At 44.7% G+C, this 126,712-nt stretch overlaps 1 protein-coding gene across 2 annotated transcripts; it reads left to right on the top strand.

The window, feature by feature from the left end:
* The first annotated feature begins 8,402 nt into the window (after positions 1–8,402).
* Positions 8,403–68,125, top strand: LOC119965399 (NEDD4 family-interacting protein 1). 2 transcript variants are annotated; one of them, XM_038796131.1, is made up of 8 exons: positions 8,403–8,614; positions 15,760–15,850; positions 45,828–45,958; positions 53,961–54,048; positions 55,191–55,315; positions 59,962–60,028; positions 66,473–66,584; positions 67,481–68,125. In XM_038796131.1, the coding sequence occupies exons 1-7, from the start codon at positions 8,585–8,587 to the stop codon at positions 66,574–66,576; spliced, it is 636 nt and encodes a 211-aa protein (XP_038652059.1). In that variant the 5' UTR covers positions 8,403–8,584; the 3' UTR covers positions 66,577–66,584; positions 67,481–68,125. The 2 variants fall into 2 exon arrangements, with proteins under 2 accessions (XP_038652059.1, XP_038652058.1); XM_038796130.1 differs by lacking the exon at positions 8,403–8,614 and adding an exon at positions 9,701–9,811.
* Positions 68,126–126,712: the final 58,587 nt, after the last annotated feature.

The following is a 126,712-nucleotide window of genomic DNA, read 5'->3' as shown; positions in this document are numbered from 1 at the left end:
CAGCCAAGTAAGTCTAAGGTCAATGTACGCTACGAGATAGGCGCTCCTAGCTACTATTCTATACCAGTTCGAAGCCAGCAGTATCAGAACCGGACAACGGCCATTGTTCGTCTGACTGAGTGGGCGCCAGAAGCTAAGTATAGGCTTTTAGTAGTAGTTGTAGTTTAGTGAGTAGAGTTTGTGCATGAGTAATAATTGACTGTGTAAATAAATGTGCATTGATTTCAAACTTACTAACTGGTGTGTCGAGTCATTGATCAGTATTCGGTTTTGAACCTTGTGGTGGTATCAGAAAGATACCTGGCGACTCTTGAGCAAAGGTAATTAAAACAGAGCAAATTAAGGGAAAGCGTAACGAGCAACATTGCGGATGATGGCACAAAGTTTAGCACCATTTGCAACTCCTCAAATAATGACGCAGACCATGTCCAAATGCAGCTAGACCTGGATAATATCCAGGCTTGTGCTGACAAGTGGCAAGATACATTCACGCCACGCAAGTGCCAGGCAATGACCATTTCTTACAAGACACCTAAAGGACTGCAGCGGTTGAAGAAGGTAACTCTCCACCACCTTCTGAAGGGCAACTAGGGATGGGCAATAAATGCTGGCTTAACCACCGATGCCCACATCCTGTAAATTCATTTTAAAAATGTTGGATAAATATTATCTGATCAGGGAGAGTCACCACAGAGTTGAACCCATCGAATGAATCCACTTGGATTTTTTGATCAGGTAACAAACATAATGGATAAGGGCATATCTCTGTACTTACAGGAGCCATTCACTAAGGTTCCACATTAGAGAAAGTTAACGGAAATGAGAATATGGAATTTGAAGCAACCTATTAAATGCAGAATTAAAATATGAGTTTGGAATTAGGGGCAGCCTAGCAGAATCAGAATTGGTGAGGAGCTCAGAGAGTAGGAATAATGGGTATGCACTCAAATGATCAGGATGTGACTAGTGTCCCTCAGGGGTCTGTACTGGGATATGAGCTTTTCACAAATTTATAAATCAGTTGGTTGAAGAAGAGGAGAGCCACAATTTAAGTTTGGTCTTGACCCCAATTAGGTGGAATAGTAAAGTGTGTAGATGAGAGTAGAATGCTGTACAGGGATTTTAATAAATGAACTGAGTGGGGAAACTGTGGCAGATGGCATTGTAAAAGTGTGGAGGTCATCTACTGAGGACCTAAGAAATATCAACCAGAGGAATTTCTAACGAGTGAGAATTTGGAAACTATGGATGGGCAAAGGTATTTAGGGGTCCAAATACAGAAAACACAAAACCCGAGAGAGATTCAAAAAAACGTTTGGAAGGTGAGAGTAATCAATCATACAGCAGAAAAAGAGGCCATCTTGCCTGGGCCAGCTCTTTGTTAGACCCATTCAGTTAAACCCACTCTATTTCTGCACGGCTCTGCAAATATTTTCCTTTCACATATATATTCCCTTTTCTTTTGAATGTTGAATCTGATTCCAACGTGTTTTAGGCAGTACATTTGACGTCAATACAACATTCTATGTGAATAAAGTTTTTCTTATCACTTCTCTGATTCTTTTTCCAATCACCTTCACTCTGTGACCTCTAGTTACTGACCCTTCTGACACTGGAAAGTTTCTCCTTATTTACTCCATTACGATCAGTCGTCCTTTTGAACACATACCTCAAATCTACTTATCTGCTCTAACAAGAACACCTCAGCTTCTTCTGTCCCTCCATGTAACTTGACTCACCTCATCCCTGGTATCATTCTCGCAAATCTCTTGGGCATCCTTCCCAAGGTCTTGACATCCTTCCTGAAGTACAGTGCCCAGAATGGAACACAGGCCCGTAACTTCCGTGGAGTGGTAATCACAGTTGGAGTGCCACTCTGCTCCAAGTAACTGACACAAAAATGCAGCCACTCCTTTCTCACCTGACCTTTCAACTTGGACGAGGTGAGAAAGGTGCAGTGCAGGGTTCACAAGGTCTTGTGTCGAGGGCATCTGTGTCGTGGGTTAAAGAACACAACCCCCGTTTGACAGCATGAGCTGCCTTTAAGCAGGTCGATTTTAACGGTCCAGCCACTTTGAGAAATCAGGCAGGCTGTAAGTGTAAGGTAAAGTGGGCATGATTGGGGGTGGGGAAGTGTGGTTTGGGGGTCTTAGAGGGTCAATGGTCAATAAAATTGTTATCCAGGAGATAAAAGTGGTGTTAACTCTTCTCATTTTCCCTAGGTAACTATCCCTGTCAGACAGTCGGAGCCAAATGAGGCTGTTTAGCACAGGGCTAAATCGCTGGCTTTGAAAGCAGACCAAGGCAGACCAGCAGCACGGTTCAATTCCCGTAACAGCCTCCCCAAACAGGTGCCGGAATGTGGTGACTAGGGGCTTTATTATGGGGCTGGTTTAGCACACTGGGCTAAATCGCTGGCTTTTAAAGCAGACCAAGGCAGGCCAGCAGCATGGTTCAATTCCCGTACCAGCCTCCCCGAACAGGCGCTGGAATGTGACGACTAGGGCTTTTCACAGTAACTTCATTGAAGCCTACTCGTGACAATAAGTGATTTTCATTTCATTTCAAATGAAATTTGCAATTTAAGTTGGAGTTTTGATTGGTTTCCATTGCAGGGCAATTGCCCAATGGAAGTTTGAATTTTCTGGGCATTTTCTGCAATCCTTACATGGGAACTTCTGGGTTGGGTGAGGTGTGAATCTCCCAGCCTACCAAAATGTATCACTTTACTGCATTAAATTTCATCTGTCAAGTGCCTGCTCATCTCACCAGTCTGTGTCTCTTCTGAAACCTGTTATTGTCCTCCTCGTTGCTTGCTACATCTCAGAAGGACTAGTTAGTATACACAGGGGTGGAAGTTATGTTACCCCTGTGCAGAGCTCATCTGGAGTATTGTGTTGAATGCTGGCCACTACACATCTAGAAACAAAGAACAAAGAAAAGTACAGCACAGGAACAGGCCCTTCGGCACTCCAAGCCTGCGCCGACCATGTTGCCCGTCTAAACTAAAATCTTCTACACTTCCGGGGTCCGTATCCCTCTATTCCCATCCTATTCATGTATTTGTCAAGATGCCCCTGAAACGTCACAATCATCCCTGCTTCCACCACCTCCTCTGGCAGCGAGTTCTAGGCACCCACTAACCTCTGTGTAAAATACTTGCCTCGTACATTTCCTCTAAACCTTGCCCCTCGCACCGTAAACCTATGCCCCTAGTAATTGACCCCTCTACCCTGGGAAAAAAATCTCTGACTATCCACTCTGTCTCTGCCCCTCATAATTTTGTAGACCTCTATCAGGTCACCCACAACCTACGTCATTCCACTGAGAACAAACCGAGTTTATTCAACCTCTCCTCATAGCTAATGCCATCCATACCAGGCAACATCCTGGTAAATCTCTTCTGCACCCTCTCTAAAGCCTCCACATCCTTCTGGTAGTGTGCCGACCACAATTGAACACTATACTCCAAGTGTGGCCCAACTAACATTCTGTACAGCTGCAATGTATAGACTTTTTATACTCAATGCCCCGGCCAATGAAGGCAAGCATGCCGTATGCCTTCTTGACTACCTTCTTCACCTGTGTCGCCCCTTTCAGTGACCCGTGGACCTGTGCACCTAGACCTCTCTGACTGTCAATACTCTTGAGGGTTCTACCATTCACTATATATTCCCAACCTGCATTAGACCTTCCAAAATGCATTACCTCTTGTTCGGATTAAACTCCATCTGCCATCTCTCCGCCCAAGTCTCCAAACGATTTAAATCCTGCTGTATCCTCTTAAAGTCCTCATCGCTATCCGCAATACTTTTGTGTCGTCCGCAAACTTACGAATTAGACCAGTTACATTTTCCTCCAAATCATTTATGAACAGCAAAGGTCCCAGCACTGATCCCTGCAGAACACCACTAGTCACAGCCCTCCAATCAGAAAAGGACCCCTTCATTGCTACTCTCTGTTTTCTATGACCTAGCCAGTTCTGTATCCATCTTGCCAGCTCACCTCTGATCCCATGTGATTTCACTTTTTGTACCAGTCTGCCATGAGGGACCTTGTCAAAGGCCTTACTGAAGTCCATATTGACAATATCCACTGCCCTACCTGCATCAATCATCTTTGTGACCTCTTTGGAAAACTCCATCAAGTTAGTGAGACACGACCTCCCCTTCATAAAACTGTGCTGCTTCTTGCTAATACGTCCACTTTCTTCCAAATGGGAGTAGATCCTGTCTCCAAGAATTCTCTCCAGTAATTTCCCTACCACTGACATAAGGCTCCCTGTAGTTCCCTGGATTATCCTTGCTACCCTTCTTAAACAAAGGAACAACATTGGCTATTCTCCAGTCCTCCGGGACATCCAGACGAACATTTTGATCTTGCAGCACACAGTCACCAGAATGAATCTGGGGCTAAATGAGTTAAATTATGATGTTATGTTAGACAGACTCAGTTTGTCTTTCCTTGAATATGAAAGATTATCGGGTGATTTACTTGAGGCGTTTAAGGTGATTAAAGGATTTGATAGGATTAATAGAGAGAAATTATTTCCTGGAGTTCTGGAATCCAGACATGGGGCACAACAACATTAGCGCCAGGCTGTTCAGGGGTTTATTCAAGAAGAATTAATCCCACAAAGTGGTGTAAATTTCACCAAGGTGTTAAGGTTGTGCCTATTGAAAGTGCCAAAAGTGAGATAAATAGATTTTTTTTAGTTCAGGGTATTAAGGGATATGGAAATGAGACAGATGGATGGAGTTAAGATCGGCCATTATCCAAGTGAATGGTGAAACAGAATCAAGGGCTTACTTCTGTCCCTATTCCCTGTATACCACTGTCTGTAAAAGGCTCTTCTGCATCACCCTACTTCCTCCAAATTCCACCCCCACCACCACCTCAGATTTTTTTTTCAAAGGAACGAAACAAATGTTGGTGTTCAGAGGAATTTGGGTGTCCTTGCACAGGAAACTCAGAAAGTTAACAGCAAGCAATTAGGAAAACAAATGGTAAATTGGACTTCATGCAAGTGGGTTGGGATACAAGACTAAGGGTATTTTTGCAGCCATTGCACACAGTTTTGGTGAAACCACATCTGGAGTACTATGCACAATGTTGGCCTCCTTACTTGAGCAAGGATATAATTGCCCCAGAGGTCTTTGACAAAGTTTCACTAGATTGACTCCTGGAATGAGAGTGTTGACCTGGAGGAGAGATTGATAGACTCGGCCTACATTTTTCGGGTCTCAGAAAAATGAGAGGTGATTTCATTGAAACATATAAAATCCTGAAAGTCTTTGACAAGGTAGCTGCTGAGAGGCTATTCCCCCTGACTGGAGAGTGGAATGAAAGGAAAATTCTTTACTCAGAGGGCTGTGAATGCTCAGTTGTTAAGTATACTCAAAGTTGAAACTGATCGGTTTTTGGACTCTAATTCATATAAGGATTGGGTGGTGAATCAGAGTTGGTGTAGAAGATCAAACACAATCTTAAAAAATGGTGGAGCAAGCTCAAGGGGCCATAAGGCAGTCTTATTTTATAATGCGAGCATCACAGGTAAGATAGGCATTTATTGCCCATCTCTCATTTCCCTTGGGAAAATGGCAGTGAGCCGTTTTCTTGAACGGCTGCAAACTATGCAGTGTAGGTACACCCACTGTGCTGCTAGAGAGGGTGTTCTAGGATATTGACTCAGCAAAAATGACAGAACGGCGATATATTTCCAAGTCAGCATTGCGTGTGACTGGGAGGACACTTGCAGGTGGTGGTGTCTTCCTGCACCTGCTGTACATTTTCTTATCATCAGTAGAAGTCAGGGGTGCGAAGGTGCTGTCAAAGAAGCCTTTGCAAGTCAATGCCGTGTATCTTTGAGATGATACACAGTGCAGCCATTGTGCATTGGGAGTGAGACAGTGAATGTTGAAAGAGGCAGAATGGGTTGGCGATCAAGCTGCTGCTTTGTTCTGGATGCTGCCAAGTTACTTGATTTTGTTGCATTGGCAACTTGAAAATATTTCATCACATTCCTGATGCCTTGTAAATGATGAAAAAGCTTTGGGGACTCAGGAGATGAATTACTTCTTGCAGAATATTCTGCCTTTGCCCTACTCTTGCACCCACAGCATTTATATGGTTGGTTCAGTTCGATTTCTGGTCAATGGTGACCGCCAGTATGTTAAGGGTGTGGAATTCAGTGATGGTAATACAGTTGGAAGTCAAGGATAGATGGTTAGATTCTCGCAAGAGAAAAAAATATATTTGGATTGATATGGTGTCCTTCATAACATTTAGACATTTTAAACCACTTTACAGTCAATTAGGCACTTTTGAAGTGCTTAGTTTTGTAAAATGCCTCGTAGTCAATTTGCACACAGTGAACTTTCACAAACAGCAGTGTGATAATGAGCAGATAATAGGCAGGATTTTCCACGCAACATTTTCCACGCAACATGCCACGTGTTTTGCAGCGGGGGAGGCCATCGGCCTACAGCAGGATATTCTGGTCCTGCTAGTGTCAATGAGGTTTCCGTTGAATGCACCCCTCGTGAAATCTGTGGTGGGGGTGCACCGTCGGCAGGACTAAAAGGTTCCACCAACGTGAATCGGCAGAATATTCCGACCAATTAGTTTTTTGCGTTAGTGATAAATATTGGTCAGGACGTCCTCAATACTGCACTACAGGACCAGCCTTATAGAACAGTACAGCACAGAACAGGCCCCTCGGCCCTCGATGTTGTGCCGAGCAATAATCACCCCACTTAAACCCACATACCCCTAACCCAACAATCCCCCCCATTAACCTTTTACACTACGGGCAATTTAGCATGGCCAATCCACCTAACCCGCACATCTTTGGACTGTGGGAGGAAACCGGAGCACCCGGAGGAAACCCACGCACACACGGGGAGGACGTGCAGACTCCACACAGACAGTGACCCAGCCGGGAATCGAACCTGGGACCCTGGAGCTGTGAAGCATTGATGCTAACCACCATGCTACCTTGCGGGATTTGGACCCACAATCTTGTGATTCAGAGGCAATGCCGCAACCAACTGAACCTCACCTATCACTCGATGCACCCTGTGACTCATGTGATGTAAAACACTATGATCTGACTGTTGTTATCCGTTACTTGGGTGATACAAATATTACCCCTTATCAGCTCAAATCAATGGTGCCAAGACCTTGCTATATGAGGGCAGAGCAAGTTTCATTATCTGAACAATGATACTGAACATTGTACACTTACCGGTAAACATCCCTTCTTTTGACTTTATGATGACAGAAGGCCATTGGTGAAGTGTCTGAAGATGGTTGGGCATAGAACATTGTCCTTGGGAACTATTGCAGCAATCTCCTGGGGCTGTGTTGATTAGCCTCTGAAAACATTTACCTTTGTAATCGGTATGACTCCTGCCAAGTGTCGATTTATCCCTCTGATTTCCAATGGTGTCATTTTTATTAGGGTTCTTTTATGCCACATTTGGTCAAATGCTGACTTGATGTCAAAGGCAGTCACTATCTATTCACCAATGGAATTCACCTCTTTGATTCCTGGACTAACCAAGAAGGGAGGGGGGGGGAGGGTGTCTTTTTGCCAGAAGCTGTGGGTTCAAGTCCCACTTAAGGACTTGATGGGCATGGAAGGTGTGTGTATGATGTCGCCAGACATGTCGATAATCAGCCTGGAAATCTTTCCGAATATGCCTGATGGCAAGTGGTAAAGAGTGGAAGAGTTACCCCAGCAGTCGTACTACAGAAGACAAACCACTGCAGTGCGTTGCCAAGCATAACCATGGGCAATCCAATGGACGTCCACAGTTCCCCAATGTCCTGCTTGGGCAGGAAGGAGCAGGAGGGGGACCAATCAAGGCTGCGATGAGGTGTGAAGTGAAGTGGTCGTGGCAGAACCCAAATGCTGCAACGGGAGGAGCAGGCTGCTGCTCAACTTTCTTTTTTAAATAAATTTAGAATACCCAATTCATAGACAGTACGGTGGTGCAGTGGGTTAGCTCTGTTGCCTCACGGCCCTGAGGTCCCAGGTTCGATCCCGACTCTGGGTCACTGTCCGTGTGGAGTTTGCACATTCTCCCTGTGTTTGAGTGGGTTTCGCCCCACAACTCAAAGATGTGTAGGGTAGGTGGATTGGCCACGCTAAATTGCCCTTTAATTGGAAAAAATTAATTGGGTATAAAAAAAAGCGTGGTCAATCCAATACCCCCTGCACACCTTTGGATTGTGGGGGCGAAACCCACGCAAACACGGGGAGAATGTGCAAAATCCACATGGACTGCTCAACTTTCTTAACATTTCTCCAAAACCTGCGGTACCAGCGTCTTCCAGCAGAGGTTCCCTCCCATGTTCTTGCAGTAGCGAGGCTGCCGGGATGGGGGGCGCTGTCTCCACCTCCGCCCCGGAGACTCGGGCAGTTACATCCGGTGCGGCTGCGACGTAACCCATTTGGCGATCGGACGGCAACATCTCGGGGATAATAAACAGGGGCAGCTCGGCCTGACCCTCCTCCCCACCCCACCTTTCCCAATCCTCCCGGTATCCGCAGTTGGAAGACTCGCTCGCTCCCTGCGCCATGGCGGACAGCAGCAACCGGTATCAGGCGGTGAGTCGCCGCGCGCTTGGCTTCCCGGGGCGGCTGGGTCTGGTCAGTCCCGGGCAGGTGACAGGCGGCTCGGCTGGCGAGTGCCAGGAGACACCGAGGCTTGGCGTTGTCCTCTAGGCCCCACACTCCATTAAAGCGGGGGAGGGAGGGGGAACGTCTCTTGCTGCTGACTGACGGCAGTGGGCACGGATTTAATATGTCAATTATTGATATAAAATAATAGGTAGCAAACCAACACCATTTTGTCAATTAAAAAAAACAATTGATGGTGTATACAAAAACAATGAGTTTGAGTTGCGATGGAATCGCCGCCTATGTTGAGCAAACGCAGTGTTGGCGGAGAAAGTCCATTTGCATTGGAAGTGACTGGCGGTCGCACATCTTGTTTTAACGTTACACCTGGATTGGGTTCTTGTCACTCTCATAAAATCTGGCCTCCAGTCCTGAAAGGGCGCTTGAATCTCCCTCGGTCTCCTGGTGTAATTGTGGCAGTCCCACTTCAACCTGTTGTTGACAACCTTGGGTCAAAGGATTGCGGAAGCTGTCAACATCATGGCAGTGTTGAGAATGGCAGTGAGGGGAATTGCAAACTCCTTTCAACACACATACACCAAGTGTGTTCTGTTCTTGAGAGTGACCTATTTGAAATTGGGTTACAAACTGGCACCCCTCAGTAGCAAATCTCCACCAGCTTGCCCTACAGCCATTGAAGGTGCAATTTAATACTGTCTGCCTCCTCATGCTGGTCAATTGTTAAAGACCAGAGAAAAGGGCAATGCATTTTTTAAATAAAAGGTATAGTGATCTCTAGATGGGGCTGGGGGGGTCCAAAATAACATTTATAGGCATTGTTTCTGATTTAAAAGAAAGGAGAAGCTCTTAAGGTGCGTCTGAGCTGCAATGTAGGATAACCATTTGCCAGTATTATAAATATTCACCTGTACTATAAATACCTCTCAGCTGATCGGATTACCTTTGAGTGGAGAGAGGATCAATCTTGAATTAGTGGTTGCACCCTCCGCTGCTGAAAACTGATATTGAGGGAAAGCACCAGGGTATTGAGTAATTTAAGGGAGGTTTTGTAACAATATTAGTTTGTGACAGTAAAGGGTGGATACCAGGCACCACATACAAATGAAAACAATCCTGGACTCCGTTGTATCCATAAATCTGCGTGTCAGTCTAATATTACATTTGGTGACTATACCTCTTAATGTTTGCCTTAAATGTTTTGCAGAATTTCTGTGGGGGATGTTTTACTACATTAATGGCGATATGTACATTCAAGTTGACTGTTATACATTTTGCACAACCAAGAATTGTCTTGAAATAATATGCAAGTGTTTTCTGTTGATTTCTATTAATTCCCTCACCCACCATATACTTAGCTCTATCACCACATCTCTGTTTCTGCTGTGAGCTGTAGAATTTTCATTTCTATAAAAAATGCTTTTGTATACATTTTTAGAAAACACTGCACATTAATTGCACAGGAGATGCAGTCAAATAAGGTATCCAAAATGTGTTAATTTTTCTTCGGCAGTTGTTGTGACTTGTTAATCTTGGGAGGCATGTTATTTTGAGGTTGAATAGAAAGGGATATAATTTATTTTGACTCCAGACATACAATTACTTCTGGACAAAATGCGCAGCTGTAGAACTTGGTAAAATGGTACAACCCTGTCCTCTTTTAAAGCATTTAGATTTAAAATCTTAGTTTATTATTGACAGTGTTTACTGTGGATGGCCTAATAATCCTCAGGTAGAATTCATTGCTGAGCACCAGAGAGTTTTAGGAAAATTGACATTTAGGATAGTTAGCTTTAATAACGTGAAACACAATTCATGTCTCAAGAGAAAGCTGGAAGGGAAGAAGTAAGTCACATGATTCATTTAAATGCAGCTGACTCTGCATCTTTAGTGCAAACTCGTGAGCAGTTGTGCTCTAAAACTGTTGCTGTTAAAGGCAGAGGTGATTTGGAGCAAAGGGGAAACGTACTATATTTGCTGAAATCTTCTAGAAATGTGCAAATTGGTGTGGTGGAGAATTTTCTGTACCTAAATACAGTGAAATTAGCTGCATGCATTTGGATTTTTGTCCTCCTTTGATATGTAGTCGGATTAATATTTAATCCTCCTTTTGTTCCTGTATACTGTTAGTTCAGCAAGGTAGATGTGTGCCTCTACCCTTGAACTAATTAGTTCCCAGAACCACTGCGCCATTATGCTTTGGCCGTCTGCCTGTATTGATAGGCAATCGACTTTCAAATATACGGTTACTTAAGTAAGAATGCTCTAAAGGGGTTTGCCTTCCCTTGGGTGGGGGTGGGGGTGGGGGTGGTGGCAGGGTAGTCCACATATCCACTTCCTAATTGTCCATGGTGTAAAAAAAAAAACATTTTTACTTTTTGGTATACAATTTGGTTGACAATACTGGTTCTTTCAGATGCATTAAATGCCATCAGGGGAAAGATTATGTTCTCATACTGCGTCAAGTAAGAATTGTTTTGGGGCAGCACGGTGGCTCAGTGGTTAGCACTGCAGTCTCACTGCGCCAAGGACCCGAGTTCGATCTGGGTCACTGTCCGTCTGGAGTTTGTACATTCTCCCCATGTTTGCGTGGGTTTCACCCCCACAACACAAAGATGTGCAGGGTAGGTGGCTTGAACACACTAAATTGCCCCGTAATTAGAAAAAATTAATTGGGTACTTTAAAGTAAGAATTGTTATGGAATTCACCCTATTTCTTCGAATGACGATTCCTAACTTTGAAAGAGGAATCCAACATGTCATTGGTGTCATTTTTTGAACGTGCATTCATAAACTCCTGCCTTTCCTCCTTTTAAAACAATTCTTAAAACTTATCTCCATGAACATAGTGATCTTTCCTAATTTCCCGTGATTTGGTGTCTATTTTTTTCTTTGCCCATTTTGTGATGCACCGTGGGATCTTTTGCTGGTATAAAAAATGTCAAATAAATGTAAATTATTTGGGGTAGTGCTCCCAGGGTGGTGTTCGGGAAAGAATCCAATATATTGACCCAGCAATAATGGTTATATAAAGAGTTGAGTGGGAAGAATGTTTTTTTAATTTGTTCTTGAGATGTGGGTGTCGCTGGCCAGGCCAGCATGGTTGCCCATCACTAATTGCCCTTGAACTGAGCGGCAGGCTAGACCATTTCATTGGGGGTTTAAGAGTCAACCGCATTGCTGTGTGGGTCTGGACTCGCACGTTGGCCAGACCAGGTAGGGATGGGGGATTTTTTCCCCTGAAAGACAGCAGTGAATCAGAAAGATTTTTACAACAATCGACAGATTTTTATTGAATCTATTATTGTGGGATGCGAACCCGGGACTCCAGAGCATTACCATGAGTCTCTGGATTACTGGTCCAGTGACAATACCACTATGCCACTGACGAAGGTACTTGCTAATAAGCCAGTTTGGCTGGTGAACTAGCGGCAGCACCTTTTGTTATTGTGGAGTTGCTGGCTTAGATTTGGATTGCTGAGTTTGCCATTGTGATGGTTGACTGCAATCTCTCTCATCAGTTAATTTGTCTTAGGACCAAGCTGTGTATGTCAGTGCTGCCCACCCCCAACCTAAATGAAGATAAACACCAATTGTTACCAAAGACAAGAACATTAGGTACATGATCTCTTTGTAAGTGATTTAAGATGGTTTATTAAAAATAGTTTGAGGACTCCAATCAAGGCATTCCACAGTAATGTTTCGGAGAAATTAGAAGCTGTAAATTTAATGCATGTGTGAGCACGTCGCCTTCAATAAGGGAATAGTGTAGATGGGTTTTAGAGTGGTTTCACAGGTCGGCGCAAAATCGAGGGCCGAAGGGCCTGTACTGCGCTGTAATGTTCTAATTCTAATTCCGTGAGCTTTCTCTTCTGCAATCTACTAGTTGATAACAGATAGCATTGTAATAAAGGACGGTTTGAACAAGACTAATTTGTGTTGGTTAATATTTAATTCCAGATCCCATCATTATTTACTCTGGTGTGTTATAAGTAGAATACTAATGAGCTATGTCATACAATTTACCTTTGTTGGTAGAGCTGACCATGATGTGTGGGTTAGGACAGCTTGATGATGCTCTAATTGTCTGTACATTCTTAACATATGTTCTACATCTGGTTGGTCACAATTAATTGCCTCAAACTAAGCTTACTTAGGTTGTCAAATAAACATAACAAAAATGGAGCAGGAGTAGACCAGCTCCTCGTGCCTGTTCTGCAATTTAATAAGATTGCAGCTGAATTGATAGTAACCTCAAATCTGCACCCGCCTACCCTTGGTAACCTATCACCTCCTTGCTTACCAAGAATCTATCCACTTCTGCCTTAAAAATATTCAAATACTCTGCTTCCACCACATGAGCATACAGTGAACAATGTAGCATGTACCCTACAAGTACAATTGTGTCCTAATGAATTATCTGACTGTAGAACATAGAACAGTACAGCACAGAACAGGCCCTTCGGCCCTCGATGTTGTGCCGAGCAATGATCACCCTACTGAAGCCAACGTATCCACCCTATACCAGTAACCCAACAACCCCCCCCCCCCCCCCCCCATTAACCTTATTCTTTAGGACACTAAGGGCAATTTAGCATAGCCAATCCACCTAACCTGAACATCTTTGGACTGTGGGAGGAAACCGGAGCACCCGGAGGAAACCCACGCACACACGAGGAGGACGTGCAGACTCCGCACAGACAGTGACCCAGCCGGGAATCGAACCTGGGACCCTGGAGCTGTGAAGCATTTATGCTAACCACCATGCTACCGTGCTGCCCCTAACATATGTTCTACTGTAGCTGTACTGCACTGTAGCTGTGCAGCAGTGAGTGTTTGTAGCAAGGAATAGGATATGAAAAAAATGAATATCCATTAATCTTTTCGTAGATATTATCTTAAAAACTAAAACAAAAATTAAAGGCAGGATGTACTTCCTGGATTTGTTTCATGTCAGCTGGTACCACTAAAATAAAACCACTGGAGTGGTACTGAATGTCTTGCCATTGTACTGAGATCTCTAAATCATTTAGTTGACATCTTCTCAGAGCACCATTGGATTGTACCAAGCAATTTCATGTGGGCCTATCTAGGAAACTACATGGTGATTGCATCTGGCATCCTGGTCAACTTTGGGGGGCCCCCAGAATTGGCGCAAGTTTACATTTTCTTAAAGAAGTAAGTTTCTTTTCTAAATGAACGGCAAAAATGTACATTTTGTTATGAGTGTGTATAAAATTTAATTTGAAGGGATCAGACTTTCACGTGGCAGAATTTATCCTTCGCGGAAAGCTGAGCAATCTGCTTTATTTATTATTTATTTATTTATTTATTTATAGGGGCTGGTTTAGCACACTAGGCTAAATCGCTGGCTTTGAAAGCAGACCCAGGCAGGCCAGCAGCACTGTTCAATTCCTGTACCAGCCTCCCCGAACAGGTGCCGGAATGTGGCGACTAGGAGCTTTTCACAGTAACTTCATTGAAGCCTACTTGTGACAATAAGCGATTTTCATTTCATTTCATTTTTCATTCATTCATTTGCTCACTTGCCTCTGATCTTAATTCACCACTGCCACCCTGTGGCCACCATTTGAAGAAAGCATTGTAGATGCAGAATGTATTATCTGCAGGGTCTGGTGCACAGTTTAAATTCCCTTCAAAGTCCCATGATCTCTACCACCAGGGTGAATGAAGGATGACCTTAATGTGAGCACCATCACCTCCAATTTGCAACTTGTATATCATTCTGACGTGGATACATATTGTTATGTGTTCACAGTTATCAGGTCAAAATATTTTAATGCATATCTCACATCTCACATTCTGTAATGTATTTCTCAAATTGTGTGGAAGCAATCATCACCATAAGGATTACCGTTTCAGGAAGATCTGAAACCGTTATCTTGGGGTAACCAGGGATTGTCAGTAAGCGAGCATCGCTAGCTTTGCCACATCCAGGCATAAATTAAAATGTTTAAAACAAATCATGTATCTGAGCTCCTAAAAAGACCCAGCTGAATTTGGTAGCCACGGAATGACCAGCTAGTGTCTCTCTGCCTCCCTTTCCCCATCTTTAGTAATGCAGAAGTTCAGAAGTATGTGCAGTCTCCTGTATCTTGTCTAAGTGGCTACTTTTCCAATGTGAGCCTTGATTGTGACTTATACCGACTGTTTGATGTGCAGAATATCATAGCATTCTGCGATGTTGTTCCACATTAATGTCTTGGCTGAGATCAAATTCCTATTTTCTTGTCAAAAATGACATTAAAGGAACATTTCCCAGAATAGTTCAAGCCTGAATCAGACTTGCAAGATTCCTTGCAAAAGAATATGGCAGAAATAGAACCAGTCTTTCCAGCCTAATGTTGTGGGACATTTTAAACAAGTGGACATGTGTGACTACAAGATCCCTGCAAAGAATAGGAACGTAATTTAAAGAATTCTACTAATTTTGTATTGAAAGAAAATCTCCAAAGGCTCAATAGTTCAGTAAGTAGTTGAGCTATACAGGTTTGGAAGACACCAGTTTAATTCCAGCAGCCGGAGTTGACCTCAGCAGCCTGGGTTGGGAGTGGAGAAAAGTGAACCATGGCTTCTATTCCTGATTGCTATCTAAAGTTCTGGCATCAGAAGAGGATTAAACTCAATGGTGCTCTCCTCTTCCCTCCCCATTCAGCATGAAGCTTCACACAAATAACAGTCAAAGCAACAAAAGCTTAAATGGAGCTAAAAAAAAAACCCACAAATGAGTCAGTGTTTTGATATGGAAAATATTTTTTTTGCACATGGGTATGTCTGCACTGATTGATAGTCTCTGATATTGCTTTTCCTTTTAGGGATTTGAGGGAACAAATTTTTAAAAATAGTTTCATCCGAATAAATTGATACACTAAATGGCCTTCTACGCATTAAGGTTATATGATTGTGGATGATTAGGGAGTAGAGAAAAATTATTCTGTGGAAAAGCATGGATTACAGGTAGGCGAGAGTCACTTTGGTTATCGAACATTTTTGGGTTGTTTCCTGAAGTTCGCTTTTAAATTAATATTTTACATTTCACATACCTGTTTTGATCATGAGATTTAATTTGTGTCTTTTTGTTTTTGTCAATACAGTTGCAGAATGAAGAAGAGCCATTGGAGGTGTCAGAATCTGGGGCTGAGGCTGCACCTCCACCATACAGCAGCATCGCAGTAGAGAGTGCAGGTATGTAGGGCTGTTAAGGAACTAATAAGTATTGCTCACAAAGTAATTCTCTGGTGGATTTGCAGATGGTAAAAGAAGTAGCTCACCAGCTTTACCCAAGATCCCGATTGATGAGGAACAAAAAGGTTTAATTTGCGTTTTGGAAAATATTTCATCCGTGTACGTAGGTACATAGGTATTCAGAGCAGAAGTAGGCAATTCAGCCCTTCGAGCCTGCTCCGCCATTAAATCAGATCATGGCTGATCTCTTCCTGGTCTCAAATCCACCTCCCTGTCCCTTCCCCTCTCCCTTTAGGGGATTTTCACAGTAACATCATTGCAGTGTTAATGTAAGCCTACTTGTGACAATCATAAAGATTAGTATTATTAATTCGTTTTTTAAAATCAGAAATAAAGCTATCTCGCTCTCTACCGCATTATGGGGCAGAGGGTTCCACAAATTCACCGCCCTCTGCAAGAAGTAGTTCCTTATCGCCTCTCAACCTATCGAGTGAATTGGCACTTGGATAAGATCTTTTTGTTGAGTTTTTTTAAGCTTCTCTCTTTTCCGCCAGTCACTTGAAGAGATGACTTTCTTTAGGGTATCACCTTTCAAAAATACACAAATTCCCACTAAGCTGCTGTCCATCCAACTTGCTTCCAAGTTAACTATCATTGTGGCTCTCCTCTGGTACCCGTTGACATTCAAAATGATCTTTATTATCCTCCCCCAAAAAACTAAACCTTCATCCCTCCTTACAAATTACCACACAAAACATAAATCGGTCACCAAATTCCAAACATATTTCCTGTGGATTGATCATTTTGCACTATCCCTCCTTGTGCTCCTTGACCATTCTGTAGCCATTGATGCAGTCGACCACAACCCATCTCCTCTAGCACATCTCTTTGATTGTCAAATCCGTCAAGCTACCTTCACATGGTTCCAAACCTGCCTATTCAATCATAGTCAGAGCTCTTGCAGCAATGATTTCTCTTGCGCAAAAACAGAAGACGCTGGAAAAATTCAACAAGTCTGGCATCGTTTTTGCAGTGAGAAACAGAGTTGACGTTTTGACTTGACATATTGGACTAGAAGTGTGACCTCTGTTTTTCGCAGAGTTCATCCAGCATTTTCTGTTTTTATTATTCTTGTAATAGATGATTGGTATCATTAATTCCTTGCGTATGTCTGATATTCGACTATTCTACCGCCAGTTTTTTGTTTTAAATTGATCAATTTGCACTTTGCACTGTTTGTATTTCATTTTTTAGAGGTGAAACTGCTGTACTAGATTGGCTTGTGTTGCTATGAACTGTATTGTAGTTTGATTTTTCAAAACTATATCTGTCAGTAAGAGTTTTAAACTTAATCATCGTGGATAGGATAATTATCCCTTTCAGGACTGAAAGTCCTTTGCTTCAGATTCTTCACTTACCACATAGGTTTCAAAAAATCAAATCATCACCCCAACATGATCTCTCTGTAGTAAAAGTAAAATACTGCCAATGATGGCAATATGAAATACAACAGCAAGTCTGGCAGCATCTGGAGAGAAAATCAGTTAACATAGCAAGTCGAATATAACTCTTCTGTTCTGAAGGTGAGTCATAGTTGAATTGAAACGCAACTCTTGCTAATCTGTCTGCATCCTGGGTCATATGTGATGAGGACAAGGAGAAAAAGAAAACTACTCCCAAGATTTATTGAATGTTGTGATGTGGATCACTGGGATTGTGGAAAGGAGGGTAGGATGACTGATCTCTGTTACTGTGGAAAGGCACCAGGCCTCCACTTCTCAATATCTCTCAGCTTTAGCAAGAATTGGGGAGTCGTGAATCATGTTAACACAATGCATGTAATTAATTTATCAGTCAACACTTCATGCATTTGTTGCATTGATTGAAGCAGTTAACTTTTTTTAAATTTCACCCTCACAACCCAAAGATATGCAGGTTAGGTGGATTGGCCATGCTAAATTGCCCCTTAATTGGGGGAAAAAAAATTGGGTACTCTAAATTTAAAAAAACAAACTATTGAATGAACACTTGTTTCTGCCCAAAATACATGAAGATCTTAACACAGCAACTTTTTAATTAAGTATAATGAAAATGGAAAATGACGAGTACTTTTTTGGGTGATTTAAATGCAAATGTCACAAGTGAGGGGAGATTGTGTGTTCAAGCACATTTTGTGTTCATTAAAATTAAGATGTTATCAGTGCTGGAACATAAGCAACATCTTAGCAACAAGGACTTCAGACGAATCGCAATTACAGCTCAGAAGCAGGGCGTATGGCCCATTGTGTCTGCACTGGCTCTCTGTCGTAGCAATTTCCCTGGTGCCACTTACCTGCCTTCTCCCATGCACATTGTTCCTTTTTAGATATGTCCTCCTGAATGCCGAGATTGAACCTGCACCACATTCTGAGGCAGTGCATTCCAAATCCGAACCACTCACTGCAGGAAAAGCTTTCCTTATGTCGCCATTGCTTCATTTGTCAGTTAGTTTCAATCTGTGCCCTCTTCTTCTCAATCTTTACACTGGTAGGAACAATTTGTCTTAATTTGCCTCGATCCCTTCTGATCTAGTATGCCTGTACCAAATCTTCTCAGCTTCTTTTCTCCAAGGAATTCTCGTGAACCTTTTCTGCACTTTCTCCTTGCTTTTATACTCTGTGCCTCTATTAATAAAGCCGAGGACGCTGTATGCTTTATTAGCCACTCTCAACTTGTCCTGCCACCTTCAATAATTATGTACTGTATATATCCAGATTGTCTGCTCCTGCACTTCAGTTAGAATTGAACACTTTATTTATATTGACTCTTCAATTTCCTTCCAACATATATCACTCCACACTTTCATTAAATTTCATCTGCCCATTTGTCCCATGTCTTCCCATTCCACCATCTAAAATGTCCTTTTGTAGTTCTTCAATATTCTCCTCACAGTTCATAATGATTCCTAGTTTTGTGTCCTCTAAACGTTTTGAAATTGTGCCTTGTACACCAAGGTTTATGTATATACATGAAGAAGAACAGGGTCCTAACATCAACCGCCCAGGGAACTGCACTACAAATATTTCACCACTCTGAAAAACATCCATTAACCACTGCTATCTGTTTCCCGTCACTCATCCAATTTTGTCTCCATGTTGCTGCTATCTCTTTTATTCCATGAGTTTTAACTTTGCCCACATGTCTGTTGTGCGGCATTTTATTAAGTGCCTTCTTGAAGTCCAAGCACACTACATCGCAGTATTACCCTCCTCAACCTTTGCTCTTTCCTCATCTTTAGGCTCCAGCAAGTGAATTAAACGTTATTTACGCTTGACAAATCCATGCTAGCTTTCCTAATGAACTCTCATTTGCCTCCATGACTAGTAATTTCATCCTGAACTTCATTGTTAGAAGCTTCCCAACCACAAAGGTTAAACTGACTGGCCTGTACTTGCCAGGCTTATCTTTGCACCCTTTTCTGAATAATGGTGTAATATTTGCAATTCTTCAGTCTTCTGATACCACCATGAGTCTAAGGTAGATTAGAAAATTATGGCCAATGCTGTCACAATTTCCACACTAATTTCCCTCAGTACCCTTGTTTGCAGTACAGGCAGCCTATCCGGTACTTCCTTGGGTATAGAAGGATCTAGAAACTCAACAAAGCTCCCGGTCTCCTGTTCCAACGTTTCTCATCTCATTCCTCCTGCTACCACCACGTCACACCAACTTGTCATTAGGAATCTTTGTAAAGTAGAAATAACTAGGGAGAAATAACTTGGGTGTGAGAAATAACATTCCGGTGCATGACTATAGTGCCTTGTATTACTTGAGTAAGTTTGTATGCTGTTCATTCAAAGGGGACTTGAGATTTAACATTGAAATTTGTGTTGTTTAAAATTGCCTTCCATATGCATTGGTTGTATGAAGGTTACAGCAGTCCCATTGTAGAATTGTATGAATGCACATAATAATGTCAGTAATTTAAGTCCATAAAATGGTACCTTCCTGGGAGCCATTCGATAAACAAGATTTATTAAAATTAAATTGCCGTTTAAAAATATTTGTGCATTAAATATCAGCTATTTGAGGCGCCAATGCAATTGTTTAAATATTTGCCTATCTTGTCCAATTGTGCTTAAAAATAAGCTGCAGACATTTTCCCAATAAATATTATGAGGTTGGTGCCGGTAAGAGGTTGTGATTTTGAAACAACTTTTCAAATGGGTTTCGGACTAAATAACCACTCTACTGCACAATGACTTGATGTTTAGTGGAAAACTATTTTCAGAATGACTTTGCTGCCCCTCTTGGCTGAATATCAGCACATTTTATAATCTTTTAGTCCCTCAGAGTAAGACAATTTTGCATTTTTCATCAATTCAGTTCCAGTATAGAAAATAGTTCCATGGGACTATTAATAAACCTGAGTTTTAACGACCCTGCACAGAACCAAGTATGGTAACTATTTTTGCTAGCTTGTGTAGAGACAGTTTCCTGTGCCAAAAATAATTTGAAATGTTGTAAATTAAAGATATGATCTATGTGCAAAGGGTTTTGGGGTCTTTGTACACAAGACCATTAACAAACTATTACTGAAATTGTATTTATATTGCTTGTGATTCAGTCAGTTTTGAAAGTGTATACTCCTTTTGTAGAAAAGCCTTAAACAATTCCTTTTTCTTCCTCATCTCTCCCTGCAAAAAAAATGACGTGTGATTTATACTGTTGCCAAGCTTGTGTTGTCAAATAATTATTTTTAAGGTCATACCAAATTTATAGTTGTGCAAACAAATGTCCAATATTTGGTAGTTAAAAGAAATGTTGATCTTTTTGAAATGAGAAGTTTCAGTTCTTGAATCCTGTTCTCCTTTTTCCTCAAGTCCGTGACTTCCCCTGGGATTCAATTCCATGTGTAATTGCAGCCTTCCAATACTTAACTCAAATGGCCATTCACCCTGAGTCAAGGCAGTGAATGTCGACAGTCAGTTCAAAAGGTTCAAACTTTGCAGGCAAGCCTAAGCCTGGAATCATCAAACATCCACATACATGCACTTTGCAAAACAATTGGATATACTACTAGGTAGTGTTATCCCTTCTAGTTTTCCTTTTGACTTAACTGCACAGCATGAGTTTTGGGCCGGATCGCGATCATCAATTCACCTTGGACCAATAACACGCTAGTTTGAATGGTTTTGTACTGTACTGAGTGCTGCAGTTACGCACTGAAACTTGTAAAAATGTTAAATTTTGTTACGCATGAACAGAATGAACAGTAACTTGTTTTGATATGTCCCACCACTGTGTACCTGTTAAGTAGGGAACTGTAGCGCTGCTGAAATTGAGATGCAGCCTCACTAAATTAAGTGGAAATGGTTCAATTTGTTGATTTATTTGCCATTCATTTTGAAATTTGGCAGGGTATCAAAACTTGTGTGTTTTCATGTGATTTCCTTAGGGCCCCATTGGTCCAGAATATTATTTGTGCATGTTAATAACAGTTTACAGATATGATAAGTGTAGTGGTTATGTCACTGGACTAGTAATTCACAGGCCTGGAATAACTATCCAATAATGTGCGTTTCACCCACTGTGGCACTTTTGAATATTTGAATTTGGCGATTAAGGAGACTTTGGCAATAAAAGATTATCAGTAAAAGTGGTACTGATGCTGGTGGATTGTCATAAACAGCCAACTGGTTCACAATGCTCTTCAGGGATAGGAAACCTGATGCCCTTAGATGGTCAAGCTTAAATGTGACTCTAGTCTTTTAACAATAAGGTTGATTCTTAAATCGGAAATGGGCAAGCAAGACAGTCAGTTGTATCAAACTGCTATAAGGAAGACCAGCCACCACCTCAGGGTTACTGTAGATGGGCAATAAAGGCAGGCCTTGCCAGTGACACTCGCATCCAGACAATGAATGGAAAAAAAACGGAAGTAGACTTAGGTTTAGTCAAAATTTAGTATTAGTTTCAATATTCATTCTAACTTGAACTTTTGAAGGTGCCACCCTGAAGTTTTGATCATGTCAAAATGCATAATGTCACCAAAACAAAATGTAATTTCTCATAACATTGGTGAGATGTAGTCATGAACAGAAAGTAACTGTTGAAGTCTGCCTCAAAGAGGAGGGAAAGTTGTTCTTGTAATTTTAGCTTGTTGAGAATGAAGACGATTTTGCTCGAGAGATCGGTTTCGTTTCAGCGTGACAAAGAGAATTTCATAGAATGGGAACAGCACTGGAGGTCATCCGGCCTATTGTGTTTTCGCTATCTGTCTGAAGGAGCGGCTCACGTAGTCCCACTCCCTTGCCTTTTCCCTGTTAATATGTAAATACCTTTCTCCTCTAATTATCCAATTTTCCCCATCAAGCCTCAATTGAATCTGCATCAATTGCACTGCCAGGGAGTGCATTCAATATCGTAAACGTTCACTGGGTGAAATAACTTCTCACGCCACCATTGCTTCTTTCGCCAGTCACCTTAAATCCGCGACATCTGTTCATGGTCCTTCCAGCAATGAGAACGGTTTCTCTGTATCTACTTTGCCCAGATCCTTCTCTCATCCTTTTCTAAGGAGAACCGTCCAGTTACACCTATTTGGAACTCAAGTCTCTCACCTCTGGAATTATTCTCTCAAATCTTTTCTGCAACCTCTCCAGTATCTTCACATTCTTCTTAAATTGTGGTGCCCTTCTCCATTTGAGACTAAGCCAGTATTCTTAAATGTTCGGCATAACTTTCTTGCTTATGTACTTAATGCCTCTATTTATAATGCCTATGATCTACTATGCCTCATTAACTGTTTTCTCAACCTGTACCCCGCATCTTCAATAATTTGTGCACATATACCTCAAGTTACCTTTGCATCTCTTTTACAGTTGTATCCTTTATATTGCTTCTTCATTCCTTTGATCAAAATAAATCACTTCACATTTCTCTGCATTAAATTTCAACTGCAGTATATCTGTCCATTCATCAAGCCTGTCTAGAACTTCTTGGATTTGGATTTGTTTATTGTCAGGTGTACCGACGTACAGTGAAAAGTATTTTTCTGCGAGCAGCTCAACAGATCATTAAGTACACAGGAAGAAAAGGGAAGAAAATAAAGTACATAATAGGGCAACACAAGGTAGGCAATGTAACTACATAAGCACTGGCATCAGATGAAGCATACAGGGTGTAGTGTTAATGAGGTCAGTCCATAAGAGGGTCATTTAGGAGTCTGGTAACAGCGGGGAAGAAGCTGTTTTTGAGTCTGTTGGTGCCTGTTCTCAGACATCTGTATCTCCTGCCCGATGGAAGAAATTGGAAGAGTGAGTAAGCCGGGTATGAGGGGTCTTTAATTATGCTGCCCACTTTCCCCATGCAGCGGGAGGAGTCAGTGGATGGAAGGCAGGTTCGGAATCTATCACTGTCCACATCACAGTTCATAATACTTCCAGGTTTTATCATCTGCAAATTTTGAAATTATAGCCTGGACAAGCAAGTCGGGTCTGGGTCATTCATGCAGATCGCAAAAGGCAGCAATCCTAATGTTAATCCTGAGGAATCCCACTGTAAAGCACCACCTAGTCCGAAGTACAGCCATTCACCACTGCTCTGATTCGAGTTTCTCAGCCAAATGTGTGTGCGTGTTACTATTGTTCCATTTATTCCGTTTGCAGGATTATGCTAACTAATGCAAGATTAACAAAAGTTCCTGAAAGTAAAACAGTAGGGAAAATGGAAATTATTTTAAGACAATGAAAAATGGGGACTTGGATCTGCATGTAGTGCACAGTCACAAATTTTATATCTTTGCTTTCAATGAGGTAGATACAAATTAAAATAGTGTACACTTGTATGAACGTAACTACTGGTAAGGATAGGATTTTAAGGAGTGATTTTGTAACTTGGCCATTGAAATGAATTTGTTTAATAAATGAAGAGAAGCAACACTGATTTTATTTCTATGCAGTGCATATTACAGAAAAATATTTAATGGCTGATGAATAATGCAGGATGCTTTAATGTGCTTTTGAGTAGTTGCTGAAAGATTTTTATGCATGTTCTACTTTTGATGTGACTGATGAGAATTAACCATTGCACAGCACAGATGTTACATCGTGATTAAAAAGGGCAAAAAAAATCAAAGTTGAAATAAAAAAACTAGAGATCCACAGCACCTGAGATAGAGAAGTTTATCTGCTGAAGCCCTTCATCAGAGTAACATGGTCAGGGTGGAACCTGGCCACAACAGAGAGGGAAGAACACCTGATTTTCAGCATCTGCAGTATTTTGCTTTTATTTTAGAATTCAAGAATCTTTGCTTTCCCTGAATTTTCTTTTTGTTCAATCGTTCTTCAGCTCACATTGGTGTTAGGAAGTCTGTTGGATATGGTGCAACTCGGTAATTTCATTTCAAAAATAGCTTTTACATTGAAAGGTAGGGTGTTGCAAACTTTAGGAGCAAGTGGTTACACTGGAGTCAGCAGGGTTCGTGGCCTGTTCTCGTGGGCAGTATTCTTCAATTTATGGCAGTTAAAATGTCCATATTTAATAGTATTCAAAACTCATTTCAGGTGGGAAGTAGGGTGCAGCACAGATACATCAAAAAGCAGGTACAGGCCATTTATGGACTTTGTGTACCTTGGAGCACTAAAAGACATAATTACTCCTGATTATGGTCCTGATTCTCTTAAATTTGAGATTGTGGCAGAAATAAGTAAGACCCGTATGAGTGATTTGAAACATAACATGCTTTGGTGGAACTAGTGACTTTGATCGTTATTGGTACGGTAGCACAGTGGTGAGCACAGTTGCATCACAGTTCCAGGGTCCCAGGTTCAATTCCGGCTTGGGTCACTGTCTGTGCAGAGTCTGGACATTCTCCCCGTGTGTGCGTGGGTTTCCTCTGGGTGCTCCGGTTTCCTCTCACAGTCCAAAGATGTGCAGGTCAGGTGGATTGGCCATGCTAAATTGCCCTTGGTGTTCAAAAAAGGTTAGGTGGGGTTACGGGGATAAAGGGGATAGGATGGAGATGTGAGGCTTGGGTAGGGTGCTCTTTTGAAGGGCCGGTGCAGACTCGATGGGCTGAATGGCCTCCTTCAGCACTGTAAATTCTATGAAAATCTATATACCAATGACTTGGGCAGGGGAGGTTGGGAAGTAAAGGTGATGAGGCAGAATTTAAGGAGCTCAGAAAGAAATGAGCAGGCAGAACCCAGAGGTTGTAATCTCTGCCTTACTCCTGAGGTCACGCATTAATGACTTTAGAAATTGGAGGATAGAGTAGATGAATATGTGACTGGAGAGATGGTGCAGTAGGGAGTGCTGGACATTGCTGGAGCATTGACACTGGTTCTGGAAGAGATGGGACATGTGCAGGCCAGATGGGTTGCACCTGAATGTAACTGGGAACAATATCCTTCCAGGGCAATTTCCTTGTACTATTTGGGAGGGTTGAAGCTAAATTGGTGGGGAATGAAAATAAGGAGGTAACAGAGAGAAATCAAGGTGCACAAGGAATTGTGAGAGCCAGAGGCACTAAAATAAATAGGAAGGTATTAGGTTGGTCCAGAATAAGAGGGAATACATTTAGGTCTAAAGTTGATTTTTAAGTGCCTATATGTGAATGCACAAAATGTAGTAAATAAAGTTGGTGATCTTCAGGAGCAGATAACCACATTGGAGGATGATGTTGTCGCGATAAAGGAGACTTGGTACACACAGGGGCAGAACTGGATACTAAATATTCCTTTTTGAAGCTATTTAGGAAACATTAGCAAACAAATAAAGGAGAATGGGTGGCAGTGATGATCTCAATACTGAAGAACGAGAATATCCTGGAGGAGTCCAGGGCAGAATCTGTTTGGTTAGATCTAAGAGATTTTCTTCGGTGATCACTTGCTAATGCTTATGATAGTCCCTGAAGATACTATGTATTACTGTTCATGGGTTCTGTGGGTTCTTGAATGGCTAATGAACCTGATCCTAGACCCGCATCTTCGACCGCACACTTGGCAGGGATGGGATCGGTTCTTGGATCCTAGATTCCTAGTATTCCTTTCTCAGGCTCCTTTTCCACGCCTCTTACTGTCAGGTGTCCTCGAAGCATTGTGTCCCTTCAATTAGGAGATTCCTCCAAGTTGGTCTCTTCTGAGCAAGGGTTTTCTAGGCATTGATGTTGCATTTCTTGAGGTGAGCCTTCAGGATGTCTTTGAAGCGCATCCTTTGTCCTTCTCTTGTTTGGAAGCCTCCCTTGAGCAGGGCAAAAGAGATTTGCATTGGCAATCGGGACTCTGACATCCAAAGCACATGGCCAACCCAGCTGAGTTGTGTTTGAATGATCATGGCCTCAATGCTGGTGCTCTTGGCTCCCACATGGATACTGATGTTAGTACACCTGTCCTCCCAGCTGATGTGGAGAATCCGTCTCTGGCATCGTTGATGGTACCTCTCCAGGGCCTTGAAGTGGCATCTGTTAATAGCCCAAGTTTCTGAGCTGTATAGTAGAGTTGGGAGAACGACCGCCTTGTACAGGAGGATCTTGGTGTCAGCACGGATGTTGCAGGACTCTTGTCCTTGGCATCCGACAGACGCACGATGTTCGATCTTTGTATCAATGTTAGCCTTAGAGGAGTGTGGCTCCGCAAGTATGGGAAATGTCCCACATTTGGTTGGGTTTCTGCATTGATTTTGATGGAATGAGTGACCGGATCTTGCCCTGGGGCAGGTTGGTAAAGGGCTTGCGTCTTCATGAGATTGAGACTGAGACTGATTCTTCACATGCTTCTGCGAAGATGTCAAGCATAGCTTGGAGATTATCTTCTGAGAGGGTGGCGATGGCTATATCATGTCAGTGTCGTTTCCTCCTTGGATTTCAGCCGGCTGAGGTTGAACAATTTCCGTTCATCCTGTAGACTATATCCACTCCACTGTGAAGCTTGCTCTTGACAAAGTGAAGGATGGTGGTGATGAATATGAAGAAAAGGGTGGGGTGATGACATACCAGTCTTGACCGCAAAGGTTTCTGTCTTATTTCTTCGTTGAGGACTGTCGCAAACATCTTGTGGTTGATGAGTTGGAGGATGTTAATGAATTCCGCTGGGCTGCTAGCCTTTGAGGGTTTCGAATAGTATTTCCAGTTTGACACAGTCAAAAACCTTCATCAGATCAATGAGGGCCATGTAAAGTGGTTGATGTTTCTCCTAGCACTTCTGTTTTCACTTCTGAGCAGTGAAAATTTGTCCTCTGTTCCACAGTTTGGTTGGAAGCCACACTAGCTTTCCAGTAGGATTTCCAGTAGAGTGGGAGAAGACGGCATGCGAGGATTTGGGCGATGATCTTCCCCGTAATGGAGAGTTCGGAGACTCGTCGATAGTTCCCACAGTCCGCTTTGATTCCTTTCTTGAAGATGGTGGTGATAATGGCATCCTCGAAGTTGGCAAGAATTTCATCTCTCTCCCAGATTTTCAGCAACACCTGATGGAGATGACGGGTGATCTCTTCAAGTTTGAAAGGAGAAGGTTTCTTCAAATATGCCCTCATCTATTACTGTATCACAGTTCTTTGAAGTGTTCTCTCTATCGAAGACCAATGATTTATCTGGCTCTCGAGGGTTCCATCCTTACTCTGCTCCAGTTTGAAATTGAGCGTATTGGGTCCACATATTGTCATTGTAGTACTGAAGAAGCCCTGAGTGTCATGCCAGTCAGTGAGGAGATGCAGCTCCTTGGCTTTCTCAGTCCACCATTAATACTTGAATTCCCTAATTCTTTTTGTACCTCCGCCTTGACTGATTGAGCTCTCAACTCTACTATGCTGATTGTTTTGCCAGGCGCAGAGAGCATTCCTCCTCCTCTTGTTGATGAGGTCTTGGATGGTGTGGTTGTTCTTGTCGAACTCTCCTGTTGGGGAGGGTTTAAACTAATGTGACAGGGGGATGGGAACCAATGCAGGAAGTCGGAAGGTAGTAAAACAGGGACAGAAACAAAAGGCAGTAAGGGAGAAAGTGTGAGGCAGAGAAGCCATAGTCAAAAATCAAAGGTGCAGTGACTGAGGGGAGCTCAGTGAATGGGCTCAGTAATACTAAAAGGAATAAAACGGGAAGTAAAAACATAAATGGTAAGCGACACGACAGGTTGTTACGTGAAGATATGGGTTCAATGACATGGAAAATGAGGAGAAAAGTTAAGAGGAAATATAACTTGGGAGCGGTTACTGATTGAGGTGTTAAGATTCAAAACAGAGGTATAAAAGCCAACATAAGTGTACTTTACCTGAATGCTCGTAGTATTCGGAATAAGGTAAATGAGTTGATGGCGCAAATCATCGTGAATGACTATGATTTAGTGGCAATTACTGAAACATGGTTAAAGGATGGTCACGATTGGGAGTTAAATATCCAAGGGTATCAAACTATTCGGAAGGACAGAGTGGATGGTAAGGGAGGTGGTGTAGCTTTGTTATTTAAGGATGACATCTGGGCAATAGTAAGGGATGACATCGGTGCTATGGAGGATAAGGTTGAATCCATTTGGGTGGAAATCAGGAATAGTAAGGCGAAAAAGTAATTGATCGCAGTAGTCTGCAGGCCACCAAATAGTAACATTATGGTAGGGCAGGCAATAAACAAAGAAATAACTGATGCATGTAGAAATGGTACAGCAGTTATCATGGGGGATTTTAATCTACATTTCGATTGGTTTAACCAGGTCGGTCAAGGCAGCCTTGAGGAGGAGTTTATAGAATGTATCCGCGATAGTTTCCTAGAACAGTATGTAATGGAACCTACGAGGGAACAAGGGGTCCTAGATCTTGTCCTGTGTAATGAGACAGGATTGATTAATGATCTCATAGTTAGGGATCCACTCGGAAGGAGCGATCACAATATGGTGGAATTTAAAATATAGATGGAGGGTGAGAAGGTAAAATCAAATACTCGTGTTTTGTGCTTAAACAAAGGAGATTACAATGGGATGAGAGAAGAACTAGCTAAGGTAGACTGGGAGCAAAGACTTTATGGTGGAACAGTGGAGAACCTTCCAAGCGATTTTTCACAGTGCTCAGCCAAAGTTTAAACCAACAAAAAGGAAGGACGGTAGAAAGAGGGAAAATCAACCATGGATATCTAAGGAAATAAGGGGGAGTATCAATTTGAAGGAAAAAGCATACAAAGTGGCAAAGATTAGTGGGAAACTAGAGGACTGGGAAATCTTTAGTGGGCAACAGAAAGCTACTAAAAAAGCTATAAAGAAGAGTAAGATAGATTATGAGAGTAAACTTGCTCAGAATATAAAAACAGATAGTAAAAGTTTCTACAAATATATAAAACAAGAGAGTGGCTAAGGTAAATATTGGTCCTTTAGAGGATGAGAAGGGGGATTTAATAATGGGAGATGAGGAAATGGCTGAGGAACTGAACAGGTTTTTTGGGTTGGTCTTCACAGTGGAAGACACAAATAACATGCCAGTGACTGATTGATGGCTATGAGGCTATGACGGGTAAGGACCTTGAGACGATTGTTATTACTAAGGAGGTAGCGATGGGCAAGCTAATGGGGCTAAAGGTAGACAAGTCTCCTGGCCCTGATGGAATCCATCCCAGAGTGCTAAAAGAGATGCCTAGGGAAATCGCAAATGCACGAGTGATAATTTGCCAAAATTCACTAGATTCTGGGGTGGTCCTGGCGGATTGGAAATGAGCAAACGTGACACCACTGTTTAAAAAAGGAGGTAGGCAGAGAGCGGGTAATTATAGGCCAGTGAGCTTAACTTCGGTAGTAGGGAAGGTGCTGGAATCTATCATCAAGGAAGAAATAGCGAGGTATCTGGATGGAAATTGTCTCATTGCGCAGACACAGCATGGGTTCATAAAGGGCAGGTCGTGCCTCACAAATTTAGTGGAATTTTTTGAGGACATTACCAGAGCGGTAGACAACGGAGCCAATGGATGTGGTACATCTGGATTTCCAGAAAGTCTTTGACAAGGTGCCACACAAGATTGCTGCATAAGATAAAGATGCATGGCATTAAGAGTTAAGTAGTAACGTGGATAGAGGATTGGTTAATTAATAGAAAGCAACGAGTGGGGATTAATGGTTGTTTCTCTGGATGGTAATCAGTAGCTAGTGGTGTCCCTCCGGGATCAGTTGGGCCCACAATTGTTCACAATTTACATAGTTGATTTGGAGTTGAGGACCAAGTGCAATGTGTCTAAGTTTGCAGATGACACTAAGATGAGTGGTGAATCAAAAAGTGCAGAGGACACTGGAAGTCTGCAGAGGGATTTGGATAGTTTAAGTGAATGGGCTAGGGTTTGGCAGATGAATACAATGTTGACAAATGCGAGGTTATCCATTTTGGTAGGAATAACAGCAAAAGGGATTATTATTTAAATGATAAAATATTAAAACATGCTGCTGTGCAGAGGGACCTGGGTGCCCTAGTGCATGAATCGCAAAAAGTTGGTTACAGGTGATTAAGGCGGCGAATGGAGTTTTGTCCTTCATTGCTAGAGGGATGGAGTTTAAGGGAGGTTATGCTGCAATTGTACAAGGTGTTAATGAGGCCACACCTGGAGTATTGTGTTCAGTTTTGGTCTCCTTATCTGAGAAAGGACGTACTGGCGCTGGAGGGTGTGCAGAGGAGATTCACTAGGTTAATCCCAGAGCTGACGGGGTTGGATTACGAAGAGAGGTTAAATAGACTGGGACTGTACTCATTGGAATTTAGAAGGATGAGGGGGGGATCTTATAGAAACATATAAAATTATGAAGGGAATAGATAGGATAGATGCGGGCAGGTTGTTTCCACTGGCGGGTGAAAGCAGAACTAGGGGGCACAGCCTCAAAATGAAGGGAAGCAGATTTAGGACTGAATGTAGGACTGAATTTAGGAGGAACTTCTTCAACCAAAGGGTTGTGAATTTATGGAATTCCTTGCCCAGTGAAGCAGTTGAGGCTCCTTCATTAAATGTTTTTAAGGTAAAGATAGATCGTTTTTTGAAGAATAAAGGGATTAAGGGTTATGGTGTTCAGGCTGGAAAGTGGAGCTGAGTCCACAAAAGATCAGCCATGATCTCATTGAATGGTGTAGCAGGCTCGAGGGGCCAGATGGCCTACTCCTGCTCCTAGTTCTTAAGTTCTTATGAACCAGTCTTGGTGTTTGCTGGTGTTGTTACCGATGGTTTCTTCACAGCTATCGATGATGGCTGCCTTTAGTTCTTTCCAGTTTTCCGCAACTCCATTAAAATGAGATTTTGAAGAAGACCTTGTTGGACGATCACCAGCATGCTAGGCTGCTCAAAGTTTATCTTTTTTCTGAGCTGTTCTTTGTTTTCCGCTGCTTCTGGAAGAGTTTGATGGACATAGAGGAATGGCTAAGCGGGTGCTCTGTCCAGCAGTCATCTGCACTGGTCATCACTTTGGTGATGAGGGCGTGTTTTTGGTCTCCGTATCGGATGATGGCGAAGTCAATCATGTAAGTTTTGAACTTGCCTTTTTGGCAGAACTGTGTGTTAGTAATGACCAAGCTGGTGTTCTGTGCATTTGGCGAGCAACAGGACCCTGTTGGAGTTACAGTTCCCAAGTCCTTCCTTTCCGATTTTTCCTTTGCCGAGACCGGAGTCCTTTCCAACCCTGGCGCGACGTCGTCGAAGAGGATGACCTTCCTTGGGAATGTTGGCGTGCCTGGTGTCCAGGGTGGAGTACAACCTTTCTTTGGACTCATCATTGGCATCAAGGGCTGGGGCGTTGGCACTCACGACTATTGCCTGCTGGTGCTTGGCAAGTTATAGACTGTTCATGAGGCACTCGTTGATGCCAACATGGAACTCGGTGTCAGTTGACTAGTTCATTCTTTATGATGAATACAGTTCCATGCATCCTGGCTGATCCTAGGGTTTTCCTCTACAGAAGAAGGTGTAACCACTGTCATCTTACATTAGCTGCACTTCGCTCTTACTTTGGTGACATCAATGTTGAAGCGCTAGAGTTCATGAGCAACAAGGGCAGCCTCCGTTCCGATCGATTGTTTTACTCATTATGCATGAGCGTTTGCACACTCCGGGTTCCGAACGTTTAACTTTGATTTTTTTGACTGCAGGTCGATGAACCTGCTGGATAGGGGGCCAGTTTGGGGGCGGAACAGACTATTTTTAGGATACATTTTCTCGCCCTTTCCCCGTGCGGGGTGAGCAGAGTGGACCTTGAAGAGGGCTGCTCATTCGTGAAGAAAGTTGTCAAAACACACTCCTGTTCTTATTCCAGAAGCGTGAGGACTGAATCAAACTCCACTGGCTACGTGCCTGTCCAAAGCTAAGGACTTGCAGATCTCATGTTCCTGACCCCGTCACCTCTCGTCGATTGTCACAGGGCTTGTCTGTGTATGTAAGGGGGTTCCTTAGGTAGACACCCGGTGCGGGACATTGTTTCATGAGGGTATGCTGTTGCAGACACATGTTCCTTGACAGAGGGGAGGTCCAGTTCTGGTGGCATGGGAACCTCGACAACAGGGGATTTCACTTTGTCTGCCATTGCCGTTGATACCATGCTGGTACCGTCCACCTGATCTGCTGTTGAGGACTTGTTTTGGATTGCACATTTCTCGTTTCTCCCCTCCAACCTTACCGTCATCGGTGACCCTCCAGACTCCTGACTGCATTGTTCTTGGGATCAACGGAACGTTCAAGCCTCTCCACGGCAAGGTGGCAATCCAAGAAAGGAGCTTGGAAATAATAGAGATACCATTACATTACTAGGTGTATTCTATAGTATCTCCAATTAGTGGGAAAGGTGTCGAGGAACAAATTTGTAAGGAAATTAGAGTTACAAAAACTAGAGGGGTTATAAGAGAGGACTTCAATTATGTTAAAATAGACTGGGGTTGTAAGTGTAAAGGACAGAAGGGGGAAGAATTTCTAAAGTGTTCAGAATTTTCGACATCAGTATGTTTCCAGTGCAATGAGAAATATGGTATTATTGAATCTGGTTCTAGGAATGAAGTGGATCAAGTGGCAGTTGGGGAACATTATGGTTATGTTCACAAAAGGATTAGGTTAGCTATGGATAAGATCAAAAAGCAATCCGGAGTAAAAAAGAATTAATTGTGTTATTCACCAGGGTTTAGAAAACTCCAAAGTATATCACCTGACCTACAACTGTTTCTTGGATTTTGGTTACGATGAGCACAAAAGCTTGCCTTTCAGGTGTTATTCAGCAGAGTTTTTATGCGCTTTTAATAAAAAACAAACTTCATTCTCTAAATTAAGTTAACATTTGTATAAACACACACTAAAAAATTTTTTTTCAACTACAAACATAAAGACCCCATACAGCTACAGTAATCCATGTCTCACCCTTAATAAATTCCCCCTTAACTGTTCCAAATTAATAACACAATCCAAATAAAACCAGAAACCCCTTTTCAAAGGTGTTGCCCAGCACAAGGCATTCTTACTGGTATAAGACTTGTTAGTGATACTCTTGTTCACTTTTTCAAACAGCTGGTTTGAATTTCTTCCAGAAAGCAATTATCTATTTTAAGTTACCAAGTAGTCTGGAAACAGGTTTTAAAATGAAGATCGAGAAACACTTCTTTGAACTTGTGCAGTTCAAACCAGTCCAAACCTAAAAACGAAAGTAAATCCAGAGCCACAGCCCAGCTCCACCCACACAATGGCATCACTGAAGCCATGTGATAAAACAAAAACATTCCTTAAAGGGACACTCGCATGACAATTAGGAGACGACTAATTTCAATAGGATGGGAAGGAATCTCGCAACGGTGAAGGTTTAATGGGCTGCCTTTTAAAGAAGAGATTGTTTGGGTTCAGTCAAGGTACATTGGCATGGGGAGGAAAGGTAGGACAAACACAGTCAGATTTCTCGATGATGAAAGAGTGGGTGAATAAGACAAAACTGAAAAACTTGGTGCATGACTTGATGTAAGGTTGATAATACAAGTCTGAACCAGGCTGAGTATAGAAAATTCAGAAGGAAAGTGAGTAAAGAAATAAGAGAAACAAGCGTGTATGAGAAGAGACTAGTAATAAACATAAAAAGAAATCCAAAAGTGTTCTATAAACATTTTGATAGTAAAAGAATGGTAACAGGGTGAGTAGGGTGCATTCGGGACCAAAAAGAGGAATTATGCAAGGAGGTAGGGGGGTCATTGTTAAGATACTGAATACTTTGCACTCGTCTTTACCAAGGATGCTTATGTGGCCCAAGCCAAAGAAATGGTATTGAGATGCTGGATGGGCGACATATTAACCGGCGGTATTACAATAGGCTGTATTGAAAGGTTGATGCATTACTGGGATTGGATGAACTGCATCAAGGAAAGTAAGGATGGAAACTGCAAACGCACTGGCAATAATCTTGCCATCTTCATTCGATATACTGGTGGTGCCTGTGAAATGGGAATTGCAAATGTCTCCCTCCTGTTCAAAGGATACGTCCAACAATTGCAGGCCAGTGTGATTCAGCTTGGTGGTGAGAAAGTTTTAGAAACAATAATCCAGGGCCAAATTGACAGTCATTTCAACCAATGTGGATTAACTAAGGAAAACTAGCTTCTAGTTCTGGATCAATTGTTTAACTAACTTGCTTGACTTTTCAATAAAGTAAAAGAGCGGGTTGATGTGGGTAATGTAGTAGACCTGGTGTGCATTGACTTCCAAAAGGCATTTGGTAAAGTGCTACAGAACAGATTTTGTCAACAAACTTGAAGCCTATGGAATAACAAGACAGTGGCAGTATGGATACAAACGTTGGCTGAGTAACAGGAAACAGTAGTCGTGAACAGTAGTTCTTTTTTAGACTAGAGGAAACATTGTGCTCAATTAAATAGATTCTGAAAAGTTCTCGCAGCTCAGAGCTCTGGCTCTGTGAGATGTGTGAGCAATCAACAGCAGCCTACAATTGTATTCAACCCACAATCTATAACAACAGGAGTTCCCTGTGGGTTGGTATTAATAACATTGCTTTGTGTGATCCACATAAAGGGTGTGCAGGAGCCAATTTCAAATTTTGCAGATGACGCAAACCTCACAAACATTGAGTTATTACAAGGATAGTGATATGCCACAAGAGGACATAGGCTGGTGGAATGGGCGAATACATGAGAGATGAATGTAATGCATAAAAGTATGAAGTGATTCATTTTGATTGGAAGATCAAGGAGAAGCAATATAAAATAAAGGATACAATTGGATGCACAGTCGAGAGAACTGGGCGTGGATATGCACAAATTGTTGAAGGTGGCAGGACATGTTGAGAAAGCATTTAAGGCATACAGGATTCAAGGCTTTATAAATTGGCCCTCAATTGTGTCCTCATTGTCATTACTGAGTTGTCCAATCTTGGAGAGCTGGAGAACCGAGTAGCCAATCAAGAGCTTGACATAGTCACGCTTGCCAAATCATACCTATCAGTCAATGTCCCAGACTCGTCCATCACCATCCAGGGATATGTTCTGTCCCACCGTCAGGTCAGATTCACCAAAGGTGATAGCATGGCGGTATACAGTTTAGAGGGTGTCCCATGAAGTCCTCAACATTGAACCAAAGACCCCAGGAAGTTGCATGACGTCAATCATGGGCAAGGAAACTTCCTGATTACCATCTACCCACCCTCCTCAACTGATCAATCAGCACTCCTTCATTCTGTGCACCACTTGGAAAAAGCACCAAGGGTCATAAGGGTGCAATATACTCTGGGTAGAGAAGCACCAAGGGTCATAAGGGTACAATAAACTTTGGGCAGAGAACTTTAATGTCCATCAGTAAGAATGGCCCCGTAGTACCACTACTGGCTGAATCTTGAAGAATATATCTGCCTGACCTGGGTTGCAGCAGGTGGTGAGAGAACCAACAAGAGGGAAAAAATCAACTTGACCCCATACTTGCCAATTTACTTGCCGCAAGTGGAACTGTCCATAATAGTATAAGTAGGAGTGACCACCATGCAGTTTTTATAAAGACTAAGTCCTGTCTGCACAATGTGGCACCGTTCATTGTGGTTTGTGGCACAAACCTTGTGCTAAATTAAATAAATTCAGAACAGGTCTAGCAGCTCAGAACTCTGGCTGTGTGAGCAATCAACAGCAGCCTACAATTGTATTCAATCCACAATGCATAACAACATTATGACTCAGCATATCCCTTGCTGTCCCATTACCATCAAGATGGAGTTCCGACTCTGGTTCAATGGGTGTTGTGCAGTGTGTCAGGCGAAACACAAACATAGCTACAAATCATACGCCAACCTGGTGAAGCTAAACACAGGACTGCATGTTAAAACAGCAGTAACGATCTTTTTTGCCCTGGAACCCATTTTGGCAACTGGCCAACTTCGCGAACCACGCCAGTCGACCTTCACGATACAGGTTATGTTCGCATATCTTTCAATGTGTAAGGGAAGCCTGTTTTGTTCTCACAATCTCACTTGAATCCAGTTCAAAGGAATAACCAGCAATTCGCGTATCAGGTGCAGACTTCAGCCAGTTCCTTCGTGCCATCTTCATGAAAACGGAAAATCCAACCTCGCGTGCAGGTCGTCATGCAGGGCAAGAGCAACAAAATGTGTGTTTTACTCTGCACTGGATATTCCTGCAAGATGCTACATCAGAATGCTGACAGCCTTGTGGGCTTTTGCCGTGTTTTTAATGAGGTATTACAGGTAGCTGCAGCAGCGTAGTCTTTTGATTTGGAGTCCGCTCCAAGTTAGTAACTGATTCTGTGGTCTCAACCCGAAAAGGAATTTTTCACACCCCCTCTTTCAAATTCTGAAACTTCTCTCATTTACCAGTACTTGCCTGCATATAACGCACAGGGGTTTTGCCTCGTTATTTGCTTTTCACAATTGACAAAACCATACCTCCAGAAATCATCATTATACTTCTTTGTTCTGAATTAAGTTTCTTTTTTTCAGGGCTGTTAACCAGAGGCCCTGGAGCTCTAATGCTATCACTGCTCTGTCCTGCCCTGGACTCTCCTGAACAGCTCACTCCAGCCGATTCTGTTGGGAGATCATGTCCAGTGGGCACTCTGCCTACTTGAGTCTTTGGCTGTCTCTTACTTTGCTCCCTGCTTTGGTGCCAAAAGCATACGGCCCTTTACGTTAGTTCTCCGTGCAGGGTGTGTGATCTGCTTTTTGCCACCTCTTCTGGCTGAAAGACTCCACACTGCCTAATATATCTCCATTTAAAAGGCAGCAGCAATTCTCGATGTAAAAGCTGGAAGCGGCTGTTGGGTACATCTTCCTCAATTGGAACCACAGTTGAAACGTGGGGACCAATTGCTTCACTACCCTCCTGACACCCCCTGTGACCCACCCATGGGTCATGACCCTGACTTTGAAAAACCCTGTTTTAGACAGCTAAGTGATACCACAACCCATGGATCAGATCAAGGTTCTGCAGTCCTGCAGTGAATGGTGGTGAACAATTAACCAATCCCCCATCCTCAATGATGGGGAACCTAGTATATCTGCAAAAGACAAGACTGAAGCATTTGCAATCATCTTCAGCCAGAAATGTTATTTGGATGATTTATTTTCGCCTCCTTCTGAGGTCCCCAGTATCACGGTCTTCAGTTCAATTCCGTCCATGTGATGTGAAGAAATGGCTGAAGGCACTGAATGCAGTAAAGCTATAAATCCTGACAACATCCCAGCTCTAGTACTGACATGTGCTCCAGAGCTAGCTGTGGAATCTAACCAAGCTGTTCCAGTACAGCTCATCTCCAGCGTTTACTTGACTCTGGAAAATTGCCCAGATATGTCCTGTCCACAAAAAGCAGGAAAAATGCAACCAGCCAGTTAACGCCCCTCCCCCCATTAATCTGCTCCCCCCATTAATCTGCTCATGGTCTTTAGTGAAATGGTGGAAAGTCTAATTGATGATGCTGTCAAGTGATACTTCCTCGTTGCTCATTTTGGATTCTGCTAGGTGCATTCAACTCCAGGTTTTATTCATGATTTTCTCCAAAAGTGGACAAAGAACAGAATTCAAATGGTGGGGTGAAAGTGACTTCCCTTAACATCATGATGACATTTGTGTGGCATTAAGGAGTACTAGCAAAATTGAAGTCACTGGGACTCGAGTTCAAACTGCATTGGTTGGAGTTGGACCAAGCCCAAAGGAATATGGTTGAGGCTTTTGGATGCCAATCATCTTGGCCCACATGACTGCAGCAGTTCTTCAGGGTCATGTTCTTGGTCCACTCACCTTCAACTGCTTCGCCGTGACCTTTCCTCCATCATAAAGTCAAAAATGCGAATGTATGCAATTTCTCAGCTACTGAAGCAGCCTGTGCCTGTGTGAGGTAAGGTTTGGATAACATTCAAGCATGCTGATGAGTGGCAATCGACACTTCATGCCATACATGTACCAGACAATGGCATCTCCAAAAGGACAGAATATGACCAGCCCTTCAAGTTCAACTGTATTACTCTCGCTGAATTCCCCACTACCAACATCCTGGGTGTTATAATTGACGAGAAACCTAACTAGACTAGCCTTATAAAAGCTGTAGCCTTAAGAGGGTTCACTGATTACTGTCATCCACCCAGAACGTGCTTGCCCAAATGCCCCCCCCCCCCCCCGCCTACTTGATCTGCACCTCATCGACAAACATACATTCCCTTCACATTGATTCACAGTGGCAGTGTGCCGTCTACAAGATGCACACACTGTGCTGTCCATGCAATATGCCTTCTTCACCTGCTTTGCCACTTTCCTGTGGACCTGTACACCCAGATTCCTCTGCTTGTCAATACTCTAAAGGGTTCTACCATTTACTGTATATTTCCTACCTGTATTAGACCTTCCAAAATGTATTACCTCACATTTATCTGGATTAAACTATCTACCATCTTTCCACCCAAGTCTCTAACCGATCTATGTTCTGCTGTATCCTCTGACAGTCATATTACAGGTTTCTTTCTCCCTTTTATGACTTGAGTATTTTATTGCTACACAATTCTGCATTTAATTTTGCAATCTTGGCTAATCTTGATTGAGTTGGCTGTAAGTTGATTACAAATCACCTCCATGTCCTTGGGCTGGAGAAGGTGACAAATTTGACAAATGGGTGACCAATGTCAATTGCTGGTTGCTGTCCAACTCGTGCAGGAATTTTTTCCCGTGCACTGAATTAATTAATTACAGCTGGGTTCCACGGGTTGGCCTTGACTGCGCAAAAATTCCCATACTTCGTGCAAGCCTAAACTGTAAGCGATTTATTGTAGTCAAGCCAGATTCTTCCCTCAACCAATTCCCATTTGCATGCACTTTTCAACAAGAGGCACTGCCAATGTTGAGGGCTACTGCCTGATAATATTTTCAGTCCAATGTTGTATGGCTGATTGAAGCTCCCTGCTACCACTCCAGCTAACTCTATACAGGCCAGGCTCTTCCTGGGCTGTGGAATTTGGTTATTCCCTGGCTTAATCACTGAGCTACTGGAGCGGCAATGATGCAAACATGTGCCCAACCTAAACATCTAGAGGAGAGGACTAGGCATGGCTTATTGTGGTTAAATAGCCATTTTATTTATCTATCTGGTTTGCAATTTAAGTATGATTATCCAATAATTAAAGAAGTGATGTATCCAAGAGTCCCTTATTTAGGAAATGGGGCAAAACGGCCTTTTCTTCTGCATGACAGCATATCTTGAACTGATGAGGTTCTAACTCTCTCAATTCTCTGCTGTTTTTCTTCCATACAAGCCGCCATATTTGTTCCCACTCATTTACTGACTCTCCATACTTCACCTCCCCTTTAATTATTTTTGATTTTTTAATTTGTTAAATGTGGAATTATGGAATTATGCTCAGAAGAGATGAGAATTTTGACGGAGCTTTCACCATGCCAATTAGTTGAGCCAATTTTCATATCTACTTTACCATAACACTTCATATTGGAGGACCTCCCAGGTTCTGTACTTCACAACTCTTGTCTTATAAAGAACAAGAGCTCCTTATCTGTGGTAACATCGTAGGTCTTGGTCTATAACTGGAATTGTTTCAGAAAAGACTATGCTCACCTTTGTCACAGGGTGTAGCTATGCTAGCTTAATGAGCAAAGTCAGCCCAGTGATTGCGGTGACAAGTTGCTCATAAAATGTACAAACCTGTTCAAAGACCTCAGTCATGTGATTTACTGGAAAGTACAGGATTAGCATTATTCTTTGTCTAGCATTAGAACACAGCACAAGTTTGATAATCTGATTGTTGTATCGTAAATTTTGGTAGGCATAGTGAATCTAATGGACCTTGTTTACCTTGACTGATGTCCTAGGATCAGATCAGATTGATTTGGCAGCAGTTTTAAACTTTCAAAGGACATTTGTAGTAATATTGAATGCTTTTAAAGCATTGGTGCTCATCATTTTCCGTATGAACCGCCAAATCTTTTTTACCAGCTGGAAGCAAGCCCGTTGCTAGAATAGTTCCATGACCTGGAGCAGATGAGAAAAGGTACGAACTCCAGGATACAGATGTTTCAGGTGGGATAGAGGGGTTCTAAAAGAGGTGGGGGAGTTGCATTACTGGTCAAGGAGAATACCACAGCTGTACTGCATGAGGACATCTTGGAGGGCTCATAAACGAGGCAATATGGGTAGAGCTCAGTAATAGAAAGAGTGTAGTCATGTTGTTGGGGGTTTACTATATGCCTCCCAACAGCCAGCGGGACTCACTTAGTGCTAGGGAAGTGAATGGAGCAGAGTTTGTAAGGAGCATCCAGGAGAGCTTCTTGAAACAGTATGTAGATAGTCCAGCTAGGAAAGGGGCCGTACTGGACCTGGTATTGAGGAATGAGCCCGGCCAGGTGGTTGACGTTTTAGTTGCAGCAATTAGGAAACAGTGACCACAATTCAGTGAGCTTTAAGGTACTCATTGATCAAGATAAATGTAGTCCTCAGGTGAAGATGCTAAATTGGGGGAAGGTTAATTACAACCATATTAGACAGTAACTGAAGAATGTAGATTGGGGGCAAATGTTTGAGGACAAATCTACATCTGGCATGTGGGAGGTTTTCGTAAGTTAATAGGGATTCAGGACCGGCAGCCTCCTGGAAGGATGAAGGATAAGTAAGTATGGCAAGATTCAGGAACCTTGGATAACAAGAGGTATTGTGAGCCAAGTCAAAAAGAAAAAGTAAGCATTTATCAAGGCTAGGAATACAAAGCAAGTGTGGAATACAAGGAAAGTAGCAAGAAACTTGAGCAAGGAGTCAGGAGGGCTAAAATGGGTCACAAAAAGTCATTGGCCAGTAGGATTAAGTGCATTACCTCACATTTGTCCAGATTAAACTCCATCTGTCATCTTTCCGCCCGTCTCCATCGACCTGTATCCTGCTGTATCCTTTGACGCCTCATCGCTATCCAGAATTCCACCAACCTTTGTGTCATCCGCAAACTTACTAATCAAACATATTCCCCCAAATCATTTATAATATATATATATATATATATATATATATATATGTGTGTGACCTCACCTCATCAAAAACATCCTTGGTTAAATTTCCAGTCTTGAACTACTGTCCAATTCTATATGTGGATTGGGCAGCACGATAGCACAGTGGTTAGTACTGTTGCTTCACAGCGCCAGGATCCGAGGTTCGATTCCCGGCTTGGGTCACTGTCTGGGTGGAGTTCTCCTCATGTTTGCGTGGGTTTCCTCCGGGTGCTCCGGTTTCCTCCCACAAGTCCGGAAAGACGTGCTGTTAAGTAATGTGGAAATTCGGAATTTTCCCTCTGTATGGCCAAACTGACGCCGGACTGTGGCAACTAGGGGCTTTTCACAGTAACTTCATTGCAGTGTTAATGTAAGCCTACTTGTGACAATAAAGATTATTGTCGTAAAAATGTCAATATTACTTGAGTGGAAACCTGCCTGTAGCTAGGTTATAAAGATAAACGGTTAATTGATTTCTCCAACAAATTGTTTGCTAATTCTGTCTTATTAATGTGCAACCGTCTTTTAATTTTGACCCACTGATTTCTATGACAACCTTGAACATTAGTTTCCTATATTCCATTTTCTACATATGGAAGGCCTAAAGTAACAAGGCACGTTTCTATCTCTAACCATGTCTGCTGTAAGAGATTCATATGTGGTTATATTTAGGTAGTTTTACAATGTGTTGTTTGTCAAGAATTTCTTGAAAAATTCACTGTTTCCAAACTAACATCATCACTACAGAAATGACGAGACAAAATATATAATCGCCAGGAAATATAACATTGAGCCATTTGTGTTTAATTAATTATCTTTTGAGATACCTTCTAGCCACATGAAGGCAGTGGGAGCAGAGAAAGTAGAAACAAAATGAATCACCACATTCTTATATAACAGGACTAAATTTGTCACTGTTTGAGTCCTCTGACACGTGGGTAGAAAACGGGATGGAAGGATCACAGGTTGAGTAGTGTACTGAATGCAGTGCTGTGGCATGTGCTGTGTTGAACTCTCATTTACTGTTGTAAGTGCTGAAATTGAAATTCTGAGCCTGAGCAGGTAAATCCTGACTACCACCTCACAAGTACATTACTTGATCTGGACAGTGGTTGGAGCTCGCTCACCTTGTTATGTTTTAATGTCAGGTTTGTTTTGAGTAACTTGCATCCAACTTTATACTTTTCCATATCAATTCGGTGTTCTGGCACAGATAAGATGGGATGAGTGACCTCCATCAAGTTTTCTACATTTCCATGACAGAAAATAACATCAACCGATCTACATGATCTGCTTTTTGAGATAAAAGATACAAAAAGAAATGCACGAAAAGTCAAGAGCATGTCAAAACCAGTTGAGTACATCTCTCCAGTAATTCAGTTAATCAACCCAAGTATTCAACTGTACCCTCCTCTGGATTATCTTAGGTGTTTGACTAAAGATATTTTTGAGATTTAGTTTGCTCAGCAGTAATTCATTTTCTAGTTTTACTGGCCTGATTGGCAAAGTAATCTAGTTTATTCAGCAATTGAATTAAATTATTTGTACTAAATTTGCATATTGATATGATTTATATTCATTCAATAACTTTAATTAAGTATTCAACATTTAAAGTGCAGAAATTACTTAATTGGACTATTCAAAGTTCACCGTAGCTATGTGATTTAATACCTCATGCAGCTGATGAGGTTTCCTTCTCAATAAACCAGAAGCATAAATAATTTCCGCTCTTTCCTCAAAGCTCATTGTCTTTATCCTTGCAATCATCCTTCTTCTCTGCTTTAAAGAGTTTCAAGTCAGAATTGCACAAGTTATTCAAAGTGAAATCAAACCCAGAGCATTAGAAAGATTCAACATAACATTGTCTAGATTTGGACTCTGCAGATCTGGGTATTCCATTTACATTTTGTTGTTTTTTGCACTATTGGCGCATTGCTCAAATGGTGAGCCAGCTGACACTTTTATAGGTGTCACCTTTTGTTTTCAAAACCTCTGCTCAAAATTTGTTCCTTTCGTTATATAGCCACGTTACTGATACCGCATTACTTCCCATTTTATATTTGGCTCCACCATTGCATGACACACTTTCTGCAAAACCTAAACAGCATTCTCTGTTAGTTATCTGCAAGTTTTTCAGGCTTGCAATTAGTTTCTGCACTCACATCATTTTTATTCATAAAAGTACTTCATGCACCACCCCTGCCCTCATCCTAGCTCTTTCTATTTGTTTCTGATTTTTTTGGTCCATTATTCAGTCACAACTGGAACTGTGGATTCCATAGATTCTCGTTTCTATTGTAATTCTGCATGTGGAACTTTTCAAAGCTTTCTGGGAGTTGAAATGATTTTCTTTGTGGGTTTTGTCCACTATCCATTTCAATTGTAAAATCACTTTTTTATTCTTTCATAGGATGTGGCCGTCTTTGGCAAGGCACGCTTTTGTTGCCCTTACCTAATTGTGCTTGGACTGAATTGCTTACAAGGCAATTTCAGAGATTGGTTGAGAGCAAGCTACATATTGTGGGTCTGGAATCACATGTAGACCAGACTTGGTACGATTGGCCTATTTCTTACCTGAAAGGGTGTCAGTGAGCCAGATGAGTTTTTAACATCAATCAATGATAGCTGTCATGATCACCATTACTGAGATTAGCTTTCAATTCCAGACTTTATTCATTGAATTTAAATTCGACCAGCTACCATGGTGGAATTTGAACCCATGTCCCCAGTATATTAACAAAAACAGAGAAAGTTGGAGAAGTTGTCTCTTTTTTTTTTGTTTCCAACGTTTGCAATATTTTGCATTTATCTCCAGTCTCGGCCTCTAGCTTTCTCGTCCAATTACATTATCACTGTGTCCCATGTACAGTACATTTTGTGCCCTTGTGATGCTTGGTGCTTCTTCCAAGTTTGGTAAAATGGAGGAGCACTGATTATTACCTGAGGGTGCATGATAGCTATTAATCATCTGGAGGTTTTCTTGCCCATATTTGACCTAATGCCGTGAGACCGGGGTCCAGAATTAATGTTGAAAACTCTACGGGTCACTTCCTCTTGACTGTATACCATTCTGCCTCCACCTCTGGGTGGATCTGCTCTGCTAATGGTTCAGGACATACCCAGGAATAATGATGGAGGATTCTGGGAATTAGCTGTAAGATATGATTTGGTGAGTATGCTTGTGTCAGGCTGTTGCTTCATAGTCCGTGGAACAGCTCTCCCAACTTTGACATGTCCCCAAATAGTGAGGAGGGCTTTGCAGAGTCAACGGGGTAGGGTGTGCTTTTAGCAATAGTGCAGACCTCTTGATCAGTTCCAGTCACCGACATCCCCTGCTGTGGTAAATCTTCCAATATTTTCATAATCAAAGCCATTTCCCTACAAATACTCTTCCCTAATCTCCTACAGTACGCTGTGATAGTTACCATGTGGCCTAGACAATTCGTAAAGTATCAGTCCTTTTAAATCTTCAAGTCGCCCTCACTAATTTTGGTGCATGGGCCCTGTATGCTAAATTTGAAATGCTTCGGTATGTTCATGCCATTAAAATTGCACAACTCCCTGAGGCCCTCTAAAGGTTGTCGCACATTGCTGCAGGTGCCAAAAGACAAGGCTATTTTGGCACCCATTAATTGTTGGAGGACTTCCAGTGGCATCACAAAATAATATGCTGGTTTTGAGGCATTTCTGGCTGGGGCTGCTGCATCATGTTTTACTCTTATCACTGAAGAGGGAATTCACCACAGAATCTTTGTTTTCAGGCTGCCTCTGGCCAGTTGCTTTTTAAAATACATCCGCAAGAGTAAATTTGTAGAGATATGTACATGTCTACATGTTGATCCTCAGCCATGTTGTAATAATAATCTTTATTAGTGGCACATGTAGGCTTTCATTAACACTGCAATGATGTGGAGATGCTGGCGTTGGACTGGGGTGAGCACAGTAAGAAGTCTTGCAACACCAGGTTAAAGTCCAACATGTTTGTTTCAAATACTAGCTTTCGGAGCACTGCTCCTTCCTCAGGTGAGTTTACCCTGGTGTTGCAAGATTTCTTACTGTTAACACTGCAATGAAGTTATTGTGAAAATCCCCTAGTCACCACATTCCGGCGCCTGTTTGGGTACACTGAGGGAGAATTCAGAATGTCCAATTCACCTAACAAGCACGACTTTCGGGACTTGTGGGAGGAAACGGGAGCACCCGGAGGAAACCCATGCAGACACTGGGAGACTGTTCAGACACCGCACAGACAGTGACCCAAGCTGAGAATTGGAATATAGCTGACTTTGTTTTAATGTAGTCATGTCTTAATATATTTACAAAATGAGATACTCTTGAAGTAAAGGCCTGGAAGATCAGAGGACCAATGGTTCTGAACATCCTTTGATCACAGCTAGTTGTAATATGCCTTTGGCAGAGGCCTAGTGCAGATTTGCAGCCCATCCTATGACATGAGAGCAAGGTTCTGCACTAAGGAGCAGTTCTGTATGTAGACGTAGAGAAATTGCACCCTATATTTCTAATGCTTCATATTTTTCTGCAGCGTACTTTGATTACAAAGAGGACTCTGCATTTCCAAAGCCCCCATCCTACAGTGTAGCAACCACGCTCCCGTCATATGATGAGGCTGAACGAACAAAAGTTGAAGCAACCTTGCCCCTGGTCTCTGGACGGGTAAGAATCTACCTGCATTTGAATGCAGATATACTACAGCTGGACGATTACATACAAAAATATGCTTAGGACTAATGTTTCTATTAATCTATTTTTGCAGCTTTTAATAGAGATAAACATATCTCCCAATTATGGGCCAGGGTTTAGAAACTCTAAAGTATATTATGGAGTTCACCTGACCTGTAACTTTTTATGTTGAATTTGGCTAGGGTGAGCACAAGAACCTATTCTTCAGGTGTTATTCGACAGTCTTCCAGACACTTTAATCAAAGTAAACTTTATTCTAAGAACTGAGTTAACATTTATATAACAAATAGCAAGAATTGTTATCAATTACAAACATAAAGACACCCCAATTCAAAAGCAATCGCATAAACCAGATACCCCCTTTCAGGGGCGTGGCCCAGCACTCTGCATTCTCACTTGCCCTGAGATTCTGACCCCGTCTGACTAGCAGGTTTAAACCCTGCCGGAAAGCAAACTATATATTTTTAAGTTACCAAAACAGGTAAATAATCAATGTTTTTTTTTACTGGAACAGAAATTTAAAATGAAAATGGAGAGAGGCAGGCCAAAACACTTCTGTTCTCTGTCTGAGTCTACAGCAGGCAAATGTGAAAGCGAAACCAAAAACAGCTCACACAGCCATATCCTAGCTCCACCCTCACAATGACATCGCTGAAGCCATATGATAAGACTAAAACCTTTCTTAAAGGGACACTCACATGACACAACCCCATTTGCTTTACTCTAATTTCATCCTGGTTTGTCCTTTGAGAAGCAACCTTCTGCAGTTGCTCTATTGCGATAACTCCTTTGCATGCCAATCAAAATTTAACTGACCTCTCTACCAAATACTTTTCAAGAGGAATTACTGAAATAATTTTCTATTAATCCGGTTTCCCAAAATTTCCCCTTCTCATCCCATTTTAAAAGCAACAGGCATCTATCCTTAGATTTCATAGCATGCATCTACCACGGCGTTCAAATCTATCTATTCCCTTTAGACAGGATATTACTTTTGGTCTGTTTTATAAGGTGCTGATAGGTTTGACCCTTTTGTCGAAGGAAACACTCGCAACATTCCATTGCTGATTTGCCAACTATGTTGTACCCATTAAACACAAGTCAGTACACACTTAACTTTTGCTATTTAAAAGCTGGATTTCCCAAAGCTTTGGGTGCTTTTACTTACAGCTGCTCGAATTTGACTTTTGAAGTGGGATAATACTGCAGAGATGAACAATATTACGGTACCCGGAACTGACCCCAATGTATATCAGGAAACCGGACAAGACCCCAACAATTTTTCAATTTGTAAACTGTGAAGAAAGGATACTTCACTCCAGGAGTGATTCCACTGACAACCAAGGGTCTTTTACATGAAAGCAAACTTGATTATTAACACAGAATTTACCCCATTAACATCCAAGAAAAACAGCCTTTTAATTAACAGTTAAACAGTTCTTATAAAAGAAAGGTCTTCCAGCTTACTTTCCCAAGTACGTCTAAACTTTCAATTAGACAAAATTTCTCACACTTCGGTTAAATGGCACTTATTAATACAGTTAACACTCAGTGGCTTACAGATTTATTCACAAAGCGCTTGGGAGAGAAGCTTTCAGAAGTCAGTCTGAGAAATACACCTCCTTTCTTCAGAAACCAGAGCAGAACTCTAAACACGAAACTAAAAACAACAGATGCAGGGCTGAAAAATAAAACTAAACCCAGCCCCTCCAATGAGTGACATCAGAGTCTGCTGAGATGTTAACCCCTTAATCACAGCTTCAGACACATAATCTGGATGCCTCACCTAATTTATTTTGATAACATGACTGCAACAGACACACAATACAATATTTCTTTAAAAAATCCTACATTCATCACAGCAGTAACATTAAAGAATTCATCATTCTGTTATACTGCTAATGTATTCAAGTATAGATTTCAGTAGATGTTTTTTGAGGTGCAGTGTAGCTTTGATGAGTATTCTCTATGCACCTCAGTGACAGTGCAAAATGATGCAGAAAAATAATCCCATTTTTCCTCAAGATGCCAGTAAATAAGTGTTTGCTTCACCTCAGCTGTAGTCTGCTCCCGACAGAGATTGAGATTCCTGGATTAGGTATCATATTGAAGTGAAATGCTGAATCACTATAATCTCAAGAAACAGCTGGCTTTGTTGCATGATTATTGATCCACTGATGATTGATTTAATATTGACTTCCATCACTAACAATTAAATCTCTTCCTGTTGGGGTTTTAAAATTGCATTTAAGTTTCCCTAGCATTGTGCCTCCCTTTGAATCCCAGCCAGTTACATTTTCTGTCTGCTATGATCATCTCCATATCCTCCACCACTTCCTGATGCCACTGTTAGCACAGAATTAAACTCGGGAGTACAGAATTCCACTAATATTGCAAGTGTCATCTGTTACAGAATTAAGCAGCTTCATTACAGAGACCCAGGGAGAAGGACTGCCAAAATTCAAAGCGATGGGCAATTAATAGTTTCCTAAGATACTTGTGTTTGCGAAAACATGGGATGTTAAGCCATGAAATGCTGCATACTTGAGAAGTTGTTAATGTAGTCCAAGTATTGTGCCTCTTAAAGGAGATAGAGTAACGCCTGCCTTATAGCAGGTTTTGTGAAATGTCTGACCCTCCCTTTTCTTTAGCCTGTGACATTATAAAAAGACATTCAAACACATGAAAATACTTAACCATGCTCAGAAAAAAAAATGTAATTACCGCACAAGCGATTTACTTCTAATATACAGCAACAAACCAGGCTATTTGTCACAGCAACTGTGTGTGCCGGTCTTTATGGTGTGCATGAGTCTCCTCCCACCCTTCGTCATCTAACCTTCTATTTTTCCCTCATGTACTTAGTTTCCCCTTGAATGTATCAATGGCATTTGTTCAACTTCTCTTTGTGGTACCAAGTTCCTTGTTCTAATCGCAATTTGGGTCATGATGATTGTATATCATGCATATATTTGTATTGCATCTTGCTATTAAATTAAAACTTCCCACGCTTCAACTCATTTCCTTATATCGGCAGTGGCCTTAGCCTGTAGTTGTCCGGAATTCAGATTCTGTGCACAGTGACACTATAGACTAACAGCTGTTAAAGTTGATCCTGGTGAAATCCAAACACTAGAATTAATTAGAATGTGTTAAAAGGCAATGGATGTTAATTAATTATTAATCTGTTGCCACTCAACTACGACTAACCAATTTGTTCCTTGGTATTAACTTGGCTAATTTTAAATGGGGATTACTGATGGTATTTATGTGACCTTTATGTGTCAGTCTATAGTCCTAAAAATGGGAACAATATATGCAACTGCAGCAAGAGCTATATTTAGACCGCAGTAAGGATCAAGTATAGGTTTTTCCTGGTCTGTTATCCAGCGTCTCTCCCTATCAAGCATTTATCTAATGAACTATTTAGTGGGGGTGTGGTGCAGAATCGTATCATCACTTTGTTCTCAGTCACTGCAGTTGTAGTGCCATGGCTCCTTTCCTGAAACGCAGTAGTAAGTTATTTAGCTTTGCAAAAGATGCATTATTGGTGTGGGCGTTGGATGATCCTTCCAAGACTTGCCAGCTTTATAAAAAAAAATAAAAAAAATTTGGAGTACCCAATTATTTTTTCCAATTAAGGGGCAATTTAACATGGCCAATTCACCTACTCTGCACATCTTTTGGGTTGTGGGGGTGAGACCCAGGCAGACACAAGGAGAATTGTTTTGCCAACTCCTCACGGACAATTAATCGGGGCTGGGATCGAACCCCGGTCTTCAGCACTGTGAGGTAGTCGTGCTAACCACTGCGCCCACTGTGCCGCCCTGACTTAACAGCTTTAAAGGAAATTAATGTGAAATATTCCATGTTTTAGTAAAGGAATTCAACACCTCCGCATATGCTGCTAATGTTCATAACAGTTTTGAAAGTGGGAATCAATTTTAGAATCATGTTCTGCTGATCATCCAAGTTTTAACTTGAATATTTGCTGTTTTGTAGCTTTTGTCCAGTGAGGTACATTTAACCACATAAGACCCGATATGAGCAGTTTTAAATAAATTTTCCATATTCTGCTGCAGAAAAGAAGAATAGAGATTTCTCAACAATTCAAATGGAGATTGAAACTAGTAGGGCAGCAAGGTGGCACAGTGGTTAGCATTGTTGTCGACGGCACTGAGGACCCAGGTTCGAATCCCGGCCCTGGGTCACTGCCGTGTGAAGTTTGCACATTCTCCCCGTGTCTGCGTGGGTTTTGCACCCACAACCCAAAAGATGTGTGGGATCGGTGGATTGTCCACACTAAATTGCCCTTTAATTGGAAAAAATAATTGGGTACTCTAAATTTTTTTTTAAAAGAGATTGAAACTAGTTATAATTGATTATTTCGTTAGAAGTGTTCATAAGGGAGGATACTAAGCAGCATGGTGGTCATTATTTGAACCATGGTCAAAGACAAGGATTTAAAACCAATAAATTTTAACCAGGAGTTAATGATCAACCTTTGTGTGCTTGGTATATGCTAGCAGTCATGGGGAATTTGTTGAATCCAAGGAGAGTCCCATGTAATTAGAAAAATGTCACCATTGTTTCTAGTTTTAGACAAGCCAACAAAACAAACCTGGGGAATTGTGGGCCCATTAGTCTTGCATCAATAATTACCAACATTATTGAATTAATTATTAGAAACAAACCTGACCAGTACCTCCATAAAAATACTTTGATACCCGATTTCAGAAGGGGTGATCCTGCCTGAACAATCTCCTTGATTGTTTTTGAGACGTGGCATCCCAAATAGGTATTAGAAATCCTTTGGTTTGGTTTTCCAGGAGGCCTTTGAAGTCCAGAATGAAAAGCTCCACATCTTGGGGAATTGTGGGTAACCTAGGTAAATCATGCATAGGAAATTGGTTGAAAGAGAGGAAGTGGCAGGCCCTGGTTAAACAAGAGATGTCAGGCTTGGGAGATGCACTAAGTGGACTGCCCCAGCAATTGCTGAAGAAGCTTCTACTGCATTTCATGAAAATATTTATTTTCTATACTGTAGTTGGTGTTTGTGTGTTTTGCATTTTGGTGTAGAAATATGATGTCTGAATTTGAAAATTAAATGAGCATTAAAAGAGTAGTAAACCAGTGATTCAAATAGATTGAGACGAGCAGACTAGCTCATCAAAAATGCAGTTAATTCCTTTAGTGCTGAGGAGAGTTTTCTGCAAAAATATGTTCTTGAATCAACAAGAGGAAAATTGAGTATGGTCAATGGAAGCTGGTTTAGCCAGTGATGGCACATCCCGTGAATGAATGTATAAAAAATGTCCAGGCGGAAGGGTCTGGGTGGTGATTACCCAACAGGCAGACCGAGTGATGAGATTGGAAATAGCAACTATTTAAGGTGGGAAGAAGATGAGAATCATGTGCAGAGAATATTTTTCAGCAAATAAGTTATCAACACTGAACACTTGTTACATGGTCAACGTTGGGAGGAATGCCACTGTGCTGGGAAAATATGTATAAGGTTGCGGAGAGAGTTGAGAGGAGAAAGTTGAATCAGAACATAAGAACTAGGAGCAGGAGTAGGCCATCTGGCCCCTCGAGCCTGCCCCGTCATTCAATTAGATCATGGCTGATCTTTTGTGGACTCAGCTCCACTTTCCGGCCTGAACACCATAACCCTTAATCATCAAAAAACTATCTATCTTTATCTTAAAAACATTTAATGAAGGAGCCTCAACTGCTTCACTGGGCAAGGAATTCCATAGATTCACAACCCTTTGGGTGAAGAAGTTCCTCCTAAACTCAGTCCTAAATCTACTTCCCCTTATTTTGAGGCTATGCCCCCTAGTTCTGCTTTCACCCGCCAGTGGAAACAACCTGCCCGCATCTATCCTATCTATTCCCTTCATAATTTAATATGTTTCTATAAGATCCCCCCCTCATCTTTCTAAATTCTAAATGAGTACAGTCCCAGCCTACTCAACCTCTCCTCGTAATCCAACCCCTTCAGCTCTGGGATTAACCTAGTGGATCTCCTCTGCACACCCTCCAGCGCCAGTACGTCCTTTTTCAGGTAAGGAGACTAAAACTGAACACAATACTCCAGGTGTGGCCTCACCAACATCTTGTACAATTGCAGCATAACCTCCCTCGTCTTAAACTCCATCCCTCTAGCAATGAAGGACAAAACTCCATTCGCCGCCTTAATCACCTGTAAACCAACTTTTTACGACGCATGCACTAGGGCATCCAGGTCCCTCTGCACAGCACCATGTTTTAATATTTTATCATTTAAATTAATAATCCCTTTTGCTGTTATTTCTGCAAAAATGGATAACCTCACATTTGTCAACATTGTATTCATCTGCCAAACCCTAGCTCATTCACTTAAACTATCCAAATCCCTCTGCAGACTTCCAGTGTCCTCTGCACTTTTTGCTTCACCACTCATCTTGGTGTCGTCTGCAAACCCACTTAACGAGAAACCGTATGAGTAGGTTCTTCCCGGAGGTGGAGGACAGATGTGAGCGGGCCAAAGAGGCCCGGCCAACCACGCCCACATGTTCTGGTCTTGCCCCAGACTTGTGGAGTACTGGACAGCCTTCTTCGAGGCTATGTCCAAAGTGGTGGGGGTGAGGGTGGAGCCATGCCCGATAGTGGCGGTCTTCGGGGTTTCAGACCAGCCAGATCTATTCCTGGGGAGGAGGGCGAACGCCCTTGCCTTTGCCTCCCTGATCGCCCGCCGCAGAATCCTGTTTGGCTGGCGGTCAGCAGCACCGCCCAGAGCTGCAGACTGGCTGTCCGACCTCTCGGAATCTCTCCAAATGGAGAAAATCAAATTCGCCATCCGAGGGTCGGACGACGGCTTCCACAGAACGTGGGAGCCATTCATGCAACTGTTCCGGGACCTGTTTGTGGCCAACGTACAAGAGGAAGAATAGTCGGGTGGCCAAGAATCAGGGGAAAATGGGCGGGAATCGGGGGAGGGTAGCCGGGGGGGGGGGGGGGGTTACGGGCTCGTTATGGGGATTTGCTGGCAAGCCAAAGCCCAAAACCAAACTATAAATAAATGCCTATAAACATGTGCCTCGGCCATATTGGGGAATGTAAAATATGTATGCTGGCTAAAGGGGGCGGACACAATTGTTGTTATGAAGATGCTTACCTGTAAATATTCATGTTAAATTTTGTTTTCTCTTTTTTTTTCTCTAATAATTTGTAATTTGTCATATATAAAATATGAAAACTCAATAAAAAACATTTATAAAAAAAAAACTTAGACACATTGCACTTGGTCCCCAACTCCAAATCATTTATGTAAATTGTGAACAATTGTGGGCCCAACACGGATCCCTGAGGGACACCACTAGCTACTGATTGCCATCCAGAGAAACACTCATTAATCCCCACTCTTAGCTCTCTATTAATTAACCAATCCTCTATCCATGCTGCTACTTTACCCTTAACGCCATGCATCATTATCTTATGCAGCAACTTTTTGTGTGGCACCTTGTGAAAAGCTTTCTGGAAAGCCAGATATACCACATCCATTGGCTCCCGTTGTCTACCGCACTGGTAATGTCCTCAAACTGTGGAGGTTCAGTAGTAGTGAATGCATGAATTACGAGAGGAGCACTGAATGACATGTTGCCACTCTGGATAAGGCTCATAAAAGTGGGTGCAGAAGCTCTTGAAGAGACTGAAGGTCCCGCCACAGGTTTTGGTTCGTACCTAATCAATAGCATAGGGAAGAATGGTATTAAAGTCATTAAGTAGGGACAGTTAAATATCGCAAAGTAGGTTGTGGCACAGGGTCTCGGGGTCAGTTACAATTGATGTTGCACTTTAAATTCACAATTTTGTGATTATTTGCCAGCGTTCTGCTCAACGTTTCTGGGTGCTTAATGTGGTTTTCCTGTTGTATGGTTTCAGCTGCCATCAAGAAAACAAATCTAAAATGTATTTCTTCTTGTCCAAACAGGATGATGATTTTTCAGGAAGGGATGACTTTGATGATGCAGATCAGCTCAGGATAGGGAATGATGGTATATTCATGCTCACGTTCTTCAGTAAGGATTATTTTTAAATTACAATTATTCCAAAATTAACATGTCTGCGAATCATTTAGCCAGTATATTTACTAATAGGAAGGTAAGAATTTGTCAAAGAAATGTAACTGTAAATTTGTGGATATAATGTGGAGCTCTGATAAGTGCATTACATTTTAACAGACAAAAAGCCTTTTGCGTTTCTAGGGTTTTTATGGTACCTGTATAATTTAATGAATCTTGAAGATTTATAAATCATGAGTGCTAGATTTGAATTAATATTGTAGTTTGAGTGTTAATTGTCATTTCCATTTCTTGAATGGAATTAGAGCATTTCTCTAAATTCCCTGTGTGATCTTTAAAGCTTCCCTATTTGAAATGATAAATAATTGGACAAACCTTCCCTACTACACCGTTGTGTGCAAGTTATTGGAGTAGCTGTAACTTCAAGAGGCCTGAAATTCTTGCACCTGGGTGGGCATTACAAGGGTGTATGAGTAGGCTGGAAATTGGATTGAAACTCGGTTGGAAGAGTCTGCGTTGCAATTTTGTCCAAAGAGAGATTTCTGCTTGCTTCTTTTGCCATCATGTCCTCTCTCACCTAAAATGAGGAGGGGGGGGGGGCTCGTGAATTATGGCACCCATGAGAAATCTTAACTGCTTCAGTCCCATTGCCCCAAATACAAAGGCATTTCAGTGGCTGATGCATTTCAGTGGATTAAATGTTACTCTGAGTGCGAGGTAGTAGTCAACTGACATTAGGAAACTGGTATCTGCACAATAGATTATTTTTCTGTAACAATCCAATCTTCGTGCAGTGTGTCAGATTCTGAGTGGCACTCTGAAATTCTTGACCCTCAAGCAAGGATTACAAGAAATATCACCGGCAGCCTTCCCCTTGTGTCACTGACACTGTTCTATGTATTTCCATCTGGGACAAGGTCAAGGTAGACTGGTGGCTAGAACTAATGCCCTGCTGCACTTGGTTGGCAAAGTGGGTCTCTCAGAATTTCAACCGTGCATATTTAAAAATCTGCACACCCTAAATTTAAAATTTACGAGCTATGGGGAGGTGTTAATGGGGGGAAATCTGAGAATGATGGAAATGCAGAAAGTTGTGTTTTCAATAATCTATGATTTTTCCCCTTTCCTTTGTTTCCCAGTGGCATTCCTGTTCAACTGGATTGGTTTCTTCTTATCGTTTTGTTTGACCACTTCAGCTGCTGGTCGGTATGGGGCCATTTCTGGGTTTGGCCTCTCGCTGATTAAATGGATCCTCATTGTTCGGGTGAGTGAAATGTTTCTTTGCCTATTTAATGTTGACTATCCAAACCAAAAAATAAGTTGGTCCCAAATATAAAATGAGTTAAAGTCGAATTTTTCTTTTGACTAAAATCCAAAACAAAACGTATTCTCCTTAGTAACAGTTTTAACTTCTTGTCAGGTTTTGTGACCATCGAGCCTGGTGCTACGCAATTTGTGCATCAAGTCAGCTAAGTAACAGCACAAGAATACATTTTATTCACAGTCATATGCAATATTGTGGCTTCTACACTATGCTAACCATGTCTATTTAAGGGAATATTTCAGCATGGGTACAAATGTAGTTCTGAAGCTGTCACAACCAGTTCCATCAGTGATTCTTTCAGGTCATGAAGGCAGGCAGAAGCTATTAGTCAAAGAGTGCATTCTATAAATTGTCATTCCAATTCTTGTGCTGCTTGTATTACTAATGAGAAATTAAAACTGTTACCAAGGGCATAAATTTTCATTTGGATTTGGAACTTGTCAACCGACTCGTACAGTCGGCATCAACAAACACCTCATGACTCTGCATCTACAACTTGCCAATAGCCAGCAGGCAGTGGCCATGAGTGCCTATGCCCCAACACTTGATGCCAACGATGAGTCCAAATAAGGTTTCTACCAGATCCTGGACACCATACTCTCCAACATTCCTAAGGAAGATAAGATCATCCTCTGTGGGGACTTTAAATCCAGGGTTGGAAAGGACTCCCAACCTGCAAAGGAACAATCAAGAAGGAAGGAGTTGGAAATTGCAACTCCAACGAGGTTGTGTTGCTTGCCAAATGTGTGGAACACCTGCTTGTCATCACTAACACACTATTCTGCCAAAACGACAACTTCAGATCTTCCTGGAGACATCCATGATTAAAGCACTGTCACATGATTGACTGCGTCATTGTCCGATTCCAAGACCAAAAGGATGCCTTCATCACCAAAGTGGTGACCAGTGCACATGACTGCTGGACAGATCATCAGCTCATCCACTCCTCTATGTCCATCAAACTCCACAAGAAACAGTGGAAGATGAAGAAACAGTTCGCAGAAAAGCTCAATGTTGAGCGCTTCAAGAGCCAAGCATGCTAGCAAACTTCCAACAGTGTCTCCACCAAAATCTCCAAAGTATTTATTCTAATGGGGTGGACAAAAACTGAAGACTTCCATCATCTCAAGCTGTGAAGGAATCATCGGCTGCAAGACCAGAAAACACCATGACTGGTTTGACGAGAGCGACCACAGCATCCATCTTCTCACCGACAAGGAGGGGAAAGCTCTCCGTGTCTGGAAAAACAATATCACCAGCAAGGCAAAGAGGAGAATGCATTAAACAACACAGGCAGAAATACAAAGATGAATGAGGGAAATCGGGAACCACTGGTGGACTGAGAAGGCTAAGGTACTGCAACTCCTCGCCGGCCACCAAAAAACCCAGGACTTCTTCTTTACCACCAAGGAATTATTGAACCCAATACCCCTTGGCCTTAAACTGATGCGGAGTAAGGATGGAACCCTTCTGAGAAGCAAAGAAAACATTAGCCTTTGATAGAGTGAACACTTGCAAGAACTTCTGAATCATGGGACAACCATAGATAATCTTTAACACTGCAATGAAGTTAATATGAAAATCCCTGAGTCACCACACCGGCGCCTGTTCGGGTACGCTGATGGAGAATTCAGAATGTCCAAATTACCTAACAGCACTTCTTTCGGCACTGGTGGGAGGGAACCGGACACCCAGAAGAAACCCACGCAGACATGGGGAGAACGTGCAGATGTTCGCTGAACATGACCGCTCAGTCAGTGACCCAAGTCGTGAATCGGACCTGGGACCCTGGCGCTGTGAAGCAACCTTGCAAACCACTGTGCCACCCACATGAGAACGTGTTCGAGGAATTCTCCCAACTCCCCAACAATGGGGATCTTGGACTCACACCAAGCATGGATGAAGCGAAGCCACCACTAAACAGATGAAGAATGTAAAATTACAGGAGTCGGCAGGAATCCAGTGGGGATTTTCAAACAGTGAGGAGAAGAGATGACCCATCATCTCCTTCAGCTGTCCCTGAAAATCAAGGAGAGAGAAAAAATTTGCACCGATCTCAGGGATGCCACCATAGCAACCAGCTTCAAGAAAGGAGATAAAACAGAGTGTGGGAACTACGAGGAATCTCCTTGCTCGTCATCGCCGCGATGATCATAGCCTAAATCCTCATATGCTGCCTTCTCCCAGTTTCTGAAGAAATCCTTCCGGAAAGCCAGTGTGGCTTCCAACCAAACCATGGAACAGTGGACGTGATTTTCACTGCTCGACAGCTTCACAAGAAATGCCAGGAAGACCTTGTCAAAGGCCGACTGTCCAGAAAATTCATCAACACCCTCCGACGACTCCTAGATAAGGTGTTCTCACCGATGGAAAGAAGACAAACTTTTGAGGTCAAGACTAGAGTTGAGCAGGAATATAGCATCGCCCCCACCTGTCTCTCCATCCTCATTGCCATCATCCTTCACCTTGTCAAGAACCAGCTTCCCAATGGAGTGAACATTGTCTGTAGGATGGACGGAAAACATTTCAACCTCAACTGGTTGAAATCCAAGAAGAAAATGACACTGACATAGCTTGTGAAACTTCAGTACGTGGTTTATAATGCCATTTCCACACAGAAGAAAATCTCCAAACCATACTTGCCGTCTTGGTGGAATTATACCGAAGAGTCGGTCTCGGCCTGAAGCTCAAGAAGACTCCAGTCCTTTACCAACCCACCCCAGGGCAAGATCTAGTCTGTCCCTCCATCAAGATCAATGGATTAAAACCTACTAAACAGGGAACATTTCTCCAACTTGGGGGAGCCGCATCTCATCTAAGGCTGACATCAACATGGAGAGCTTTCATTGTATCCAATCTGCGAGTGTCGCCTTTGGGTACCAAAGAAATGAGAGTCTTCGACTGCAACATCCATGCTGAAACCACGATCCTTGTATACAAGGCTGTCGTCCTCCCAACTCTTCTATATAGCTCAGAAACCGGGACTACGTACAGACGCAAGGCCCTGGAGAGCTACCATCCACATTGAGACGGAATCTCTGCATAAACTGGGAGGATAGATGTACTAACATCAGTGTCCTTGAAGGAACCAAGAGTTCCCACCAGTATCACGACTATTATTATCCATAACCAACTCTGCTGGGCCAGTCACATGCTTAGGATGCCAGAGTCTCGATTGCCAGTGCAAACTTTCTTCGCCCAGCTCAAAGCAGGCTCCTGAACAAGAGGAGGACAAAGGAAACGGTTCAAAGATACCCTAAAAGCTGACCTCAGGAAACGCAACATAGATGTCAATGCCTGAGAGACCCTTGCTCAGAAGATACATACTTTGAGGAACGTCCTGATTTAATGGAAACAATTCTTTGAGATCACACCAAGAGGAGAGCCAGAAAAGGAGCCTAGGAAAGGAATACCAACGATCGAGTCCAAGGACCAAACCCACCTCTCAAACACCTGTCGAGTATGCGGTCGGAGGTATGGCTCTAGGATCGGGCTCATCACCACGTGAGGACCCACAGAACCCATTACCAGTGACGTGGAGTTTCTTCGGTGGACACACAAACGAGTGGTCAACGAAGAAGAATGAAAAATTAACTGTTGCCAAGGAACATAAATTTTCAATTGGATTTTGTAGCCAAAAGGAGAGATCAAAACTTTCTCATAGTCTCAAAAGTATTTAAATAAATAATTTTCATAAATTGGCGTGACAGAAAATTCTCTGAACTTGCTGTTAGTGTGATATAATTTGGAGATGTTTAAATAAGCTCTTCCTGAGGTGGATTCATAGTTCTTCCCATAAGCAGACCTTGTGCCCTGCGAATCAGAGGTTTTGTTGCTTCAGAAATCATGTGACCTTTAGAGTGTGCGCAATCTCTAGCGCACACTATGCTTCGATTCTATCCAAATATTGCCAGTACAGTCCTTGAGTAGAGCTCCAATTCCATGTAAGCCAAGTTGAGATCTATTCACTGTCGTTAAATGAGTAAACTGCAAATCCTGGAACTATGGCAGCAGCAAAGGTATTGATCTTTTAAAACTGCACACTGCTGCAGGCAGCATCGAGTACAGACGGTCTTTTTACCAACAATAGTCTCGATGGTTATTTAAATTCTGTTTCACCATGTACCACCCTGGTTCACATTCTTTCATGACTTTCAAAATCATTTTTACTCAGTCCAGGGGCTTAAATTTCCTTTCTATTATTTGAAATACGAGGGAAAATCCAGTTGCATCGCAAAAAAGAAAGAAGTAGCACTTTTCCAGACCTCTGGACATCCCAAAGCACTTTACAGCCAATGAAGTACTTTTGAACTGCAGTTACTGTGTGGTGAAGGAAACAATTCAGCAGTAGATTTGTATATTAATATTGTAATTTCTTTGCGTTATGGGAGGATTATGGGTTTCTATAGAGAGATCGCTAAGTGGGAATTGCTTCCTCTTTCGTGAAAAAAATATTGCTACCTGAACGCACATGAATTTATATTTTTATTGCTGATGCAAAATGTCACTACAGTACTGTCATCCAGTATCTAAAGTTCTCTTACATTTGTAGACTTTTATTTATTTTTTAAACTTCTGTCTTTCAGTTCTCCACTTATTTTCCTGGTTATTTTGATGGTCAGTACTGGCTCTGGTGGGTTTTCCTGGTCCTGGGTAAGTGCAGTTTTAATCTTTATAAACATTCATATTTTTAAGCATTCTTTTTAAATAGTCACAGGACCCTGACGGCATTAATTTTTAACTTGATATTTCTCCGATACCGGATTAAGGATCTGTGAAGTCCATTTGGTGACCCAGGCAGTTCTTTATTTGGGGAGGAAATTCCAGTGCAGTTCATGTGTGCTTCTGAAATGCAGTTCTCATTTGCACGTCCATTTCAAGCTTTATAAGGTGTCAAAGAAGGAGGGAAGAGGAAAAAGGTGTTTAGAGGATATGGCCGAGGTATTGAGAGAGAATCTTGGGGCTTTTAAAAGATTAGCAAAAAAGAGGCATTTTGGAAATTAATTCATAATGCATGGCTGTAGTAGCTGAAGGCTGTGTTTTCGATGATGGAGTGAAAGGAGAAATATGCTGTTGATCTGCATGCATATAATGTTGAAGTACAGAGAAAGTAACAATTTTAGTTTTTTTTCTCACTGGTGGGTGGAGAGAGAGATGCAGCTGTCTTGACAAGAGAGTTCTGCACAGCATTCGGGGAAGTGAATGGTGCCTATAAAATGAGGAAAAATAAGCTTCACAAATTCATGAGGGGTGGGTACGGCTTGTGTAACATTTCAGGCAGCATAATCTGTTGAATGCTTATGTAGTTTACATTAATCCCAGGGTGGTATGCCCTAGCCACACCAAGAGTATGCTCTGCCCGAGGCCATAAAGCACAGCATCTTGAAAAGGCAAAGCTTTTCATCCAGTATGAAGAAAATTAACCACAGCTTTGTGTACATTGTCACCATATTTTCTAGTTCTGTGTGTTCATGCAGTTGCCTCACTATGGATAATTGCAGAGTAGGATATGGAGAGCTCCATGGAAGTACACAATTTTGATTCCTCCAAGCTGTGATGTTAGTTCAGTTTTTAGTATAGTTTAAGAGCTATTATACATGTTCCAAAAATATATTAAGCCATTTAGCTGTTCCCACAAGTGACTTGATTAAAGGGGAAATGTGAGAAGCTGAGTACAGCAGTTTGACACCAGTGCTGAGCTGGACACTGGCTTGCATTAAAATTTTATGTCAGCACTATTGTCCTCCCAGTATTTTCTGATCATCTTACAATAAGATCTGTATTTTAACATTTACAATATGTTGGGAGGTTGATTGCATCTACAAAATAACTGTTGATCCTGCGAATCGTAGTATTGCATGCCGCTTGAAGTGAAACGGTTTCTTATTCTGAGAACAGACCTGTTTATTAGGTTCATTTTGTAATTGTCGGAAAAAAATGAAACATTTGAGCCTGTGATGTTTAATTTCATATCATTATCTCTTCACCTTTAAATAACTCTTTCAGAGAGTTTTGAACAACTCACCAGCTGAAATAAACCACCGTAAAAATGATTAAATGGTCCTGTAGAATAAAACTGCAAAGCTGTAAATCTATATTCACATTTTTTAAATGATAGTTTTTTTTAAAATTGCCTAGTATATCAAAGAAATACTCCAGGAAAATGTTGTTTCTGTGAACTCTGCTCCTGAAGTTTAGAATTATTACAGCACAGAAGGGCCTGCCGTGTTTGTGCAGGCTCTCTGCAAAAACAATTTAGTCAGGTCCACTCCCCTGCCCTTCTATACTGGCAGAAACCTGGTTTAAAAATTATAGTTTGATCCAATGACCCAACAGTTGGTGCATATTTGCTCGAGACAGATCAGAAAGGTTCCAGTTTCAATTGCTGGTCTCACTGAATTAATTTTTTTCCCCCTTACATTATTCATTCATGGGAATGTGAATATTGCTGGCACGGCCAACATTCGTTGCCCATCTCTAATTTCCCTTGAGAAGGTTGTGGTGAGCTTCCTTCTTGGACTGCTGCAGTCCATGTGGTGTAAATACTTCCACAGTGCCGGTGGAATGGGAATTCCAAGGAATGGTGATGTAGTTCTAAGTCAGGATGGTGTGTGGTTTGGTGGGGAGGTTGCAGATGATGAACTAATTTATTTGCTGTCCTTGTGCTTCGAGCTGGCATAGATTGTGGGGACAGAAAGTTCTTGTTGGAAGGAGGCTTGGCACATTGCCGAATCTTGATGCTATACACTGCTGCCACTGAGTCGGTGTACCAATCAAGAGAGCTGCTTTGTCTTGGATGGCATCAAGCTTCTTGAGAGTTGGTGGAACTGTGTCCACCCAGGCACTTCAGGAGTATATTCCTGAATTGTGCAAAATAGGTGGTGGACAGCCTTTGGGGACTTAGGAAATAGTTTACTTGCTGTTGAATTCCCGGCATGAGACCTGCTCTATGGCTGCAGACAAACTATATTTATATGGCTGATCCAGTTATGTTTCTAGTCAATAGTAATCTCCAGAGTATAGCTGGTGGGAGGATTCAGTGATGGTAATATTGTTGAATGTCAAGGGAGATGGTTAGATTCTGTCTCTTATTGGAGATGGTCTTTGCTTGGCTACTTGCCAAATCCTGAATGTTGTCCAGGTCATTGATGGGGCATGAGTACTTTAGTATCTGAGGAGCCATGAATGAGTACTGCAATGAATACTGCAATCATCAGCAAACATCACCAACTCTGATCTAAGGACGGAGTGTGGGTCATATTTGAAGCAGCTCACGGTAGTTTGGCCTAGGACAGTACCCTGATGAGCTCCTGCAGTGATGTCCTGGGGCTTAGATGTAATAGTTGTCATTGAGTTAACTATTTGGGAGTTGAGGGAGAATGTACTGGTGGGGACAGTGATTGTGGTGGTGAGGAAAGAGATTTGGTCAAAAGCTTTGCTCCTAATTATTATCCAACAACCCCTGTTGGAAGCCTGCATCCATGGACTGCATCAGAATGGAAATCAGCGCAACTGTGATTGTCCCCGCCCCACCACTACCTGGTGCCTCTGGCAGCTGAATAGCTCACTAACATTCATTGTTGAGACAAGCTCCCAGAGAGCAGCCATTGTCCAGAGGATGTGCCACAACATTGACTAAAGAAGAAAATTTGCAAAAGACAAAAATAAATTCAGTGCATGTAGTCCTTGTGATTTTGTTTTTAATATTATTCAGCTTTTGTGCATTTTGAGAGACACGGACTGTAATTTTGTTCATAAATGCTCCATAACAACATGATGAAGCACCATTAGATGCTGTATGTAACAATTTGACATCCATACTGGGTCACTCACCTGCATTAAAATTCCATGTCAGCAATATTGCTCTCCAAACACGTAGCACTAATTTTGCATCTCGCAAAGTCTAGCAAAAAGGATGTTGGAAATCTTATTAAAGCTGACCAATGACCATTCACAATATTCATGTTTCCCTGGAACACAGCCCTATCTGACAGGATGTAAATGACAAAGTGTAAAAATATATAGCACACTTTCAATATTTTGAATGGTACAAACGCTTCTCAAATGGATTGTCCATACTTAATACCAAGCATGAACTTTTAGAAGAAGAGAGGTGGGCAGCACGGTGGCTCAGTAGTTAGCATTGCTGCCTCACGGCGCTGAGGTCCTAAGTTCGATCCCTGCTCTGGGTCACTGTCCGTGTGGAGTTTGCACATTCTCCCGATGTTTGCATGGGTTTTGCCACCACAACCCAAAGATATGCAGGGTAGTTGGATTGGCCACGCTAAATTGCCCTTTAATTGGAAAAAAATGAATTGGCTACTCTAAATTTATTTGAAGAGGAGAGGTGAAAGCAGAAAATAATTAGAACTCAAACAACATTTAACTATCCGGTGCTGAGCGATCCAGTGGATAGATAAATATATTGCTGTTAATAAACTTTATGAAAGATGAGTGCGAGGTGAAAGTTAAATGCAGATTACTAGAGATCTGATGAGTATATTTGTGATTGAGATCAATCACTTAAGCACTAAGGGATAGTATAATATAGTCCATGCAGAATCTCAGCCATGATCTTATAGACTAGCCTGAGCGGCCGTTTGATCTACACTTTCTTGCACAGACAAGTCAGAAAAGTAAAGATCCATGGGATCCAAGAGAAAGTAACAAATTGAATGTAAACGTGGCTCAATGACAGGAAGGAAAGGATAAAGGTTGAAAGTTTGGTGACTGGAAGGCTGTATACAGTGTAGTTCCACAGTGTCCAGCTTACATCTTTGCTTTTGGCAGTAAATATCAATTATTTAGATGTAAATATAGGTGCATGATTAAAATGTTTACAGAAGATACAAAAATAGGCCATGTGGTTTAGAGTGAGGAAGAAAGCTGTAAACTGCAGGATGATATCAATGGACAGGTCAATGCGCGGGGGAAATGGAATTCAATCTGGAGAAGAGGGCAGTAATGCATTTTGGGAGGGCGAACAAGGCATGGGTATATACAAAAACAGTGCTGGAAAGTCTCCGCAGGACTGGCAGCATCTGTCGGTAGATGGGAGAGAGTAGCAGTTAACGTTTTGAGTCCAATATGACTCTTTGGAAATGAAGCAAGGTAAAAATGTGATGGATTTTATGCTGTTGCAAAAGGGAGGAGAGTTAGAGAGAACAAAAGGGAAAGTCGGGGTATGTTTGAGGGGCAGGGGCGAGTAAGTGACAAGATGTGATGGAACAAAAGGTGATGGGAATAGTAATGATAGGAGTAAAGGAAAAAAACATTGCTCCAGAGTTAATAGCAGAATAAAGGTCTGCTAACAACACTGGCACTAAGGGAAGAAAATATAAAATGGCAGGCAGAGTTCATCATCGGAAGTTGTTGAACTCAATGTTGAGTCCAGAAGGCCTATTTGGAAGATGCATTGCTGCAGGAAGAGGACAAAAATATGAACAGGAGAGCAAGGTGATGAATTGAAATGGCAAGTGGCCGGAAGATTGAGGTCATGCTTGTGGACTGAACAGAAGCGTTCCGTGAAGAGGTAACCCAGTCTACATTTGCTCTCCCCAATGTAGAAGAGACAGCATTGTGAGCAGCCTATATAGTAGACTAAAGTGAAATATGCACAAGTAAATCACTTCACAATTCACAGTAATTGGTAGAATACTGAGTAGCACAGAGGAACTTTGGTGTGCATGTGTTCAGCTCGAAAGATGGCAGGAAAGGTAGATAAGGTGATGAAATATAATTTGGGCAACTTACCCTTGTTAGCTAAGTCATAGCATATAAGAGCAGGGAAGTAATACTGGACCAAATCAAAGGCTGAGTTAGGCCACAGCTTATGCTGTGTACAGTGCTGGTTGCTGCATTATAGGGAGGATGTGATTGCACTAGAGAGGGTGCAGAAGAGATTTAAGATTTTACAAAGAATAGATCATTTTGATTGCAAAGAAGATTGGATCGGCTGAGATTATTTTCTTTGCAGTAGAGTTGGGTGATGAGGAGGTTCACTGAGGTTTATAAAATTAAGGGTCCTACTTGGGATACTAGGAAGGGCCTATTTTTCTTAACAGAATGGTCAATAATGAAAAGGTATAGATTACAAATGATTGAGGGTAAGATTAGAGAGGAGTTGAGAAATTGTTTCACCCAGAGGATGGTGGAGGAATTCTTGAATGTGCACTTTGAAGTGCTGTAATCTACAAGTCAGCAGACCAAGAGCCGAAAGCTGGTATTTTGGATGGCACAGAGAGCTGAATAGCTGACCTCTGTGCCATACATTTCCAGTCTATAAATCTATGTTGGCTGTTGCTTATTAAGTTGTTGCTACGGAAGAACCAAACTGCATCCAGTAGATTAAGCCAACTTAACTTGTCCTCTGATTCAGTGCTTGAATCCCAATATATCCCATTAGGGCAGCACGGTAGCATTGTGGATAGCCCAATTGCTTCATAGCTCCAGGGTCCCAGGTTCGATTCCGGCTTGGGTCACTGTCTGTGCGGAGTCTGCACATCCTCCCCGTGTGTGCGTGGGTTTCCTCCGGGTGCTCCGGTTTCCTCCCACAGTCCAAAGATGTGCAGGTTAGGTGGATTGGCTATGATAAATTGCCCTTAGTGTCCAAAATTGCCCTTAGTGTTGGGTGGGGTTACTGGGTTATGGGGATAGGGTGGAGGTGTTGACCTTGCGTGGGGTGCTCTTTCCAAGAGCCAGTGCAGATTCGATGGGCCGAATGGCCTCCTGCACTGCAAATTCTATGATATTGCGGAACTAATTTTACATTTCTCTTGCGGCAGTTTGGGAATCTTATTTCCATAAAGTAGGGTTCTAGGATTTGTAAGACCCATTGTTGATTGAAGGAAATTGAGACCATAGTGGTTTCATGTTGGTATGAGCTGGGCCTTATATTTTAATTTAAAAATCCCTCTGATGTGCTTTGTATTACATCAGATTGTATTATTAATTGTACCAACTGGACAGATAGCAGCTGAATTATCCAGTATTGAGTGAGTGAACAGTTCAATATATTCTGGTGAACCATTATACAACTGCATCATTATTTCCATTTCAAGAAGAATTTGTGAAATATTTTTGCTAATTATCTTGCAGGATTTCTGCTTTTCCTTCGAGGATTCATTAATTATGCAAAGGTTCGGAAAATGCCAGATAGTTTCGGCTCTCTGCCAAGGACTAGGGTCCTTTTCATCTACTGAGAATAAAGGTCTGTTACTGATTTCAATTTACTCACGTCCTTGCATTGCTAATAGTTGCTTTTCGGGCGACAAGGTTTCAGGAAACTTTGTCTACTCTATTCAAATGCACATGCCACTTTTTAAGCCTGGGGAGACGATGAGGAAAAACAGCCAGTAAATTAGTTTGTTAGTATGTAACCTGGTTAATCTTTATGCGGCACAGAATTACGTTGGTGTTGAAAGACTGGTTTCTTTTTAAATGCAGCTCAATATAGGAGGCTTGTTATGTTCTCAACCATACTGAGGTTCACAGTAGATATCGAGCTGTCCAGTCAATCCCATAAAATTCCTCGGCTCAAAACCGAATCGTAAAACAATTTGGTATTATACATTCCTTTTATAAATATATTTGCATTTTCAAAGTTGAAATTGGAAAGAGTTTTTTCTTCAGCTCATTTGTTTTGCAATCTTTTAGTTCCTGCAGGGAGGGGTGGAAGAGTGCAGTGGCCAAATTTGGTTTGAAATTTGCAACATTGTCCGCGCACCAAGTTCATCTTTACAGCAGAAGAAAATGTGCTTTGGATGTGAGAATAGGCAGCCATAAACAGGAGGTGTTGATTTTCTCGTTTTAGCAGCACTATTGTGCTGTTTGTGATTGAAGTCAAAACGAGAGGAGGAAGTAGAATGCCAGCTTTTAAAAGATGAAAGGTTCCAGTATCACATGATCGGAAGGGAATGTAATACAGGATCTATCTTTTCAGAGAATTGCATTATTCACTGTCCTGTATTTGTATAGCATTGGATACTTCCAGGTCTGATGGTGGTACTGTAATCCTCTTGCTGGTTTTTTTTTCTCCTGTTCTGCCTGAAAATAGAATGGGTCTCATTATAGTTTATAATGTCCTTTTTCTCTTCCCCACTACAGATGGTTTCCTGGAGAGTAATTTCCTGCATCCGTAGATTGAACAACTCGTTCACTAGCAACTGACACCTGCAGGAAGTGGACCGTACAGCTGGGACACAAAAGGGGGGATGGATAAATTACTGCATTTAAAAGAAAAATGAGGACAGTGTTTCGTATCTGTTTTTAGATGTACAATTTTAATAGTGAATGCTGAGAACTTGTAATCATTATATTGTTTTAGTGGCTACTGTTGAAGTGCTACCGCAAAACTGGTCTGTGATGTACTAACAATGCCTTATTCATTTGTAGTCATTACCTAGCATGCACTTTGCTCTTTTAGCCAATAGAGGGCACAATTGCTTTACTTTTTTCCTTTGGGCTTTACCATCAATGGATTTTAAGAAGACAAAATAGTGTAGAAATAATGCTGGTCATGATATATGTTTAAAATAATTGTATTCCTTGGAGCTTCGGATCTCTGTAAAGTGGTGAGATGATGTGTTATCATTTGCTGAACCACTCTTCTACATTTTAAGAAAAGGCTAATGCACTTTTTGTGCTTTCTGCCAAGAGTTATTGGACTGTACCTTCTGGTTTTATTATGTTCTCAAGTATATGACTGTAAATAGTTCAGAACATCTAATAAATGTGAATTCTATAACAGCCTTCAGGAGCAGTGCCTGTTCAGTGAAAACCACAAACACTTCCACTGGTTTCTATCCTTCCATAATTTGAGCAATGTTATTTCTTTCTCCTCGTTCCCGAGATGCATTTTCATGCTGCCTAATTTTTTTTTTAACAAACATTTTATTGAGGTATTTGTGGTATTGTAACAATAACAAAATAAACAATGTACATGAAACTATAAACATAGTGCAAAGGCCGTCTCCCTTCCTTACAGGTCCCACCTTTATTAACCCCCTACTCTAAGCTAAACTAACCCCCCCTTCTGCTGACGATTAATTTTCCGCGAAGAAGTCGATGAACGGTTGCCACCTCTGGGCGAACCCTAACTGACACTCAAGGCGAACTTGATTTTCTCCAAACAGAGAAAGCTAGCCATGTCCGATAGCCAGGTCTCCGACTTCGGGGGCTTTGAGTCCCTCCAAGCTAATAGTATCTGTCTCTGGGCTACCAAGGAAGCAAACGCCAGAACAAAGAAAATCACAGCACAGGAACAGGCCCTTCGGCCCTCCCAGCCTGCACCGATCCAGATCCTTTATCTGAACCTGTCTCCTATTTTCCAAGGTCTACTTCCCTCTGTTCCCCACCCATTCATATACCTGTCCAGGTGCATCTTAAATGATGCTATCGTACCGCCTCTACCACCTCCGCTGGTAAAGCGTTCCAGGCACCCACCACCCTCTGCGTAAAAAACTTTCCACACACATCTCCCTTAAACTTTTCACCTCTCACCTTGAAATCGTGACCCCTTGTAACTGACACCCCCAATCTTGGAAAAAGCTTGTTGCTATCCACCCTGTCCATACGTCTGCCTCTTTCTCCTCCTGGATTCCCGGGTCTTCTGACACCTTGAAAATCGCCACCTCTTGACTCAGTGCCACCCTTGTTTTTAACACCGTGGACATGACATCTGCAAACCCCTGCCAAAATCCCCTAAGCTTCGGATATGTCCAGAACATGTGGACATGGTTCGCTGGTCCACACATCTTGCACACCTGTCTTCCACCCCAAAGAACCTGCTTGTCCGGGCCACTGTCATGAGTGCGATGAACGACCTTGAATTGTATCAGGCTGAGCCTGGCACATGTTGCGGACGCTTTGACTCTACTCAGCGCGCCCGCCCATAGACCATCCTCTATCTCTCCTCCCAGCTCCTCCTCCCACTTGTGCTTCAGCTCCTCGGTCTGCGTCTCCTCTGAACCCATAAGTTCCTTGTACTCCCTTTTCCTACCCACCCTCTGGAAACTACCCTGTCCTGAATCCCCCTTAGCGGTAGGAGTGGGAAGGTTGACACCTGTTTACGTAGGAAGTCCTGCACCTGCAGATACCTGAATTTGTTTCCCCTCGCCAACCCAAACTTCTCCAGCGCCCTCATACTCGGAAAGTTCCCCTCTATAAACAAACCCCCCATCCTCTCAATCCCTGCTCTCTGCCATATCCGATATCCCCCATCCATATGTCCCGGGGCAAACCGGTGATTATTACAGATTGGGGACCAGACTGATGCTCCCTCTGCTCCCACATGTCTCCTCAGGGCCGCCACCATCATGGGGCTGGTGGAGTACCATGCCGGCGGGAATGGCAGAGGCGCAGTTACCAACGCCCCAGACTGGTGCTCTTGCATGAAGCTGCCTCCATACACTCCCATGCCGACCCCTCCCCCACCACCCACTTCCTGATCATGGCTATATTAGCCACCCAGTAATAGTTACTAAAATTTGGCCCACCCTCTCCCTGACTCCGCTCAAGCATTACCTTCCTTACTCGTGGGGTCTTGCCTGCCCAAACGAAGCCCGTGATCACTTTGTTGACCCGTTTTAAAAAAGGACCCCGGAATAAAGACGGGGAGACACTGAAATACAAACAGGAATCTCAGGAGGACCGTCACCTTCACCGTCTGCACCCTCACAGCCAGTGACAACGGGAGCGCGTTCCATCTCCGAAAATCAACCTTCATTTGGTCTACTAGTCGGACCAGATTTAATCTCTGCAGCCGGTCCCATTCCTGCGGCACTTGGATGCTTAGGTACCTAAAGCTTCCCCCCACTAATCTAAATGGCAGCTCCCCCGTTCGCCTCGCCTGGACCGCAAACATATCACTTTTCCCTATATTTAGCTTATACCCCGAAAACCAGCCAAATTCCCCTAGAATCCTCATGATTTCTTCCATCCCCTCTCATGGGTCCAATACATACAGAAGCAGGTCGTCTGCATAGAGCGAGACTCTGTGCTTAACCTGCCCCCTCCCCGGACCAGCCCCTTGAGGCTCTCAGAGCAATTGCCAATGGCTCTATAGCCAGCGCGAACAACAGGGGGCATCGCTGTCCCGTCCCTGGGTGCAGTCTAAAATAGTCCGATGTTGTCCTATTCATCCGTACACTTGCCACAGGAACCTGATACAGCAACCTGACCCAGTCAATAAAGCCCCGCCCAAATCCGAACCGTCCCAGTACCCCCCACAGATAATCCCATTCTAACCGATCAAAAACCTTTTCTGCGTCCATTGCGATCATTACCACCACCTCCCTACCTTCTGGGGTCATCATGGTCACTTTTAACAACCTTCTTACATTGGCCACCAACTGCCTGCCTTAACAAACCCCGTCTGGTCCTCCCCAATAACGTCCAAAACACAATCCTCAATCCTGGAGGACAACATTTTGGCCAGCAATTTAGCATCCACATTCAACAGGGATATCGGCCTATAGGACCCACAGAGCTCTGGGTTCTTGTCCCGCTTCAGAATCAGCAAAATCGTGGCCTGTGAAATCGTCGGGGGCAGCACCCCTCTTTCCCTTGCCTCATTGAACATCCTCATCAACACCGGCCCCAGTATCCCAGAGATCTTTTTATAAAACTCCACTGGGTATGTGTCCAGCTCCGGGGCTTTACCCGACTGCATCGCCTTCAGACCCTCCACTATCTCTTCCAACCCGATCGGGGCCCCCAGCCTTTCTACCAGCTCCCCGTCCACCTTTGGGAAATTCAGCCTCTCCTAGAAGTGCCTCATCCCCTCCGGCCCCGTAGGAGGTTCCAACCTGTACAGCCCACTGTAGTAATCCGTAAACGCCTTATTCACCCCTGCTGAATCTCCAACCAGGTTTGCATCTCCTTCATTTACTTTCCCTATCTCCCTGGCTGCCTCCCTCTTTCTAAGCTGCTGTGCAAGCATTCTGCTGGCCTTCTCTCCATGCTCATCGATCGCCTCCCTCGCCTTTCTCAGCTGCTCCACCGCCCTCCCTGTGGTTAACAAGTCGAACTTCGCCTGTCGTCTCCGTCGTTCCCTTAAAAACCTTGCCTCTGGCGTCTCCGCATACCTCGTATCGATCTGTAGCAACTCCTTTACCAGTCAGTCCATCTCTGCCCTGTCCACCTTCTCCCTATGGGCCCATATCAAGATCAGCTCCCCTCTGACCACCGCCTTCAGTGCCTCCCAGACCACCGCTGCTGAAATTGCCCCTGTGCCGTTCACCTGCAGGTAGTTCCGAATACATTTCCTCAGCCGCTCGCACATCTCTTTGTCAGCCAGAAGTCCCACATCTAACCTGCACCCCCCCCCCCCCACCCTATTTTTGAGCTTGACCGGTCCAAGCCAGGGTCAATAACTGTTGAAGTCCCCTCCCATGACCAACCTGTGCGAGTCCAGGTCCGGTATCTTCCCCAGCAACCTCTTTATAAACTCCACATCATCCCAATTTGGCGCATTCACATTTACTAATACCACCTGCACCCCCTCCAGTTTCCCACTGACCATAATGTACCGACCTCCCACATCCAAGACTATTCTACCCGCCTCAAACACCACCTGCTTATTGATCAGGATCGTGAGCCCTCTAGTCTTTGAATCCAGTCCCGAGTGAAAGACCTGACTGACCCAGCCTTTCCTTAATCTAATCTGGTCCGTTACTCTAAGGTGCGTTTCCTGCAACATTACCACGTCCGCCTTCAGTCCCCTAAGATGCGCGAACACACGTGCCCACTTGACGGGCCCATTTAACCCTCGAACCTTCCAGGTGATCAGCCTAGTTGGGAGGCTCATTTGCCCCCCCCCCCCCCCTTTGCCAATCAGCCATCCCCTTTTTGCTCCCCGCCTCCATTGGTCTGCCCCCAGGCAGCCCCTGCCCCAACCTCCTCTCTGTCCCTTGGCCCAAGTCACTCCCTCTTCAGCAGGACATTTCTCCCCCCCCCCCCCCCCATGTAACAACACTCTGTAACCAAACCCCTTTAATAAACTGAACATATGCGCGCCCCCCCCCCCACTGAGCTTCCGTGAGCTAGCCCGCCCAGCTAGCTTGGCTCCCATCCCTGGTGCCGGATTGTCTCCCACCTATTGTTCCCTCCCCCCGCTCATACAAACATACTCCATCAGCAAACAATCCCCACACAATTGCACGACAGAAAAACACCAAGATATACACACCTCCATCCCCCAACAGTGCAAATGAAAATCTTAACTCACTCAGCTCTACCGCTGGTCCCAAATCAATGCAAAAGGCATTACCAACAGCTTCCACAAAACTAAAAACAAGAAACTTTTTTTTAAGAACAGAAAAAAACCCAAAACAAGAATGTTGCAGCAAAGTTCAAAAGTTCTCAGTCCCCCACCAGTCCTTTCCTTTTTGCGAAGTCCAGCGAATCTTCAAGCGACTCGAACTAAAAGTGCTGTTCCTCGTGCATGACCCAGGGACTGGCCGGATACAACAGTCCGAACTTCACCTTTTTCTTAAAAAGGATTGACCAAATCTGGTTGAAGCCTGCTCTTCTCCTGGCCATCTTCACACTCAGGTCTTGGTAAACCCGCAGGATACTGTTTTCCCACTTACAGCTCTGTGTCTGCTTGGCCCACTGTAGATTTCTCTCCTTATCCAAGTACCTGTGGAATCTCACCATCATTGCCCTTGGGGTGGGGGTGGGTCTCCCATTCGCGGCTTCCTCGAGTGTGCTCTGTGAGCCCTGTCCACCTCCAAGGGTTGGGAGAATGCCCCATCCCCCAGCAGCTTCTCAAAAATGTCCGCGATGTATGCCCCAGCATCCGCTCCTTCGGACCCCTCCGGGAGCCCAACAATTCTCAAGTTCTGCCGGCGGGACCTATTCTCTTGGTCCTCCACCTTCTCCAGGAGCTTCTTCTGCTGGTCTCTCAGCATCCCCAATTCCACCGCAGTCTGATGCTCTCCTGCTCAGCCAGTGCCTTCTCTACCTTGTAGATTGCCCGATCTTGGGTGTCCAATCTAAGCTCCAGCCGTTCAATTGACTCTTTTATTGGGTCCAAGCAGTCCCGTTTCTGCTGAGCAAAGTCTTCCTGAATAACTTGTATTAGATGCTCCTTTGACCGCTGGGTCGACAAACCAGAGGTCTGGTCCTCTGCCATGCTGTCTCCCGCTGCCGCTTCAGCCCAAGCCTTCTCTGTCTTTCTGTTTCTGCCTTTGCGAGCACTTCTAGTCCTTCTCTCCATGCACCGATGTGGGAATTCAGTACACAATTGCCTCTGTCATCAGTTCTACAATTCAAGTCTGGTAGAAAATCGGGGGGAAAGGTCCAAAAGTCTGACTAGAGTGGGAGCCACCAAATGTGTGACTTACTCCTTCATAGCTGCCACCGGAAGTCGTTGCTGCCTGATTTTAGCGGAACTACATGGATTCTGTCCTTGGCAAATCCCAGCACATTTCACTTCTGTGTTGTAGCTGGCTGTGTAAGACTCTGTTGACTGGTATGGTTGATTCGCAGACCAGAGGGATACAGTTTGCTTTTTAGTGTGTGAGATGAGTCCGCAATGGGTACTACAAATGGTCACTGTGTCCCAAACCAGGGCAAAAGCAGTCAGCAGATCTCACCTCTGATTAGAATCCCGTGCTACAAAGTTGAAAAGTTCATGTGTGTGGCCTCTGGTGAGGATCGACCTTGGTAGTGATGGGTCAGATAGTTTGCCAGCGCTTGCATCTAGGATTAGGCAAGAAGAATGAGGTACTTGGGCAAAGCACTGGAGAGGGGCTAGTGTAAGCTGAATCAACATGTGAGGAGAGAAAGCAAAGGATGGGCTCTCATGGGGAAGATGATGGCCCAGTGGCAATTCCACTGGATGGCTGGTGGAATTTAATTACAAACAATAAAAATCTGGAATATAAATCTAGTCTCGGTAATGGTGACCATGAAATGTAACAATTGTTGTAAAACCCCATCTGGCTCACTAATGTCCTTTAGGGAAGGAATTCTGCCATCCTTACCTGGTGTGGCCTACATGTGACTCCAGCCCCTCCGCAGCCTGTCCTTGGAAATGGCCTAGCAAGCCACTCAGTTCACGGGCAATTAGGGATGGGCTTGCCTTTCCATAGGCGCCCCACATCCCGTGAAAGAGTAAATAACCCTAAAATCTGGGCAGTGGGCAAAATTGAATTTATTGTATCTGAGGCATTATCGCTTTCAGGTCAACCCTTGCATCTTTGCTCGACTGAGGAAATGTTTTTGAGCATGAAGGTGGTCAAAAATGTGTAGCTGTGCCAAACCTCTCAGGGGTTCAGGATTTCTTTTGAAACTAAACAGAGAAACTGGATTGTCACATTACCCTTCATTTATTCTGTTTGCATTGTTTACTGGTGTATCTTGTGATGAAGGTTATGTTTAAAAATACCAATTGATTAGAGTCACTAGTTGTAAAGCCTGTTGTGTAGATCAGTGACCTGCTGTAGGGTCCTCTCTAGGGCACCTAACTGATTTGAACGATGGCTTGTGGATATAGTTTCACTGTTGTCTGTCACTGAGGCTGTAAAGGTAGCAGGATTACTGGACCACACAAAAAAAACCACGCAGGTGATACCCCTTGGAGGCAAACCACTCACTGCAAAATGTATGTTGCTTATTCGAAACTCCTCGGGGTTTAAATGGTTGCAACCTTCTGCCTGCCCCATACTCAAAATGATAACTTTTGTTGACACAATGTCTGCTAAACCCCTTCAAGTTGTAATTGTTGCAGAGGATGTGGTTTTATTTGTGTACTTTTAACAGTAAAGAAGTGGAATTTAAACAAACACTGATACGCAATACTTGAGTGGAGACAACACACATGCTTTTTGTGATACGGCAACACGTGCTAAAACAGATGACCTGATTCTAGGATCCCACCCAAAAGGGATTCACCACTCATTTCAGCATGAAGAATTACTTATTTAATGTAGAGCAGCATCAAATCTGTTTAACCCCATTTACACAAGAGCAAGGGTTGTCTGATGGGGGAGGGAGTCCGTTGTTACTTGAATAAGATTCGGCTTACCAGATTATTATTTTTAAATGATAACTTGAGAATTTTAACATTGGGTGCTTCAGAAAATCTCAAGTCACATTGGAACTCTTAGCCCCAGTAGTCCGGGCTGTACCTGCGTTAGTTCTATTGGGGCGGTGCCACCGTTGATGCTTCCTTTGTGCTGTTAGCTGATCTCAGCGTGGGAGGTGATGAAAGTGGCAAATTGGTTTCATGAAACCTGGCCTTGGGAGAACGAAGTCTGCCACGGTTCCCAGTCCTGCAAGTAATGCAGTAACCCCTGCTGGCACGTACAGCTGTGTAAATGCCTGGTGCCGGCAGAATTGGGCATCTCTGTAATGTCCAGTTAAGCAGCATACCAACACTTGCTGCCTTGGGTCCCGGAGAGAGTGGTCACTAAAGGTGCCAGAATTACGGCAGCAGCACACCACCTTCAGAGTGGCAACAACTCTTTTTGGCTCGAGGACAAGGAATTTGAGTAGCTTTCAATATTTTCCTCTCCTGCTTGTAATGGTGGGGTTGCTGAAGCAGAAAGTGCTGAAGCATGGAAAAGAACCTGAAGTTCTCTTCTGGCGTGATAGAATGTAAGGGACCTTTTTTAAAATCCTGCTTTTGGGTTACCAGCATTGACTAATGTAAATGACTTTGTAAGAGTAGTGTCAAGACGAAAGAGTTGAAGTTAAGTTTTTATTCCCATGTATGCTCGCCTGCGTTACAAAACCAGCTATGTATTGGAATAGTCTCAATGCTGCTTTCATTCCTGTATAAACTTGGTTGTGTAAATGGAGGTTTTTGTTCTCTGGCTATGTCTCTGTGCAGCGATGGTTTCATGTTTTATTCTGTAGCCCAGGAGTTAAAAAAGCAATTTGTTCTTATCTAGATGGTGAGGGAGAGGCCTATGTTATCAACACCATGTAAACAGATTTTACTGCTGCAGAGAAAGCTTTTGCTTGGAGATTGAGTGATGAAAGGCACAAAATGCACTTGTTAAGTAAGGACCGTCTCTGTGGAAAGCCAAAATGGTTTATTTAAAGTTTATGCAACCCTCTGGAGCTCAACACCCAAGTTACCAGAGTTAAAAAATAAATTGTGGATGAGACTATAGATGAGACTATTTTCCCTGGATAGCAAAGTGAGAAGAGACTGGTGAAGTTGGGGGGGGGGGGGGGGGGGGGGGGGGGAAGAGATGTGGAGCGATTTCCAAGGTGTTCCTGTGCACCACTTTGAACTGTAATGTCAGCAACAGGCCAGAGCTTGAATACATTGACGATAAAGCTGGGTGGAGCAGAGCACGCAAGCTTATCCCTGGGCACCGGATTCAGAAAATTGTTTTAGTGAAAGAACATCTGCTTCCACAGGCTTTGTAGTATTTAGCAGAAGATACTGGTTCTCTTGTCCAATCATTTTATATTGAATACTCCCCTGGTCAATCTTGAGTTTGACAGTAAATGAGACCTGGTTTAAACTAAGTTGTACAGGAAGCTGGTCTAAACTGGCTAAACTTATTGACCTACATGTCTGGCAATGTCTGGATTTTTCTTATCCTCGTTGTCAACTCCCTCCACGGTCTCACCCCCTCCTATCTGTAACCTCTTCTAGCCCTGCAACCCTCCGATCCCTGTATTCCAATCCTGGCCCTCTGCATACCTGAGTTTAGGAATGTAGGAACAAGAGGAGGCCATTTAATCCCTTGAGCTTGTTCGACTATTGTGAGATCCTAGCTGATCTGCGACCTAACTTAATAAACCCACCAAATACCAATAGTTTAACAAAAATCTTATCAGTCTTGAACTAAGGAAATTCGATATGCCCAGATTGACTCTTACCAATTTTTACAGATGCACCATGGAATGCATCCTATTGTAGCCACCTGGGTTGGCCACTTCCCGACTCCAAAATGGAGATCCGCTAAGAATGCAGGGAGAAATAGCCAAGCACAGGAAAACAAGCAGGTGCAAAGTTTCCTGTATATTAGGACTTGCAGAAACCCAGACGGAACCGAAACCAAAAACCATCTGCATAGTAATGAGCGATCCCCGGGAACAATTGGTAACATTAAGAGTAATCAAGACCAAACCAGACTCCTCGGCGCCAGCAGGAGCCAAGACAAAGGAAGGCCAACGGACACTTAGGAACCGCCCAGCGATCAGGGAACAGCTCCAGTATTGGAGAAATCAATAGAAGCGATTGGAACTTAGTCCAATCAATTGGAACCAGATACAGAGTCCGCCCAAAAGGGCGCAAAGCCCCTGTGGACTATAAAATAGAGTCCCCAAGTTCAGTTTGGTCTTCTTGGCAGCTCTCAAATAACTCTTGACCGTGACTCTCAACTCGGAGAGACTTGCCGAGCAGCTACACCAACCAAGTAAGTGTCCAGTCAACGCACGCGACAAGATAGGCGCTCCTAACCATTAGTCCATACCAGCTGGAAGCCTGCAGACTCAGGATCGAACGAAAGGCCATTTGTTCCCTGACCTGGTGGGCCAGTTTCCAAAGCTAAGTATTGGCCTTTTAGTGTTAGAGATAGTCTAGTGAGTAGTATTTTATGCATGAGTAGCGATTGACGGTGTATATAATAAATGTGTTTAGATTTGAAACTTACTAACTGGTGTATTGAGTTATTGATCAGCACTTGAACTTGAACCTCGTGGTGGTATAAAGATACCTGGCGACTCTAGAGCAATAAACAGAGCAATTAAGTGTAAAGCACACTTTGCAAATTAGCAACATTTAGTGGCGACCTCTGACGGGACTCGACTTAGAAGTGCCCCCCCCCCCCCACTCCGAGAGAACCCAGAAATTTGAAATTAGAATCCAATTGGGAACAGAGATAACCACAAGTGTTCAAGCAGTTGTGATCAATCCTCATAATTCGGAAGTGTGTTAATGCATGCGTAACTAATAGGGCTATAAGGTAAAACTGATAGATTTTGTTGCAAAAAACTGTCGGGAGTTTGTATTCCGGAAATTAGCAAAAGCCGTACCCGTGTTTGCAGCACTGCCTTATTACCCCTTGTTCCAAATTTAAAGAGAACCCACAGACATAGAGAAATGGCAATGAAGGCAATGGAACGCCTTATGAACCCGCAAGAATTCGTGGTCGCAGCAACCAGCCGAGTAGGACAGTGTCCCGTTTGGGAAGCTGAGATTAGAAGGTACCTCAAAGGGAAGGGATGGCCCCTTTGGAGTGACTTTTGTTCAAATGAGGAAACAGGTCCCGGGAGTATAGGACATACTTGGTGGGAGAACCTGAGCGAAATACACAAGAAGAGCTTAGGGAAAGCTCGTAAGCCGATGGCAATTGTGTCCTGTCTGGCACAATTGCGAGGCACAGAGGAGGTCGTTCGGGTGCTCTGCAAAGAAATAGAAGAGAGGAATCGAATGAGCAAGGTTGATGTTAGCGAGATCGAGAGAGAGAATATAGAGTTAAGCAGGAAGTTAGCAGCAAAGGACGGAGAGGTGGATGATGCCAAGAGGGCACACCAGTCTTGTCTGGCGCATGTGAGCAGCTTCCAAACCCAATACGATAAGGCCTATCAGGACACACAGCGTGCAGTCCTGGTAAGAGAAGAGACAGAGAAACAGGTAGAGGCATTGCGAAAGCAATGCAGCAACTTAAAAGCAGCGTTAAGAGCACTCCATGCTGCCACCACGGAGCAGAGACAAAGCTCAGTAGATCATGTGCAAAACGCCGGAGCAGATTGCAGAACTTTCAGTTCAAAATGGGTTTCAAAGCACCTTTGGATCCCAGTTAGATGAAGAAGATGGCCCTGATTGGCAAGAACTAAATGAAAATAGATATGTACAGGGCACATGTGCACAAGGAAAACCCCAAAAGAGAAAGGCACCCCAACCCCCCACAGAGCAGATAGATCAGGCACCCATGAATCCAGTCACCACCCACCGCACAGCCACATCGGACGGAGACGTGGAATTTCTTTACACGACCCCCTTAACCGTGACCCAATTACGGGATGCGTGCGAGAAGACCACACCGTTCCTCCCCACCTCAGACCCCCACCAATTCTTTGCTAGAGTGAAACAGCAGATGACCATGTACGGCCTGGATGAGCGTGAGCAAATGAAGCTCACGGTTTTAAGTTTAGACCCCTCAGTTGTAGCAGCCCTTCCCGACCCACAGAATGTAGGAGGAGGCACCCTTGCAGAAATGCACACGGCGATCCTAGACGCGATCGGTTACAATAGAGATGACTCAGTAGAAGGCCTGAATAAGTGCAGGCAGAAGAAAATAGAACACCCCACAGCGTTTGCTGGACGCCTGTGGATCCATTTTACAGCTGTTTTTGGAAACTTAGACCGCGCCCATTTGTCCACAGACAACATGGCCAAATGGACCCGCACATATCTCCCATGACACAGAGGCAGGACAAAGAGCTTGTACTAATTATGACCCCTCAGAAGAAGCACACAACGATAAATGGGTTTTAAAAAGGTTGTCCCGCGCTTGGGAGCAATCTGTTCACAATAAACCCGCGTTCAGAAAACCCGAGGAAGCATAGGCAGAGGCGGAGCAGTTAGAGCGCACCAGAACCCCGCATGGGTGAACGAAGGCAGGAACAGCCCCCCACAGAAACCACAGGAGTGTTACAACTGTGAACAATTAGGTCACTTAGCACGAGAGTGCAATGCCCCACAAAAGCCACAGAGAGCCCAGCAGACAGGCACTCTGAATAGAAATGGGACAAAGCCTATTCATAGTGTAAGTGTCCGTTCAGACCAGGGAGACATGAACGGAACAGACTGACGGTGTTCGGGCTCCCCAACTTGTGTCTGCGACACCCTTTGGGATAGGTCCGGCCGACCGGTCGTAGCAGCGAAAATACGGGGACAGCCCATTGAATTTCTCTGGGATACAGGAGGGTCCCGCACCACAAGTAATTCCTCCAACATGTTCCAAAAAGACACATGGCCCACTACAGCCACAATCACCCTCAGCGGCTTCACAGGCCACTCACAGCAGGGACACATCACAGCCCCTGTATCCATTCAAAATGGCAACATTACAACAAAACACCCCATCGTTTTGGTCAATCTGCCCCACACAGCAGAACACATTTTGGGCATTGATTTCATGAACTCGCACAACCTGTCATTTGACCCAGTAAATCAATGTGTATGGAAAATGGCAAAGTCAGCAAGAGCCCCCGCAACGCTCACAGTAGGTGACTATGCTAATAAGATTAGCGCAGTCGGCGAATACTGGTTTAATCCGACCACGATTAGCACAGACAAGCAGGTTAGGGCAGTTCTGCAGGAAAACAGAGCAGCATTTGCAAGTCATAAACATGACTGTGGCAGAATGACTGGTTCGGTTCAAATTACAGGACCTAACCCTAGACCCCAAAAGCAATATGGATTTCCCCAAGAGGCAGAGGGAGAAATCTCAAAAGTAATTGATAGTTTATTAGAGCAGGGCGTACTTAGATCAGTAGCCTCTACTAATAATGCCCCGATTTGGCCAGTGAGAAAACCCAACGGATCATGGCGACTGACCATCGATTACCGGGAACTCAACAAATTCACCCCCGCAGCAGCCCCCATGGTAGCCACAAGTCCCGAGACCATGCTCAGATAGGGACTCAACTCACGATATTTTACGGTTTTGGACATCAGTAATGGATTCTGGTCCATTCCATTGGCAAAGGCGTGCCAGTACAAATTTGCCTTCACTTTGAAAGGTCATCGGTATACGTGGACCTGCCTTCCACAAGGATTCCACAACTCCCCCTCCATTTTCCACCGACAGCTGGCAAATGGTTTATCAAAATTTTCTCGCCCCGAATGTCTGGTCCAGTATGTAGACGACCTATTACTGCAGACAGACACCAAGGCAGAGCACATCTCGCTTCTGTCAGAACTCCTAGAACTCCTACAGCAAATTGGATGCAAAGTAAACCCCAGGAAAGCCCAAAGTTTGGAAAACAATGTGATATATTTGGGTACAATTATCACGCACGGTAAACGCGAGATCGAGCACAAAAGGATTGACTCGATTGTCAAATTGCCCCTTCCCCAGAATGTTTCAGCCCTCCGGTCGTTTTTAGGACTGGTTGGCTACTGTCAAAACCACATAGACGGTTTCGCCACCAAAGCAGCGCCCCTCTCCGACCTCCTAAAGAAAGGAGCCCCTTGGGAATGGCTTCTGCAGCATACGGGTGCTGTGGATGCTTTAAAACGCGCACTCATCGCAGCCCCCGCACTACAGGTTCCAGACCCACTCTCCCCCTATGCTATAGAAGTAGCTAGCACAGATCGCAACCTTTCGGCCGTGCTCCTCCAGGAACGGCACGAACAGTTAAGACCCGTGGCTTACGCCTCCAGAGTTTTAGATCCTGTGGAGCAGGGATTTTCAGCCTGTGAAAGGCACCTGCTCGCAGTTTTCTGGGCAGTTCAATATTTTTCATATATCACCGGCCTAAATCCCATCACCATCCTCACGGAACACACCCCCACACAACGTTTACTAGACGGACGACTAAAGGATGGCACAGTGAGCCAGATCAGAGCAGCCAGATGGACCCTTCTTTTGCAGGGATGGGACATCACTGTTAAAAGGACTAAGACCCACACTTTCCTAGCCGACAACCTACAGTACCCAGGCACCCCCCCCCCATGAATGTGAAATCATCTCACCACACCACAACACAGGCCCATTTATCGCGAAAACACCTCCCAGAAAGATAGGTAGTTCACCCCAGAGCCCCCCACACACAGACACATGCGCACCCGGAGGGCTGAAACATGGTTCTTCCACTATATTAGACGGGCGACGCATTACAGGATGCGGCATTTATGTAGAGGACGCGCAGGGACGCGCCCGAGAAGAAATTTCATTACAACTGCCAGGACATTTAGGCGCACAAGCAGCAGAACTGGTGGCCATTGCATATATAGATCACCCAGATTCCTTTCCCTGCCCAGCGGACATATACTCAGACAGCCTCTATGTCTGCAACAGCCTTACAGAATTCCTACTCCTGTGGAAAGCAAGAGGATTTGTTTCCGCGGACGGTAAACCCCTCCCTTCAGCCCCATTGCTCCGCCACATTTTAGATAAAGCACAGGACAGGATATTTGGTATTATTAAAGTACAAAGTCACCACCGTTCCTCCCCACCCGGGAATGTGAAAGCCGACGCATTGGCTAAAGCAGGTTCCAGGCATGGTTATTTTTGGAACCTCCCCCCACCCGCAAGTGCCCCAGTGAATGCAGTTCAGGTCTCGCAGACAAATATCGAAGATTTGGTGCAGGCCCAGAAGCAAGATGGAAATCTCAGGGAGATTTTAAAAGGAAAATTCCCAGCCCCATACGATAAGTTTAAAAACGCACTGACCACACATGACGGTGTGATCCTAAAAGATACCCTTTATGTGGTTCCTGAACAGGACAGGAATCAGTTTATTTGTTTGTTTCACGATAGTCATGGGCATCAAGGAATTAATCCCACTACAGCCCACCTCAGGCAGCTCTGCTGGTGGCCGAATTTAAAGGAAGACATCACCCACTATGTAGAGAATTGCCTTATCTGTACCCAAAACAATCCGGACAGATATGCGAAAAAAGTTCAACTCAGCCACACCCGCCCCATTAATGGCCCCTGGACTAACCTCCAGATTGATTTTATAGGACCATTGCCCCCTTGCAGGAATGGTTACAAGTATGTGTTAGTTATAGACACGTTTATGAAATGGGTAGAAGCATTCCCATCTAGGACAAATACAGCAAAGACCACAGCTAAGATTTTAACCCACCACATCTTTACGAGATGGGGACTCCCCCGCAGCATTGAATCCGACCAAGGTTCCCATTTTACGGGACGTGTAATGAAGAACGTCCTCACGATATTTGGCATTGCCCAAAAATTCCACATCGCATACCACCCCCAGATCAAGTGGTATCGTGGAACGAATGAATCGGACCCTAAAAGCAACTCTCAGGAAAATGGTCCAACAAAACAACACCACTTGGGATTCAGTCCTCCCTTTTGCACTAATGTTTTTGCGTAACACTATTTCCACATCCACAGGATACACCCCACACACTCTCATGACCGGACGCCCCATGAAAGGCACAGAATTTTTATTAGGACTTGACTTGACCAGCCCCGAAGTGACGGCCCTCACCCATGAGAATGCAGTGAAACAATTGGTAGAGAATGTTAAAACGGCTCAGCTAGCAGCCGCAGTAAGATTAGGCACCAGAAAGTAACAGAGCAAGGCCTGTTTCGACAAGACAGTGCATGCGACTGAGTTTCAGGTAGGACAGCAGGTCATGCTCTCTATTTACAACCCCAGCACATTCCTGTCACCCAAGTATTCGGGTCCGTACTCGATTGCGGACAAAGTTAGCCCCTCCGTTTATAAGATTAAGTACCCCAACCGGAAGACTGCGTGGTTTCATATAAACCAGCTCAAGGCATATGGCTCGCAGTCTAACCACGCACACCATGTCATGCTCGACGCAGCAGACCACGCCCCGCCCACATCCAATGTATGCCTCCCCCAGCACGACCGACCCATCCACGGACTCGACCTCTACTCCACCCCCTAACTCTAGACTCCGCCCCCTAACTCTAGACTCCGCCCCGGAACGCCCACAGACAGCAGCAGCAGAGACAGCGACTGTGACACAGACTTCAGCCACAGCACGCCTCCCTACTATCCCCATGCAACAGGCCCCACTCCCAGCGACTCTGACCACGAATCGAGTGATCCCTTCCTGATCACATTCCTTAACAACCCGCACCCACCACCTCCACCCCATGATGACAATCCCGACTCCATTTCCACAGAACTAGACACAACTATTTGGCACCGTGCCAATTCATACAGGCTCGTCCGGAACGACGAGATGGACCCCAAGTCACATCACGCAGCTTTGGCGACCCTTATCCATACAAGAGTATGACATCTGGGAGAAAAGGATGACATTGAGTCTGACTCCCAACACGAGAATCCCTTTGCGACCCTCTTTGCAACAGATAACTGAGGTGTCCAGATGATGTTTTAAAAAGGAACCGCTTGAGAGAGAAACGGTGTCCTTTCTGATGGAACCTGCACGATATTCGTTGCATGTTTGTTTGTTTGTGTTTGTCAAATGTTCTTTGTTTCAATTTCAACAGCTCCACGGCCACACGCCCCATTTGTCCACAGAAACCTATGAGAACTTGCCAGCAAGCTTCTCAGCAGAAACCACTGAGAGCTTGCCTGACCCCTGTTCATAATTGCTCTTCTGGTTTGACGGTAGAACCTTTACAGCAAACCCCCACAATGACTACATTCTTGCCCGTTCTTGTCGGTTACTCAGGCAGTGGAGAAACGGCACTTATCCCCGCCCTGTCTGAGGACATCCCTCTGGTCAGCTAAGCTCGGCTAGAGCACAGCCCGCCCTACCCGGGGATTACATCCAACTCTTACCCGTCACGGCCCATACGCAACTCATTTTGGCTCTTTTGGTTCAAAAGTTTTGTTTTGTTTTAAAGGTGCCTCTTCGGTTGCTACCCCTCCTGCTATTTACATCCTCAGACATTTGGATGGTAAATCACACAGGCTGCGAGACGACTCGCACTGTTTCAGTATTTTTAAGTATAATGGGAAATTGGCACTGCAGGACAGACAGGCTAATGTACAAGATATTAAACAAGGTAGTGACAGAAACTATGCTTGATCCACAGAATTCCAGAAGCTCCAGGAAGAGAGGAGAAGCGAGAAGAGAAGGAAGAGAAGAGAAGAAAGAAGGAAAAGATGAAGACATCCTCCATTCTTCTATGTTATACATTGTATATTTGGTTGTGCGCGAACGCAAACCCCCTCACCCCAACCCCCCCCCCCCCCCCCCCCCCCCCCCGGCCGTCAATGATTCACTTTCCCATAGCACCCAGAGCCCAGTGACAAGTAACAACACACCATCATGGTGTGATAGATTTATAACGTGGTACTCCTTCTCATATGTAAGTGAATCCTTTCTAGCATTGGCGATACTCTGCAGCATTGTGCAGACTATTCGCATGAGAAAATGGCAAAGGAGAGCCTACTGCTCTTGCACTCCGGTATACAGGATAAGATCCCCAATTTTCGGTTTTCACCAGGCCCCCGAAACCCCTTGACCTACAATAAAGGACATTCGTTTTGCGTCATTTGTAAATAAAGAAATGTGTTTCGTTTGCAACTGTAAGATTGTACAACTCTGTGCTTGACCGCCAAGCCAGAGGAAAACGTGAATGCTGCTATTATTTTTATATTGTTAGGAAGTTAGTGTGATTGGATGTTTAAGTGAGTGTAGTTTATGGAACATAGTTAGAGGTACCGTTTTTTGTGTTGTAATGCATGTCCCTTTTATGACATAGCACCACTTGGAATTGTCAGTTAAAATTTCTTGCATAGTTATGATCAGTGTAGAGGCCATGGAAGAGTGCTCGCTGGTTCAGGGAGGGAAGTCGACGTAGTTATGTGATCCTTCACGCTTCGCGTTAGGGATCACAAGGAGGGAGTGTAGCCACCTGGGTTGGCCTCTTCCCGACTCCAAAATGGAGGTCCGCTAAGACTGCAGGGAGAAATGGCCAAGCACAGGAAAACAAACAGGTGCAAAGTTTCCTGTATATTAGGACTTGCAGAAACCCAGACGGAACCGAAACCAAAAACCATCTGCATAGTAATGAGCGATCCCCGGGAACAATTGGTAACATTAAGAGTAATCAAGACCAAACCAGATTCCTCGGCGCCAGCAGGAGCCAAGACAAAGGAAGGCCAACGGACACTTAGGAACTGCCCAGCGATCAGGGAACAGCTCCAGTATTGGAGAAATCGATAGAAGCGATTGGAACTTAGTCCAATCAGTTGGAACCAGGTACGGGGTCCGCCCAAAAGGGCGCGAAGCCCCTGGGGTCTATAAAATAGAGTCCCCAAGTTCAGTTTGGTCTTCTTGGCAGCTCTCAAATAACTCTTGACCGTGACTCTCAACTCGGAGAGACTTGCCTAGCAGCTGCACCAACCAAGTAAGTGTCCAGTCAACGCACGCTACGAGATAAGCGCTCCTAACCCTTAGTCCATACCAGCTGGAAGCCAGCAGACTCAGGATCGAACGAAAGGCCATTTGTTCCCTGACCTGGTGGGCCAGTTTCCAAAGCTAAGTATTGGCCTTTTAGTGTTAGAGATAGTCTAGTGAGTAGTATTTTATGCATGAGTAGCGATTGACTGTGTATATAATAAATGTGTTTAGATTTGAAACTTACTAACTGGTGTCTTGAGTTATTGATCAGCACTTGAACTTGAACCTCGTGGTGGTATGGCGACTCTAGAGCAAGGTGATTAAACAGAGCAATTAAGTGTAAAGCACACTTTGCAAATCAGCAACACTATCTGGCTGCATCACAGCTTGATATGGCAACTGCTCGGCCCAAGACCGTAAGAAACTACAGAGAGTCGTGAACACAGCCCAGTCCATCACACCTCCCATCCATTGACTCTCTACAGCTCCCATTGCCTTGGCAAAGCGGGCAGCATAATGAAAACCCTCCCACCCAGGTTATTCTCTCTTCCAACCTCTTCTATCGGACAGGAGATACAGATGTCTGGGAACATGTTCAAAAACAGCTTCTTCCCAGCTGTTACCAGACTCTTGGATGACCCTCTTTTGGACTGATCTGATCTCTTCACCCATCTTATCTCCTGGGTAGTACTACACTCCTGTATACTACACTCCTGTATGCTTCACCCAATGCCTGTGTCTATGTATTTACATTGTGTATTTATGTATGACCTATGTTTTTAATGTATGGAACAATCTGTCTGGACTGTACACAGAACAATACTTTTCACTGTACCTTGGTACATGTGACGATAAAACAAATCCAATCAACTTAAAAGTAACAATTGATCTAACATCACTTGACAGTTGTGAAGAAAACTTCAAGCTTCTACTACCTTTTATGTGTATGCATTTCCCAAATTAATTCCTGAAAGGTCTGAGGTTTTTAGACCATGCCCCCTAATTCTAGACTCCCCCAACAGTATAAATAGTTTATCTCTATTTATCTATTTGTTCCCCATAATATCTCAGAAAATTTTAATCAAATCACCTCTTAAATTTTCTAAATTCCGTGGAATACAACCCTACAGCTTTATCACTACAGTCTTATCTTGAGCTGCCTCTAAACTCCCTCTCTCATTTTCTCTTCACCAGTACATCTTGCATCTTCTTTGAAACAGTTTATAGAACCAACCTCATTCACCAAGTTTTTATCACCCATGCTAATATGTCACCTTTTGTGGCTTTGTGTCACGTTTTTCCAATAATGCTCCTGTGAAAGACCTTGGGACTATTTTACTATGATAAAAGTACTTTTTCATTGTTGAATCTAGGCTTTATATATCTTAGAAACCCTACAGTGCAGAAGGAGGCCATTTGGCCCATCAAGTCTGCACCAACCTTCCTAGACCAACTCGCCCACCCTAACCCGCAACCTAACCTGCAGATATTTGGACTGTGAGAGGAAACCAGAGCACTTGGAAACCAGAGCACTCACATTCTCCCTGCAGACACACTACTAGCCTCTGTGCTGCTCTAATAACTATTAGGCTTCCAGAAACATATATATGGACAGTCAAAGATGCAATACGATACTTTGAATGCAAGTCTTTGCAGGTAATTAAATCTACAGGTCCAGACGGAGCAACTGGAGAGAGGGAAAGATGGTGATTATCCCTCTCTCCAGTTGCTCCGTCTGGACTCTATATATAATATATATATATTATATATATATGCTTCTGGAACATACCTCTTCATTCACCTGAGGAAGGAGCAGTGCTCCGAAAGCTAGTGATTCAAAGCAAACCTGTTGGACTTTAACCTGTGTTGGAAGACTTCTTACTGTGCTCACCCCAGTCAAGCGCGGGCATCTCGACATTCTGGTTGTTAGTAATGTACTCATCTACGGCCTGTGATATTTTCTCTCAGAAAGCCTTCTCTGCCACGAGGTCCGTGCCCCCTGGCATTGGGCACGGCCCATTCTCAGTGTACATGTTGGGCATTAAGGCCCCTTTGGTCGGAGCGACCGATGGGCTCTATCGATTTCTGGTGGGTTGGGGAAGCTGTCCCTTCCTACCAGATTACCCAGCATTTGAGCCACATAGTCTGTAGGGTTCCTACCTTCAATCCCCTCTGATAGGCCCACAATTCGTAGGTTTTGCCGCCTCAACCGGTTCTCCTGGTCCTCAACTTTTCCTCTCCGGTGGCCTTGTGTCACAACCAGCCTTGCTACCTCCTTTCGTCGGCCTGGGCAGTTGCAGCCCTTTCCAGCTCCTTGATCGTTTCCTCCTGGGCTTCCAGTCTCTTTTCGGCTTTGTCCAGGGCCACCTGCATGGTCGCCAGAGCTTCGGCCACCGCAGCTTGTATGTCCGATTTTGTTTATTCTCGATGTTCCCTCAATTCTCTTGAGAGAAACACCCTCCACCCATCCCCTGGTGTGTGTGGGGGGGGGGGGGGGGGGGGGGGGGGCTTCTCATGCGGCGCCGGTCCCTCTCGCTCTGGTGAAGTCCGAGTTTTGCCGCCTCGTGCGTTGGCCGGTTCAGTCGTTTGCTGTTGTCCTGGCATTTTCCACTCCTGGTCTCCACTCGTCCTCTGGACTGGCTGTTGTTTGGCATCCTTTCCTCCTTCTGTGTTTTGTTAGTGGCGTAGAGATGATTTGTGTTGTTTGCGTTTGTGTTTTTAGGGCAAAGAAAATCCCTATTTTTCAGATTTGTAGGAGGAGAGTCACCTGATGTGCGGCTTCTCAGCACATTCCCGTCACCGGAAGTCCCAGGGGTCACAGTTTGAGGATAAGGGGGGGTGGGGAGAAAGTTCTTCACTCAGAGAGTGGTGAATCTGTGGAATTCACTGCCACAGAAAGTCATTGAGGCCACAATATGTAATTTCAAGAAGGAATTAAATATAGCTCTTGGGGCTAAGGGGATCAAGGCATATGGGGGGAAGGCGGGATCAAGGTGTTGAACTTGATCAGCCATGATCATAATGAATGGCGGAGCAGACTCGAAGGGCCTCCTATTTTCTATGTATCTATCTATGTAATTCAGATTTAATTGAATTCAAATTCCATGAGTTGGCATGGTGGAAGTTTAGCCCATTTCCCTAAGGCTGGGCCTCTGGAATACTAGTTCAATGACATAAAATTTTTATTTTTTTTTTGTTTTTTTTTTATAAATTTAGATTACCCAATTATTTTTTCCAATTAAGGGGCAATTTAGCGTGGCCAATCCACCTACTCTGCACATTTTTTAGGTTGTGGGGGCGAAACCCACACAGACACGGGGAGAATGTGCAAACTCCACACGGACAGTGACCCAGAGCCGGGATCGAACCTGGGACCTCAGCGCCGTGAGGCGGTTGTGCTAACCACTAGGCCACCGTGCTGCCCCAATGACATAAAAATTGACCGTGTAATTGATAGTGAAGAGGATAGCTGTCAACTCGAGAATGACATCAATGGTTTGACTGGGCAGAGAAGTAACAAATGGAAGTTAATCCAGCAAAGTGTGAGGTAATGCGTTTCGAGAGGGCAAACACAGTAAAGGAATGCTCAATAAACGGTAAGATATTGCGAGGTGCTGAGGAAGTGAGAAAACTTGGAGTGCATGTCCACAGGTCCTTGAAGGCCGCAGGACGAGGTGGCCAAGAAAGCTTATGGAATGCTTTGCTTTTAATGGGCGAGGTATTGAATACAAAAGCAGGAATGTAATGATGGATCTGTATCAAACACTGGTTACGCCACCACTGGGGTTTAATAGTTCTGGTCACCACTTAACAGGAAGGATATAATTGCTGTGGAGAGAGTGCAGAGGAGATTTACAAGAATGTTGCCAGGGCTTGGATATTGCAGCTACAAGGAAAGATTGAATAGGCCACGGTTGTTCCCCTCAGACCAGAGGAGGCTAAGGGGTAGCCAATTGTGTATAAAATTATGAGGGGTCTAGACAGGGTATTCAGGAAAGACTTGCTTCCCCTTGCTGAGGTTCAATTACCAGGGTGCGTAGATTTAAGGTGATTGATGGAAGGATTCAAGGTACATGAGGAAAAAACGGATGGTGATGGGTGTCTGAATTTACTGCCTAAGTTGGTGGTTGAGGTTGAAATGCTCAAGTCATTTAAAAGAGACCTGGATCTGCATCTGAAGTGCCGTAACCTCCAAATGGGACGAAATGAGCAGCTAGTTTCTTTTTCTCTCTCTCTTTTTGGCTGGCGCAGGCATGCTGGGCAGAATGGCCTGTCGGCACCCTCATCTTTCTATGGATCGATTACCGTGGGGCCTCCCCATTATGTAGAATGAGCAGAAGTTCTGGGTAAACACTGAGGCGTAAGTTTAACTTCTCCCTGATCTGCATGGTTCAGCAAGTCTGGCCTGTTAGTAATGTGCAAACCAAAAGTTTCCACATTTAATCTTGTTCTTGTCTAGTCAAAGTCAGGGGGTGTGGCAAGCGCACCCAAATGGATGAAATGATCCTGTGATAAGGGAAATAGAACAATCTCTCTGCTTATAATTGTTCTCCAATGAGTTATGATTATATAGAGGCTATAAAGGTACCAACAGGCACACAGTCCGTCCCCACTGAACAAATAGCTTACTGACATTCACATGTGACAACTTGTCTCCTGGGAGAGAGAGAGAGTGCAAGAATTTGATGCTTTCAGAAGATAAGGACACAGAAAATTGGTGGAATTAAAAAGTGCGTTCAGATTTATGTGATGTCAAGTGAATTGTTCCCGTGTGTAAACCAGTATATTAATGATCCACATCAGACTATAATCTGCCCTAAATCATTGAAACTGTAGCATAGTAAACCCAAGCCATGGCACTTAAATTGAATTCTAATCCCCATGGTAAACATCGTCAATCCAGGTACATCACGCCTCAGTGCATCTCTCAGGAATATAATGTCATAAAGACAAGGGTTTAATATTATTGCTTTAGTGACACTGACAAAAGGAATAATATTATACTTGATTTCCCCAAGATATAAAGAGTTTAGCAATTAAGTTGCTGAGTCGTATAGAGGAAGAAGATCTCATGTCCCATCCTTAGTTTGCTCTCCGTTAGTTGTGAGTTGATTTAAGGATTGTTCTGATCAGTACCCGTTGGCACCGTTTAGGGAAGGGGGTAAGATAATTGCCTGGTTGCTGCTGCTTAGACTGGTGTTTCCTGCTGTGCTAGGGCTGCTCGCCGGGGGTGGGAAATAACCTGGTAAAATCCAGCCCTGGATCACATTGACCCATTGGCCACAGTAACAGAATGTGGTCATGATGGTCAGGGGCGATAGTGGCAGCAGGAGTGGAAACTATGAGTTACATCAACCGAACGAGCACAAAGAGACCTGCCAACATGTAAAAGAAAAGCCTGAGCTGTGGAAGAGAATTATGACCCATCCCAGTGAGCCTGAAAATCGGCTGGGCTGGCAGCTACATGATGTGAAATTTCTAAGAACCAATTTGACAGTAAAAAAAAACTTTCCTACCACTACATGAAACGGTAGCACAGTTGCACTGTTGCTTCACAGGGCCAGGAACCCCGGCTCGATTCCCGGCTTGGGTCACTGTGCGGAGTCTGCACATTCTCCTGAGTCTGAAGGACCTGCTTGTTAGGTGAATTCGACATTCTGAATTCTCCCTCTGTGTACCCGAACAGACTGTGGAGTGTGGAGACCCGGGGATTTTCGCAGCAACTTCAATGCAGTGTTAATGTTAGCCTACTTGTGACAATAAATATAAAACATGATGGTTTAGAAGGTAAAGTCCCCATCCCGGTGTGGCATGGAGCCAGAGTGAAGTTTGGAAGCGATGCCCCAAAGTGCTTTACAGCCAATGAAGTTTTGTTGTCACTGTGTGAGGAAACACAGCAGCGAAAATGCACACAGCAAAAACCCACCAAAATAATCATCTGCATGATGGTCACATGGGTCCAGTGTCATATGCACGCACAGGTTAACGACTTTAGGAGATGAGGGGGATACTGGGAAGGACATTCTAATGTGGTCAAAAGCCAGAAAAGAAAACAGAAAATACTGGAAATATACGGCACGTCCTTCAGTGTCTGAAAAAGGAAAATGAAGTTAAATGATTCAGACGGGGACGCATTCCTCAGAGCTGGGCCATGAAAACTACCACATATTGTGGGGGGTGGGGGGCGTGCTGCTGGCGAACACAACATCAGTGACCATTCACTACACATGGAGCACAGACTAGCTGCTGTGCAGGAACGCTTAAAGACAGACAGACATTTTTGCAGAAGTGTTTAAGGAGGTGGACAGGCTCTAGCCTCAGGTGTATATGTATGGCGTGGCCGGGTCGTTTTAAAGAAACCTACTGTTCCCAGGGCCCAGTTCACCTGCTCGTTAAGCAATTTGTCTGCTTTCTTTCCTTTTCAGAAATTTGCTTGGCTGAGTGTAAGGTGATAGTTGGCACCTCTTCAGGGAAATGGTGGAAACCCACAGGAATTTCAGAGACAACAGGGAGGATAATGGAAGGGGAAGGAGAATTTTGTGAATGAATGAAATCTTTATTGTAGGCTTGTGTTCTGAAAGTGCTGACATCTGAAAGTTCAGGGTTAACCCTATAATTGGCATAAACAGTGCACACAATGGGGAATAGAGGGACATGCAATTTTCCCATTTAGTTACAAAAACCACATCATCCCTGAGCAGGCTGTACCCATGTTTACAAATCTACTGCTGATCAGATTTAACAGGATGAATAGTCAAGAGTTCGGACACAGGCACCGCATTCTTGGAATCCCACTTGTTAGGATACCGGGCCTGACCCCAAGATTTGTTAGGATGGGGGACAACGGCAGTACGGTAGCACAGTGTTTAGCACTGTTGCTTCACAGCAGCAGGGTATCAGGTTCGTTTCCCAGCTTGGGTCATTGTCTGTGCAGAGTCTGCACGTTCTCCTCGTGAGTTTCCTCCGGGTGCTGAGGTTTCCACCCACATGTCCCAAAAGACGTGCTTGTTAGGTGAATTGGACATTCTGCATTCTCTCTGTGTGTACCCGAACAGGCACTGGAGTGTGACGACAAGGGGATTTTCACAGTAACTTCATTGCAGTGTTAATATAAGGCTAATTGTGACACTAACAAAGATTATAAAAGGCCCAAACAATTTTTTTTAAATTTGTAAATCTATGAGGAATGGATAGTTCACCCAGGAGTAATGATGACCAATAGGTATCTTTTATGTTAAAACAAACTTTATTTTAAACAGAATTAACCACATTAACATCTAAGAAATACCTTTACGATTATCATTAAATAGTCTTAAACATAAAGAAAAACTTAAACTTACCATCTATACCTGCTACTAACTCCAATTAAGCAACCCAATATAGTTGAAACACCACTTATAAATAAAGTTAAGAAAACAGGTTTATTTGCTTAACTGTGTAGAGACTTTGGAGAGAATTTCTTTCAAGAGCAGACCCAGTACAATTCAGCTCAATCTAACAGCTTGTGGCAAAACTTCTGATCAATTTAAAATCCTACAACAGACTGAAAAACTACAGATCGACCTGACTCCTCCAATTATTTTCATCCTCTGTATCCCACTAAGTTCCATAATCTGCTTAGCTAGGACAAAACACCAGTCCCCCCTAAATTCTCTACACTCCAGAGAATCGTCGGCAATCAAAACACAATTCCATTAGCCTTTTATCGGTAACCAAGTGAGTGGTTGGAATTAATCATTACCTCACATTTTACGACTCTTTAATTACAGTTTTAGCAGACAGACAGTCTGGATACCTTAACCAAGATTCTTTAATAATATTATTGCAACAAATACATACCAGAACCCAGTCCCTTTGAAAACATTACTGCAACAGATATTAAATACTATATATAACAATTTCTACATTCATCACAGCTCCACCCTTAAAAAATCTACCAGAAATATGAAAAGATGGCTTCATTTTCAAAAGTATTTTCAAATTTATACACTGATCAATACTAAACACTACCATTATTCTGTATGGTACATATTTCATCATATTTATGCATGCCAATTTAAACATGAGTCCATTTCAGTCTTCCTTTTCCAACTTTGAACGTTCCAGTCTTCTTACATCTCAAAGTTGTGATAAAACATCTGCAAACACGTTTCGTCTTCCTGCTACATGAATAATTTTCAAGTTAAATGGTTGTCCCAACCAACTCAATCTAAACAGCCTTACGTTTTAGAATTTAGAATTTAGAACAGTACAGCACAGAACAGGCCCTTCGGCCCTCGATGTTGTGCCGAGAAATGATCACCCTACTCAAACTCACGTATCCACCCTATACCTGTAACCCAACAACTCCCCCTTAACCTTACTTTTTAGGACACTACGGGCAATTTAGCATGGCCAATCCACCTAACCCGCACATCTTTGGACTGTGGGAGGAAACCGGAGCACCCGGAGGAAACCCACGCACACACGGGGAGGACGTGCAGACTCCGCACAGACAGTGACCCAGCCGGGAACCGAACCTGGGACCCTGGAGCTGTGAAGCATTGATGCTAACCACTATGCTACCGTGCTGCCCAAATTCCATTTTGATCTTTAAGCTTCTCCAGAAACTTCAATGGATTATGGTCTGTCTAAGCAATTGCATCTGATGAACTGTTCACAACATAAATGTCAAAATGTTGCAACATCAATACCAAACTCAATGGGCGCGATTCAGTGGACTTGAACTAAGTTCAGGCACGTTTGGCGGGGTGTTTCTTGCCAGCTGCAGCACCGAGATTCGCCCCGTTATTCATCAGCAGTTTGCCAGTTTTCTGTGCCTTGGGGAGTTTTTCCCCGCTGAAGACCACATTTTAGTTTATTTCCTGCACCAGCGAGCTGAATTTGCCATTTTTTTCATCACATGCTGTGACAATTTTAAATGCTTTCTAGCCAACTCACCAGCTCTATTTCTCGTCCTTAAGTTTGACACATAGTCCAACAAGGTAGTCTCAGAATGTTGACTCACCAATTTCTCCTTAAACAATTTAAGTGGTCCTCTTACGTCATGACCAAAAATCAATTCAAATGGAATTAATTGATTCATTAGGTGCATTCCTAATTGAAAATAGTACAAATTGAATTCCTTTATCTCAATCCTGACTATAGGACCTCAACATGGCCTTTTAAGTTTGATGCCACCTTTCTATTACTCCTTGTGATTCAGGATGATACGCAGTTAATTTAAATTGATTTACTCCTAAGCTATCCATAACCTCCCTGAATAACGACGACATAAAATTGGATCCCTGATCTGATTGGTTTTCTTTTGGTAGTCGTATCTGATAAAAAAAAATAGTTAACTCCTCTACAGCCCACTTGCCTGTAATATTTTTTAATGGAATGGGCTCTGGAAATCTAGTAGACGCATCCATTGTGGTCAACAAATACTGATTCCCGCTCTTTGTCTTAGGAAGAGACCCCACACAATCAATTAGTAAAACGTTCCTCAACTGCTGGAATAGGTATTCAGGGCGCTGGTTTGATTGCCGCTTGAGGTTTTACTATCACCTGACATGTGCGACACGTACGGCAAAGTTCAATTACATCCTTATGCAGTCCAGGCCAATGCAGCTGCATTCATCAAGGCAAGTGAGAGTATTCCATCACACTCCTGAGCTTGAGATTTGTAGAAGGTGAAGAGGCTTTGGGGGATCAGGAAGCAAACATTTTATCTACATAACTGGAGAGAACTCCGTTACACAAAACCAAAATACTCCAGATGCTGGAAATCTTAAATAAAAGTAAAAGATCCTGGGAACACTCAGCAGGCCAGGCTGTATGTGCAGAGAGAAACAGATGTTAACATTTCAGGTTGATGGCTATTCATCAGAACTTCAGTAATAAAAGCAGAAAATGCTGTGAAAACCCAGCAGGTCTGGTAGCATCTGTACAGTGAGAGACAGAGTTAACGTTTTTAATCCGTAAGACTCCTCTTCCGACCTCCAGGATAGTTTCTGCTCACCATCTCTTGCACTTTCACCTCACTAACTTAATAAAAAGCGAAACTAATTGAATTCTACCTGAAAACTACAAGAATTATGAAATAGTTAATAAAGATTGTTGAGTATGTTAATGAATCTAATTTGGCACTGAGTGATGTCAAGGCCAGAAACTAATTTTGATGTTTGGAAAATAATCCAACTTCATTCACATTCATCATTTGTGGCATTTCAACCCCAAAGTTCAATTGAACCTTTACAGTTTGTTCTTTGCTGTCCGTTAATTTCAGTTTAAACCATCGTGGCTCCGTAATATATCATTGAGCAATGCTCAGTAAAACCCAAGTTGTACTTCCGCTGGCTGGAAATGAGAAATGCAGATCTTCTCTATTTGGATACAGCCATTTGTTTGTGTGACTGACTCATTTAAAGATTCAGTAAGAAATCTTACAACACCAGGTTAAAGACCTGCAGGGTTATTTGGAATCACTAGCTTTCGGAGAGCAGCTCCTTCATCAGGTGAGTCGCACAAGAACGGGGCATTGAGGGAGTGGAACCCCTTTTGGTTCACATAGGGCAACCCTGATGGCCCGGTGAGCACAAGGCGACATGCATGGCATCTATGGCCCCCTGGACCTGGGGCATCCCGGCGATGGTGGAGAAACCTGCTGCCTGAGCAGCTTGCTGGGCTTGGCCCATGTCAAAGATGATGTAGTTTTCCACCTGGGCATAGAAGGCATCCGGATGCACCAATGGCCTGCGAGATATCACACAGGTCCCCGCTCGGGCCCTGGAATGATCCCAAGACGTAAATGTTCAGGGCTGCAGTGATCTTGACAGCCACCGGATGTGGGTGTCCTCCTCCATGTGGTCCAAAGTCCACGAGGACATGGCACTGATGCCACACTGTCTCCTTGCTGAGGCGGAGCCTCCTACGGCACGCGCTGTCGTCATCTGTTCGAACTACCAAGCCCTGCCCACGCACATCTGGCCGCAGTGGGCTCCCCTCACCGGACCCCAGACCCTGTACCCTGGATTCCCACTCATAATGTCACCTGGGCCGGGTGCTGGTCCCCCCCCCCCCCCCACCCCCCCACCCCCCGCCTCCCCGTTGCACTCACCCACCCTCCGGCTGAGGACATGTCCCCGGAGCTGTGTCCCATCCATTGGGTGTTCGGCTGTTGGTTGCTGCGTGGGTAATGTTGCCTCCCACAGTGTTCAGGCATCACGGTCTGATTGGGATGCTAGGCAATGACTCTCACATGCTACATGGCCCACCCACCCACAGGAATCCACTTGGGTTGTGTGAAGTTGCTCATCTAACTACGATTGCCAATTCCCTATTAGAAATTGACTTCAGCTGCACTGCCAGAGGCCTCGGCAGTTGATGGGGGTTATGGGTGGTTGGTCGGCCTGACGAGCAGGGACAAGGGTTGCCCCCAGAATGGGTAAACATGGACCAGAGGTCAGCATTGTGGTGCTGCGTGCAGTTGCCCCCCCCCCCCCCCCAGTTGACCTCCTCCCCGGTTGCCCCTCCCAGCACCTTCCCCCCCATCCTCCCACAGCAGCCCACCCCTGCAGAGGGTATCCCCCCCTCCCCCCGCCGAGCACTGGGGTAGCATGCCCAACACCCCAGATATCTTTGCCTCTGAGCAAAGATGGCTACTCACCTCCTCGGCACCCACAGAAGCCCATCCACCAGCTTCACGTTTTTCGACGCCAGTGTGACCACTTGCTGGGGAGGCCGATGAATCACGGAGGCCATTAGATATGAGGTGGCTCCTGTTAATTGGTGAATGTATGGTTTCTCGCCTCGCTGTGGCCAGATCCCGATTTCACCTAAGGGTGAGGGTCGGCTGCATCGCAAACTGTTTGGCACCTGGGCGGTTCTCGTTTTCCGCCTCTCCTGCTTTTCACCGGCCTCGTGTCGCTTGAGCGAAATCGTAACAAGACCGGAGAATCGCTCCCAAGTATTCAAACCATTTTGAACTCTTTCTGAATATTTCACGTGAACACTGAAATCGATTTATCGACACAGTCCACTCCAATCTTTTGTTTCCATGGCAGTGACTCACCAAAGTGACCCTTTCTTTATTAATTGACAATGTGGGTATCACCAGCATTTATTGCCCATCCTGAGCTATCCTTGAGAAGGTGGTGGTGAGCTGGCTCTTGAACAGCTGTAATCCGTGTGGTGTAAGCTTTGAGGTAGGGAGTCCCAGGATTTTGACCCGGTGACAGTGAAGAAATCAGCATGGCTTGTGACTGGGAGGAGAACTTGCAGGTGGTGTTGCCATCATGTGTTTGCTGTCCTTTTTCTTCGAGGTGGTAACGGTCAAAGGGGTTGGAAGGTGCTGCCAAAGGATTCTTAGCATGTTGCTGCAATGCGTCTTATAGAGATGATACACAAGATCGACATAGAGCGCCACTGGCGTGGGAGTGAATGTTGGTAGATTTTATCATATAGAAAGCCAACAAACTTTATTAAATATATTTACTTTTGTAATTCTTTTTGTCATTCAAGCATGACTCCCTAGACGGAGTCAAGCTTCTTGTGCGTTGCTGGAGTTGCACTTATGCAGACAAGTAGACATGTATACATATCTGACACATGTACATGTAAGTCGTGACGATGAAGCCAGTGAGACATTTAACCACAAGGCAGCATTACAGCTGAGCCCCATCACAACCCCACTCATTGTCAACAGAGATGGTTAGATAACTATCCAGATGGGGAATGCTGGCAAGCTTTCATTCCTTAATTTGGGAATGCTGAGTTCTATTGCAACATGCTAATTGAGATCAGCTAACCCGATGCCTGAAAGATTACAGTTCCTCTACTTACTCTATCCGATGCACAAAAAGGTGACCTGTGCTCAAAGATTAGTGAACAGGATCCAACGGCAACAATGAGGAAAACGATGGGTAAATCAATACAAAAGTTTTTTCGCAATTCTTTTTTTGGAAAAATAAGTGCATGGTCCAGAGCAAAGTAGGCTTCTTGATATTGTCAATGGAAATAAGTAACTGTCGGACATGTTGAATAATTACTTTGCATCCAGTATTTTTTTCTTTTTTTTTATAAATTTAGATTAGCCAATTATTTTTTCCAATTAAGGGGCAATTTAGCGTGGCCAATCCACCTACTCTGCACATTTTTGGGTTGTGGGGGCGAAACCCACGCAGACACGGGGAGAATGTGCAAATTCCACACGGACAGTGACCCAGAGCCGGGATTGAACCTGGGACCTCAGCGCCGTGAGGCGGTTGTGCTAACCACTAGGCCACCGTGCTGCCCTCTTTGCATCCAGTATTGAGAGTAGAGGAAGAGGTCAGCATGCCAGAAATCCCAAAGAAACTAATACTGAACCAGGGACAGGATCCAACAAAAGTTAATTTAAGAAAAACAGCATGAGTGAAGTAAATAATGGCACAACAAAGTGACAAAGCCCCAGGAGTAGATGGTTTCCAACCCAGGGCTTTAAAGCAAGTTGGTGATATGATTGCAGATGGGCTAACAACAATCTTCCTAAAGAACGGCCCATCTAGGTTGATAAATTGAACATGGCAGTCTGCTTGTTAAGGAAGATGAGACAGGGAAATGAGGGAGTTATCGACCTCATAGCCTAAAAGCTTCTGTTGGGAAGTTACTAGATTATCCAGTTAAGGACGGAGGCTGCTTAGCTCAATTAGCTCAATGGCTAGCACATGGTTCAGAGTAATGGCAGCAGTGTGGGTTCGATTTGCCCATTCTGGTTGAGGTAGGCTTGGGATCTGTCTCTTCTCTCTGCCCCTGAGAGTGGAAGGCAAAGGCAAACCACTGTTGACAAAACGCTTCCAAGAAAACAGCTCAGGGTGGAGCGTGAGCGGGCAATGGGCCAAGGGCCTGCATTCAGGCAAAACACACATGAAAGAATTAAAGAGAAGGGGTCGGATTCTCCACCGGCGGGATCCTCAGATTCGCCAGCAGTGCACTCACTCCCGCTGAATTCCCGATGGCGTGGGGGTGCCCACAATGGGAAACTCCATTGGCCGGCTGCTGGGATGGAGAATCCCGCTGCCGCTGGAGGTTCGCCGCACTGGAAAACGGATGGGGTGGGACAGAGAATCCCACCCATGGCTTTTGTTTCTGCAGTGATTTGCTTTTAATGAAGGATAGGGTGACTGGCTGAAAATATTTCCTTTAATATGGTAATCAAGAACAATCTTAAAATTGGAGATAGGCCAGTGGGTGGGCATGCCATGTAGCATGTGGGTGTTATTGCCCAGCATCCCAATCAGATCATGATGCCTGGACACTGTGGGAGGCATCACCAGGGACACAGCGGCCAACATCCGAACGCCCAGGAGCTGGGCCCCAGTACCGGGGACATTTCGGTGACCAGAGGGTGGGTTTGCGCACCCACGGAGGGGGCCAGCGCCGCTTCCAGGTAGTGTTACGTGCGGGTGTCTGGGGTAAAGGATGTGGGATCCGGTGAGGAGGGGCTCCCGTTGTAGCCAGGGGTACATGAGCAGGGCTGTCAGATGGCAGAGGATGTGGGGAGGGAGGAGGAGAGAGCATCGGCGGAATGGAGAGAGGGGAGCATTGGGGGAATGGAGGACTCCGGGCTGGAAAATATCGCTGGTTGTCAGTCTCCCATCCTCTCAATTACTTACAAATAGTGCATTCAATGTATGATATCTTGGACCCGTGGAAGCTGCCCTCGTGGTGTTACTGGCAGGCCAAGCGGTCAGATGCCAGAGAAGGCAACGGCAGCAACAGCAACAGAGACTCAAGACGATGGCCCATGTGCAGGGCCCCCCCCCCAACACCCTGAGGACCCGGCCGCCCATCAGGCCAGGGAGGTACCCCAGAGGGGAGGCCTGCGACAGGCCAAGGTGTTTAGGCATCACTGGTCTTTCGGACACATGACAGAGTGTGCCGCAGGAGGTACCGCCAAAACAAGGAGCTAGTCCTGCACCTGTGTCATGTCTACGCCTCAGGATCACTCCAGGGCTCAAGCAGTGACTTGTGCATCTCACAGGCTACAGCCACAAGTGCACCCGTGAAGTGCATTTGCACTTGGATGCCCTGTTTACCCGTGCAGCGAGCAATGCAAACTTTAACATGGACCAGGCCCACAAGATGCCCGAGCAGCAGGAGGATGCCACCAGCAGCAGATGCCCCGGGTCCAGGGGTTAATAGACGGCACGCATGTTGCCTTGCATTCACTGGGCAGTCTGGGAGTGCCCAACATCAACAGGAAGGAATTCCACTCCCTGAATGTCCAACTCGTGTGCGACCACCACATGAAAATGATGGACGTGCATGCAAGCTTCCCAGGGAGTGTGCACGACAGCTACATCCTACGGCAGCCGGACATCCCCAGCCTCTTCAAGGACTACCCCAGCGGAGGCCGGTGACTGATGTGGAGAACCAATACAACGAGGGCCACGCGGCCACCGGGCGGTCATTGAGTGTCGGGAAGCCCGCAGCAGTTCCCACTCTCTACCACATAGAGAGTGGGAACCTCAGCATTGAACCTTACCCACTGCTTTGCGATTGTACCACCCATCCTTCTGCAGGATTTACTAACTGGAACAAACGTTATATGTTTATAAAGAAGCATTCAAAGTGGAAGTATGAGGCTAACTGCTTTCACATTCATATATCATAGATTGTACAGAGGCACCGCACTTGTGTGCAGGTACAACACTATCGAGGTCAATCAGGAAAAGAAAAGTGTGAATTCAGCCCATTTACCATGGGGATCGCTCACATTATGGAGGGTAAAACTTTCCGAAGAGGATTCCATTATTAGTCTTTTCCACAGCTATCTTTAGAACATAGAGAAATACAGCACAGAACAGGCCCTTCGGCCCACGATGTTGTGCCGAACTTTTGTCCGAGGTTAATCATAGATTATCATAGAATTTTGGACACTAAGGGCAATTTATCATGGCCAACCCACCCGACCTGCACATCTTTGGACTGTGGGAGGAAACCGTAGCACGCGGAGGAAACCCACGCACACACTGGGAGGATGTGCAGACTCCACACAGACAGTGACCCAATCCGGGAATCGAACCTGGGACCCTGGAGCTGTGAGGAAATTGTGCTATCCACAATGCTACCGTGCTGCCCTTAAGAACAAATTAATCTACACTCCATTATTCTACCATAATCCATGTACCTATCCAATAGCCGCTTGAAGGTCCCTAATGTTTCCGACTCAACTACTTCCACAGGCAATGTATTCCATGCCCCCACTACTCTCTGGGTAAAGAACCTACCTCTGACATCCCCCCTATATCTTCCACCATTTACCTTAAATTTATGTCCCCTTGTAATGGTTTGTTCCACCCGGGGAGAAAGTCTCTCACTGTCTACTCTATCTATTCCCCTGATCATCTTATAAACCTCTCTCAAGTCGCCCCTCACCCTTCTACGTTCTAATGAGAAAAGGCCTAGCACCCTGATGTACCATCAATTCGACTCGAGACATGATGAAGATCCAAACTGTGACTTTAATCAGCTAGTTGTTAGTCCGGTGGTCGACTACAGAGAAAGGCCGACCGCCGGGAACTCTGGGTACTTATACCCCGCCTCGGAGGCGGGGTCTACTTGCCTCTCGACCAATTGGTGAGCAGTCACATGACTAGTCCCAGCCAATCGGACGAGAGGTACATGACCAGCCAGAGCCAATGGGAAACCCATGTTCTGCACCAATGGCAGTGCTCACATTCATACCACCACATTCACCCCTTGTGGAGAAAGAAGGCGGGGAGGGTGTAAGTGGAAGAGAGAGGGGAGGGCGGAGGGGGGGGGTCCGAGGACTGGTGGTATGAGCAGCGAAAATCGAGAAAGGTGGGCTGCCCACTGGCTCATGGCAAAAAAACAATACTACTACTACTTAAGGTGCAACAGAATAACAACAAAGTCCAAAAGAAATGTCCCATGGTCTCATCAGATGGACACGATCAGTCTGTCAGGTGCCCGTGGTGTTCTGGAGGACCGTCGCAGTGGAGCCGGTGACGTCGGGCCGATGGTCGTCCTTGCCTCCGGGAGCGTCGGTCGTAGATGTGTCTTCATACCCCGGGCCGGTGGTGGAGACGCTGTAATCGGGGGAGAGGGGGCATGTGCGCTGGGTCGTGGGGCGCGGGGGGCGCTGGGGGGGGGGGAATTGGGGTTGGGGGGGAGGTGTTGATGTAGGGGAGAAGCCCGCACGCCGGCGGGTGCCAGGTCCCGAAGCGAGACCGTATCCTGCCGACCGTCGGGATACTCCATGTACACATACTGCGGGTTGGCGTGGAGTAACTGAACTCGCTCAACCAACGGGTTGGACTTGTGCACCCGCACATGATTCCGGAGCAAGATGGGCCCGGGAGTGGCCAGCCAGGTTGGGAGAGGGGATCCTGAGGACGACTTCCTGGGGAAAACAAGAAGACGTTCATGAGGTGTTTGATTAGTGGTAGTACAGAGCAGAGACCGGATTGAATGCAAGGTGTCGGGGATGACCTCTTGCCAACAGGGGATAGGGAGATCTCTGGACCGTAGGGCCAGCAGGATGGTCTTCCAAATGGTGCCATTCTCCCGCTCGACCTGACCGTTACCCCGGGGGTTATAACTGATCGTCCTGCTAGAGGCTATGCCCCTGCTGAGCATGAATTGACGCAGTCCGTCACTCATAAAGGAGGACCCCCCGGTCGCTGTGGATGTACGCAGGGTAACCGAACAGGGGGAAGATGGATAGGAGGGCCTTTATGACGGTTGTTGTGGTCATGTCGGGACAGGGAATGGCGAAAGGGAAGCGGGAGTATTCGTCGATAACACTCAAGAAATATGTGTTCCGGTTGTTGGAGGGGAGGGGGCCCTTAAAGTCTATACTGAGACGTTCAAAGGGCCGGGATGCCTTGATCAGATGCGCTCGTTCGGGGCGGTGGAAGTGCGGTTTGCACTCGGCGCAGACGTGGCAGTCCCTAGTGACGGTCCTGACTTCCTCAACGGAGTAGGGCAGGTTGCTGGTCTTAATAAAATGGTAAAAACGGGTGACCCCTGGATGGCAGAGGTCCGTGTGGAGAGAGCGGACGCGGTCAATCTGCGCGCTGGCGCAGGTACCGCGGGATAGGGCATCAGGAGGCTCGTTGAGCTTCCCAGGACGATACAAGATATCGTAGTTGTACATGGACAACTTGATCTGCCACCGCAAGATCTTGTCGTTCTTGATCTTGCCCCTGTGTGCATTATCGAACATGAAAGTTACTGACCGTTGGTCCGTGAGGAGGGTAAACCTCCTGCCGGCCAGATAGTGCCTCCAATATCGCACAGCTTCAACTATGGCCTGTGCCTCCTTTTCCACCGAGGAATGGCGGATTTCGGAAGCGTGGAGGGTTCGGGAGAAGAAGGCCATGGGTCTGCCCGCTTGGTTCAGGGTGGCCGCCAGAGCTACGTCAGACGCGTCGCTCTCGACCTGGAATGGGAGGGACTCGTCGATAGCATGCATCGTGGCCTTTGCAATATCCGCGGGCCTCCATCAACAGGGGAAAGGAGGTGGACTGGATGAGGGGGCGGGCTTTGGCGGCGTAGTTGGGGACCCACTGGGTGTAATAGGAGAAGAAGCCCCGGCAGCGTTTGAGGAATTTGAGGGAGTTGGGGAGGGGGAGTTCCATCAGGGGGCGCATGCGTTCGGGATCGGGGCCTATCACTCCGTTACGCACTACGTAGCCAAGGATGGTTAGACGATCGGTGCTAAACACGCACTTATCCTTATTGTAGGTTAAATTAAGGAGTTTTGCGGTTCGGAGGAATTATTGGAGGATGATGTCATGGTCCTGCTGGTCGTGGCCGCAGATGGTGACATTATCAAGATACGGGAAGGTGGCCCGTAAACTGTGCTTGTCGACCATTCTGTCCATCTCCCGTTGGAAGACCGAGACCCCATTTGTGACACCGAATGAAACCCTGAGGAAGTGGTAGAGGCGCCAATCTGCTTCAAACGCGGTGTACTTTCGGCCACCTGCGCGGATGGGGAGCTGGTGGTAGGCGGACTTAAGGTCCACCATGGAAAAGATTTTGTATTTCGCGATCCTGTTAACCAGGTCGGAAATACGGGGGAGAGGGTACGCGTCCAGCTGCGTAAACCTGTCGATGGTCTGACTGTAATCGATGACCATCCGGTTTTTCTCCCCAGTCCGAACTACCAGCACTTGGGCTCGCCAGGGACTGTTGCTGGCCTCGATAACTCCTTCCTTAATGAGCCTCTGGACCTCAGACCTGATGATGGTCTGGTCCTGGGCACTGTATCGTCTGCTCCTAGTGGCGACAGGTTTACAATCTGGGGTGAGATTAGCAAACAAGGAAGGGGGGTCCACTTTGAGGGACGCGAGGCTGCAAACATTAAGAGGGGGAATAGGGCCGCCGAATTGGAAGGTCAAGCTCTGCAGGTTGCACTGGAAATCCAGTCCCAAGAGTGCCGGAGCGCATAGACGGGGGAGGATGAGGAGTTTGAAGTTTTTGAAAACCCTCCCCTGGACCGTGAGGTCCGCTATGCAGCACCCGGTGATTTGGACGGAGTGCGAACCCGAGGCCAATTCAATCTTATGCTTAACTGGATGGATGGGGAGCGCGCAGCGTCTTACCGTGTCGGGGTGGCCGAAACTTTCCGTGCTCCCGGAGTCCAGCAGGCATCTCGTTTTGTGTCCGTTGAGCTGGAACGTTGTCGTAGTCTTGGCGAGCGTGCGTGGTCGCGACTGGTCGAGTGTGATGGAAGCAAGTCGTGGCGAGAGTTCCAGATCCTCCTCGGTGGCAGAGTAATCGCTGGCAGGGCCTTCCGTGTTGGCCCAAGATGGCGGTGCCCATGACCCGCACGTGGAATTGGGGTCCCAAGGTGGCGGCGCCCATGGCCCGCAAATGGCGTCCGGGGCCCAGGATGGCGGTGCCCGTGGGAACCTCATGGCGGCTGGGGGCAGTGTCAGCGGCATCTGTGGGCCGATCGTGGCAGCTGGAACGAGGGTCGAGAGGACCGTGGGGCCGTTGCGGGGGCCGGGAGGTGGGCCAGAGAGGTTCGTGCGCAGCACTGGGCCCTAGGGGGGCCCGGGAGGGTGATCCGCGGTCGCTGCGTGGAACAGCAGCGACCGACTTGGTCTGGCAGACCACCGCATAGTGGCCCTTCTTCCCGCAGCTCTTACACAGAGTGGAGCGGGCCGGGCAGCGTGGGCGGGGTGCTTGGAGAGGCCACAAACTAGCGGGTCGCTAGTTTGTCGGAGCGACCCGCAGCGCAGGCTTGGGGGGGGGGGTTGGGGTCCACGGAGGACGGGGGTGGCACGTGCCATGAAGTCCAGGGGGTTGCTGCGCGGCCGGGGGCGTATGCGCGGGCGTTCAGGTCAGCAACCTCCAGGGAGGTTGCTAGGGTCCGTGCCTCAGCTAGGCTGAGGGTGTTCTTCTCCAGCAATCATTGGTGGATAGAAGGGGACTGCATGCCAGCAACGTAAGCGTCTCTAATTAAAGGTTCCATGTGCTGAGTCGCTGAAACTTGGAGACATGCGCACGTTCTCCCTAGAGCTGTGAGGGCCTGGTAAAACTCGTCGAGTGACTCACCAGGGAACTGTTGTCTAGTCGTCAGGAGATGCCGTGCGTATACTTCGTTGACCGGCCGGAGAAAGTGTCCTTTGAGTATCTCCATGGCCGCGTCATAATCACTTTCGTCCTCAATCATTGAATATACTGCCGTGCCCACGCATGAGTGGAGGATGTGGAGTTTCTGCTCCTTGGTGGGCTTGCCGGCTGCAGTTGTCAGGTAACTGTTAAAATACGCCTGTCAGTGTTTAAAGATTGCAGGCGCATTTGAAGCATGCGGGCTGGTGCGGAGGCAGTCAGGCTTGATGCGTAGCTTCATTGCAAAATTCTAGCTGATTAAATTGATGTACCATCAATTGGACTCGAGACACGATGAAGACCCAAACTGTGGCTTTAATCAGCCAACTGTTAGCCCGGTGGTCGACTACAGAGAAAGGCCAACCGCCGGGAACTCTGGGTACTTATACCCCACCTCGGAGGCGGGGTCTACTTGCCTCTCGACCAATTGGCGAGCAGTCACATGACTAGTCCCAGCCAATCGGACGAGAGGCACATGACCAGCCAAAGCCAATGGGAAACCCATGCTCTTCACCAATGGCAGTGCTCACATTCATACCACCACACACCCTCAACCTTTCCTCGTAAGACCTACTCTCCATTCCAGGCAACATCCTGGTAAATCTCCTTTGCACCTTTTCCAAAGCTTCCACATCCTTCCTAAAATGAGGTGACCAGAACTGCACACAGTACTCCAAATGTGGCCTTACCAAGGTTTAGGAAAAGGAGACATAATGCCAATAATGTCTTGGAAAAGCTGGGAGATGGTCTTTGTGTGAAGGAAAGGGAACAGGTCCAAGTATAATATTGCCAGCCATAAACTACCCCGAGATAAAGCAATCCGGCACCGAATTGTTCATCCCCAAGGCTGGCTTGGAAAGATAGAATGCTCCAAGTTCAGTTGTCAATGTTTTGGGGAGCACTTGGGAATCAGAAATTTTCCAATTTTTCATTAGCCTGACCTCCTCCACCTTGGGATAATAAGGAGGAAATCCACACCAACCACAATCACCATCAATATTCCTACTGAGAAATGCATGAGTCTGCGGGGAGCGATATCGGGGTAGGGCAATATCCGGCTCACAAGTGGCGGCACGGGGCATAGTGGTTAGCACAGCTGCTTCACAGCGCCAGGGTCCCAGGTTCAATTCCGGCCTTGGGTTACTCTCCTGTGTGGAGTTTGCACTTTCTCTCCGTGTCTGCGTGGGTTTCCTCCGGGTGCTCGGGTTTCCTCCCACAGTCCAAAGAATGCAGGTTAGTTGGATTGACCATGTTAAATTACCCTCAGTGTCCAAAAGGATAGGTGGGGTGACTGGGTTATGGGGTAGGGTGGAGATGTAGGCTTAATTAAGGTGCTCTTTCCAAGGGCCGGTGCAGACTCGATGGGCCGATTGGCTTCCTTCTGTACTGTAAATTCTATGATTCTACGAATCTGATTCTGTGAGTGATGCCCCCCGTGGTCAAATAGCATGCCAAAAACATATACAAAAAACAGAACAAAGAACTATACAGCACAGGAACAGGCCATTCGGCCCTCCAAGCCTGCGCTGATTACATGTCCTATCTAGACCAACCGCCTGTATCCTTCTACACCCCGTCTGTTCGTGTGCCTACCAGATAAGTCTTAAAAGTCGCTAACGTATCTGCCTCAACCACCTCACTTGCCAGTGCATTCCAGGCCACCATCCCTCGAGGGAGAACAATCCCACTTTATTCAATCTCTCCTCATAGCTAATACCCTCCATACCAGGCAACATCCTGGTCAACCTTTTCTTTTTTATTTATTTTAAATGTATTTTATTACAAACATGTATCAAAACAGACAGCGAATAAACACCCTGGGAAACATACTTCCCGGCAATCAACTATACCGTCTGTACAGATTTTTATGGTAGACCTTTTCTGTACTCTCTCCAAAGCCTCCACGTCCTTCTGGTAGTGCGCTGACCAGAATTCCAAATGTGGCCTAACCAACGTTCTGTATAACTTATATATGAAGAATATTCATTGTGTTCATTGAAAATAAGAAATGCGGGAGCACTCAGGGAAAGGGGGGGCGTAAACTTTGGGGGGCAGGGGGGTGGGGGGGGGGGGGGGGGGGGCTGTTAATAATGACTTGTAGATCTCCCATTTAAAATTGCCCATTGAAAGTCAGGAAAAAGTGAATCTCTCTCAATGCATTTGTGCTGGCATGGGTTTGGTGGTGGGCATCTGGACATAATGAAGTTGCATCTATTGGTAGAAACTTGCAGTGTAGGGGCACTCTGTGACAGAAAGACTTGGATTTATGTAGCACCTTTCAGAACTGCAAGAGGACCCAAAGCACTTCACAAGCAAAGGAGGAAAAGTTGGGTAGTTTTACTATGGGAAAATACTAGCGAGGTGCCACCCTGAACCACAACGGGATGATGAAATCCAAATATGGAATGCAAATAATCATAAAATTGTTTCAATGCATAATGGGGCCATTCAGCCCATCAAATCTGCATTGGCTCTCCAAATGAGCATTTCACCTAGTGCCAGTCTCCCTGTAACCCTCTAAATTGTTTCTTTTTAATTCTAATTCCCACTTGACTGCCTCCATCACACTCCCCGGCAGAACGTTCCAAATCCTAACCACTTGCCGCGTGAAAAAGTTTGTACTCGTATCACATTTGCTTCTTTTGCCAATTATTTTACATGTGTCTCCTCGTTCTTGTCATGACTGGGAATAGTTTCCACCTGTCTTCCCTGCCCAGGCTCCTCATGATTTTGAACACCTCTATCAAATCTCCTCTCAGTCTTCCTTTTCCAAGAAAAGGAGATGCAACTTCTACAACCCAGCTTCACCGCTGAAGGTTTTCATCTCCGCGGCCATTCGTGTATCTGAACTCTCTCCACTAACTTCCTAACATGTGGTTCCCAGAAAGTAAGCATCATAAATTTAATAGATTAAAGTTAGGAATCACACGAAAGACTAGAGCACCTACAAATTTGTTGATCTTTGGAAGGAGGTGAGATTACTGGAGAGGCTGCCAAGAGAATTTGCAATGTAACACATTTTCAGTTCTGACATTTGTTTTCAAACTGAGGAACTATACGGTCCTGGAATTACAAAAAAAAGGAAACGTTTCTGATTTAATCCTCTAACATCTTCCAGTTAAATGTTATCTGATTACAATTGTACTTTCCACCATGTCCTCGATTTATACATCTGTGCAGCAACTCAGCAAAAGCACTGAAAAATGCTCATAACTTATTTCCATGTTCCACTTTGAAGGGTTTCTGGGTTGCAGGAAGGAAGGGTTTTATGTGCAGTGCTTGAATGAGTTTACCAAATGTTGCTGGCTTTCTGTCAAACACTCACTGAAAGAACATCCAGTGTGGAGCTCTGGCTCCGAAGTGCTCTCACTGTGGAAGAGATGTCAAACAGGATTTAGGCCGAGATCAAGGATGGTCATTTGGCTTTGGCTGTGGATAAATGGAAATGGATGGAAAATGTGTTGCACAAAACTTTAACTGACTAAAAAGGTCGGATTTTTTTTTTTTAGTTAAAGAGGCAAGGTTAAAAATTAACATAGAAATATATTACAGGTCACAAATATAGATAGAAAAAATATAGAAAATTGAATTATGGAAATGCGAATTAAGATGAAGACCAAACACATTGATATGGCCGTCCCCTGATGCCTCATTGGGTTATCTAGAGGAGCACGGTGAAAAAGACTAGGACAGTCTGAAGTGCAGACTCAGATCTGAAGCAAGTTAGCTGATTTTGGCAGAGGCATTTCAATTGGCTAAATGTCCATGGTTTAGTAAGGAGGAAAACTGTCCAACATTCTCTTTCTTGATGAGCATCCAGTGACACCTGCTGGAAGCTCGTGCATATATGATATATATGATTGGGCCCAAATGTGACGACCCCTGTAGTTGAACAGCTAGCTGTTCTCGCTGCTAAGGAGTCCCACAGCATGGGGCACAAGAGGGGCAGCCGACGATGTGGAATTGTACCACAGCAAGGAGTCAAGTCCTTTAGGAAACAAGAGGAGAAAATTCGCTCAAAATGAGAAGGCTTCTTTCCCCAAATGACTACGACAAATGACAAAAAGCAATAATGCAAGAAAAAAAATAATACAGGGGAAGAAAACATGAAAAAAGAGGCAAGAAAACAAACTATAACACACAGCCCCTCAGGGAACGCCAGTATACATTAATTCCTCCTGGGCTTTTCCCCTTGGATCTCCCTTCCTTCCTTCCTCAGTCTGTCTCTAATAGCTCCCTTGTTCCTAAAGGACAAAACTGGCCCTTTGTGACTACTCTTAGAGCAACATTAAAAACAGGAACAGGGAAATTGTAAACAGGCTGCTCCTGGCCTACAGGCCGAGGCTCGCACACAACCTCTGCAGTGTGGTTTCTGCTGGAGAAAGAAACAGATCTTTGTTAGTCGGGGATTAGAGTGTGGGATTTCGGAGGCACTGCAAAAGGCATGAGGGGTGACTGAAGTAGAAGCTTTGTAAAAAGATACCTGCGTTTTCTATCTGCCAACGGAAATCAGGCTTCCTATTTATACAATACATGTAATGTGATAACGCTTCTGTGAGAGACTGTCAGGGGAAGCAATGAAACAAGCTCTCTCGCTGTCTCTCTGTTCAAACTTGTGAATATATTACACGCACAGCAACCTCCTTCACTTAGAAAAATGCTTTTAAAATGTCACAATATGGTATTAACTCTTTGAGGACCACGGTATCTTCTCTATCCACTGCGTAATCAAAATGATATGAGTCTTGATGTTTAAAAATGATTAATTTACAGTATTAACAAAATTTGGATCTGTGCAATGGGAATGAAAGGCACAAATAGATTCAAGTCTTCTTCTCAATTTTTGCTTATGAATATAAAGGATATGGTTGGAGTTTCAAATCTTTCTACATTTTTTTCATCCGGTACCAATTCAAACATTGCAAGGTAACATGCAGCAATGCCAAATCCCCTTTTGACTCAGAAATGTGCCTTAGTACCTGCTGCCATGCCAATGGAATTAAACCTGGTTAAGATCTACTGAAATAGCACTAACCAATTCAAAATGGCTCAAAATACAACTACCTACTAAGAAAGGGGAGAAAGATCAGACACACTCACATCACAAATGGATCACTATAAGCAAAGACAATTTTATTTGCATCAGCTGGGCTTCATAGAAACCAACATTGCAGTAAATGAAAGGGTAATGGCTGTAAAAGGCTCTGTGATGCTACTGGTTCTTACCAGGCAACAGCCGTGATGCATTCATCCTGTACCAGTCATCTGTATCCACTGTCCTTGGACCACCACGAGTGTCCATAGGCTGGTGGGTGACATGCCAATACTCACTCTACATCTGACTAACGACTCCCTTCTGCCAGCAGTGAGTGCAGCTCACCTGCAATGACGCCAAGCAGCAAGTAGGAATGAGGTGTAGCGTATCATCACTGTCTTGACACAAATGTTCCGCTGCCTGGACTACAGGAAAGATACTCTCCAGTTCTCTCTGGAGCATTGTCCAAGTTTGTCTGCTGTGTCCTCCATAACTTAATTATGTGAAGGCCCTTGACACCAGGCCTCTGTAGGCCATCTCAGGAGGAGGAGGAGGAGGAGGAGGAAGAGGAAATGAAGTGGAAGTGAAGACAGGAAGAAACCATCTGGGACCTCTTTGCTCAGGATGGACTGCCAATGAGACAATACTGAGACTTTAATTTCCTTGCTGACATCCTTACACCACAGTTCTTGCACAATTCCCCACCTTTCAATCCATTGGCTACATTCCAACACAGCTTCCTCTTGGCTACAATCCTGAAATAAATGGCACCAACAAAAAACATTTCAGAGCAACTTTGTCCAACTACACTTCCAATGATACATACAAAACTGAACTATTCACCCTTGTGCATTCCCTTAGTGGCTGTCTTGTGGGTGTCTTTGTCTGTCCTGGTGCTACAATGCAGTGTTAGCCCAGCAGCAGTAACATGGCTGGTGGAAAGCTGTTGGCCGAGACTGTAGGTTTCCATGCAGGACACCCTTGAGTAACTCTAGGCCTTGTGTGCCTGGCTTCAGACTGCACCACCTTGGCATAGGTGGCAGCAGTCGGGCCTGACTGACTGACAGGTGTCAAGAATGTCACTGGTAGGATGGGAAAACGAAAGCCATCATCTTGAGAGAGGACACCAGATCGTGCTTCATGTAGATAATGTCACCTCCCCGGGGTGGTATCCGAACAATCCCAGTACTCTGCTACAAGACATCCTCCTCGGCAATTCTCCATGGTGCATTCTCCATGGCAATGCCTCTACCAATCATGGCCTCAACCTGAGCTTCCACTGTACACTATGATGTTGGGTGGCTTCCTGTGCTGCAGTGTAATTACCCACAGCTGGGAATGCTTGCGCTGTTGTGCAGTTGGTCACCATTGTTACAGAGGAAAGGAAACCTGAGCAGGGTATAAGGCAGCGACTTGCCAAGATACTCAATTGGAGTAATATCTCCTCTATTGGGATGAGTGCATGACCCCGGGTGGGGCTCCCTGTGACCCCACATCACTGCTTCTCCGGTTCACTCTGTGGCCACCTTGTCCTGTCAGAGGGCAGAGTATCAATGATTGGGTGGCACTCTGTTTGAGCCTTTCAGAGCTAGAGGTTTGTGCATACGTGCGAGGTAGGTGTGAAGTTGGAAGGTATGCGTGGGTGAGAGGGGTGACTGTTAGGCATGAACCCTGAGTGTTAGTAAGCGCTGCCGGGCCAAGTGATGGGGGAGTCTATTGCATTGAGCAGTGTGAGAGGCTGGTAAAGGTTTTCTGAGGATGAGGGATGATTGAAGATGCAGTCACTGACCTTGACCACACATGTGAGGTCATTAAACTTCTTTTGGCGCTACTGTTAGGTCGAACTCTCTATGGAGGGATGCACTTGCATTGGAAGCATTTCAGAAAGGGTTGATTCCTGGGATGAAAGGGTGATCTTATGAAGAAAGGTTTCAGCAGGCTGGGTCTATACTCATTGGTGTTTAGTTCAGTTCGATAAGGGTTTTGGGGACAGTTGAGTTAAGACCACAATTGGTTCAGTAATTATCTTATTGACTGGCGGAGCAGGCTCGAGGAGCCAGATGGCCTACTCCTGCTCCTAGTTCTTATGTTCTTATAGTCAGAGCCAGACATTGGGAATCCCTTGAAACCTGCACCCAATCCCTTCGGACGGTCTAGTGTGAGGGCTTCCTTCCAACTCCTCATGTGAACGTTGCCTCTCTCTTTGAGTAGACTTTGGAGCCTACTGCACCTGATGTGACGTCACAAATCTTGGAGCCCTCTTCTTCAACTATTTCCCTATTTTTCTTCCCGTTCAATCCTCAAGCCAATCCTTTTTGCAGCTTTCACTTCTCCAGTGCAGTTTCCCATTGAGGGGGCAGACTGCCTTTAAGAGCGGGAGCTTAGCTGGAGCACATACTTACCTCAAATGATTATGGGCAACCACCCTGCCTGGCAACCCCCCCCCCCCCCCCCCCCCCCCCCCCACATATTACCAGCCAGTGCAGCCAGCCAGCAACATTAGTTGTACAGGGCGGCATGTCATATACATGCTCAATGAGTAGGAACTTGCAATGCTGCATATCTCCACCGCAACTGGTCTGGGAAGGTTGCAAATCGTGATGCCTGTGCCCGGGTAATGGCGCAATCCAACTTTGAATCCTCTGCCCCTTCTGCTTTACACCCTCTCACAGATCATCCCTTTTGTTTTCCCCACATTCCGTGACATAGAACCTGTTTATTCGCTAACCTTTTCCGGTTCTAATGAAGGATCATTGATCTGAAATGTCAGCTCGGTTTCTCCCTCCACAGATGATGCCTGACCTGCTGAATACTTCCAGCAGTCTCTGATTTTTACTTCAGATTTCCAGCACCTGCAATATTTTTCCTTTTGACTTACAGAGGTAGTGGTTTTCACCACCAGCAGAAAGAGCAAAATTACAGTATCCTGTTTAACTGTTCAAATCAGCTCCAAATCAATGCATCGCTGATCCAAGCATAATCCTGGACTAAGCACAGCAATGTACCAGACCACTTCCCATTGACTTCCATTGTATAGAATTTCTGTTCCAAGCATAATATTTAAAAAAGAAAATCCTGATCCAAGCACCAAATACTCCCCAATTATCTGGTTTTCAAAGCTCAAGACATTAAATACAGTCACCCTGTTGCCAGGTTTTATGTTATGGCGCCATACAGTTTTACAGTTGTTTTTTTCCCACTTCCCTGCCCTCTTGACTCTTGACTGGGTTAAGTTCCACAGGTGCCAGCAGCTCTTTCAGTCCCTCACAGAAATGGCTATTCTTTGTGTGTGAGCTTACTCAGTCGGTTTGGACGCACTCAGTGAGGTGTTAGCAATGGCTCGCTTAGCAGCTTTCTTGCTGCTTTGCTGGAAGGTCATAGGTTCAACTCCCATGCCAGAGAGACTTGGGCACACAATAGGCTGACGCCTCTAGCGCCAGTACTGATGAGGTACAGTCTTTGGGACGAGATACTAAACCATTGCTCCATCTGCCCTTTCAGGTGGATGGGCCAGAAGATGTTGGAGCAGAATTAGGCCACTCGGCCCATTGGAAAAGATCCCATGCCACACTTCAATGAACAGGAGAGTTCTGGTGCCCTGGTCACCTTTCAATTGAGCTTCCTGTGTGCAAATTGGCTGTTGAGTTTCTAACATTGCAACGGTGACTTCAAAATTACTTGGCCGCACAGCATGTTGGGATGTCCCGAGATCACAAAGGGCGGTATGTATGTGACGTTTTTTTCTGCTTTCTTGTAAATGAGCATGTTGAATGTTTGGGTGAAGTACCAAAGGGCTACATGTAATTATTGAAATGAAACACAGTAACCCTCAAGGAAAAGGGACAAAATGCTGCCGTCATTTGAAATTGATCTTTCTAACCTCCACAAGCCCTCCAAGATCTCTGCATACCTCCAATTCTGTCCTCTTGCACATCCCTGATTTAATCACTCCACCATTGGAATCTGTCCCTTCAGCTGCCGGCATCTCAGCTTTGAAATTTCCTCACTAAGCTGCTCCGTTTCTGTCTCCGCCTTTAAGACATTGCTGAAAACGTTCCTCTTTGACCAAAGTTTTGATCATCGGTCCTTCTAGCTCAGGGGTGGGCAAACTACGGCCCGCGGGCCGCATGCGGCCCGCCAAAGGTATTTCTGCGGCCCACCAAGTCATTAAAAAAAAAAAAAACATTTTTCTTTAAAAAAAAATTTTTTTTTTTATTTTTAAAATTTTTTTTTAAGGTTAATGGGGGGGCTGTTGGGTTACTTACTGGTATAGGGTGGATACGTTGACTTGAGTAGGGTGATCATTGCTCGGCACAACGTCGAGGGCCGAAGGGCCTGTTCTGTGCTATACTGTTCTATGTTCTATATGAGGCGCCCAGAATCATAACCGGGTGAAGTAATTATTTTACTTAATATACTATGCGGCCCTTTGTGAATTGTGAATTTCTGAATGTGGCCCTTGCACGGAAAAGTTTGCCCACCCCTGTTCTAGCTCCTTATGTTTAATAGCACTCGTATGGGGCGGCATGGCGGCACAGTGGTTAGCACTGCTGCCTCACTGCTCCAGGGACCCGGGTTCGATTCCGACTTCGGGCGACCGTCTGTGTGGAGTTTGCACATTATTCCCGTGTCTGCATGGGTTTCCTCCGGGTGCTCTGGTTTCCACCCACAGTTCAAAGATGAGCAAGTTAGGTGGCTCCGATATGATAAATTGTCCCTTGGTCGGGTTACAGGGATAGGAAGGGGAATTGGGCCTAGTTTGGGGTGCTCTTTCAGAGGCTCGGTGCAGACAGAAATGGACCCAATGGCCTCCCTCTGGACTGTAGGTATTCTATGATGAAGCAGCTTGGGATATTTTCCTACACCTAAGATGCTATATAAATGAAAATCTAGTTGTTGTTGGGGGTGACAATTGTGTGTTCAAGCCATTCACCTTTAATCAATCATCATACTGGTTGTAATTACCTACCTCTTTGCTTCATATGTCTCAAGAGATGAAGAGGGATGTGGTGTAGTTGCACTGTGATTGGGCTAAGATTAATGCAGAGACCTAGGCCAATGCTCTGGGAATTTGGGCTCCAACCCAACCATGGCAGCTGGTGGAATTTAAATTCAATTAATAACATCTGGAAGTGAAAGCTTGCTTCAGTAATAGTGACCAGGATGCTATGGTCAATTGTAAAAATCCATCTGGTTCACTGATGTCCTTTAGGGAAGGAAATCTGCCTGGCCTGGACTACATGTGACCCCAGATGCACAGTAATGCAGTTGACTCTTACTTGCCCTCAGAAATGGCCTGGCAAGCCACTCACTTCAAGGACAATTCGGGATGGGTAATAAATGCTGGCCTTGCCATATAACACTCACATCGCATGCCAGAATAAATAAAACAAAATGAACGATGGATTGGCATCACTGAAAACTGGCTCAGGTGACGCTACTGATATGTAATGCCATACATACTGTGAAAGTGCAAATTAAACTTTGGGCTTGACTTAATGGCCTCATTGCGCCCGACTTGGTGACACAATGAGGTTGTTGGACCTCGTGAGATTCGCAATGCTCAAAACGCCGTGCGAGATTTAATGAAATCTTGTGACATGCCTTCACTGGGCGAGATACAGATGAACATATTTAAGTGAGTCATTAAGCTCATCTAAATATCTCTGCGCATATTCTCCTGGGGCCCGGGAACCAACGCCCTCGCCTCACTATAGTGCCGTTTAGCACAGGTTTCCACAAACGTGGACCAGGCGTAACAGCACCTGGGGGGGGGGGGGGGGGGGGGGGGGGGGGGGGTGTCTCCCAAGCCATTATAGCCCTGGGTGGTTAGGCTCTGGGCAGGGTGGTACCCTCACACTCTCGCTGACACCCCGGCACCTTGGCACTGCTAGCCTGATACCTTGGCAGTACCACCTGGACACCCGGGCAGTGCCATGCTGGCACTGTAAGGATGGAGAGGCACTGTCAGGGTGCCAGGCTGCCAGTGTCAAGGTACCCGGGGCTGCCTTGCTCTTGAGGGGACGTTTGAGGTCTCCGTAAGAGGTACGTTGTGTGCATTGGAGGCCACAATGGAGTGGCTGAGGGTTGGTCGTAAGATTGGGGCAGTATTTAAAAACAGCGCCCTGATCCGGGAATACTCTTCCTGCAATGGCGAGCTGAGCTTGTCAGTGCAGGAAATGATGTGAGTGCAATCTCGGCGGGGCCTTCCTCGCTGAGGGGAAAAAACCCGGAAAAGTGCCTTTAAATAGCGGTGTCGTTCTTGGCGCCGAAACACAGCCAAAGCGGGACTCTGTTTCTGTCCAGTTAAATCGCGCGTTTTGTCTTTATCAAGGAGAAAACAGGCAATTTATTCAATCTCAAAATGGAACTAAAGGGTTAGTGCTGAGGTAGGTCGTGGCACTATTCACATTATTCATAATAATATTTTGCAATATGTTTACTAAACAGCTGTGCAATCGTAGGACAAATAAATCTCAGGGGCCGGTTCCGATACATCTAAAAATCCTTAAGGAAATAAGAGAGGAAATTACAGGAACTCTGGCATGAATCTTCCAGAATCACTGAATACCGGGGAGGTGCTTTGGGACTGCAGAAAGGCAGATGGTTCTCTTTTCAAAATAGGTAGTAAAAAGTGACTTTGGAAGCTGCATGATGAGTTACGGTCATTGTGGGTATAGTTGTGGAATTCCTTATCAAAGATAAGGTTGTGAAGTATCTGGTTAGAAATAGAATCATAAAAGATAGTTACCAATGGCTTTCTTCAAGGGTTTATATAACAGGGTATGATAGAAATGAAGCACATGAAGTGTTCAGTTCCCTTGGAAAGGCTGGGACTCAAAATAAAGACAGTGGGAATTGGACAGTGACAATTAAAATCTACAGCAATATATCGGGGGGAAAGTGGGATTAGGCTACTGAGTTGGATGATTCATAATGAATGGAGGAAGCTCAAAGGGCCGAACGGCCTCCTGCTGCTCCTATTTTCTGTATTCCTATAAACTAGTAGCGCGAGTAGGCCATTCTGCCCTTCGAGCCTGCTCCACCATTCAATCGGGCCATGGCTGATCCTCTATGTCAATGAAAGATTTTACAATGGATGTGCAATTGGCAGACTGATAGAATATAGAGGTAGATGGTACAGGGAATGTCATCAGCTTGGGAGAATGCTGACAGTAGGTTTCATAGGTGTCTGTTTTCGTGCCTCTTTTCACAGAATAACAGAATCTTTTGTTTAGTGCTGTATCTTCAGACATGGGGAGGAATTCTCTGACCCCCCTGGGGGGTCGGAGAATCGCCCGGGACCGGCGTCAATCCCTCTCCCGCTGTGTCCCGAATTCTCCACCCCCCGAGATTCGGCGGGGGCGGGAATCGCGCCGTGCCGGTCGGCGGGCCCCCCCGCGCCGGTCGGCGGGCCCCCCGCAGCGATTCTCCAGCCCGCGATGGGCCGAAATCCTGCCGCTGACAGGCCTCTCCTGCCGGCGTGGTTTAAACCACCTATCTGACCGGTGGGATTGGCAGTGCGGGCGGGCTCCGGGGTCCTGGGGGTGGGGGGGGGGGAGCGGGGCGATCTGATCCCTGGGGGTGCCCCACGGTGGTCTGGCCCGCGTTCGGGGCCCACCGATCGGCGGACGAGCCTGTGCCGTGGGGGCACTCTTTTTCTTCCGCCTTCGCCATGATCTTCACCATGGCGGAGGCGGAAGAGACCCCCTCCCCTGTGCATACGCCGGTATGACGTCAGCAGCCACTAAGGCTCCGGCGCATGCGCGGACTTACGCCGGCCGGCGAAGTCCTTTCGGCCCCGGCTGGCATGGCGCCAAAAGCCGTTCACGCCAGCCGGCGGAGCGGGAACCACTCCGACGTGGGCCTAGCCCCTCAATGTGAGGTCTTGGCCCCTAAAGGTGTGGAGAATTCCACACCTTTGGGCCAGCCCGACGCCGGAGTGGTTCACGACACGCCGGGACCCCCCGCCCCGCCGGGTAGGGGATAATCCCGGTCATGGTTTGGAGGCGGGAGTTCCAAGCACAATGGCTAAATTTGTAGACGATACAAAGCTAATGATAGTGGTGGACTCCTAAACTGAACAGAATTAACCACAAGAGGATTTGAATACCTCAGGAAAGTGAATAATAATATTAAAATAATTTTTATTAGTGTCACAAGTAGGCTTACATTAACACTGCAATGAAGTTACTGTGAAAAATCCTAGTCGCTACACTGTAGCGCCTGTTCTGGTACACTGAGGGAGAATTCAGAATGTCCAAACTACCTAACAGCAAGTCTTTCGGGATTTGTGGGAGGAAGCTGGAGTGCCCGGAGGAAACCCACACAGGCACGGGAAGAATGTGCAGACTCCGCACAGACAGTGACCCAAGCCGGGAATCGAACGTAGGACCCTGGCACTGTGAAGCAACAGTGCTATATACTGTGCTACAAATGACATTCATTGTGAAGAAATCAAAGTGCTTCACGTGGGGGGGCAAAACTTTCTTACTTATACGGTGAGGAAATGATCCTGATTGATAATAAATTAAAAACATTTCTCGGTGGTCAGTGAAGAAAGCAAATCTGAAGCTGAAATATAACACAAAGTCAGTATTGAGCCAAATGGTGAGATCGCTTTACTACTTTAGAGTCATTGGTGTGACCGCACTTAGAATACTGTGTACAGTTCGGTCTTCACACGACATGAAGGGATATTGCTGTCATTGAAAGGATACAGAAAAGAGTAACCTGAATGATTGAGGGGATGAAGGGATTGGCGTACAAGGAGCGATTATATAAATTAGACATGTTCTCACCGGAAAAGAGAAGGTTGAGAGGTGACACGATTGTTGTTTTTAGAATTTGAAAGGAACTAGGTTTATATTCCCTCGAGTACAGAAGATTAAGGGGTGATCCAAATGACATGTCTAAGATGATTAAAGGATTTGATAGGCTAGATAGTGAGAAACTATTTCCTCTGCTGGGGGAGTACAGAACAACAGGGCATAACCTTAAAATTCGAGCGGGGAGACGTCAGGAATCACTTTTTTCAAGCTTGTGGAAATCTGGAACTGTCTCCCAGAAAAGCTGTTCAATTGAAAATGTCAAAACTGAGACTGATAGATTTTCGTTAGTTAAGGTGTTAAGTGACATGGAATCAGAACAGGTAAATGGAGTTTGAGATGCAGATCAGTCATGATCTACTTGAACGGCAAAACAGATTCAAGGAACTGGATGGTTTACTCCTGTTCCTAAGTAACGAGACAATGGAGACCATGACAAACTGTTTTACCTTATCCCGAGGGCATGGCCTGTAGTTGAAGGGGAGTAAATTTTAAATTAATCTGCGGAAACATAGTGAGTGATCGGCAACACTGTTGAACCTGCTCATTAAAGAGATGCTAGCAGCAGTCAGCATTAATCCTTTCAAATAGAAATTAGATAGATGCTTTTCAGAAAATATTATTTTGGAATGCAGCATATGAGTAATTTAAGACATGACATATGGTAAATGCAGCATACTTAGGAGAAACGGATGACTTTGGACCTATAATTCCCAAAGCATTCCACTATGGGACATTTCGTTGCCTCTTGTCTAGGTTTGTTTAGACAAATTGATAAAGATTGATTGCCATAATTAGTCGACAACTGCATTATTGGTGTGTCATGTGCCCAGCTGGATGGTGGAAGGTGAACTGGATGGACCTCGGTTGTTTTCCGTCCAGTAATCCCTATGTTCCTTAAAAAACAGCTTCAAAACTTTGATTGGACTCTGGAAAATTCTTGGCAATCTATACCCTTCAGCAAACACTGAAGAGTTTGTGTCCTCTCTTATGTGTACGACAGTGGCCAAACTTCAAAAATGCTTTGGCATCTGGTGGTCATGAAAAAAGCTATCTTTCTTTCTTTCTTCCTCCCCCCTCCCTTCCTCTTGCCTTCCCACCCTCTTCCTCCCTTCCTTCCTCCATCACTTTCCTTCATCCCTTCCTTCCTTCCCTCCTTCCCTTATCCTTCCTTTCTGTGCCTTTTTATTTCTCTCTCACGCTTTCTCTCCCTGTCGCCATCAACAACATTCCTTCACCATTCGTCTCCTCTTGTATTTCTTGATCCCTTTCCCATGTTATGATTATGGCTGATTTCCCCCTCCCGAGCTCATAGGATATTTCAGCTGTAGACGTCAAAGAAAGGGGCAGAGGAGATACACTAGAACATTACTACGGATTAGGACTTTAAATTATGTGGAGAGCGTGAAGAAGTTGGGATTGTTCTCCCTAGAGCAGAGGTGTTTAAAGGGAGAATTAATAGATGTAGTCAAACTCATGAAGGGTTAAACTAAGTAAAAAAGGAAAAGCTGTTTCCAGTAGCAGAAGAGTCAGTAGCCATGGATTGAAGATGGTTGAAAAGAACCAGAGGAGAGATGAGGAGATTTATTTTCCTCGCAGTATGTTGTAACGATATGCAAAAGCAGCACGGTAGCACAGTGGCTAGCACTGTGGCTTCACAGGGCCAGGGTCCCAGGTTTGATTCCCTGCTAGGTCACTGTCTGTGAGAAGTCTGCACCTTCTCCCCGTGTCTCCGTGGGTTTCCTCCGGGAGCTCCGGTTTCCTCCCACAGTCCAAAGACGTGCAGGTTAGGTGGATTGGGCCATGCTGAATTGCCCTTAGTGTCCAAAAAGGTTAGGAGGCGTTATTGGGTTAAGGGGATAAGGTGGAAGTGAGGGCTTAAGTGGGTCGGTGCAGACTCGATGGGCCGAATGGCCTCCTTCTGCACTGTATGTTCTATGTTCCATTGCCTTTGAAAATAGTGAAAGCAGATTCAATGGGAATTTGTAAAAGAGAATTAGGTAAATACTTGAAAAGGAAGAAATTGTAGGGCCACAGAGGGAGCCTGGGTGTGTGGGATTAATTGGATAGCTCTTTCAAAAAGCTGCCAGAGACAGGATGGGCCAAAGGCCTTCCTTCTGCGCCATATCATTCAATCATTCTATATTATTACTGGAACATACAGGGCTGAAAAGGCTCATTTCCACAGTTTACAATGTGCTTGCCAAACCAGTGGAGCATCTCAATGGAAAGTTAAAAAAAAGCTTAAGAACAATTCTTTTATTGGGACCATTGTCACAATGGTCACATTTACACACATTTGCCTCCTTATGATTTCGACCACTGAGAACATTATCACCCCCAAATTCACCTGAATCTCATACCATCTTGGATTGGACACTGGAAAAGTATCTTTAATATCCCTACTGTCATGTCATCATGGTGGAACTGTCATCAACAAAAGGAATGCGGTAGTTCAAGAAGGCAGCCCACCATCACTTTGGGTAACTAAGGATGGGCAATATATGTTGATGATAATAGTGTTTCCCCACATTTTGAGAGCAAAGTACATATTAGGAAAAGGTTTGGAGGATCTTGAGTCACAGAATCGCCGAATAATATAGCACAGAAGAGGCCCTTCGGCCCATCGAGTCTGCACTGACGTATGTAAAACACCTGACCTGCTGACCTAATCCTATTTGCCAGCACCTGGCCATAGCCTTGAATATTATGTCGTACTAAGTGCTCATCCAGAGGATTTTCACAGTAACTTCATTGCAATGTTAATGTAAGGCTACTTGTGGGCAATAATAAAGGTTATTATTGTTAGGTACCTTTCAAAGGATGTGGGTCAACCCGCCTATACCTCCCTCCCAGGCAGTGCATTCCAGACCGTCACCACCCTCTGGGTAAAAAAGCTTTTCCTCAAATCAAATGTCTACATGCTGTTTAACAGTGTGTGCCACAGAACAGAAATGCTTTAGATTTTTTTAAATGATTTTAATTAAAGTGAATACAATCGCCTCAGTAATATGACATGAGCACATTTTATTCCTACATTGCAAATTTGATGCAATTTTACTGCAGAGGTGAGACATTTTACCTGTGGCGGAGGCAGGCATGACACCAACCCTATTTAGCGGCATGGTGGCACCGTGGTTAGCATTGCTGCTTCACAGCCCCAGGGTCCCGAGTTCAATTCCAGCCTCCCCGTGCACTGACAAGGCGCCCGGGTGGCACATCCAAGCTGGTAGGAGCACTGCCTGGGTGTCAGGGTGGCAGTGCAAGGGCCAGGGAGCAAGGGGGGCATGCCCATTGAATAAGGGTGGAGGGGGGTTTGAAGGGTGTAGTGTGCAGGCCAGTTAAGTGGGGGCCTCTGGGTGATTGGGGGATTAATGGGTATGGTCCTAAAAGGAAGGGGGTGTTGTAAGGGGGCTTTGGGGGGCCTGAAGAGGGAGGACCCCCAGGGAGTCCATAGTGGGATGTCCTCACTTGGGGGGTGTGGGGTGGTGTCCATCTGTGGGGGGGGGGGGGGGGGGGGGGGGGTGACATTGCCTATGGGTGCAGGGTGTGGGGGACTCACAAGCTCACTTAGAGATCGGGACACCTTTTCAAAATGGCGGCCCGATCTCTGAGTTCAGCTCCCCAGTGCTAACAAAAATTCTAAGTGTGGGCTAAACTGGTGAAAAACTCCCCAAGGCCCAAAAAAGTGTCATTGAACAACGGTGGGGAACTCGCCGGCAGAGCCAGCGGGAAACGCCCTGAAAAACCCGCCGCAAATTAACTTCAGGCAAATAAAATACAAGACTAAAACATGTAACAGAAAGCACATAGGTTTAAAAATATGCATTATTTGTGTATTACGAATGGAATTGGATAAGCAGAGGAAGAATTAGAAAGTGACCTGGGAATAACAATAAGTTTCACTTTCAATGTCTACATAATGAAGCAAAGCAATCAATGAGCTAATAGATTGTGGGACACAGAACCAGAACAGGAAAGTACAAGTCTTCAGATGATATGCTGAGGTTTCACAATGCACGAGTCAGATTGTACTTGAAGTATGTTTAGTATTGATCACTGTAGCCCATAATCCTGATCTTGAGTGAAGTCAGCCTCTTCACATTCCACATGGGCAGCACTGTAGCACAGTGGTTAGCACTGTTGCTTCACAGCGCCAGGGTTCCAGGTTCAGGTCCTGGCTTGTGTCACTGTCTGTGCGGAGTCTGCACGTTCTCCCCGTGTCTGTGTGGGTTTCCTCCCACAAGTCCTGAAAGACGTGCTGTTAGTTGCATTGAACATTCTGATTCTCCCTCAGTGTACCTGAACGGGCGCTGGAGTGTGGCAACAAGGGGATTTTCACAGTAACGTCATGTAAACCTACTTGTGACAATAATAAAGATTGTTATATAAGTAGAAAGAAGAACGGCATGAACGAGCCCTTCAAGCCCCATTAAAAACGGAGAATCACCCCGGACTTTCTAGAAAAAAGTCCGGAGTGATTCACGCCCGTTTTCTGGCGGGTGTGGGGACTTAGCCCCATCATTGGAGAATCCCGCCCATGGTACCAGAGGACAGATATTCAACCCACTTTAGGCAAAGATTGTTCAACGTTTAGAATAATCTGCTAAGGAGGGAAACAAAATGGAACATAAAGATTCAAAATGCAGTTGGATGCTAATTTGGGAGAGTTAGGGTCCTAATGATGTGTGGCCAAAAGCCTTTTAGTTTTTCAATAATGTTTTGTGTTGTAACAAGGGCTCAGAATGGGGCAGAATAGTAATGAGTGCCAATATAGGCAGATACAAGTTTAAACTAATGATTCTCCCTAAAAGCTTGGCTGATTCATAAGAACATAAGAACTAGGAGCAGGAGTAGGCCATCTGGCCCCTCGAGCCTGCTCCGCCATTCAATTAGATCATGGCTGATCTTTTGTGGACTCAGCTCCACTTTCCGGCCTGAACACCATAACCCTTAATCCCTTTATTCTTCAAAAAACTATCTATCTTTACCTTAAAAACATGTAATGAAGGAGCTTCAACTGCTTCACTGGGCAAGGAATTCCATAGATTCACAACCCTTTGGGTGAAGAAGTTCCTCCTAAACTCAGTCCTAAATCTACTTCCCCTTATTTTGAGGCTATGTCCCCTAGTTCTGCTGTCACCCGCCAGTGGAAACAACCTGCCCGCATCTATCCTATCTATTCCCTTCATAATTTTAAATGTTTCTATAAAATCCCCCCCTCATCCTTCTAAATTCCAACGAGTACAGTCCCAGTCTACTCAACCTCTCCTCATAATCCATCAACCTCTCCTCATAATCCATCAACCTCTCCTCATAATCCATGGGGCAGAATAGTAATGAGTGCCAATATAGACAGATACAAGTTTAAACTAATGATTCTCCCTAAAAGCTTGGCTGATTCATGACTGAGACTCAAAGCTTTCCCAAGGAAGGGAGGAAAATTGCGAAAAAAGCAACCCCTGGTTGTTCCCAAACAATTTATTGAAACTCAGCACAAGGCAACACAGTAAAAGTTAAGGCCAGGGTTGCCAACCCTGCAGGATTGGCCTGGAGTCTCCAGAAGTTCACTCTCGAGGATGAATGTGTTGATTGACCAATGGCTGGAGCGTGGGGGCAAGTCATTTTATGGAAGTGCCAGGAATATATTTAATCACAGTTGTCAACACTAGCTGCCATGCATAAGAATTAGACAAGCCCAGCCTCACTTTGTCAGCTCTTCCTGCAGCTGTTGGGGGCCACTAATTAGCTTACAACAGATCTTCTGGCCACATCTGTGGAGGAATTCACACCTTTGATAGCGGCCGGCAACCCAAATGGCCAACAGCTTTGGT

This window comes from Scyliorhinus canicula, chromosome 4, assembly GCF_902713615.1.
Source record: "Scyliorhinus canicula chromosome 4, sScyCan1.1, whole genome shotgun sequence".
NCBI classification, from domain to species: Eukaryota; Metazoa; Chordata; class Chondrichthyes; order Carcharhiniformes; family Scyliorhinidae; genus Scyliorhinus; species Scyliorhinus canicula.
This window is presented reverse-complemented; position numbering and strand designations above follow the sequence as displayed.

What these genes read in the sequence shown, in the direction of transcription:
- LOC119965399 (XM_038796130.1), top strand. Translation starts at nt 9,749, where the DNA reads ATGAAAACAATCCTGGACTCCGTTGTATCCATAAATCTGCGTGTCAGT. An exon ending in CATCGCAGTAGAGAGTGCAG is followed by an intron (nt 15,851 to 45,827) that starts GTATGTAGGGCT and finishes ATTTTTCTGCAG; the next exon opens with CGTACTTTGATTACAAAGAG. An exon ending in ATTCATGCTCACGTTCTTCA is followed by an intron (nt 54,049 to 55,190) that starts GTAAGGATTATT and finishes TTTGTTTCCCAG; the next exon opens with TGGCATTCCTGTTCAACTGG.